The sequence below is a fragment of the Pristiophorus japonicus genome, chromosome 5, assembly GCF_044704955.1.
Source record: "Pristiophorus japonicus isolate sPriJap1 chromosome 5, sPriJap1.hap1, whole genome shotgun sequence".
Classification (NCBI taxonomy): Eukaryota; Metazoa; Chordata; class Chondrichthyes; family Pristiophoridae; genus Pristiophorus; species Pristiophorus japonicus.
The window spans coordinates 256,490,336-256,634,514 of NC_091981.1; the positions used below are offsets into that span (position 1 = coordinate 256,490,336).

Below are 144,179 nucleotides of genomic sequence, written 5' to 3' on the forward strand. Positions count from 1 at the left end.
CTATCTCTGCCTTAAATATATATATTCAAAGACCCAGCCTCAACAGCTCTCTGGGGCAGAGAATTCCATAGATTTACAATGCTCTGAGAGAAGAAATTCCTCCTCATCTCAGTTTTAAATGGGCGGCCCCCTATTCTGAGACTATGTCCCCTAGTTTTAGTTTCCCCTATGGTTGGAAATATCCTCTCTGCATCCACCTTGTCGAGCCTCCTCATTATCTTATATGTCGATAAGATCACCTCTCATTCTTCTGAACTCCAATGTGTATAGGCCCAACCTACTCAACCTATCCTCATAAGTCAAGCCCCTCATCTCCGGAATCAACCTAGTGAACCTTCTCTGAACTGCCTCCAATGCAAGTATATCCTTCCTTAAATACGGAGACAAAACTGTATGCAGTACTCTAGGTGTGACCTTACCAATTTAATTACCAATGCTTTTATACTCTATCCCCCCTGCAATAATTCCATTTGCCTTCCTGATTACTTGCGGTACCTGCATACTAAATTTTTGTGTTTCACACACAAGGACCCCTAGGTCCCTCTGTACTGCAGCACTTTGCAATTTTTCTCCACTTAAATTATAATTTGTTTTTCTATTTTTTCTGCCAAAGTGGATAACCTCACATTTTCCCACATTACACTCTATCTGTCATATTTTTGCCCACTCACTTTGATATGTATTTAACCCTTGGCAACCTGTATCACACCACCACCAGAGGGCCTACCTTTTGGAGTCCCAAAGAATCCCAGAATCCCTTGGGAGCACTGTATATAAGCAGGCCACCCACGAGGTACCTGCACTCTGGAGTCTTATTAAAGGAGCTAAGGTCACACTTACTCATTGTTCACAGTACTCAGTTTCATCCTTTATTATGAGCGTATCACACTTACTGCATCTTTAAAAAAAGGGACAAGTCCGACTACGGCAACTACAGAGGAATCTTCCTGCTACAAGTCACTGGGAAAATCGTTGCTAGAGACCTCCTCAACTGTCTTCTTCCCATGGCCGAGGAGCTCCCCCCGGAGTCACAGTGCGGATTTCGTCCCCTACGGGGCAAACAGACATGATTTTTGCAGCGCGACAGCGACAGGAAAAATGCAGGGAACAGCACCAGCCCTTATACTTGGCCTTCTTCGACCTTATAAAGGCCTATGACACTGTCAACCATGAGGGTCTATGGAGCGTCCTCATCCGTTTCGGATGCCCCCAAAGGTTCGTCACCATACTCCACCTGCTCCACAATGACATGCAGGCCATGATCCTTACCAACGGATCCCCCACAGACCCAATCCACATCCGGACCAGGATCAACAGGGCTGCGTCATCGCCCCAACCCTCTTCTCAATCTTTCTTACCACCATGCTCCACCTCACAGTCAACATGCTCTCCGCTGGAGTGGAACTAAACTACAGAACCAGTGGGAACCTGTTCAACCTGCGCCGTCTCCAGGCCAGATCAAAGACCACCCCAACCTCTGTCGTCGAGCTCCAATACGTGGACGATACCTGCGTCTGCGCACATACAGAGGCTGAACTCCAGGACATAGTCGGCATATTTACTGAGGCGTACGAAAGCATGGGCCTTACGCTAAACATCCGCAAGACAAATGTCCTCCACCAGCCTGTCCTCACCACACAGCACTTCCCCCCAGTCATCAAGATCCAGAGCACGGCCCTGGACACCACGGACCACTTCCCATATCTCGGGAGCCTCCTATCAAAAAGAGCAGGCATCAACGACGAGATCCAACACCATCTCGGCCGCCTGAAGAAAAGAGTGTTTGACGACCAGGCCCTCAAAACTGCTACCAAGCTCATGGTCTACAGGGCTGTAGTAATATCTGCCCTCCTTTATGGCTCAGAGACATGGACCATGTACAGTAGACACCTTAAGTTGCTGGAGAAATATCATCAACGATGTCTCCGCAAGATCCTACAAATCCCCTGGGAGGACAGGCGCACCAACATCAGCGTCCTCATTCAGGCTAACATCCCCAGCATTGAAGCACTGACCACACTCGATCAGCTCTACTGGGCAGACCACGTAGTTTGCATACCAGACACGAGACTTCCAAAGCAAGTGCTCTACTCGGAGCTCCTTCACGGCAAACGAGACAAAGGTGGGCAGCGGAAACGCTACAAGGACACCCTCAAAACCTCCCTGATAAAGTGTGACATCCCCACTGACACCTGGGAGTCCCTGGCCCAAGACCGCCCTAAGTGGAGGAAGTGCATCCGAGAGGGCGCTAAGCACCTCGAGTCCCAACGCCGAGTGCCTGCAGAAATCAAGCGCAGACAGCGGAAAGAGTGTGCGGCAAACCAGTCCCACCCACCCCTCCCCTCAACGACTATCTGTCCCACTTGTGACAGAGTCTGTGGCTCTCGTATTGGATTGTTCAGCCACCAAGGAACTCACTTCAGGAGTGGAAGCAAGTCTTCCTCGATTCTGAGGGGCTGCTTATGATGATGATGGTGATCACACTTAGCCTATCTATAGCCCTCTGCAGATTTTTTGTGTCCTCCTCAGAGTTTGGTTTCCCACCCATCTTCGTATTATCAGCATTTTTTACCTGATGTTGCAGATTTTACTGGCTGTTCATGGGATTCCCGGGCTTGCTGAACCTCGCCAGTGAAGGTAAGGCGAGAGCACAGTGGCAAATGTGGTAGCTGAACAAATGACATTTAAAAAAAATGACATAAGTACTCACTCTTCACTCCTGCTTCCTTACCTAAGGGAAAGGCTCTTGCTGACAGCACTTATTCTGAGAGTTTACTTTCAGGAGTTTGTGAGGGATTCCTACAAATTTGGAAGTCGCTCTCACTACATTGGAGGATTGCGCCTCTGATCTTCACGTTACTTCTGTCATACATCTGATCACCCTGCTGTTCCACCTTCAACCTCAGACCCCAAGATGAGCATTGGCAGCAACGTCACCAGCAGGAGCAGCAGCAATACCAGAAGCAGTCTTCTCCTGTCCGACCTGCCGCTCCACAGGAGAGGGAATGAGCACAGGGGTGCACCTCGCAGGAGGCGATACACCCAACACAGGGTATAGAAACATAGAAACATAGAAAATAGGTGCTGAAGTAGGCCATTCGGCCCTTCGAGCCTGCGCCACTATTCAATATGATCATGGCTGATCATGCATTTCAGTACCCTATTCCTGCTTTCGCTACATACCCCTTGATCCTTTTAGCTGTGAGGGCCACATCTAACTCCCTTTTGAATATATCTAACGAACTGGCCCCAACAACTTTCTGTGGTAGAGAATTCCACATGCCCACAACTCCCTGAGTGAAGAGGTTTCTCCTCATCTCGGTCCTAAATGGCATTCCGCTTATCCTTAGACTGTGACCCCTGGTTCTGGACTCCCCCAATATCAGGAACATTCTTCCTGCATCTAACCTGTCCAATCCCGTCAGAATTTTATATGTTTCTATGAGATCCCCTCTCATTCTTCTAAATTCCATTGAATAAAATTCTAGTCGATCCAATCTTTCTTCATATGTCAGTCCTGTCATCCTGGGAATCAGTCTGGTGAACCTTCGCTGCACACCCTCAATAGCAAGAATGTCCTTCCTCAGATTAGGAGACCAAAACTGTACACAATATTCAAGGTGTGGCCTTACCAACTGTAGTAAGACCTCCCTGCTCCTATACTCGAATTCTCTCGCTATGAAGGCCAACATGCCATTTGCTTTCTTTATTGTCTGCTGCACCTGTATGCCAACCTTCAATGACTGATGTACCATGACACCCAGGTCTCGTTGCACCTCACCATTCAGATAATAGTCTGCCCTCCCGTTTTTACCACCAATGTGGATAACCTCACATTTATCCACATTATACTGCATCTGCTATGTATTTGCCCACTCACTTAATCTGTCCAAATCACACTGCAGTCTCTTAGCATCCTCCTCACAGCTCACACTGCCACTCAGCTTAGTGTCATCTGCAAACTTGGAGATATTACTTTCAATTCTTTCGTCTAAATCATTAATGTATATTGTAAATAGCTGGGGTCCCAGCACTGAACCTTGCGGTGCCACACTAGTCACTGTCTAGCGTTCTGAAAAGGACTCGTTTATCCCGACTCTCTGCTTCCTGTCTGCCAACCAGTTCTCTATGATGTCAGTACATTACCTCCAATACCATGTGCTTTAATTTTGCACACTAATCTCTTGTGTGGGAACTTGTCAAAAGCCTTTTGAAAGTCTAAATACACCACATCCACTGGCTCCCCCTTGTCCACTCTACTGGTTACATCCTCAAAAAATTCTAGAAGATTTGCCAAGCATGATTTCCCTTTCATGAATCCATGCTGACTTGGTCCTGTCACTGCTTTCCAAATGCGCTGCTGTTATATCCTTAATAATTGATTCCAACATTTTCCCACCACCGATGTCAGGCTAACCAGTCTATAATTCCCTGTTTACTCTCTCCCTCCTTTCTTAAAAAGTGGGGTTACATTAGCTACCCTCCAGTCCATAGGAATTGATCCAGAGTCTATAGACTGTTGGAAAATGACCATCAATGTATCCACTATTTCTAGGGCCACTTCCTTAAGTACGCTGGGATGCAAACTATCAGACCCTGGGGAATTATTGGCCTTCAATCCCATCAATTTTCCAAACACAATTTCCCGACTAATAAGGGTTTCCTTTAGTTCCTCCTTCTCGCGAGACCCTCTTTCCCCTAGTATTTCCGGAAGATTATTTGTGTCTTCCTTAGTGAAGACAGAACCAAAGTATTAGTTCAATTGGTCTGTCATTTCCTTGTTCCCCATTATCAATTCTCCTGATTCTGAATGTCAGGGACATTTGTCTTCACTAATCTTTTTCTCTTCACATATCCGTAGAAGCTTTTGCAGTCAGCTTTTATGTTCCCTGCAAGCTTACTCTCATATTCTATTTTCCCCCTCCTAATTAAACCCTTTGTCCTCTTCTGCTGAATTCTATATTTCTCCCAATCTTCAGATTTGCTGCATTTTTGGCCAATTTATATGCCTTTTCCTTGGATTTAACACTATCCCTAATTTCCCTTGTAAGCCACAGTTGAGCCACCCTCCCCGTTTTATTTTTACGCCAGACAGGGATGTACAATTGTTGAAGTTCATCCATGTGATCGTTAAATGTCTGCCTTTGCCTATCCACCGTCAACCCTTTAAGCATCATTCGCCAGTCTATCCTAGCCAATTCACGTCTCATACCATCGAAGTTACCTTTCTTTAAGTTCAGGACTCTGGTTCCTGAATTAACTGTGTCACTTTCCATCTTAATGAAGAATTCTACCATATTATGGTCACTCTTCCCCAAGGGGCCTCGCACAACAAGATTGCTAATTAATCCTCTCTCATTACACAAGACGCAGTCTAGGATGGCCAGCTCTCTAGTTGGTTCCGCGACATATTGATCTAGAAAACCATCCCTTATACACTCCAGGAAATCCTCCTCCAACGTATTGCTACCAGTTTGGTTAGCCCAATCAATATGTAGATTAAAGTCACCCATGATAACTGCTGTACTTTTATTGCACGCATCCCTAATTTCCTGTTTGATGCCATCCCCAACCCCACTATGACTGTTTGGTGGTCTGTACACAACTCCCACTCGCGTTTTCTGCCCTTTGGTGTTCCGCAGCTCTACCCATATAGATTCCACCTCATCCACGCTAATGCCCTTCCTTAATATTGCATTAATCTTCTCTTTAACCAACAATGCTACCTCTCCTCCTTTTCCTTTCCGTCTATCTTTCCTGAATATTGAATACCCTTGCATGTTGAGTTCCCAGCCTTGATCACCCTGGAGCCATGTCTCCATAATCCCAATTACATCATATCCATTTACCACTATCTGCGCAGTTAATTCATCCATCTTATTACAAGTGCTCCTCGCATTGAGACACAGAGCCTTCAGACTTGTTTTTGAACACTCTTTGTCCTTTTAGAATTATGCTGTAATGTGGCCCTTTTTGATCTTTCTCTTTTATTATCCTGCTGTCCATTTTTACTTTTCTCCTTTCTACCTTTTGCTTCTGACCTTATTTTACTTCCCACTGTATCCCTGCATAGGTTCCCATCCCCCTGTCCTATTAGTTTAAATCCTCCCCAACAGCAGTAGCAAACACTCCCGCTAGAACTTCGGTTCCAGTCGTGCCCAGGAGCAGACCATACGATTTGTACTGGTCCCACCTCCCCCAGAACCAATTCAAATGTCCCAGGAATTTGAATCAGAGGATCAGCTTCCTGGACATGGCTGAACACCAGTGCCTCAGGAGGCTCAGGGTGTCAAGTCAAGTTGTGGCAGAAATGTGTGACTCGCTGGAAGAAGAGCGGCTGCCCAGAGGACCTGGTGGACACTCCTTACCAGTGGCTGTCAAAGTCACCACTGTCCTCAACTTCATAGCCTCAGGCTTTTTCTGGGGATCTGTAGGAGACATTTTCAGGATCTCGCAGTCGGCCACCCACAAATGCATCACCCAGGTGACTGATTCCATGTTTGCCAAGGCAGGCACTTATGTAAACTTTGCCACCGAACGAGCCAGTTAGACTGAGTAGGCACACGGCTTTGCGGCTCTGGCTGGCTTCCCACGGGTGCAGGGCGCCATTGACTGCACACATGTGGCCATCACGGCACCCCATCGTCACCCATGAGTGTTCTTGAACCGTAAGGGCTTCCGCTCCATCAATGCGAAGCTCGTCTGCAACCACAAAAAGATCATCATGCACGTGCGTGCCACATTCCCAGGGAACTGTCCTGATTTATTCCTCCTGTGCCAATCCACCCTCCCTCAGCTCCTCACACCTCTGACAAGACTTCCCGGCTGGCTGCTTGGAGGCAAGGGAGATCCACTGAAGATGGAGCTGATGACCCTCTTATGGAGGCCAAGCAATGAGGTTGAAGAGTGCTGCAATCAAAACCAAATGACAATCATGTTTGGATTGAAGAAATATCACACAAATCTATTCATTCGAGGAATATTTGGTTTAGCTTTGATGAGAATTCAAAGATAGGCTATAATTAATTATCAGGATTTCAGTATGACATCAAGTTTAAACCATCAAAATCGCATACAATGCAGCTTGTTTTGTTCTGCCTGCTATAATCGGGCTCACGTGTACTTCGAGATGACTATTTTCACCTTGTCATTCTGACGGGGGGAAAGTGATAGGATTGGGACTTGCATATTATAAACTGGACACTAGATGGCCCCCTAATGGGAGTTAGTGCGTTGTAGCAATTACAGTCCAAGTTCTCTTGTATTGCTTTTGTTATTGTTTGACGAGAGTATTCTGGAGGAGCTGGAATTTAAAGTTCGTAGTTAGTTATTACCACAACAGTGTGAGTGTTCTTTCGGATATAACACTTTGTTCTCTCTTTACAGCCATATCCTGTGGTACCATGCCCAAAAGTGACACAATCCTCAAGGAAGGGCTGGAGCACACTGTGTGCAGACTAATTACTACTTCCTATTACTTATACCCTGTCCCTTGAGCCAAACATCCGAAAATCACATTTGCCCTTTTCACCACCACTGTGCTTATTGTTGATGGTTGAAGGGTATTTCCCACTAAAACCCCTAATCCTTCCACCCCATAGTGTTTCCTATAAACTGTTCCTATTTACTTTGGCCCATCTAATCTGTATCAGTAGTTTTTCTCCACATGAGCCATCTAGTGTAATCCCACTCTCCTGCTTGCTCCCCATCACTTTTAATATCCCTCTTTGCCAAACAGCCATTTAAGGCTGTTGTAAATATTTAATGAACTCTGTTTCAACCGCAGTTTGTGGTAGAAACTCTACCCACCTTACGGATAAGAATTTCTTTTCCATCTTCCATTTTTAATTCTGTGCGGAATTATTTTAATTATCTGGCTGTTTATACCCATCTAGTTATACATCCCATGGAAACAATGTATTACTATTTACTTTAGCACAACTCTTCATATTCTTGAATACCCCTTAAACTTCTCACTTCTATTGAAAAAGCCCCAACTTCTCAAGCCTCTCTCGATAACTGTAACCCCTCACCTCTGGTCACATTCCAGCGAATCTACCCTGTAGCTTTTTCATTGTCTTTTTATCCTGGGGTGAACAAAACCACACATCATTCTCTAACCATAGCCTAACTAAGGTCTTGCACAAGTTCAACATTTCCTCATGGTTTTTATGTTCAATGTCTCTCGATACGAAGCCAAGGCTTCCATTCAGCTTTTCTGTGGCCTTATCTGCTTGTGGTGCCACCCTTTAATGGCCTGTTTATCTACACACCAAGGTCCTGCTGCTTCTCCAGTCCATGTAAAATCTTACCATTTAAGGTGTATTTCCTTTGCCTGTTCTTAGTTTGTACATGTATTATTTCACAGATTCTGTTTATGAGCAAGCATTGTTTGAGCTGCACGTACACTAAACACAATTCAAGTATCAACATGTATTATAAAAACAAATGACCTCATGATTGACAAACAGGCAGAAAACAACAAAAAAAAGAAACCATTAAATTAAGTATGTATCTTGTTTCCACGGCAACAGTTCCGGACTGAAATGGATAGCATAAGCTGAACATGAAAGGGCAGAGGAAAAACATAATGGAAAATATCACTAATTTCCTTTGGTGAACTTGTGTGATTCAGAACCACCTTAATTGCTAGTTCAATACAAACACCAGCGTAAAATCATAAATGCACAGTTAGCTGAGCACTTCCTTTGTAAGAATGCGGAATGTGATTGGCTGCCTCTTTGCAGATTTGTTATGAATTGAGTTGTTTTGAACGGAGTAATTTTATTTGGATAGATTCCAACTCGCAGTATAAACAATGCCAGGGTCCCATCAGGTCAATATATCAAACAAAATGACCTGCTATTAAATTTCCATCCTTACATGCAGTGTGCAGTGAACAAATTCTCCGGTAAGCACAGCGCAGAGCTCATTATAGTTAACCATTTACTAGCAACGAATACGAAGTGGTCACTTACTCTACCGACACAATTATATCTGCAAATAGTAAGTGGGCCTCTTTATTGGAAAACAACTGCTTCTTTGCTATGCAACCAAGACTATTGTACATTCCTGAGTCAATATTTATTGCATAGTGGAATGTGTTGCAAGAGTGCTGCCTAACAGACGTGGGACACAATCTCTGGAATTAACCTACAGGGAATGAGCTCTTCACGGTTTATCGGCTCTGATCATCTTCGCAGTATAAACAGAAAGGGCTGGCTTAACCATACATGGAGACGTTGATCTCTGAGTGGTTGGAATGTCACATTACTGGTGAATAGTTTGCCAGCGAGCTTGTTTTGTATAAGCTCCATTGTAACAGCCTCGCTTCGGGTCAGTATTTCATAGACCATGTCATTGAATGATGATGTCACTCTGCATTGTATAGTGATCCTTTTGTGCTTGGGGAATTCAGAAGCTTTGACTAGATACCAGATTTGCGCAATGGACTTTAACCATCTGTATTCAAGAGAATGTGAAATAAAATGCCGAGCAAGTATAAATTTATGACCTTCTGTTCGTGTGGCCAAACAGAGGTTATTTATTTGTTGAATGCAATGAATTGAAGGCTTCTGAATACTCTTACCAGATTCACAATATACAATGCCACCACGCAATCCTTGTCCCAGACTAACTCAACATCCGAGACTAACCACAGGATTTTTACTTCAGGAAGTGGGCCTGCTGTCCTAATTCCATTCACTCTGCTATTAAAAATGCCCTGCTTTACAGTTCAAGGTGGAAGCAAGCAAACATGGCCATCACAATGCTTAGCAGCTAAAATCCTGTTGCTTAAGGAGCTGGAGGAATCTCTGTACTAGGATTGGCAACTCCTGGAGGTTTGATCATTTGACATCTGATCACGTGACATCCTCAAATATTATTACATTTACCTTCCAATTGGCAACTCCTGGAGGTTTGATCATTTGACATCTGATCACGTGACATCCTCAAATATTATTGCATTTACCTTCCAGCGTGAACCACTTTCCAGAACATGGGAACCTCCCATCATTGAGGGCAGATTTCGATGACAAAATCCAACGCTGCCTTCAGTGTGCCAGTACAGCCTTCTGTTGCCTGAGGAAATGAATGTTTGAAGACCAAGATCTCAAACCCGGCACCAAGCTCATGGTCTTCAGAGCAGCAGTGGTACCCGCCCTCATATATGCTTCAGAGACATGGAATATGTACAGCAGACACCTCAAAGCTTTGGAGAAATACCATCAACGCTGCCTCCGTAACATCCTGTGGATCTATTGGCAGGATAGACACACCAACGTCAGTGTTCTTTCTCAGGCCAACATCCCCAGCATCGAGACGTTGACCACACTCAATCAGCTCCGATATACAGGCCACATAGTTCGCATGCCTGATACAAGACTCCCAAAACAAGCAATCTAGTCCGAGCTTCGTCACAGGCAAGCGACTCCCAGGAGGGCAGAGAAAACGCTTCAAGGACGTCCTCAAAGCCTTCTTGAAAAAGTGTAACATCTTCATCGGCTCAAGGCTGCTCAAAGTGGAGGAGAAGCATTCAAGAAGGCGTCAAACACCTCAAGTCTCTTCTCTGGTAGCACGCAGAAGCCAAGTACAAACAGCAGAAGGAGTGTATGACAAATCAAGCACCCCACCCACCAGTCCCTCCAACCACCATCTGCCCCACCTGTGACAGAGACTGTAGATCCCGCATAGGAGTCATTAGTCACCTTAGAATTCATATTAGTGTGGAAACAAGTCATCCTTGACTCCAGGGGACTGCCTAGAAGAAGATCCTTGCTCGTGGTTTCTGCGAGAAGTTCCGAGAACCAGGAGACCACCCTGCGAGCAGGTAAAGAAAGGAAATCGAGGGTGGGGGATGATATGCAAGGGGGAGAAACCAGAAGTGGGAAGAACTTTTATTCCACCAACAGTAACTCACTGAAATTGCACCGATAAATAAAGTAATACTGGTAACACTCAGATTCCCCTCATAAACAACACTAATAACTCACTGATAGTCGATGTGTAACTTGGAGCAGTAGGTGTAATGCCCTGACATCCTACCTGTAAGGAGTAATAAACCTATAACCTGCTGATATTCACCCTGAAACTACAGTGTGACTCCCCCTGCACTGCACAAGGTAGGGTCAGTGAAAGCCACTTTTAACCAGTTTAATCTTTCTCCCTGTGTCCTGACAATATGTATCCCTCAATCAACATAACATTAAAAAACAGATTATCTGGTGATTATCATATTGTTGTTTGTGGCAGCTTGCTGTGCATGAATTGTCTGCCATATTTCCCTACATTACAACAGTGACAACACTCCAAAAGCACTTCATTGGCTGTAAAGCACTTTGAGACATCCGGTGGTCATGAAAGGCGCTATATAAATCCAAGTCTTTCTTTCTTTCTTTCTTTCTTTCTTTCTTTCTTTCTTTCTTTCTTTCTTTTCTTCCTTGGAATCAGGTTCCATGTGAAGGTGACAACTCGGAACTGGGAGCCTCAGTTCGAGCTGATCTGTCCTCGGCCTTCACATGTCAAAACCGATCAGCATAGGCCGACCTGACCCAAACCAAGAGATTGCACAAAGGGCAGCAGGTGCAGCGTTTGAGGCATTTCTCACCGGGTACATCGTCCTTACCTCAATGCAGCAGCAGCATTTCACAACCACTTTCTGGACACTGACTCAATACAGGGGAGTTTACATAGAATGATACGAGATAGAATTATTTGATCATTCTCCCCGCCCACCCCACCCAACTCCGGCAGTTGGTGACATCCCAGAGTGAGGGAGTGAGGGCCTTGCAACAGGAAATTTAAAGCACGAAGATCTTCTGGGCTACTACTAGCAGCAACACTCTGCAGATCCAGGCCCCATTACGGGTCACTCCAGGGCAACCCAGGAGGGTTGGCAACCCGACTCCAGGATGGAAGCCACTTACTTTTTGCCAACCTCACCACCACATCAGCGGCAACTGCCGAGCGAGTCCGCATCACCTCTATGGTTTTCTCCTCAAAGAGGGGAGGGGTTTAAAGGTGGTGATGTCCACTCCAGTGGCCTGCTCCTTGCAGGCGTTGAACGATATTTTGTCCTGCTAGAAGATAGAGTGAAGGAGGGTAAAGCCAGCATTTGAGGAAATGTGTGCCATGTGAGAGAGCTGAAGTAATAGATGTGAGGGGTATGAGGCTGCTAAAGTGTGAGGGGTATGAGGCTGCTAAAGTGTGAGGGGTATGAGGCTGCTAAAGTGTGAGGGGTATGAGGCAGCTAAAGTGTGAGGGGTATGAGGCTGCTAAAGTGTGAGGGGTATGAGGCTGCTAAAGTGTGAGGGGTATGAGGCTGCTAAAGTGTGAGGGGTATGAGGCAGCTAAAGTGTGAGGGGTATGAGGCTGCTAAAGTGTGAGGGGTATGAGGCTGCTAAAGTGTGAGGGGTATGAGGCTGCTAAAGTGTGAGGGGTATGAGGCTGCTAAAGTGTGAGGGGTATGAGGCTGCTAAAGTGTGAGGGGTATGAGGCTGCTAAAGTGTGAGGGGTATGAGGCTGCTAAAGTGTGAGGGATATGAGGCTGCTAATGTGTGAGGGGTATGAGGCTGCTAAAGTGTGAGGGGTATGAGGCTGCTAAAGTGTGAGGGGTATGAGGCTGCTAAAGTGTGAGGGATATGAGGCTGCTAAAGTGTGAGGGGTATGAGGCTGCTAAAGTGTGAGGGTATGAGGCTGCTAAAGTGTGAGGGGTATGAGGCTGCTAAAGTGGAGGAATGGGGTTTCAGAGTTGTGCAAGTAACTGCTGTGAGTCATAATGCCAGATGTCAAATGACAGCCTCCCTTCAGCAAAAAGCTTTGTAGAAATGTTACTGTAAGAGGGTGAAGAAGGGAAGCTAGATAACTACACAAGAGAGGTGACACGTTCAATGTGTTACCGTGCACCCTCTGCTGAGGATGTGAAGCTTGCATTGGCACAAGAACGATGAAGCAAAGTGGCCTTCTTTTGTGTTTAGATTTCGTGATTCCAGGGCCACCAAGGGACAGCTTGCCCCTGAGTAAATGTCCAATATAGACTGAAGCCCTTCCTAAAGCCACTGTAATACAGGTACAGCATCGAAAATCCGGAGTTCCGGAATCCGTACTGTTCCGGAATCCAGACCCGCCGCCACCCGCCCCGCTCCGCCGCTGGACTCCCCGACCTCAGACCACTGCCGACCTCTCCCCCCCCGGGCCGATCCCCCGCCTCGGGCTGCCCCACCCGACCCCCCACCCACCGCCGCTTGGCCACTCAACCTCCCCTCCCCTCCCCTCCCCTCAATTACCTTACTGGGCCCAGGCATTTCTGGACTCGGGACGCCGGAAAGACATTCCGAAGTCTGGAAATACCCGAACCTGGGTTCGGGCGTTTCCAGATTCAGGAGGTCAGAAAGACGTTCCAAAGTCTGTAAATACACAGAATCCGGAACGGTCCCGAGCCTTCCAGATTTTCGACGCTGTACCTGTACTACCTTACTGCTAGATCCTGGACCTTGCATGTGGGTAAATGTAGAGAAGATGTTCCCACACGTGGGGAAGACCAGAACTAGGGGGCATAATGTAAGATAGTACCAATAAATCCAATAATCAATACTGGAAAAACTTATTTATTCAGAGAGTGGTGGAATGGTTGAGGCAAATAGCATAGATGCATTTAAAGGGAAGCTAGATAAATACATGAGGGAGAAAGGTATACAAAGATATGCTGATAGGTCTAGATGAAGTAAGGTGGGAGGGGACTCGTGTGGAGCATGAACACCAGCATAGACCAGTTGAGCCGAATGACCTGTTTCTGTGCTGTAAAATTCTATGTGGGCTGCGAGCAGCATCCATGTTCCACTTCTAGGGACCGACATGTGACCTATAGGAGAGCAGTTTATATCAAACATTCGCTGTTGAAACATCATTTCATGAGCAGGATGTGTAAAAGCAATATAAAATTATTTAAATCTTACTTATCTCGAGCAAGATTAATTCACAAGCAGGCTACAGCAATCTCACCATCAGGCACTTGCTGTAATAAGTGGTCCTCTGGAGTGTTCAAGCATGAGCTGCAGCAAAATAAATATTTGAGTCAAATAATGATTTCAGCAAGAGGCAAGCATAAAGCTCCTAACTTATTAATGTTCAGTCGAGTCCCCTTGAACATCTAAAGAGGACTTCGCATTTACATTCATTCCCCTATTACCCAGAGTGATTTATAAACAAGGTTAGCAAAAGAAGCAATTTCTGAAATGTCTTCCTGCTAGCTCACAAAGCCAACTCCTGCTGATTTTTCCTCTCACTGAGTAATCATTTCTCAGCTATTTTAAAGTACACTATAATTAGCTGAAAATGATGCTGTGGGCCATAAGCTTCTCCGAGACTCGCCTCTGCGAAAGGATATCGTATCTGCTTCTTTGGAGTATAATTTTGCAAAATAAATTGCTCTCTTTACAGAGGAATTTCATCTTTGCACAGCTCCAATGTATGTGCATCCACGGGGACATATCTCAAAGAGAAAGAATCTCTCTCTTCTAAATCTCAATGGTCTATTGGACAAAATACAGCCCCATGTTTGATACTGAGCCAAGAGATGGCATTGAGCATAGAATTTCATAGGATATACAGCACAGAAACAGGCCATTCAGCCAAACCAGTCCATGCTGGCGTTTATGCTCCACTCACGCCTCCTCCCCTCTTTCCTCATCTAAATCTATCAGCATGATCCTCTATTCCCTTCTCCCTCATATGCTTGTCTAGCCTCCCCTTAGATGCATCTATACTATTCGCTTCAACCACGCTCTGTGGTAGCTGTTATGTATTTAACCCCTTGCAACCTGTATTACACCACCACCAGAGGGCCTACCTGTTGGAGTCCCAAATGGTCCCAGCATCCCTTGGGAGCACGGTATATAAGCAGGCCACCCACTGCACTCTGGAATCTCATTAAAGGAGCTAAGGTCATACTTGCTCATTGTACACAGTACTCAGTTTCATCCTTTATTATGAGCTTATCAATTGGCGACGAGGTAACGAACAACCATTCGAAAATGCAAAGAACAGTTGGTATCCTGGAGAAGTTCTCAGAAGGGGACGATTGGGAGGCCTTCGTGGAGAGACTCGACCAATACTTTGTGGCCAACGAGCTGGAAAGGGACAAGAACGCTGCCAAACGAAGGCCGATCCTCCTAACTGTCAGTGTGACAACAACTTATGGCCTCAAGAAGAATTTTCTAGCTCCGGCAAAACCAACAGCTAAATCCTATGAAGAATTGTGTACGCTGGTCTGGGAGCCCCTAAATCCTAAGGAAAGCGTTTTGATGGCGAGATATCGGTTCAACATGTGTCAATGGTCGGAGGGCCAGGAAGTGGCGAGCTATGTCGCCAAACTAAGGCACCTTGCAGGACATTGTGAATTTGAAGGATCCCTAAAACAAATGCTTAGAGACTTTTTTGTACTGGGCATTGGCCATAAGGCAATCCTTCGCAAACTGTTAACCATTGAAACTCCGAATCTAAGTAAAGCCATAACGATAGCCCAGGCATTTATGTCCACCAGCAACAACACCAAACAGATTTCGCAGAGCAAAAAAGTTGCGGCCAGTACCGTGAACAGTCGTTTTCAAGCAGGAATATACTTAGCAGAATGTACACACTGGTGCTGCTGCCCGACCTCAGGTGACCCAGAGACCGCCATCAATCAATAATGTGAAACAGTTAACACCGTGGTGTCACTGTGGAGGTGATCATTGGACCCATCAATGCCGCTTCAAGTACTATGCATGCAACGGTTGCAGAACCATGGGATACCTCCAGCGAATGTGTAGGCGAGCTGCAAACCCTGCAAACCACCACGTTGCAGAGGACGATCGATCCACTGTGGATCAGACTGAATCGGAGACTCGAACCGAGGAGGCAATAGTGTACGGGGTACAAACATTCACCACGAAATGTCCACCAATAATGTTGAAAGTTGAACTGAATGGAATTCCAGTATCGATGGAAGTGGACACGGTGCGAGTCAATCCATAATGAGTAAAAAAGGCCTTCGACAGGCTGTGGTGCAACAAGGCACACCGGCCCAAGCTCAGCCCCATTCACACCAAACTAAGGACTTACACCAAGGAATTAATCCCTGTAATTGGCAGTGCAGAAGTCAAAGTCTCCTATGATGGAGCAGTACATGAACTCCCACTGTGGATTGTGCCAGGGTATGGCCCCACATTGTTTGGCAGAAGCTGGCTGGGAAAAAGCCGCTGGAACTGGGATGACATCCGAGCGCTCTCGTCCGTCAACGACACCTCATGTGCCCAGCTTCTGAGCAAGTTTCCATCGTTGTTTGAGCCAGGCATTGGAAGCTTCTCAGAGGTGAAAGTGCAGATTCATTTGGTTCCTGGTACATGACCCATCCACCACAAGGCACGGGCGGTACCGTATATGATGCGTGAGAAAGTGGAAATTGAGCTGGACAGGCTGCAGCGAGAAGGCATCATCGCGCCAGTGGAATTCAACAAATGGGCCAGTTTGATTGTCCCGGTACTTAAAGAGGATGGCACAGTCAGAATTTGTGGGGACTATAAAGTAACGATTAACCGTTTTTCGCTACAGGACCACTACCCGCTACGCAAGGCAGATGACCCATTTGTGACTCTGGCTGGAGGGAAGACGTTCATCAAGCCGGATCTGACCTCGGCCTACATGACCCAGGAGCTGGAGGAGCCTTCGAAAGGCCTCACCTGCATCAACATGCACAAAGGTCTGTTCATCTATAACAGATGCCCGTTTGGGATTCAGTCGGCCGCGGCAATCTTCCAACAGAACATGGAGAGCCTGCTAAAGTCGGTTCCTCGCACTGTGGTTTTCCAGGACGACATACTGGTTACAGGTCAGGACACCATCGATCACTTGCAGAACCTGAAAGAGATTCTTAGTCGGTTGGATCGTGTGGGGCTCAGGTTGAAATGCTCGAAGTGTGTTTTCCTGGCGCAGGAGGTCGAGTTCTTGGGAAGAAGAATCGCAGCAGACGGCATCAGACCCACCGACGCCAAGACGGAGGCCATCAAGAACTCTCCGAGACTACAGAACGTGATGAAGCTGCGGTCGTTCCTGGGACTCCTTAACTATTTTGGTAATTTCCTACCTGGGTTAAGCACCCTGCTAGAACCCCTACATGCGATACTGTGCACGGGAAACGACTGGGTATGGGGGAATTCACAAGAGGCTGCCTTTACGAAAGCCAGAAATCTGTTCTGTTCTGTCTTGTATAACCCTTGTAACAGATTAATGCTGGCTTGCGATGCGTCATCATACGAGGTCGGGTGTATGTTGCAAGAGGCTAACGAATCGGGGATTTTGCAACCGGTCGCTTATGCGTCCAGGAGTTTGTCCAAGACCGAAAAGGCCGACAGCATGGTTGAAAAAGACGTTGTGGCGTGCGTTTACAGGGTAACAAAAATGCACCAGTACTTATTTGGCCTCAAGTTTGAGCTTGAAACTGACCACAAGCTGTTCATATCGCTGTTCTCTGAGAGCAAAGGAATTAACACCAATGCCTCTGCCCGCATCCAAAGATGGGTGCTCACGCTGTCGGCATACAACTATGTAATCCGCCACAGACTGGGCACAGAGAACTGTGCAGATGCTCTCAGTCGGCTGTCATTGGCCACCACTGGGATGGAAATGGCACAGCCAGTAGACTTGCTCATGGTCATGGAGGCATTTGAGAACGAGAAGTCCCCCTTCACAGCCCGCCAGATCAGGACCTGGATCAGCCAGGATCCTTTAATGTCCTTGGTAAAAAACTGTGTCCTCCATGGGAGCTGGTCCAGTGTCCCAGCGGAGATGCAGGAGACAATTAAGGCGTTCCACAGGTGCAAAAACGAAATGTCCCTGCAGGCGGACTGTCTGTTGTGGGGCAATCGCGTGGTCTTGCCCAAGAAAGGCAGAGATACGTTCATTTGTGAACTACACAGCACCCACCCAGGTATTGTAATGATGAAAGCCATAGCCAGATCGCATGTATGGTGACCCGGCATCAATTCAGATTTAGAGTCATACATACGCCAGTGCAACACTTGCTCTCAGCTGAGCAATGCACACAGAGAAGCACCTCTAAGTTTGTGGTCGTGGCCCTCCAAACCATGGTCGAGGATCCATGTGGACTATGCAGGCCCATTTCTAGGCAAAATGTTTTTGGTTGTCGTGGAAGCTTACTCAAAATGGATTGAATGTGCGATAATGTCTGTAAGCATGTCCGCGGCCACTATTGAAAGCCTACGAGCCATGTTTGCCACGCACGGCCTGCCTGATGTCCTGGTCAGTGACAATGGGCCGTGTTTCACCAGTGCTGAATTCAAGGAATTCATGACCCGCAATGGGATCAAGCACATCACATCTGCCCCATTCAAGCCCGCATCCAACGGCCAGGCAGAACGGGCAGTTCAGACTATCAAGCAATGCTTGAAACGTGTGTCGGAATGCTCCCTGCAGACCCGGCTGTCCCGAATGCTGCTCAGCTACCACACCAGACCCCACTCACTCACCGGAGATCCCCCAGCCGAGTTGCTCATGAAAAGGGCGTTCAAAACAAGGCTCTCTCTTGTCCACCCTGATCTCCATGATCACATGAAGGGCAGACGGCATCAACAAAGTGTGTACCATGACTGCGCAAATTTTTCACGCGATATTGAGATAAATGATCCTGTGTTTGTACTCATTAATTATGGACATGGTCCCAAATGGCTCGCTGGCACGGTCACAGCTAAAGAGGGGAATAGGGTGTTTCAGGTCAAACTGGCCAATGAACTAACGTACAGAAGACACTTGGACCAAATCAAATTGCGGTTCACCAACAGCTATGAACAAACCGAAGAAGACACCACCAACTTTGACCCTCCAACACACACATAACTGGCAAATGACATCACGGTTGACCACGAAGCCGAACTCTCCATCCCCAGCAGCCCGGCAAGGCCAGCTGCCCAGCAGCCCAGTGAAGAACGAACCAACTCACCCACACCCGCATTTGTACTAAGACAATCGACTAGGGAGAGAAAAGCCCCAGATCATCTCACCTTGTAAATAAGTGTACTATTGATTTCACGGGGGAGTGATGTTACGTAGTTAACCCCTTGCAATCTGTATCACACCACTACCAGAGGGCCTACCTGTTGGAGTCCCAAGGGATCCCAGCATCCCTTGGGAGCACGGTATATAAGCAGGCCACCCACGAAGTACCTGCACTCTGGAGTCTCATTAAAGGAGCTAAAGTCACACTTGCTCATTGTACACAATACTCAGTTTCATCCTTTATTATGAGCTTATCAATAGCGAGTTCCACATTCTCACCACTCTTTGCCAAAAAAAGTTTCTTCTGAATTCCCTATTGGATATCTTGGTGACTATCTTATATTGATGGCCTCTAGTTATGCTCTTCCCCACTTGTAAACAGTCTCTCTGTATCCACTCGATCAAACCTTTCATAATTTTAAAGACCTCTATTAGGTCACCCCTCAGCCTTCTTTTTTTCTAGAGAAAAGAGACCCAGTCTCTTCATCCTTTCCTGATATGTAAATCCTAGCATTTCTGGTATCATCCTTGTAAATCTTCTCTGCGTCCTCTCGAGTGCCTCTATATCCTTTTTATAATGTGGCGACCAGAACTGTACGCAGTACTTTAAGTGTGGTCTAACCAAGGTTCGATACAGGTTTAGCATAATTTCCCTACTTTTCAATTCTATCCCTCTAGAAATAAACCCTAGTGTTTGCTTTGCTTTTTTTATGACTTTGCTAACCTGTGTTGCAACTTTTAGTCATTTGTGTATTTGTACTCCATGATCCCTTTTTTCCTCTACCTCACCTGGACTCTCATCTTCCAAGTAGTAAGTGATCTCTTTATTCTTCCCACCAAAATGTAATACCTCACATTTATCTGTGTTGAACTTCCTTTGCCAATTACATGCCCATTCTACAAGTTTATTAATGTCCTCCTGTAATTTGTTGCAGTCCTCCTCAGTATTGACTATCCCCCCATTATGTGTTTAACCCTTTGTAACTTGCATTACACCTGACCACCAGAGGGCCTATCAATTGGAGTCCCAAGGGATCCCAGAATTCCTTGGGAGCACAGTATATGAACAGGCTAGCCAAGAGGTACCTGCTTTCTGGAACCTTAATAAAGGAGCTAAGATCACACTTGCTCATTACACACAGTACTCAGTCTCACCAGTTAGTATGAGTGTAACACTCCCTAATTTAGTGTCATCCGCAAATTCAGAAATTATGTTTTTAATTCTAAAGTTTAAATCGTTAATGTAAATTATGAACCACAGTGGTCCCAGCACTGATCCTTGTGGAACACCACTACCCACCTTCTGCCACTGTGAATAGCTACCTTCTACCCCTACTCTCGGCTTTCTGTCTTGAAGCCAGCTAGCTATCCATTCTGCTACTTGTCCCCTGACTCCGCATTCTCTGACCTTCTTCATCAGTCGATTATGGGCCACCATATCGAAGGCCTTTTAAAAATCTAGATGAATTATACCGACTGCATTTACATTATCTACTCTTTCTGTTAGCTCTTCAAAAAATTCAATGAGATTGGTCAAGCGAAACTTTCCCTTTCGAAATCCATGCTGACTATTCATTACAGGTAAAATGTCCAAAATCTGGAATCCTCGGTACTGAGTCCATTCCGGTTTTTGGGTTTTTCCGGATTTCAGACAAGAAAATCAATAGTCTGAAATCCAGAATCCTCGACCGATTCCGTGCCGGGTTTTGATCGGCGAGGTCCGAAATCCGGCAAAACCCAAAATCCGGCACGGCTTCGGTCGAGGATTTTGGATTTCAGACTTGATTTTCTTATCTGAAAATCGGAATCCCCAACCGAATCCGTGCCTTGCCTCAAAAATGTCCAGTTTTCAGACAACAATTTCAGATTCCGGATGACTCCATCAGCTATACGCAAAATGTCTGTTTTTTTTGGCAATTCTGGTTATCTGAGTGTTGGATTCGGGATTGATATGTCCTTACTATACGGAATAAATGCACACGAAGCCCATACTTGAGAGAAGGTCACTCTGTGACCAGTTACCTTTATTACCAAGACCTCAAGTGAAGAAGGCGGGTGGAGCTTCCCCTTTTATACCTGAAAGTCCAGGTTAGGAGTGTCTCTCACAAGTTCACCCCCTTGTGGTCAATGTTCTCAAGATGTACAACTTAGGTCAGCTTATACATGGGTTACAATGATAGTTGAATACATTACATCACCTCCCCCCCAAAGTCTTATTGGGATCACAGATTAAGTCTCTCTGGTGGTTTATGCTCCCTTGTAGAGCGTCTGAGTTGGGGCTCCGGTTGTTGGGCGCTGGCCTGAGTGTCTGCTGTTTGCGGTGCCTCAGGCCTATCCGGACTGCCCACAGTGACTGGGCTCTCCTCCACTTGGTTCTGGTGTTCGGTCACCTGTGGTAAAGTAAATTCTATGTCGTGTTCTTCCTCTGCTTCTTCTATGGGGTTGCGGAATTTCCTTTTAGTTTGATCCACGTGTTTGCGGCAGATTTGTCCATTGGTAAGTTTAACTACCAAAATCCTATTCCCCTCTTTGGCAATCACAGTGCCTGCAAGCCATTTGGGCCCTGCAGCGTAATTAAGGACAAAAACAGGGTCATTGACATCAATACATCACGCCCTCGCATTCCTGTCATGGTAGTCACATTGTGACTGACACCTGCTCTCAACAATTTCTTTCATAGTAGGTTGTATAAGGGATAACCTGGTTTTGAGCATTCTTTTCATTAGCAGCTCTGCGGGTGGAACTCCTGTGAGCGAGTGTGGTCAGGATCTATTGGCCAACAGGAGGCGTGATAAGTGGCTTTGTAGGGAACCCCCTTGTATTCTGTTTGATTATCTGCACTGCTCATTCCGCCTGGCCGTTTGAGGCCGGCTTGAACGGTGCCGTTCTGTCATGGTTGATTCCATTACCTGCCATGAAGACCTGGAATTCAGAGCTTGTGAAGCACGGGCCATTGTCGCTGACCAAGATATTCAGTCGACCATGGGCGGCGAACATTGCCCGTAGACTTTCTACCGTGGCAGAGGATGTGCTTGAATTTAAAATGGCACACTCAATCCATTTGGAGTAGGCGTCTACTACAACCAAAAACATTTTTCCCATGAAAGGAACTGTGTAATCCAAATGGATGCGTGACCATGGTTTGTCGGGCCAGGACCAGGGGCTAAGGGGGGCTTCCCTGGGTGCGTTGCCCAGCTATGCACACATGTTGCACCTGCGAACACAAAGTTCCAGGTCTGCATCTATCCCTGGCCACCAAACGTGTGACCTGGCAATAGCCTTCATCATGACAATGCCCGGGTGCTCATTGTGAAGTTCTCTGATAGACACCTCTCTGCCCATCTGGGGCATGACTACTCGGTTTCCCCACAGTAGGCAATCGGCCTGAATCGAGAGTTTATCCTTGCGCCTATGAAATGGTTTAAATTCCTCAGGGCATGCCCCATACGTGGCTGCCCAGTTCCCATTCAGGACACATTTCTTAACTAAAGACAGTAGCGGGTCTTTATTTGTCCAGACTTTAATCTGAAGGGCTGTCACAGGTGAGCCTTCGCTTTCGAAAGCTTCAACAGCCATGACCATCTCAGCATCATGCTTAGTTGCCCCCTCAGTGGTGGCTAGTGGGAGCCTGCTGAGTGCATCGGCGCAATTTGCAGTGCCCGGTCTGTGCCGAATTGTGTAGTCATAGGCGGCTAATGTAAGTGTCCACCTCTGTATGCGGGCCGATGCATTCACATTTATGGCCTTGTTGTCGGCCAAATGGGACGTTAGGGGTTTGTGATCTGTCTCCAGCTCAAATTTCCTGCCAAATAGGTACTGGTGAATTTTTTTTTACAGCATATACACATGCTATCGCTTCCTTTTCTACCATCCCGTAGCCCCTTTCTGCCTGGGACAGATTTCTGGAAGCATAAGCTACTGGCTGTAACTGACCATTGGCATTCACATGCTGCAACACACACCCGACCCCATAGGACGACGCATCGCACGTTAAAACAAGTTTCTTACACGGGTCATATAACATTAACAGTTTGTTGGATTATAACAAGTTGCATGCTCTATCAAATGCCCATTCCTAGCTGTCACCCCAGATCCAATTGCAACCTTTGCATAGGAGCACGTGTAGCGGCTCTAACAGCGTGCTCAATTTGGGAAGAAAGTTATCAAAATAGCTCAGGAGCCCCAGGAACGAATGCAGCTCTTCGTGTTATGGGGTCTGGATGCTCTCTGGATCGCTTCCATTTTGGATTCAGTGGGTCTGATCCCGTCTGCTGCTACCCTACCCCCAGGAATTCTACCTCTGGAGCTAAGAAGACGCACTTCGCCTTATTCAGTTGCAGCCCTACCCAGTCCAGTCTGCGTAGCACCTCCTCCAGATTGTGGAGGTGTTCTTCAGTATCGCGACCCGTGACGAGGATGTCGTCTTGAAAAACCATCGTCCTTGGAATCGACTTGAGGAGGCTTTCCATATTTCGCTGAAAGATCACGGCGGCCGAACGAATCCCGAACGGACATCTGTTATACTCAAACAACCCCTTGTTTGTTGTGATGGTGGTCAGCTTCTTTGACTCACTCGCCAGCTCCTGGGTCATGTAAGCTGAGGTCAGGTCCAATTTTGAAAAAAGTTTGCCACCGGATAGCGTCGCAAAGCGATCCTCCACTCTCGGTAGCGGATACTGGTCTTGGAGTGACACCCGATTGATGGTTGATGGTGGCCATTAATCGCCACATATCCTGACCGACCCATCCGCCTTGAGCACCGGCACGATCGGGCTCGCCCAGTCACTGAATTCGACTGGCGAGATGATGCCTTCCCTCAGCAGGCGGTCCAATTCGCATTCTATCTTTTCCCGCATCACGTACGGCACCGCTCTGGCCTTGTGGTGTACTGGCCTGACGTCTGGGTTTATGTGAATCACTGCCTTGGTCCCCATGAAAGTACCGATGCCGGATTGAAATAAGGAGTCAAATTTGTCCAGGACCTGTGAGCATGATACTCGCTCCACAGAAGAAATTGCATTGATATTGCCCCATTTCCAGTTCATGACAGCAAGCCAACTCCTCCCCAGTAGTGGGGGACCATCCCCCGGGACAATCCCGAGTGGCAACCTGTTCTCCGAATTTTTGTGGGTCACGACTACCGTGGCGCTGCCGAGCACCGGAATGATCTCCTTTGTATATGTCCGTAGCTGTGCGTCAATCGGCAATAATTTTAGCCTTGGACACCCACAACCTTTCGAACTGTTTGATACTCATCAGGGACTGGCTGGCCCCCGTGTCTAGCTCCATTAATACTGGGATGCCATTGAGGAGCACTTTCATCATTATCGGTGGTGTCCTGGTATATGAACTGTATATGTGCTCCACATGAACTCGCCGAACTTCAGCTTCCGGCGATTTCACCCAGTATTCATTTGGCCTCGTAGGGCTTACATCGGGCCCGTCCTCCCCGTACATCAACCTGGCTGCAGGCTTCTTGCACATACGCGCCAAGTGACCGCTGACGTTGCAGTTTCTGCAGGTATACTGCTGATACCTGCAAGCTCTGGCTGAGTGTTTGCCTCCACAGCTCCAGCATGAGCTGGAGGCCCCGTTGTTGGAAACAAAAGGTTCATTACCAGTCGATCATCTCCAACTGTATCTGTAACTGTCCTTAAGCGCACCATTAACAGGTGTTGATGGCCCCATTACTGGCCGCATTGTCCATTGCGATGGCATGAATCGCCGTTCAGTTAGCCATTGTCTCTGTTGAATTCCCACTTTGGGTTCGACTACATGCTGGGGCATGTCCGATTGCCCTTGTCTGTCTAGAGAACTGTGTGCCGCATTAACAATGTTGACTCCCTGGTCGTTTGCCGCATTTGAGCCAAGATTTCTGTCATACATCATTCTGGTCTCTTCCTCCCCTGAGATAATTGTCTGGGCTATCAGAGTCACCGCTTCCAAGGTCAAGTCTTTGATCTCAATCAGTTTCCTGAAAACCTCAGCGTGCCCAATGCCCTCAATAAAAAAGTCTCGCAGCATCTCCGCTCTGCATGTATCTGGGAACTTACATAGGCTCGCCAGTCGCCGGAGATCTGCCACGAAGTCTGGAACGCTTTGCCCTTCTCGCCGCCGGTGCATGTAAAACCGGTGTCTCGCCTTGTGCATGCTGCTCGCTGGTTTAAGGTGTTCCCCGATCAACTTACTGAGCTCTTCGAACGTCTTGTCCGCCGGCTTCTCTGGCGCTAGAAGGTCCTTCATCAGAGAGTACGTTCTGGATCCACAAACCATCAGGAGATGAGCCCTGCGTTTGTCAGCCGAATCCTGTCCCAACCATTCCTTAGTGACAAAACTTTTCTGTAGTCTCTCAATAAAGTCGTCCAAATCATCACCAACACAGTACCTCTCTTCTGTGCTGCTAGTGGCCATGCTCGCGTGGTTTAAATCCCAGTTTCTCGTCGCCAATGATATGTCCTTACTATACAGTATAAATGCACAGGAGGCTCATACTTGAGAGAAGGTCACTCTGTGACCAGTTACCTTTATTGCCAAGACCTCAAGTAATGAAGGTGGGTGGAGCTTCCCCTTTTATACATGAAAGTCCAGGTTAGGAGTGTCTCCCACAAGTTCACCCCCTTGTGGTCAATTTTCTCAAGGTGTACAACTTAGGTCAGCTTATACATGGGTTACAATGATAGTTGAATACATGACAGGGATGTTGCACCTGTATTAGATTTTTGGTTTCTCAATGTTCTTCTGTTTTCTCCTTTAGTTGGGATTCCATTATTTTTCCTACCACCAATGTTAAGCTGACTGGTCTATAATTTACTGGACATGTTCTATTCCGCTTCTTGAATATAGGTGTTACATTATCTATCTGTCTGTCCTCTGGCACTACACCTTTTTCTAACGAATTATTAAATATATATATAGTAATGCCTCTGCTATCTCTTCCCTAGATTCTTTTAAAATGCATGGATGCACCAGGGGTTTTATTCTCTTTTAGTTTGATTAGTTTATTTAATATATCCCCTCTTTTTATTTTAAATGCACTTATCTCATTACTTATCCATTCATCCAATGTCATGTCCATCTGTTCTATCTTCCTGGTAAATATTAAAGCAAAATAATTATTTTATATTTCTGCCATCTCTCTATTGTTACCTGTGGTATTATCCTATCTATTCCTTAATGGCCCTATTCCCATCCCAACCTTCCTTTTTTTATTGATGTGCCTGTAAAATATTTTACTATTTTGTTTTATGTTCCTTCATAATTTAATTTCATAGTTCCTCTTTGCCTTCCTAATGGTGTTTTGACTTCTCTCCTAATCTCTTCACATTCTCCCTTATGATGCACTCCGCTGCTGTCCATGTACTTAATGTATGCCTTTTTCCTTATCCTCAATTGTTCCCTTATGGCATTATTCATCTGTGAAGTCACATTAGTGTTTAGTTTGTTCGTTCCCTTTAGCAGAATATCATCATCATCATAGGCAGTCCCTCGAAACGAGAATGACTTGCTTCCATGCCAAAAAAGGATAAGTTCACAGGTGTCCCAATGAAGGACCTAAAATTCCAGGTCCTGAACTACATCCTGAAGGGTGCAAGATGCCTGTGTGTGGATTTTTTTATATTGTTCCTGCACTCGGTTGAACACTGTTTTAAATGTTTCCCATTGCTTTTCTACATCGGTATTTGCCAATATTGTTGCCCATTTTAGTTTCCCAAGTTCTATTCTCAGCCCCTGAAAATCAGCTTTTCTCCAATCTATTACCCTGGTTTTCGTCATACTTATGTCCTTTTCAATTATCATCTTAAAGCATTTTGTATTATGCTCACTATTGCCAAGAAGTTCCCCTACTTTTATTTCTCTTATCTAGTTATTCCCCATTACTAGATCCAATAGTGAATCCTCCGTTGTTGGGCTTTTTACACATTGGGTTATAAAGGAGTCCTGTACTCATTGTAGGAACTCCATTCCCTTATCCTCTTTACCTACTTCTTCTGACCAATTAATATTGTGGTAGTTGAAATCCCCCATGGTTATTATTCTATGTTTTTTACTCATTTCCATAATTTGTCTGCATATTTCTTCCTCTACCCCCCTTCTACTATTGGGTGGTCTATAGACTGCACCTATTAGTGTAATTGATCCTTTATTATCTTTTATCTCTATCCATATGAATTCTATTTTGTCTCACTGTTAGCTGCATCACTTTTTTCTACTGCCATTATGTTATCCCTAATAAGTACAACTAGTCCACCTCACCTTTTACCCTCTCTATTTGTTCTAAATATATTATACCCTACAATGTTTAATTCCCAGTCCTGATTTTTCTGTAGCCATGTCTCAGTAATCCCTACTATGTGTTGTTCCTCGCAATGCATCATTGCCTCCAGCTTGCCTGCTTTATTACAGATAATGTGTGCATTGCTATACAGATGGTTTAACTCATTGTTAATAGGATTTCCTCTCACTTTATGTTTAACCATCTTTTTAGAGTCCTGTCTATAACTCCATTTATTCCATTGCCATCAATGTCCTCCCTTACTTTATACTTTCCTATGCTCTTTTTTGTTGTTTTGTTTATATTTAGGCTGTTCACATTTCTTATAGGTGTTAACCCCCATTTTACAAGATTAAAGCCGTTGCCACCTCCCTATTTATCTTTTCCGCTAGGACACGGGTCCCATTCTGATTCAGGTACAGCTCCTTCCTGTCCCAGAATTGGTGCCAATGTCCCATGAAAAGGAATCCCTCTTTCCCACACCAGCCATTTAGCCAAATGTTAATTCACCTGATCTGTCTGCTTCTATGCCAATTTGCATGTGGCTTGGACAATAATTCTGTCTTTTAATTTAGAGCCTAACTCCTGATACTCTTTCAGCAGGACCTCCTCCCTATTCCTACCTATGTCATTTGTTCCAACATGGACCACTACAACTGGATTTACCCCCTCCCTTTCAAAGTTCCTTTCTATCCGCCGTGAAATATCCCTTACCCTAGCATTAGGTAGCCAACATCGGAATCCCTTTGGGATTCTCGTTCTTAGCTGTAGAGGACACTAACTTTCCCCTAATTATAGAGTCCCCTATCACTATCACATTTCTATTCTGCTCTTCTCCCCCCCCCCCCCCCCCCCCTTGGACAGCCTTCTGAGCCATGGTGCCTTAGTCTGCATTGTGGCTGTCCTCCCTGCAGTCTTTCTCCTTGTCCTCAGGTAGCAAGTACATCAGTGTCTGCCGGGCCTCCTTCTCAACCTCTCCTAAATGCCCGCTACCCAGCTCCCTAACAGTCACACCCTCACTTTCCTGAATCTGTGCTTTCCTCTGGGGTGTAACTGTATTCTGGATAAAACTTTCCAGAAGTTCCTACCCCTCCCTCATGTGTTGGAATGTCTCCAACTCACACTTCAGCTCAATGGCTCTGAGCCGGCGAGATTCAAGATGGAGACATCTCCTGCAGAGGTGTTTGCTCGGGACAGGCTCGTTGCCCACAAACTCCCATATGTTGTATTCCAGACACAGAAACCTGCTCTGCCATAACTTAGTCTAGCCTCATATTATTTAGTTAATTAAAGTATTTATTCAATGATTATTTATAGTTATATTAATTAGTTTAACCAGTTAAGCTATAAATTTAATACAGTACGTTATAGTTTTCCGGTCGTAGTTTAAACCACTGTCCTAGGTTAGAGAGAATAAAACAATGGCCCTAAAATTCTGATGTCCCGGGTCTGTAAGAAGTTCCTACGGACCCAGGAAGGCATCGGAAAAGCCGGTTTCCAGCACATAATGCGCATGCGCTGGAAACCGACATTTTCGATCTGTCAAGTTTTTGGTCTTGACAGATGGCCGCCTCTCGGAAGCAAGGACACCTGCAGGGTAAGATTTCCGATATTTACGAATATCTTGCCCATGCAAATGTCCTTTAAAATCCTGCGCCTGAAAAAGCAGGCATATAGCCTACTTTTACAGGCGCAAGTGGTTAAAAATACACATGCAAATAAAAAATAAAGTTATAAAAACACTTTTTATGTTTAAAAGCCCTCTCCACTACGGTAAGTTTATTTTAAGTGTCAATAAAAAAAATGTTTTCGAACTCGGAAAACAATTTTTTTTTGTCACAACTTTAATTTAAATGCATGTTCATTGTGTACTTTATTTTCTATTTTTTATTGGTTTTTAAGTGTTTTGGGGAGGGTTTCTCATTCATAGCAAAAGGAGTTCCGAAAGTACGGAACTCCTATTGCTATGAATAAGAAACTATACTGTACCTGATTGGCCGCTGTCATTAGAACATTACCTGCGCACGTCCCCACGTGCACGAGCTGCGCGCGCAGTCACCTCTGGGCCTCAGGCTCAGAAGTTCGGACAGTTGCAGCAGCAGCAGGTAATTGCGTATCTTTTTGCTTTTTTTTAGGTCGTTTCCCCGTGGGAAGAGGTCGAACGGAATTTCAGGGCCATTAATTCTCACCAACCAAGCATCTACCCGCTGTCCTATGACATCACTCCTTGATATTTTTTTTGCACTCTCTCTCTCTCTCCTTCACTCCTGCTCCTTTTATCCCCACCTCTCTTGCTGGCCCCCTCCCGCAATGGACTATTGCCTAATTAATATTTGTGCATATAGTTTGCCATATCATTTTGGACAAGGTGGAGGAATGCCTGCATGAAGTTAATGGAAATGACAATCCACAGAGAAGTAAAGCGGGCAGTTGATATCGGCCATTTTAAACACTCGCATAAATTCAAAATGACCCCCAAAGATTCTTCAATTGAGGTGTTACTGTCTGCAATCCAACAAACAAGGACGCAACTTTTATACCCTGAGGGAAGATGGTCCATGATCTGGCCACATGGAAAGAGGTGGCTTGGTGATGATTCTCATCTTACTCTTTTAAGGAATGGCTTCTGAAACCTGAGTTGAATTCCTCAGCCAGAGTTGCTTCTTACAGATGAAAGTGTCCGAAAACATCTGCCCCCAGCAGGGCCCGAGAAAGATCTGGCGGTAAGTCTTTGAGGCAGAGGCCTAGCATTGTGCCTCAATGGCCCCACCCCCCGCAATTCTCCTCCAGGGCATGCCTAAAAAAGGACAGCCAAACATAGAAACATAGAAACATAGAAAATAGGTGCAGGAGCAGGCCATTCAGCCCTTCTAGCCTGCACCGCCATTCAATGAGTTCATGGCTGAACATGAAACTTCAGTACCCACTTCCTGCTTTCACGCCATACCCCTTGATCCCCCGAGTAGTAAGGACTTCATCTAACTCCTTTTTGAATATATTTAGTGAATTGGCCTCAACTACTTCCTGTGGTAGAGAATTCCACAGGTTCACCACTCTCTGGGTGAAGAAGTTTCTCCTTATCTCGGTCCTAAATGGCTTACCCCTTATCCTTAGACTGTGACCCCTGGTTCTGGACTTCCCCAACATTGGGAACATTCTTCCTGCATCCAACCTGTCCAAACCCGTCAGAATTTTAAACGTTTCTATGAGGTCCCCTCTCACTCTTCTGAACTCCAGTGAATACAAGCCCAGTTGATCCAGTCTTTCTTGATAGGTCAGTCCCACCATCCCGGGAATCAGTCTGGTGAATCTTCGCTGCACTCCCTCAATAGCAAGAATGTCCTTCCTCAAGTTAGGAGACCAAAATTGTACACAATACTCCAGGTGTGGCCTCACCAAGGCCCTGTACAACTGTAGCAACACCTCCCTGCCCCTGTACTCAAATCCCCTCGCTATGAAGGCCAACATGCCATTTGCTTTCTTAACCGCCTGCTGTACCTGCATGCCAACCTTCAATGACTGATGTACCATGACACCCAGGTCTCGTTGCACCTTCCCTTTTCCTAATCTGTCACCATTCAGATAATAGTCTGTCTCTCTGTTTTTACCATCAAAGTGGATAACCTCACATTTATCCACATTATACTTCATCTGCCACGCATTTGCCCACTCACCTAACCTATCCAAGTCACTCTGTAGCCTCATAGCATCCTCCTCGCAGCTCACACTGCCACCCAACTTAGTGTCATCCGCAAATTTGGAGATACTACATTTAATCTCCTCATCTAAATCATGTAAACAGCTGGGGCCCCAGCACAGAACCCTGCGGTACCCCACTAGTCACTGCCTGCCATTCCGAAAAGTACCCATTTACTCCTACTCTTTGCTTCCTGTCTGACAACCAGTTCTCAATCCACGTCAGTACACTACCCCCAATCCCATGTGCTTTAACTTTGCACATTAATCTCCTGTGTGGGACCTTGTCGAAAGCCTTCTGAAAGTCCAAATATACCACATCAACTGGTACTCCTTTGTCCACTTTATTGGAAACATCCTCAAAAAATTCCAGAAGATTTGTCAAGCATGATCTCCCTTTCACAAATCCATGCTGACTTGGACCTATCATGTCACCATTTTCCAAATGCGCTGCTATGACATCCTTAATAATTGATTCCATCATTTTACCCACTACTGAGGTCAGGCTGACCGGTCTATAATTCCCTGCTTTCACTCTCCCTCCTTTTTTAAAAAGTGGGGTTACATTGGCTACCCTCCACTCGATAGGAACTGATCCAGAGTCAATGGAATGTTGGAAAATGACTGTCAATGCATCCGCTATTTCCAAGGCCACCTCCTTAAGTACAGAGGAAAACCAACCCAGTGTCCCACACCTTCAAGAATTATCTCAGCTCTGCATCAATGTTATTTATCTCAGACTTTCCACATTAAGAATTGCATGGTTTTGAGCATGACTTGGGGATTGAAGGACATGAGTACAAACTTAACAAGCGTGAAGTGAGAAAAGATATTGGTAAACTATTATCTCCCCATAAAGCAGTAGATATGTCGAATGAGCTTGTACCGAAAACACCTCCACTCAGATAATAGGGGAGAAACTCAATTGAGTTTCACCCATTTTTTGGGCACTAAATTAGCATTCCACATACCAATTCCACAATGGGACTTTGCAGACCGGAAGTGCACATGGAATGCGGTTTAGCCATTTTAGTTAAGGTGCTCCTTAGGTGTCCCTGGAGTCTGCCTGAAATGAAAGCTGGGCTCATTAAAATATGTAAATAGGGGTCCAGTGCTTGAATTAGGACCCCTTTGGCAAATTATTATTTGGGAGTGTTTAATTTGGTCATTCCTATACTCGCCAAGAAAACCAATATGGGAACACTCCGAAATGAGGCTGAAGCCCAGGCATTTAAAGGGATCTTTACCTCCATTAAGGTAAGTCACTGAATAGATGTTTTTTGCTAATTTATTGCCCCAGTTATTGGCTGTTTAGAAAGTCTTTAATACCATTGGTAACTGTTGGTGAGCTAGCTTTTGGCTGAAGCTGTATTCTGTCACTTCACTGGCTGCAGGACCACTGGGAAAGATGGGAACGTTGCTGGGATCACCATTGAGGCAGTCACACTAAGGGTGAATAGCAGCAGCAAGCATGCAGCACGTTCCTGCTGAGAGTCAAAGAAGTGGGCAATAGAGGCAAAGGAGGCCTTACAGGAGGAGGTGAGTGTCTTGCTACATGATCTATTACCTCCAGATAGGGTCTATCCAGTGCTGACAGCAGTAATATATTTTTTTTCATAAAATCATAGAATAGTTCAGCACAGAAGGAGGCCATCTTGCTGTCCGGAGGAGGCTGGAGTCCCCAATGGAGTGCTCTCTATGTGGGAGTCCTTCCTTTATTTATTGGGGATTTAGCCTGGGGGGTGTTGCATGGAGCAGTCCCATGCAATCGGTTTTTAAGTCGGTTCACAGATTCCCAGACCGCCTGTAATTTCTGCGCTCTAGCGGAGTCCATATGTAGAGATGTGAGGTTGCAGCCCCTCTTCCATTATTTGAAGGGGCTGCTCCTCAAATTCTGGTTGCACTTCAGTCCCACACTCCTGATCTTTGGGCACCCTGTGCAGAGAGGAGCAGGCAGATCTGAAGGCCTCCTCGTAGGACTGCTCCTGGGCACAGCCAAGGTGGCCATCAACCGGTAAAGGCAGCGGGCGGTCGAGGGGGTCGTTCAGCCTGACTGCCTGCCTCTCTTCAGTGGATACATTCGAGCCAGTGTTTCCCTGGAAATGGAGCACACGGTGTCCATCAGTACGCTCGCGACCTTCCGCAAGAGGTGGGCACCAGAGGGACTGGAATGCATCATCACCACCAGCAACCAAATTTTAATTTGATTTTAAATGTCCAAAGTTTAATTTGTTTATTTTTCAGGGGCACTTGAATTAATATTCAACCAAAAAATAGTTGTAGAGCTGTTGTGTTGGGAGTGGTTTATCCACTCGTGATGTTCACAAGACTTAATAAAACCCCAGCCAGTTGGGTTCAGGGGATCCACGATGATGCATATGGTTGTGAACGTGGTGGATGAACTGGTAATGTGTAGTGTGATTGTTAAACCTTTGCTAACAAACTAATTAGTTCTTAATAGCAATGTATAGCTATGAATTCGTAAGCAAAGAACCCATGAAGCAAATACATTACAATAGGCATGCATGAACTCCCAAATTTAGAAGCAGCCAACATGTGCTTGACAAACCTTATAGAGTTCTTCAGGAAGGTGATAAATATAGTGAATGGGACAAATACAGTGGATATGGCGTACATGGTCTTCCACAAAGCTATTGATAAGGTACTTCATAGGAAACTATTGGATATGGGGTATGGAATAAGAGGAAAGTTAGCTAATTATAGAAAAAACTGGTTAGAAGGGCAGAAATAGAGTAGGAAGTAATGGCAGTTTCTTAAAATAGTTGGAAGTGGGTAGTCCCACAGGGTTCTGATCTGGGACTGCTTCTATTCACTATAAGAACTTAAGAACATAAGAAATAGGAACAGTAGTAGGCCATACGGCCTCTCGAGCCTGCTCCGTCATTCAATAAGAATATGACTGATCTGATCATGGACTCAGGTCCACTTCCCTGCCCGCTCCCCATAATCCCTTATCCCCTTATCGTTTAAGAAACTGTCTATTTATGTCTTAAATTTATTCACTGTCCCAGCTTCCACAGCTCTCTGAGGCAGCGAATTTTACATATCCACAACCCTTTGCAGCGAAGGTTCACCAGACTGATTCCAGGGATGGCTGGGCTGTCATATGAGGAGAGACTGGATCAACTGGGCCTTTATTCACTGGAGTTTAGAAGGATGAGAGGGGATCTCATAGAAACATATAAGATTCTGACGGGACTGGACAAGTTAGATGCGGGAAGAATGTTCCCGATGTTGGGCAAGTCCAGAACCAGAGGACATAGTCTTAGGATAAGGGGTAGGCCATTTAGGACTGAGATGAGGAGAAACTTCTTCACTCAGAGAGTTGTTAACTAATGGAATTCCCTACCGCAAAGACGTGTTGATGCCAGTTCGTTGGATATATTCAAGAGGGAGTTAGATATGGCTCTTACGGTTAAGGGGATCAAGGGGTATGGAGAGAAGGCGGGAAAGGGGTACTGAAGGAATGATCAGCTATGATCTTATTCGGCTTGAAGGGCCGAATGGCCTACTACTGCACCTATTTTCCATGTTTCTATGTTTCTAAAAGAAATTTCTCCTCATCTTAGTTTTAAATGGGTGGTCCCTTATTCTAAGATTATGCCCTCTAGTTCTAGTCTCCCCCATCAATGGACACATCCTCTCTGCATCCACCTTGTCAAGCCCCCTCATAAGCTTATACGTTTCGATAAGATCACATCTCATTCTTCTAAATTCCAATGAGTAGAGGCCCAACCTACTCAACCTTTCCTCATGTCAACCCCCTCATCTCCAGAATCAACCTAGTGAACCTTCTCTGAACTGCCTCCAAACCAACTATATCCTTTCGTAAATATGGAAACCAAAACTGCACGCAATATTCCAGGTGTAGCCTCACCAATACTCTGTATAGTTGCAGCAAGACTTCCCTGCTTTTATACTCCATCCCCTTTGCAATAAAAGCCAAGATTCCATTAGCCTTCCTGATCACTTGCTGTACTGAATACTATCCTTTTGTGTTTCATGCACAAGTAGCCCCAGGTCCCGCTGTACTGCAGCACTTTGCAATCTTTCTCCATTTAAATAATAACTTGCTCTTTGATTTTTTCTGCCGAAGTGTATGACCACACACTTTCCAACATTATACTCCATCTGCCACATTTTTGCCCACTCACTTAGCCTGTCTATGACCTTTTGCAGATCTTTTGTGTCCTCCTCACACATTGCTTTTCCTCCTATCTTTGTATCATCAGCAAATTTGGCTAGTTACACTCAGTCCCTTCTTCCAAGTCGTTAATATAGATTGTAAATAGTTGGGGTCCCAGCACTGATCCCTGCAGCACCGCATTAGTTACTGGATGCCAACCAGAGAATGAACCATTTATACTGACTCTCTGTTTTCTGTTAGTTAGCCAATCCTCTATCCATGCTAATATATTACCTCCAACCCCGTGAACTTTTATCTTGTGCAGTAACCTTTTATGTGGCACCTTGTCAAATGCCTTCTGGAAGTCCAAATGCACCACATCCACTGGTTCCCCTTTATCCACCCTGTTCGTTGCATCCTCAAAGAATTCCAACTATGCACATTAATGATTTGGATATAGTGCTAGAAGGAGTGGTATCCAAAGTTGCTGATAGTACTAATATAGGAGACATAGTAATTAATTCTGAGGACCAAAAGAGGCTTCAAGGGGATAGTGATAAGATTTTGATTGATATTGATTGATAAGGATGAGCCGTCTTTCAGATGAGACAGTAAGCAGAAGCCCCGTCTGCTCTCTCAGGTGGATGTAAAAGATCCCATGGCACTATTTTGAAGAAGAGCGGGAGAGTTATCCCCGGTGTCCCAGCCAATATTTATCCCTCAATCAACATCATTAAAACAGATTATCTGGTCATTATCACACTGCTGTTTGTGGGAGCTTGCTGTGCACAAATTGGCTGCTGTATTTCCTACATTATAACAGTGACTACCCTTCAAAAAGTACTTCATTGGCTGTACAACACTTTGGGACATCCTGATGTCACGAAAGACTCTATACAAATGTAAGTCTTTCTTTCTTAAGATATTGAATTCTGCTAATACTAGTGATTGAAGCATGGACTATGCCAAATTGAAGAATAGCTTAGATCGGTGGTTAAAGGAAAGAAAATTAAAGAGATATGGAAACAGAGCAGGCACATGGCATTAGGACTACAACAACAATCACAACTTGTATTTATATAGCGTGTAATCAGACAAAAATTGACACCGAGCCAAAGAAGGAGATATTAGGACAGATGACTAAAAGGCTGGTCAAAGAGGTAAGCTTTAAGGAGTGCCTTAATAGAGAAGATAGAGGCGGTGTGGGTTAGAAAGAGAATTCCAAAGCTTGGGGCCTAGACGGCTGAAGGCACGGCTGCCAATGGTGGGGCAAAGGAAATAGGGAATGCACATAAGGCCAGAGTTGGATGGACGTAGAGATTTGGACGGTTGTAGGGCTGGAGGAGATTACTGAGACAGGGAGGGGTGAGGCCATAGAGGAATTTGAACATGAGGATGAAAATTTTAAATTGGAGGCGCTGGAGGACTGGAAGCCAATGTAGGTCAGAGTGTACAGGGGTGATGGGCGAATGGGACTTGGTGCGAGTTAGGATACTACTGATGATGTGGAGAATAAACAGCAACATGAATGCTCTCTGGCTGGCCTCCCATCTTCCTCCTTCCATAAGCTTGAGCTCTTCCAAAACTCTGCTGCTCGTATCCTATCTCACACCAAGTCCCGTATACCCATCACTCCTGTGCTCACTGACCTACATTGGGTCAATTTTAAAATTCCCTTCCTTGATTCCTAATCCCTCCATGGCCTCACCTCTCCCTATCTCTGTCATCTCCTCCAGCCCTACAGGGCTTCGATATCTCTGCGCTTCTCCAATTCTAGTCTCTTGCGCATCCCTTCTTTTAATTCAGCATTGACGACCGTGCTTTCTGCAGCCGAGACCCTAAACTCTGGAATTCTCTCCCTAAATCTCTCCACCTCGCTACCTCTGTCTCCTCCTTTAAGAAGCTCCTTAAAACCTACACCTTTGACCAAGCTTTTGTCTGTCCTAGTATCTCCTTATGTGGCTAGCTGCCATATTGTGTTCGATAACGCTCCTGTGAAGTACTTTGGAATGTTATGCTACGTTAAAGAGTTTTGGAAGAGCTCAAGCTTATGGAAGGAGGAAGATGGGAGGCCAGCCAAAGAGCATCTATGTTGCTGTTTATTTTTCTCCACATCATCAGTAATATCCTTACTCGCACCAAGTCCCATTCGCCCATCACCCCTGTACACTCTGACCTACATTGGCTTCCGGTCCTCCAGCACCTCAAATTAAAAATTTTCAACCTCATGTTCAAATTCCTCTATGGCCTCGCCCCTCCCTGTCTCAGTAACCTCCTCCAGCCCTACAACTGTCCAAAGCTCTATGTCCATTCAACTCTGGCCTCATGTGCATTCCCTACTTCCTTTGCCCCACCATTGGCAGCCGTGCCTTCAGCCGTCTAGGCCCCAAGCTTTGGAATTCTCTTTCAAACTCTATATAAATGTAAGTTGCTGTTGGTTGGGTCAAAGAGCCTATTTCTGTGTTGTAAGCTTTATATAACGTTAGGAGTTCCTACCTTTGGCTCTGGCACTTTACTCAGACAATCAGGAACTCCCAGAATCGGTGGGGATTGTGCCTTTTTCTGTGGGCTCCGCGAGACTCTTGTTGCCAATTTTGATGCAAATAGCTTACTTCACTCAGAAGATTAATAATGATGACATTTTTGACTTGAATGGTCTTGTAAAACTGCAACAGGCTAGTCCATGTTCCAATACATTTATCATTGCAAATTTTAATTGACAAAATGTGTACACAAATTGGTTGCAATTCTCCTCTTCAGGACAGAGTTCCACCAGCCCCTCTAAATCTGCCTCAAATTCCGACCCATTTCTGTTGGTCAAGGATCATGTCCAATGCATGGTAGGCTCAGAACAGCAGCGTCCCGAAAATGGCAGGAGCTGCAGCCTTGTAGGCCTCAGCAGAGTTCAAGGCTTACACAGATGAATTATTTGGAGCCAGTCTGGAGTGAGAGGAGGATGCCACAAAGCCCTCTACCTCCATGGAGGGAGCTTTGCGCCATTACAACTGCTTCCCAGGGCCTAGAGCCACTTAGCTCAGGAACCAGCAGTAACAGGACAGGCCAGAGGGAGATCCACTGTGATCTTCTCCCTTCCCATTGCTATTTGCATCCGCTTGGCTCTGTCCCTCTTGCTCTCTCTCTCTCTCTTCCTCCCTCAATAAACCAAGAAACAGGATTGAACTGAACCACCCTACATCAACTCCTCTTTTTCACAATAAAATGATGACTCCAAGCTATGTATGTAAATCACCAGCGCACTTGTGCACTAATAGCTCCCTTGCAGATGGGGGCCACACTCTGGTTAAAGTCGTCTTGGTTAACCCTTGCCATTAGACCAAGACCTAGTCTGTCAAGTCCGTGTGGTGGCTGGTGTGCAACGGCCACCACACGTTAAAAAAATTCACGCACAGGCATCTTGCACCCCCTTAATTGGAGTTCAGGACTGGAACATCGGGTCCTTCATTGAAACATCTGTGAACTCTTGTGGAAGCAAGTCATCCTCGTTCGAGGGACCGCCTATGATGATGAAACATTGAAACACCTGTGAACTCATCCCTTTTTGGTAAGGAAGCAGATCATCGTCAATACGAGGAATTGTCTAAGAAGGAGAAGGAGTACACGAAAAGCATTCAAAGCGATCGGAACAAGTTCAGTAGAAGGGCTGACAAATGGCAGATGGATTTTGTAAATAATTTAACAATTCCGATTGGAAAATAAAACAATAAGATATCGATACAAAATGAATGCACGTTTATTAACAAAAATTAAAAAGAAAAGGGATTTGAGTGTGGGACTTGTAAGAACACTGGGATTTATTCCCTGACAAGAATATTCATGAAGGGCACCAGACAAATGCTCAGCCATTCACCTTAACGTCTTGTCAAGGAACCATCTGGGGTTTATTGCCTGCTTTATGCCTCAGGATTAGTGATGCCTAAATGTATCTTGGATCAACTAGTTTGGACTCATTTAACATTTACACTGCTAACCTCCCATCATATCCCCATAAGTTACTGAGTGAATGAATGAACCCTTTCTTATCACAGAAGAAGGCAGACAACAAACACACAAACCAACAATTGTTTATTATCCTTGAATTTTCCAGAACTTAAAACTTAAACATTGACTATGCAAGTAATTAATCGATGGGGTAATTGATGAAATAATTAACAGAGCGTATAAAGGCAATTAAGTAATCTCATCATAATTCAACCTTAAGTGCTTGCTAATTATACATTTACAGTCAAAACCTGTGTCTGAAATTGATATAAATTGCTGAGATTAAACTTCTTAGATAGCTGACATGTTAATAGCATTGGATGGAGCTACTAATTGACACGCTATGTGTCCCCATAAAGGCACATCTCCGGTGAACGTTGGAATGATGCACAAGATACCAATGGCAAAGGATCAAACAGACATTTTACTGCAACAAATTAACTCGAACTCCCCCCACCAAATAGACAACGTTAAGTTGCAGGGCAGTAAACAGCAATGAAGTGCATTAAATCAAATAAACTATTTACAAGCATATTCAACAAAAATCAGGGCATCTGCACAACCTTGTCCTGCACATTATTCTGACTTATTTAACGCCGCGATTTTCAGCTGGGGCACAAAAAACTTCCTTGTGCAACGCCTGATTTTGCGCCCCCAATCATGGAACCTCATTTTTTGACAAAATTTGCAGACGAGGGCGCATACATTTTCTAGACGGTATCAGGACTGCCCCGCCACCATTACCATCCCGAATCACAAAAGCCGAAAATCTAACCCTTTGGGCTTGTAGTTAGCAATGTTTCCAGAATTTATATGATCTCATCTTTGCAAGCTGGCTGTATGAACTGGCTGCCTTGCCTTCCTCTGAGAGGATGGTGTTAGTCTTCTGGGATATCAAAGTGATGCCTGGTTGCTGTATCTGGACGATGACTTAACTCTCACCTCCCTTGATCTCAGGTAGACTTGTACATATAAGTGACACACTTATATCTATTTGCATCTGGCTGGCATAGCCGTACAATATTAGTTTCTGTAATTTTTCTCTCGAATTGGAGATACACTTTCTGAATTTAGAGACACCTTTTATATATACTAGATTAAGTACTTCTATGGCTTTCTACTACAAACACTACCACTAGAACTAAATTAAGAGTTAAAACTTAAGACTGCAGACAGAACTTTAGTGTCAAAAACATTAACTTGTATAATCTTAATTTTCCAAATAAATCTCCTCAATTCTATTGACCAATCTGAGCGATAATTATGTTAGAAGAGTACAGCCTTTCCGATGTCAATCAACTCACACAGCCTTTGATAACCTCCAAATTAAGGAAGCACCAGCAGCAAGACATGCCAAGTCATTTGTTTATGCCCTAGCTTCTCAGGTCTTCGCTGACAAAGGGGTCGCATGCAGGTGGGACACTTTTCTGTCCCCGTAATGACCCATCTCTGGGCCTATGGTCTTGATAGCCTACTTTCTATCTTTGGTGAGTAACATTTTGTTTGTATAAGCCTTCATGGTATAATTATTATTAGCCCTTTACTTTCCGAGCATTAATTCTGACTCCTGATTCCATTTTGAGGACATGTTTCAAGCAATTCTTATGGCATTTCTTCCACCCTGTCTTATCAACAGGATTAATCAAGTACTGAGAACCCTACCTCTGTAATCTCCTCCAGCCCCACACCTCCCAAGATGTCTGGGCTCCTCTAATTCTGCCCTCTTGAGCATCCCTGATTATAATCGCTCAACCATTGGTGGCCGTGCCTTCTGTTGCCTAGGCCCCAAGCTCTGGAACTCCCTGCCTAAACCTCTCCGTCTCTCTACCTCTCTTTCCTCCTTCAAGACGCTCTTTAAAACTTACCTCTTTGACCAAGAATTTGGTCATTTGCACTAATTTCTACTTATGCGCCTCAGTGTCAATTTTTTAAATCTCATAATACTCCTGTGAAGTGCCTTGGGACGTTTCACGATGTTAAAGGCGCTATATGTTATGTCTTCAGATGCTCTGATAATGACTCCACAAGACAATGTGTTGTACTTGAACTGTAGTGACCTTAGTCCATTTAATGTAACTCCAGAGTGAGGATCACACATGGTGGCCTGCCTTTTATACTGGGCCTGGTGCACCTGTACAGGTAACCTACAAGTTTCCCATTGCAGTGCCCTCTGGTGGCACACCTTGTAATAGTACAAGCAGTAACCACGTAGGATACATGACATCACTCTCCCCCAAGTCCTTAGTGCAAATTTCCTTTGCATTGACTGTGCTCTGGGCTTAGCTCTATCTGGTTGACCCTTGGAGGGTGGTTTCCATCTTGGGTGAGTAGATGGTGTTTCGTTGGCAGTAGAGACGCTGGTGATTTCTGTTTGTCTGTCCATGACCACTCCATTCTCTGCCCTCACCCCCATCCATGTACAGATTGTGCCATTGGCTCGTTACATTCATATACATTCAAGTCCAAAAAAATTTTGCATTTACAGTATTACATTTGTGGTACCATAGAGAGGCAAGTACATTTGAATGGTGAGGTACATACTTGGAATATACTTGGAATCAGTGCTGGGGTCAGCACCAGTGCTTGAGGACAAACTAGTGCCAGAACTGCTGGATGCTGTCCAGGTAGTCTGGTGGCAGTGCCCAGTGCTGGCAGTGGGAACCCGGTTGGCTCAAGTTGCCTGCTCGCGGGGCTTTTGACATTGCTTCTAGCGTCGGGCAGGTTCACAGATGCCTGTGACCTCCCTGTCCTCTCCTTGAGCCCCGGGTTGCTGCTGCTCCCTGAGGAGCAGTTGTCTAGCAGTGCCCAGGGAACTGCTGACTCGCTTGCCTGGGCATTATTTGGTTTGGAATCCTGGCTGGTCCCAGTCCCATTTGGGAGAACTGTTGCGGGTGACCCTTCATTCCTGGGTGTGACCTTGGTGGCGATAGGGTCTGGGGTCTGTGCCTTAGCGTGGTTTGCTCTTTCAGGCTCGTGGTGGTTAGTGCCATTGGGTGCCTGAGAGGTGGAGCCGATTGGGGACAGGGTATTGATACCAGTGCCATTGCCCTCCTGAGATCGCTTGCTCTGCAGCTTGTATTTAACAGCTGCTTGTGGCCACACTCTGTGGTGCATCACTCTGGTCCCAGGGACGCAAGCTACAGCATTGGGTAGCTCGCTGGACCTGTGTGCTCCCGATGGGTGCTTTTCCGCTGTATTGACTGTATGCAGTTGAAATCCTACATCGCACAACGTTTCATTACTCATTGTAAATAACCTGTAGCTCCAATCTCAATCGCGCGACTTTTCTTTGCTTAGTGCATGTACACAACTCTAATCATCAATTACACATTTTACATCTAATTCACAGTTGCTATTACATTGATTAAGAGTGTGGAACTGTCCCTTTAAGTGTGGTGAGTTGCAGGCCTCCTTTAAGAGAGCATTGCTATCTTTACCCCAATCCGCTTCTTCGCTTGGTGCCACATGTTGCTCCATCAGCGCTGCACTTCGTGGTCTGGCCGCCGCCATCTTTTTCTTCAGCGCCTCACCTCGTGGTTTGGGCACCATCTTTCTTCCATCCATGATGTCGACTGCTGTGATCCTCTTCTCCCCGGGTTCTGCCACCGAGGCTGGGAAGTCGTATCTGAATCCGATTTTCTTCTTCCGGAGTCCTGCCACTGGAGCCCGGAAGGTGCGTTCGGGTCAGCTCAGCTGGATCATCTCCGCGCAGTCGTGTTGAGTGATCTGTGCCTCGGGTGCTGTGCTGGCCTGCTCTCTGGTGCCAGATTCAACCTCAGGTCAGAGCTTGTTTTGCCTCTGAGGGTGGAGGACATCGATAGCTGGAGGGATGAAATCTATCCTGCTCCAATGGATCGTCTCCATCCATCTTCTTCCAAGTAGTGTTGGTCCATCACCTGCAACAATCCACAGGGGTAACTTGTGCACCATGCCATCATGGAGTACCGTTACATCCGCACTTCCAACCGTAGTGTATGGAGAAAGTGTCAGACTGAACACTGTGAGCTCAAAGTAAAGTGTGACCTTAGTCTTTTATTGCCGGTCTCCAGAGTGCCTCTCGAACCAGTGAAGCACTCTTAAATATCTGTGCTCCCAAGGGATTATGAGATCCCTTGGGACACTGGCGAATGAGCCCTCTGGTGGCTGTACAGAGTATATACAAGTCCAGATACATAACAACATTCCCCCCTAAAGTCAATAGTGCAACTATTTACAATGTGAGTCGATCTGGGGCCCTTCTTGCCCTGGTTGATCGTCTCGGTGTGAAGGCTGGTGTTGTTGAGTCATTTGTTGGGCCCTCGCTGGGCTGCTGTGCAGCTGGCCTTGCTGGGTTGCCTGGTGTTTTGAGCACTGTAGGGCTGCTGTGGATGATGGGTTCTGCTTCGTGATCAACCGTGGTGTCAGTTGCCACTGGTGTGTGTGTTGGGGGATCAAAAAAGGTAGGGTCCAAGGTGGGTTGCTCAGGGTAGTCTGTGAATCTGAGTTTGGTTTGGTCCAAGTGTTTCCAGTGAATGAGTCCATTTGAAAGTTTGATCTGAAACACACTGCTCCCCTCTTTGGCCACGACAGTGCCGGGAAGCCACTTGGGACCTTGCCCATAATTTAATACAAATACAGGATTATTGACTTCAATCTCGCATGACACATTTGCGCTATCATGGTATGCACATTGTTGAAGCCGCCTGCTCTCTACCTGTTCATGTAGATCAGGGTGAACTAACGAGAGCCTTGTTTTAAGTGCTCTTTTAATGAGCAGTTCAGCAGGTGGGATCCCAGTGAGTGAGTGGGGTCTCGTGCGGTAGCTAAGCAGGACTCAGGATAGGCGAGTCTGCAGTGAGCCTTCAGTTACCCTCTTCAAGCCTTGCTTGATGGTTTGCACTGCTCTCTCTGCCTGACCATTGGACGCTGGTTTAAATGGGGCAGATGTGACATGTTTGATCCCATTACGGGTCATAAATTCTTTGAACTCAGCACTGGTAAAACATGGCCCATTGTCGCTCACCAGGACATCGGGTAAGCCGTGTGTGGCAAACATGGCCCGCAGGCTTTCAGTAGTGGCAGCGGACATGCTAGCCGACATTATCTCACATTCAATCCACTGGGAGTATGCGTCTACAACCACAATGAACACTTTACCCAAGAATGGGCCTGCATAGTCGATGTGTACCCTAGATCACGGTTTGGAGGGCCAAGACCATAAACTTAACAGCGCCTCCCTGGGTACATTGCTTAACTGCGAGCATGTATTACATCTGTGAATGCAGGACTCTAATTCCGCATCGATGCCGGGCCACTACACATGGGATCTGGCTATCGCTTTCATCATTACGATGCCTGGGTGGGTACTGTGGAGGCCATTGATGAAGGTGTCTCTGCCCTTCTTGGGGACCACTACTCGATTGCCCCACAGAAGGCAGTCTGCCTGTAGAGACATTTCATCTTTGCGCCGCTGGAATGGCTTTATCTCTTCCTGCATTTCCACTGGGACACTGGACCAGCTCCCATGAAGCACACAGCTTTTGACTAGAGATAATAAGGGATCCTGGCTTGTCCAGGTTTTGATCTGCCGGGCAGTGACGGGTGATCGCTCACTCTCAAATGCTTCCATAACCATGGCTAGATCTGCGGGTTGTGCCATTTCCACCCCTGTGGAGGGCAATGGCAGCCTACTGAGAGCACCGGTACAGTTTTCTATGCCTGGCCTGTGGCGGATGGCGTAGTTGTATGCGGACAACGTGAGTGCCCATCTCTGGATGCGGATCGATGCGTTGGTATTTATCCCTTTGCTCTCAGAAAACAGGGATATAAGTGGCTTATGATCAGTTTCCAATTCGAATTTTAGCCCAAACAGGTATTGATGCATTTTCTTTTCCCCATAGACACACGCTAACGCTTCTTTTTCAATCATGCTGTAGGCTCTCTCGGCCTTAGACAGACTCCTGGATGCATAAGCAACCGGTTGCAGTTTCCCAAAATCATTAGCTTGTTGCAATACACACCCTACGCCATATGACGACGCATCACATGCTAGTACCAAATGCTTACATGGATCATACAACACAAGGAATTTATTTGAGCATAACAATTTTCTCGCTTTTACAAAGGTATTTTCTTGGCTTTTACCCCAAACCCATTTGCCGCCTTTTCGTAGTAAGACATGTAGTGGTTCTAGCAGGGTGCTGAGACCTGGTAAGAAGTTACCAAAGTAGTTCAAGAGTCCCAGGAACGACCGCAGCTCCGTCACGTTCTGTGGCCTCGGTGCGTTGTCGATTGCCTCCATCATCACGTTGGTGGATCTGATGCCGTCCGCCACAATCCTCCTTCCCAAGAACTCCACTTCAGGTGCCAGGAAAAGGCACTTTGAGCGTTTTAACCTAAGCCCCACGCGGTTGAGCTGACTAAGAACTTCCTCTCGGTTCTGCAGGTGCTCGACTGTGTTCCGACCTGTGACCAAGATGTCATCCTGGAAGACCACGGTGTGCGGGACCAACTTCAGTAAACTTTCCATGTTTCTCTGGAATATCGCCGCCGCTGATCGGATTCCAAACTTACACAAAAGAACTGATTCCTGTAATCGGCAGTGCTACCGTAAAGGTCTCCTACGATGGAGTGGTGCACAAGCTAACACTCTGGGAGGTACCGAGCGATGGTCTGTTATAAACAAAAAGACCTTTGTGTGTGTTGATGCAGGTGAGGGCCTTCGATGATTCCTCCAGTTCCTGCGTCATGTAGGCTGAGGTCAGATCCAGCTTCGTGAACGTCTTTCCTCCTGCCAGCGTTGCAAAGAGGTCGTCAGCTTTTGGAAGTGAGTATTGGTCCTGCAGGGAGAAACGATTGATAGTTATTTTGTAATCATCACAGATTCTGACGGTGCCTTCTCCCTTGAGGACTGGGACAATAGGACTGGCCCACTCGCTGAACTCGATCGGTGAGATGGTGCCCTCTCTTTGTAGCTGGTTGAGCTCAATTTCTACCCTTTCTCTCATCATGTACGGTATTGCTCTCGCCTTGTGATGGATGGGTCGTGCCCCCGGAATTAGGTGGATCTGCACTTTTGCTCCTTGGAATTTCCTGATGCCTGGTTCAAACAGCAAAGGAAATTTGTTTAAGACCTGTGCACACGAAGTGCTGTCAGTGGGCGATAGCGCTCAGATGTCATCCCAGTTCCAGCGTATCTTTCCCAGCCAGCTTCTACTGAGCAGCATGGGACCATCGCTCGGTACCTCCCAGAGTGTTAGCTTGAGCACCACTCCATCGTAGGAAACCTTTACGGTAGCACTGCCGATTACAGGAATCAGTTCTTTTGTGTAAGTTCTTAGTTTCGTGCGAACTGAAGCCTTGAGGCCTTATTGCACCACAACCTTTCGAAAGTCTTTTTGCTCATGATGGACAGGCTTGCATCCGTGTCCAGCTCCATTGACACCAGGAGTCCATTTAGTTCAACATTCAGCATTATCAGGGGAAAATTTGTGGTAAATGTGTGCACTCCATGTACCTCTGCTCCTCTATCAGAGGTTCTGTTTCATCGTGATCCACCGTGGGTCTGTCCTCCACTGCAACGTGGTGGTTTGCAGGTTTAGCAGGCCCAGCAGCTCGCCTGCACACTTGTTGAAGGTGTCCCATTGTTCCACAGCCCTTGCAAATGTATCCTTTGAATCAGCATGAATGGAAATGATGATCACCCCTGGAGCGCGCACAAGGTGTTAATGGCCTTGCATTCAGCACCCTTGATGGTGGACTCTGAGACATCTGCGGACGTGTAGCTGCAGGTATGTGTGACCTGCCCTGTCTGTTACAATTCGAAAACCTCATCACTTTTGTCATGTATGCAACCTCAATGTAACACCACTGCAATACTGTATATACTTAAGCAATGCACATCTTGACCACAGGGGGTGAACTTGTGGGAGACACTCCTGACCTGGTCATCCAGATATATAAAGGGAGGTCCCATGCAGGGTCATCACTTCTTGGTCCTGTGAATAAAGGTTCAGGTCATAGAGTGACTTTGTCCATAGAATGTGCCTCGTGTGGGTTTTGTGCCATTGAGTAAGGGCATTACATTGGCAACAAGAAACGGGAATCAACGACCCACGAGAATGGCCATCAGTAGCACAGAGGAATGGTACCGTGTTGGTGAGGACCAGGACGATTTCATTGAGAGGCTCCAGCAAAGTTTTATCATGAAAGAATGGCTGGGAGATGCAGCGGCCGAAAAGCGAAGGGCCCATCTGCTGACCAGCTGCAGACCTAAGACTTATGCGCTCATGAAGGACCTACTAGCACCCGAAAAGCCAGCGGACATAACCTTTGAAGAGCTCAGCAAACTAATCGGTGAGCACCTCAAACCGGCGAGCAGCATACACATGGCCCGGCACAGATTCTATACCCACCGACGTCATGAAGGACAGAGCATACCGGACTTCGTTGCGGACCTCCGGCGTTTGGCCAACCACTGTATATTCACAGACGCCTGCAGGGGGGAGATGTTAAGGGACTTCTTCATTGAGGGCATCGGTCATGCGGGGATTTTCCGAAAGTTAATTGAGACCAAGGACTTGACTTTGGAAGCGGCAGTGTTGATGGCTCAGACTTTCATGGCGGGAGAGGAGGAAACCAAAATAATATACGCGGGTAATTCTGCCTGCAACGCGGCAGGGGATCAGGGAGTCAATATCATAAACGCGACTCAGAGCCCTGCAGGCAGGCAAGGGCAGTTCGACACACCCCAGGCAGCAATAGATCTTAGAGTATGTTTTCAACAGAGACAATGGCAGGCTGAACGGTCATTTACACCATCACAGTGGATAATGCGGTCTGGGATGAGGCCATTGACACCCACTAACAGGGTACTCAAGAGCAGTCAAAGGGACAATCAGCGAGGAATGCCGGGTCATAGCTCCTTTATTCACAACAATGGGAATCTCAGCTCATGCTGGAGGTGTGGGGGCAAACACTCTGCCAGGACTTGCAGGTTTCAACAATTTGTCTGCAGAAATTGCAGCCTCAGTGGCCATTTAGCTCGAATGTGCAGGAAGCCTGTAACCAGGCTAATTTATGAGGCGGATGGACCAGAAGAGGGGTCTGTGAGGCAGGATGACTCTTGGGGCAAATCAATGGATGCTCAAGTTCAGCAGTTTCATGTGGCAAACATTCACAGCTCATATACCAAAATGCCACCAATGATGATGAAGGTTTTATTAAATGGCATCCCTGTGCGCATGGAGCTGGACACGGGGGCCAGCCAGTCACTCATGAGCGTTCAACAATTTGAAAAGCTATGGCCACTCAAAGCCAGTAGACCCAAACTAGAACGCATTGAGACACAACTACGGACATATCCCAAAGAAATCATTTCAGTACTAGGCAGTGCAATGTTGGCAGTCACACACAATGGATCAGTGAACCGGCTGCCGCTCTGGATTGTCCCGGGCAATGGTCCCGCACTGCTGGTTAGCTGAGATGAACTGGAAATGGGTGGATGTGCACACAATGTCATCTGTGGAGCGAAGTTCATGCTCCTACAACAATTTGAGTCACTATTCCAACCTGGCGTCGGGACGTTCAAAGGTACCAAAGTAGTGATACGCATCACACCGGATGCCAGACCAGTGCATCACAAAGCCAGAGCAGTGCCGTATGTGATGCGGAGAAAATTGAGAGTGAATTGGACCGTTTGCTGAGAGAGGGCATCATCTCGCCCGTTGAATTCAGCGACTGGGCGAGCCCCATCGTTCCCGTCCTAAAAGCGGATGGCTCGGTCAGGATCTGTGGCGACTACAAGGCCACTATCAATCGGGTATCCCTACAAGGCCAATACCCGCTCCCGAGAGCGGAGGATCTGTTCGCCACGCTGGTAGGCGGCAAGCTGTTTACCAAGTTGGATCTCACTTCAGCCTACATGACCCAAGAACTGTCCGACGACTCTAAACTACTGACCACCATCACCACGCACAAGGGACTGTTCATTTACAACAGGTGTCCGTTTGGCATTCGATCAGCGGCCGCGTTTTTTCAAAGAAACATGGAAAGCCTGCTTAAATCCATTCCTGGAACGATCGTATTCCAAGACGACATCCTCATCACGGGCCGAGACACCGAGGAACACCTCCACAACCTTGAAGAGGTGCTACGCCGACTGGACCAGGTAGGCCTGCGACTCAAGAAGTCTAAATGTATGTTTTTGGCTCCCGAGATTGAGTTCCTGGGCAGGAGGGTTGCTGCAGATGGGATTCGGCCCACCGAATCCAAAACAGAGATGATTCGATGAGCGCCCAGGCCCGGCAACACATCAGAGTTGCATTAATTTCTGGGACTCTTGAACTATTTTGGGAACTTTCTGCTGACTTTAAGCACGTTGTTGGAGCCGCTTCACATGCTCCTGCATTGGTTTGTGATTGGTTTTGGGGGAACTGTCAAGAACGGGATTTCAATCGGGCGCGGTACCTACTTTGTTCAAATAAGTTGCTGACCCTGTACGACCCCCGTAAGAAATTGGTTCTGACATGTGATGCATCGTCCTATGGGGTTGGGTGCGTATTACAGCAGAGTAACGCTGAGGGCCAACAACAACCTGTAGCTTATGCTTCCAGGTCGCTCGCTCAAGCAGAACGGGGATATGGGATGGTTGAGAAGGAGGCGCTCGCATGTATCGATGGTGTAAAAAAAATGCATCAGTACCTTTTTGGCAGGAGGTTCGAATTAGAAACGGATTACAAGCCGTTAACATCCCTGTTGTCAGACAGCAAGGCTGTCAATGCCAACGCATCAGCTCGCATACAGCGATGGGCTCTCACGCTGGCTGCTTATGACTACTCCATCCGGCACCGGCCTGGCACCGAAAATTGCGCTGACGCGCTCAGCAGGCTTCCACCGGCCACCAACGAGGGGGCAGCGGAACAAAGCGCTGAGATAGTCATGGCCGTTGATGCCTTTGACAACACAGGCTCCCCCATCACCACCCACTAGATCAAAATCTGGACAAACAGAGATCCTCTCCTATCTCTGATTAAGAAATGTGTCCTGACTGGGGATTGGGCGCCCGCACACGGAGCATGCCCTGAGGAGGTCAGACCGTTTCACAGACGGATGGATGAGCTCTCCATTGAAGCTGACTGCCTACTATGGGGCAGCCGGGTAGCCATGCCCCAGAGGGGCAGGAAGGCATTCATCAGGGAACTCCACAGCGAGCACCCAGGCATCATGCTGATGATGGCCATTGCCCGGTCACATGTTTGGTGTCCGGGAATTGATTCAGACCTGGAACACTGTGTTCGCAGGTGCACGACGTGTGCCCAGCTAGGTAATGCCCCCAGGGAAGCCCCGCTCAGCCCGTGGCCCTGGTCCACCAGGCCATGGTCACGTATTTATGTAGACCACATGGGCCCGTTCATGGGAAAAATGTTTCTCGTTGTGGTAGATGCGTACTCAAAATGGATCAAGTGAATCATTTTGAATTTGTGCACGACATCCACCACTGTGGACAGTCTACGTGCGGTCCTTGCAACCCATGGTTTGCCGGACATCCTTGTTAGCGATAATGGCCCATGTTTCACGAGCTACAAATTCTGGGAGTTCATGTCGGGCAATGAAATCAACCATGTCAGGACAGCACCGTTCAAGCCGGCCTCCAATGGCCAGACGGAATGTGCGGTCTAAATCATTAGATAAGGCATGCTCAGGATTCAAGGATCCTCACTTCAATGCCGCCTATCGCGCCTCCTGCTGGCCTATACGTCCCGACCGCACTCGCTCACGGGGGTGCCGCCCGCTGAGCTACTTATGAAACGAACACTCAAAACTCAGTTGTCCCTCATTCACCCAGTCCGGCCGACATAGTTGAGGGCAAGCGCCAGTCCCAAAACGAGTACCATGACCGAAATTCAAGGGGGAGATGTATAGAAATAAATGACCCCGTATTTGTCCTCAATCATGGCGTGGGGCCCAAATGGCTTGAGGGTACTGTAATAGACAAAGAGGGGAACAGGGTCATCGTGGTTAAACTTAACAATGGACAGATATGCCGTAAGCATCTGGACCAAGTAAAAAAAAGGTTCAGCATGAACACTGAAGAACCCGAGGAAGACCATGAGATGGTGTTCACACCACCGCCAGTGAACGAGCAACAAGAACATTCAGCAGCATGCACAGTCCCTGCGGTCAGCCCGGACAGGCCAGAATCACGACAGGTGACAGACACTCACGCCAAGGCTCAACAACCAGAGCCTCAACTGCGGTGCTGCACGAGGCAGCGTAGAACACCTGAAAGACTTAACCTGTGATCCCAATAAGACTTTGGGGGGGGAGGTGATGTCATGTATGTAACCTCTATGTAACACCAGTGCAATACTGTATATACTTAAGCAATGCACACCTTGACCACAGCGAATGAACTTGTGGGAGACCCTCCTGACCTGGTCATCCAGGTATATAAAGGGAGGTCATAAGAACATAAGAACATAAGAATTAGGAACAGGAGTAGGCCATCTAGCCCCTCGAGCCTGCTCCGCCATTCAATAAGATCATGGCTGATCTGGCCGTGGACTCAGCTCCACTTACTCGCCCTCTCCCCGTAACCCTTAATTCCCTTATTGGTTAAAAATCTATCTATTTGTGACTTGAATACATTCAATGAACTAGCCTCAACTGCTTCCTTGGGCAGAAAATTCCACAGATTCACAACCCTCTGGGAGAAAAAATTCCTTCTCAACTCAGTTTTAAATTGGCTCCCCCGTATTTTGAGGCTGTGCTCCCTAGTTCTAGCCTCCCCTACCAGTGGAAACAATCTCTCTGCCTCTATCTTGTCTATCCCTTTCATTATTTTAAATGTTTCTGTAAGATCACCCCTCATCCTTCTGAACTCCAACGAGTAAAGACCCAGTCTACTCAATCTATCATCATAAGGTAACCCCCTCATCTCCGGAATCAGCCTCGTGAATCGTCTCTGTACCCCCTCCAAAGCCAGTATATCCTTCCTTAAGTAAGGTGACCAAAACTGCACGCAGTACTCCAGGTGCGGCCTCACCAATACCCTATACAGTTGCAGCAGGACCTCACTGCTTTTGTACTCCATCCCTCTCGCAATGAAGGCCAACATTCCATTTGCCTTCCTGATTACCTGCTGCACCTGCAAACTAACTTTTTGGGATTCATGCACAAGGACCCCAAGATCCCTCTGTACCGCAGCATGTTGTAATTTCTCCCCATTAAAATAATATTCTCTTTTACTGTTTTTTTTCCCAAGGTGGATGACCTCACACTTTCTGACATTGTATTCCATCTGCCAAACCTTCGCCCATTCGCTTAACCTATCTAAATCTCTTTGCAGCCTCACTGTGTCCTCTACACAACCCGCTTTCCCACTAATCATTGTGTCATCTGCAAATTTTGTTACACTACACGCTGTCCCCTCTTCCAGGTCATCTATGTATATTGTAAACAGTTGTGGTCCCAGCACCGATCCCTGTGGCACACCACTAACCACTGATTTCCAACCCAAAAAGGACCCATTTATCCCAACTCTCTGCTTTCTGTTAGCCAGCCAATTCTCGATCCATGCTAATACATTTCCTCTGACTCCGCGTACCTCTATCTTCTGCAGTAACCTTTTGTGTGGCACCTTATCGAATGCCTTTTGGAAATCTAAATACACCACATCCATCGGTACACCTCTATCCACCATGCTCGTTATATCCTCAAAGAATTCCAGTAAATTAGTTAAACATGATTTCCCCTTCATGAATCCATGCTGCGTCTGCTTGATTGCACTATTCCTATCTAGATGTCCCGCTATTTCTTCCTTAATGATAGTTTCAAGCATTTTCCCCACTACAGATGTTAAACTAACCGGCCTATAGTAACCTGCCTTTTGTCTGCCCCCTTTTTTAAACAGAGGCGTTACATTAGCTGCTTTCCAATCCGCTGGTACCTCCCCAGAGTCCAGAGAATTTTGGTAGATTATAACTAATACATCTGCTATAACCTCCGCCATCTCTTTTAATACCGTGGGATGCATTTCATCAGGACCAGGGGACTTGTCTACCTTGAGTCACATTAGCCTGTCCAGCACTAACCCCCTAGTGATAGTGATTGTCTCAAGGTCCTCCCTTCCCACATTCCCGTGACCAGCAATTTTTGGCATGGTTTTTGTGTCTTCCACTGTGAAGACTGAAGCAAAATAATTGTTTAAGGTCTCAGCCATTTCCACATTTCCCATTATTAAATCACCCTTCTCATCTTCTAAGGGACCAACATTTACTTTAGTCACTCTTTTCCGTTTTCTATATCTGTAAAAGCTTTTACTATCTGTTTTTATGTTTTGCGCAAGTTTATCTTCGAAATCTATCTTTTCTTTCTTTATTGCTTTTTTAGTCATTCTTTGCTGTTGTTTAAAATTTTCCCAATCCTCTAGTTTCCCACTAACCTTGGCCACCTTATACGCATTGGTCTTTGATTTGATACTCTCCTTTATTTCCTTGGTTATCCACGGCTGGTTATCCCTTCTCTTATCGCCCTTCTTTTTCACTGGAATATATTTTTGTTGAGCACCATGAAAGAGCTCCTCAAAAGTCCTCCACTGTTCCTCAATTGTGCCACCGTTTAGTCTGTGTTTCCAGTCTACTTTAGCCAACTCTGCCCTCATCCCACTGTCGTCCCCTTTGTTTAAGCATAGTACGCTCGTTTCTGACACAACTTCCTCACCCTCAATCTGTATTACAAATTCAACCATACTGTGATCACTCATTCCGAGAGGATCTTTTACTAGGAGATCGTTTATTTTTCCTGTCTCATTAAACAGGATCAGATCTAAGATAGCTTGCACCCTTGTAGATTCTGTTACATACTGTTCGAAGAAACAATCCCGTATGCATTCTATGAATTCCTCCTCCAGGCTACCCCGTGCGATTTGAGTTGACCAATCGATATGTAAGTTAAAATCCCCCATGACTACTGCCGTTCCTTTTTCACATGCCTCCATTATTCCCTTGATTATTGCCCACCCCACCGTCAAGTTATTATTTGGGGGCCTATAAACTACGTCCGCCAGTGACCCACGCAGTGTCATCACTTCTGGGTCCTGTGAATAAAGGTTCAGGTCATAGAGTGCCCTTGTCCATAGAATGTGCATCATGTGGGTTTTGTGCCATTGAGTAAGGACATTACAACTTTGTTCACAGTACTTGTAGCAGCACTTGTGTGCTGAGAGATTTGCTTCGTATTGTCACTGGTGGCAATGAACGCCTGGGCTATTGCTATGGCCTTATTCAAGGTTGGGATCTCTACAGTCAAATGTTTGCGAAATATGGTTTCATGGCCAATGCCAAGTAAAAAAGTTTCTGAGCATGTGCTCCAAATGTCCTTCAAATTCGCAATGTCCTGCAAGGTGTCTTAGCTCGGTGACATAACTCACCACTTCCTGGCTTTCAGACCTTTTGGAGGTGTAGAACTGGTACCTCGCCATCAGAACACTTTCCTTCGGGTTCAAATGCTCTCGGACCAGTGTGCACAAATTGTCGTACGATTTCTCCGTGGGTTTCGCTGGAGTGAGCAGATTTTTCATGATGCCATACGTTGGTCCCCCACAGACGGTGAGGAGGATCGCTCTACGTTTGGCAGCGCTCTCTTCCCCATCTAGCTTATTGACCACGAAGTATTGGTCGCGTCACTCCACGAAAGATTCCCAATCATCTCCCTCCACGAATTTCTCCAGAATGCCCACTGTTCTCTGCATCTTTGGGTTCGCTATCTATATCTCATCGCCAGTTGTGGTGTATGGAGAAAGTGTCAGACTGAACACAGTGAGCTTAAAGTAAAGTGTGACCTTAGTCTTTTATTACAGGTCTCCAGAGTGCCTCTCCAATCTGTGAAGCACTCTTAAATATCTGTGCTCCCAAGGAATTATGAGATCACTTGGGACTCCGGGGATTGAGCCCTCTGATGCCTGTACAGAGTATATACAAGTCCAGATACATAACACCAATGACTGGGATAAGTTCATTGGTGTAGGTGCACAGCTTTGCCTGAACCAGGACCAACTTGAGTTGTTCAGCCTGATTATCCCATAGCCTCTCAAAGGCTTCTTGATTCATTACTGACTGGCTCGTCTCCGTGTCTACTTCCATGAAGACTGGAACGCTATTTATCTCGACTTGGGGTGCAGGTAAACATGCCATATACCTCATCGTGGGGCTGAGTTGTCTCTCTGGCTATCGTTTCATAATCCGCGCTGGATTCATGGCCATCTGCAGACTCTTCATCAACACAGTGAGTCATATTTCTTTTGCATATTCGCTGAAGGTGGCCCTTTACGCACATAGTCTTTAATACGGCACTGGTGAGCCCTGTGATTCCCTCCACAACGCATGGTGCTACTCGATTAACCCCCCTCGGCAGACTCTGAGTTAAGGGACTCGGGGGCTTGTTCTCTCTCCCCTGAGCCTCTAAAAGGCGCCATTCTGTACACAGTACTTGCCGGGTTTAAGTCCTGAGGATGAGTCATCCGCCTAGAGCCGCAGATTGAGGTCATGAATGCTTGGCTCACGGAGATGACCTTCTGTAGTGTGACTGTGATATCCGCAGATAGTAGCTTATGAAGAAGGCCCTCGTGGCCGATTCCGATGACAAAGATATCCCGCAGCGCTTCGATGAGGTGGTTGCCGAAATCACATGGTGCCGCCAGCTTCCTGAGGCCTGCAGCATATTTCGCGATTTTCTGGCCTTCGGACCATTGGTGGGTATAAAACTGGTGTCTGGCTGTGAGGATGCTCTCTTTGGGCTTGAGTTGTTCTTGGATCAGCGTTACAAGCTCCTCGTACGTCTTGGTCGTTGTCTTCGCTGGTGCCAGCAAGCCCCTGATGAGGCCATAGACGGTGGGCCCACAACTGGTTAGCAAGATAGCTCTGCACTTATTAGCCAGTGTGGCCGGATTGTCACCTGCCAGGTCATTTGCTGTGAAGAAATGGTCGAACCTCTCCACAAAGGCGTCCCAATCATCACCATCAGCGAATTGTTGCAACGTAATGTGATTGGGATTACGGAGACGTGGCTCCAGGATGATCAGGGCTGGGAACTCAACATTCAGGGGTATTCAACATTCAGGAAGGATAGAATAAAAGGAAAAGGAGGTGGGGTAGCATTGCTGGTTAAAGAGGAGATTAATGCAATAGTTAGGAAAGACATTAGCTTGGATGATGTGGAATCTATATGGGTAGAGCTGCAGAACACCAAAGGGCAAAAAACGTTAGTAGGAGTTGTGTACAGACCTCCAAACAGTAATAGGGATGTTGGGGAGGGCATCAAACAGGAAATTAGGGGTGCATGCAATAAAGGTGTAGCAGTTATAATGGGTGACTTTAATATGCACATAGATTGGGCTAGCCAAACTGGAAGCAATACGGTGGAGGAGGATTTCCTGGAGTGCATAAGGGATGGTTTTCCAGACCAATATGTTGAGGAACCAACTAGGGGGGAGGCCATCTTAGACTGGGTGTTGTGTAATGAGAGAGGATTAATTAGCAATCTCATTGTGCGAGGCCCCTTGGGGAAGAGTGACCATAATATGGTGGAATTCTGCATTAGGATGGAGAATGAAACAGTAATTTCAGAGACCATGGTCCAGAACTTAAAGAAGGGTAACTTTGAAGGTATGAGGCGTGAATTGGCTAGGATAGATTGGTGAATGATACTTAGGGGGTTGACTGTGGATGGGCAATGGCAGACATTTAGAGACCGCATGGATGAATTACAACAATTGTACATTCCTGTCTGGCGTAAAAATAAAAAAGGGAAGGTGGCTCAACCGTGGCTATCTAGGGAAATCAGGGATAGTATTAAAGCCAAGGAAGTGGCATACAAATTGGCCAGAAATAGCAGCGAACCTGGGGACTGGGAGAAATTTAGAACTCAGCAGAGGAGGACAAAGGGTTTGATTAGGGCAGGGAAAATGGAGTACGAGAAGAAGCTTGCAGGGAACATTAAGGCGGATTGCAAAAGTTTCTATAGATATGTAAAGAGAAAAAGGTTGGTGAAGACAAACGTAGGTCCCCTGCAGTCAGAATCAGGGGAAGTCATAACGGGGAACAAAGAAATGGCAGACCAATTGAACAAGTACTTTGGTTTGGTATTCACTAAGGAGGATACAAACAACCTTCCGGATATAAAAGGGGTCAGAGGGTCTAGTAAGGAGGGGGAACTGAGGGAAATCTTTATTAGTCGGGAAATTGTGTTGGGGAAATTGATGGGATTGAAGGCCGATAAATCCCCAGGGCCTGATGGACTGCATCCTAGAGTACTTAAGGAGGTGGCCTTGGAAATAGCGGATGCATTGACAGTCATTTTCCAACATTCCATTGACTCTGGATCAGTTCCTATGGAGTGGAGGGTAGCCAATGTAACCCCACTTTTTAAAAAAGGAGGGAGAGAGAAAACAGGGAATTATAGACCGGTCAGCCTGACCTCAGTAGTGGGTAAAATGATGGATCTGGAAAATGGTGACATGATAGGTCCAAGTCAGCATGGATTTGTGAAAGGGAAATCATGCTTGACAAATCTTCCGGAATTTTTTGAGGATGTTTCCAGTAAAGTGGACAAAGGAGAACCAGTTGATGTGGTATATTTGGACTTTCAGAAGGCTTTCGACAAGGTCCCACACAAGAGATTAATGTGCAAAGTTAAAGCACATGGGATTGGGGGTAGTGTGCTGACGTGGATTGAGAACTGGTTGTCAGACAGGAAGCAAAGAGTAGGAGTAAACGGGTACTTTTCAGAATGGCAGGCAGTGACTAGTGGAGTGCCGCAAGGTTCTGTGCTGGGGCCCCAGCTGTTTACATTGTACATTAATGATTTAGACGAGGGGATTAAATGCAGTATCTCCAAATTTGCGGATGATACTAAGTTGGGTGGCAGTGTGAGCTGCGAGGAGGATGCTATTAGGCTGCAGAGTGACTTGGATAGGTTAGGTGAGTGGGCAAATGCATGGCAGATGAAGTATAATGTGGATAAATGTGAGGTTATCCACTTTGGTGGTAAAAACAGAGAGACAGACTATTATCTGAATGGTGACAGATTAGGAAAAGGGAAGGTGCAACAAAACCTGGGTGTCATGGTACATCAGTCATTGAAGGTTAGCATGCAGGTACAGCAGGCGGTTAAGAAAGCAAATGGCATGTTGGCCTTCATAGCGAGGGGATTTGAATACAGGGGCAGGGAGGTGTTGCTACAGTTGTACAGGGCCTTGGTGAGGCCACACCTGGAGTATTGTGTACAGTTTTGGTCTCCTAACTTGAGGAAGGACATTCTTGCTATTGAGGGAGTGCAGCGAAGGTTCACCAGACTGATTCCCGGGATGGCGGGACTGACCTATCAAGAAAGATTGGATCAACTGGGCTTGTATTCACTGGAGTTCAGAAGAATGAGAGGGGACCTCATAGAAACGTTTAAAATTCTGACGGGTTTAGACAGGTTAGATGCAGAAAGAATGTTCCCAATGTTGGGGAAGTCCAGAACCAGGGGTCACAGTCTGAGGATAAGGGGTAAGCCATTTAGGACCGAGATGAGGAGAAACTTCTTCACCCAGAGAGTGGTGAACCTGTGGAATTCTCTACCACAGAAAGTAGTTGAGGCCAATTCACTAAATATATTCAAAAGGGAGTTAGATGAAGTCCTTACTACTCGGGGGATCAAGGGTTATGGCGAGAAAGCAGGAAGGGGGTACTGAAGTTTCATGTTCAGCCATGAACTCATTGAATGGCGTTGCAGGCTAGAAGGGCTGAATGGCCTGCTCCTGCACCTATTTTCTATGTTTTCTATGTTTCTATGTACCAAAGTTAGCCATTTTCCCTTGAAGGTCTGTAATCTCGTCGCCAATTGTTATGTCTTTAGATGCTCTGATAATGACTCCACGAGACAATGTGTTGTACTTGAACTGTAGTGACCTTAGTCCATTTAATGTAATTCCAGATTGAGGATCACACATGGTGGCCTGCCTTTTATACTGGGCCTGGTACACCTGTACAGGTAACCTACAAATCTCCCACTGCCGTGCCCTCTGGTAGCACACCTTGTAATAGTACATGCAGTAACCATGTAGGATACATGACAATATAAATCAAAGTTGTTGTTGTTGAGATGCATCTCAAGGCTAATTGATTACACATCTCATTTTTAAAATAAAACGCTCAAATAGTAAGACCACATTTAGAATGCTATATGCAATTTTAAGCACCATCGCTTCTAAAGAACACCGACAAGTTGAACAGTATTCTGAAGCGTAACACCGGTATTTCTGCAGTTTAAGGAACTAAATTATGATGAGAGGCTGAAAGGAGAAAAGAAGATTGAGAGGCGATGTGACCCATTTCTCGTTCGATGTTGAATGGTAAGAATAGATTAGGTAAAGCAAAAATATAACTTCAAATTAAGTTAGAAAAGTGGAACCAGGGGACATACATTTAAATTAGATTAATAAGAAGTCAATTCAAAACCGATATTAGAAGTTATTTATTCAAGGAGTGGTAAATGTTTGGAACAATATTTTAGATGGGGTAGTAAGGGTAACATGTTCCAGATAATAACATGAATTGAATGGTATAGAGCGCCAATGGTAGATTTTCCAAGTATCATCATCATAGGCAGTCCCTCATAACCGAGGAAGACTTGCTTCCACTCTAAAGGTGAGTCCTTAGACTGAACAGTCACCTAAGGACTATAAAAAGGCCTAGAGAGGCGTCGGGAGTTCGTTGGTGAGGCGAGAGTCCGGGGTCGGAGGCCTATAAAAAGGCCGCGAGAGGCGTCGGGAGTTCGTTGGTGAGGCGAGAGTCCGGGGTCGGAGGTCTATAAAAAGGCCGCGAGAGGCGTTGGGAGTTCGTTGGTGAGGTGTGCTTGTGCAGCTACAGGGAGAAGGCAAAAAAGAAGTAGAAAGAAAGAGAAAGGTGACGTCACAGCCAAGGGGGTAAGTGATTGGCTGGTGATTGGTGAGTAGTTTTTCTTTTTTCTCTTCCATAACAGTGAGTAAACTTTAGCATTGTTGTTGCCAATTTAAGTGTATCTGAGGGTTAAGTCATGGCAGGAGAGCTCGGTCGCATGATATGCTCCTCCTGTACCATGTGGGAACTCAGGGACACTTCCGGTGTCCCTGACGACTACGTGTGCGGGAAGTGTATCCGCCTCCAGCTCCTGACGGTCCGCGTTGCGGAATTGGAGCTGAGGGTGGATTCACTCTGGAGCATCCACGATGCTGAGAATGACGTGAGTAGCACGTGTAGCGAGTTGGTCCTACCGCAGGAGAAGGGTCCACAGCCAGCTAGGGAATGGAAGACCAGCAGGAAGAGCAGTGCAAGGAAGGTAGTGCAGGGGTCCCCTGCGGTCATCCCCCTGCAAAACAGATACACGTTTTGAGTACTGTTGAGGGGGATGACTCATCAAGGGAGGGCAGCAGCAGCCAAGTTCATGGCACCGTGGTTGACTCTGCTGCACAGGAGGGCAGGAAAAAGAGTGGGAGAGCGATAGTGATAGGGGATTCGATTTTAAGGGGAATAGATAGGCGTTTCTGCGGCCGCAACCGAGACTCCAGGATGGTATGTTGCCTCCCTGGTGGAAGCGTCAAGGATGTCTCGGAGCGGGTGCAGGACATTCTGAAAAGGGAGGGTGAACAGCCAGTTGTTGTGGTGCACATTGGTACCAATGATATAGGTAAAAAAAGGGATGAGGTCCTACGAGACGATTTTAAGGAGCTAGGAGCTAAATTAAAACATAGGACCTCAAAAGTAATAATCTTGGGATTGTTACCAGTGCCACGTGCTAGTCAGAGTAGGAATCGCAGGATAGCTCAGATGAATACGTGGCTTGAGCAGTGGTGCAGTAGGGAGGGATTCAAATTCCTGAGGCATTGGAACCGGTTCTGGGGGAGGTGGGACCAGTACAAACCGGACGGTCTGCACCTAGGCAGGACCGGAACTAATGTCCTAGGGGGAGTGTTTGCTAGCGCTGTTGGGGAGGAGTTAAACTAATATGGCAGGGGGATGGGAACCAATGCAGGGAGACAGAGGGAAACAAAAAGGAGACAAAAGCAAAGGACAGAAAGGAGATGAGTAAAAGTGGAGGGCAGAGAAACCCAAGGCAAAAAACAAAAAGGGCCACTGAATATAAAGGGGCTGCAGGAGGGGTCAATACCAAAAATCATGGTTTAAAAACTAGGATTAAAACACTCTACCTAAACGCGCGCAGCATTCGAAATAAAGTAAATGAGTTGACGGCACAAATTATTACAAATGGATATGATTTGGTGGCCATTACAGAAACGTGGTTGCAGGGTGGTCAAGACTGGGAATTAAACATACAGGCATATCTGACGATTCGGAAAGATAGACAAGAAGGGAAAGGAGGTGGGGTAGCTCTGTTAATAAAGGATGATATCAGGGCAGTTGTGAGAGATGATATAGGCTCTAATGAACAAAATGTTGAATCATTGTGGGTGGAGATTAGAGATAGTAAGGGGAACAAGTCACTGGTGGGCGTAGTTTATAGGCCCCCAAATAATAACTTCACGGTGGGCCGGGCAACAATCAAGGGAATAATGGAGGCATGTGAAAAAGGAACGGCAGTAGTCATGGGGGATTTTAACCTACATATCGATTGGTCAAATCAAATCGCACGGGGTAGCCTTGAGGAGGAATTCATAGAATGCATACAGGATTGTTTCTTAGAACAGTATGTTACAGAACCTACAAGAGAGCAAGCTATCTTAGATCTGATCCTGTTTAATGAGACAGGAAAAATAAACGATCTCCTAGTAAAAGATCCTCTCGGAATGAGTGCTCACAATATGGTTGAATTTGTAATACAGGTTGAGGGTGAGGAAGTTGTGTCTCAAACGAGCGTACTATGCTTAAACAAAGGGGACTACAGTGGGATGAGGGCAGAGTTGGCTAAAGTGGACTGGAAACACAGACTAAACGGTGGCACAATTGAGGAACAGTGGAGGACTTTTGAGGAGCTCTTTCATAGTGCGCAACAAAAATATATTCCAGTGAAAAAGAAGGGCGGTAAGAGAAGGGATAACCAGCCGTGGATAACCAAGGAAATAAAGGAGAGTATCAAATTAAAGACCAATGCGTATAAGGTGGCGAAGGTTAGTGAGAAAATAGAAGATTGGGAACATTTTAAACAACAGCAAAGAATGACTAAGAAAGAAATAAAGAAAGGCAAGATGGATTACGAAGGTAAACTTGCACAAAACATAAAAACAGATAGTAAAAGCTTTTACAGATATATAAAATGGAAAAGAGTGGCTAAAGTAAATGTTAGTCCCTTAGAAGATGAGAAGGGGGATTTAATAATGGGAAATGTGGAAATGGCTAAGACCTTAAAACTTATTTTGCTTCAGTCTTCACAGTGGAAGTCACAAAAACCATGCCAAAAATTCCTGGTCACAGGAATGTGGGAAGGGAGGACGTTGAGACAATCACTATCACTAGGGGGGTAGTGCTGGACAGGCTAATGGGCTTCAAGGTAGACAAGTCCCCTGGACCTGATGAAATGCATCCCAGGGTATTAAAAGAGATGGCGGAAGTTATAGCAGATGCATTAGTTATAATCTACCAAAATTCTCTGGACTCTGGGGAGGTACCAGCGGATTGGAAAGCAGCTAATGTAACGCTTCTGTTTAAAAAAGGGGGCAGACAAAAGGCAGGTTACTATAGGCCGGTTAGTTTAACATCTGTAGTGGGGAAAATGCTTGAAACTATCATTAAGGAAGAAATAGCGGGACATCTGGATAGGAATAGTGCAATCAAGCAGACGCAGCATGGATTCATGAAGGGGAAATCATGTTTAACTAATTTACTGGAATTCTTTGAGGATATAACGAGCATGGTGGATAGAGGTGTACCGATGGATGTGGTGTATTTAGATTTCCAAAAGGCATTCGATAAGGTGCCACACAAAAGGTTACTGCAGAAGATAGAGGTACGCGGAGTCAGAGGAAATGTATTAGCATGGATCGAGAATTGGCTGGCGAACAGAAAGCAGAGAGTCGGAATAAATGGGTCCTTTTCGGGTTGGAAATCGGTGGTTAGTGGTGTGCAACAGGGATCGGTGCTGGGATCACAACTGTTTACAATATACATAGATGACCTGGAAGAGGGGACAGAGTGTAGTTTAACAAAATTTGCAGATGACACAAAGATGAGTGGGAAAGCAGGTTGTGTAGAGGACACAGAGAGGCTGCAAAGAGATTTGGATAGGTTAAGCGAATGGGCGAAGGTTTGGCAGATGGAATACAATGTCAGAAAGTGTGAGGTCATCCACCTTGGGAAAAAAAACAGTAAAAGGGAATATTATTTGAATGGGGAGAAATTACAACATGCTGCGGTGCAGAGGGACCTGGGGGTCCTTGTGCATGAAACTCTTTTTGGAGTTTACCTGTAAAACAAAAACATTAATCGGTGCCACCCGCCCTGGATGACACACCAGACATTTACAAGGCCCTCTTTTTTGTTTCCTTTTTTTGGGTTTTTTTTTGGGCACTAAAATCAAATTTTCCTTTTTCCAGTGCCCACTATAAAAGGGGAGGGGGACACTAAAAGCACCGGCAATTAAAACAAATTAAACTTTAAAACGTAAAATCAAATTAAAATTTGGTTGCCGGGCGTGATGATGCACTCCAGTCCCTCCGGTGCCCACCTCTCGCGGAAGGCCGCGAGCGTACCGGTGGACACCGCGTGCTCCATCTCCAAGGACACCCTGGACCGGATGTAAGAGCGGAAGAGAGGCAGGCAGTCAGGTTGAACGACCCCCTCGACCGCCCGCTGCCTGGACCGGCTGATGGCACCCTTGGCCGTGCCCAGGAGCAGTCCTACGAGGAGGCCTTCGGACCTACCCGCTCCCCTCCGCACAGGGTGCCCAAAGATCAGGAGAGTGGGACTGAAGTGCAGCCAGAATTTCAGGAGCAGCCCCTTCAAATAATGGAACAGGGGCTGCAACCTCGTGCATTCAATAAAAATATGGAACACGGACTCCTCCAGACCGCAGAAATTGCAGGCGGCTTGGGAGTCCGTGAACCGGCTTAAAAATTTATTGCACGGCACTGCTCCGTGCACCACCCTCCAGGCCAAGTCCCCGACAAATAGTGGGAGGACCCCTGCGTAGAGTGCCCTCCATCGGGGACCCCCGCCTCCTCCGGACGGCAGGATGGTACGCCATGGCGTGTCCGGACGGCAGGCGAGGATGGCAAAGTTGAGAGTGTGCAGGAGCAGCCTGTACAGGAAACCCCTCCGCGCGGAACTGAAGGGCACGGAGGGGATTTCCCCGAGGCGGCTCAAGTTGTGAGGTTCTTGTGCATGAAACTCTTTTTGGAGTTTATCTGCAAAAACAAAAAACATTAAACCGTGCCACCCTACCTGGGTGACACACCAGACATTTACAAGGCCCTTTTTTTTCCTTCTTTTGTTTTTTTTTGTGTTTTTCTTTTTTTGGGGTTTTTTTTTTGGGGCACTAAAATCACAATTTTTCCCCAGTGCCCCCTATAAAAGGGAAGGGGGACACTAAAAGCACCGGCAAATAAAACAAATAAAACTTTAAAACGTAAAATCAAATTAAAATTTGGTTGCCGGGCGTGATGATGCAATCCAGTCTCTCCGGTGCCCACCTCTTCCTTGTGCATGAAACTCTTTTGAGTTTACCTGAAAATAAACATAAACATTAAAACCATGCCACCCGCCTGGGTGACACAGCAGACATTTTCAAGGCCCCTTTTTTTTTCTTTTTTTTTTGGTTGTTTTTGGGGCGCTAAAATCAAATTTTTCCAGTGCCCCCTTTTAAAGGGGAGGGGGACACTAAAAGCACCGGCAATGAAAACAAATTAAACTTTAAAACGTAAAATCAAATTAAAATTTGGTTGCCGGGTGTGATGATGCACTCCAGTCCTTCCGGTGCCCACCTCTTCCTTGTGCATGAATCCCAAAAAGTTAGTTTGCAGGTGCAACAGGTAATCAGGAAGGCAAATGGAATGTTGGCTTTCATTGCGAGAGGGATGGAGTACAAAAGCCGGGAGGTCCTTCTGCAACTGTATAGGGTATTGGTGAGGCCGCACCTGGAGTACTGCGTGCAGTTTTGGTCACCTTACTTAAGGAAGGATATACTGGCTTTGGAGGGGGTACAGAGATGATTCACGAGGCTGATTCCGGAGATGAGGGGGTTACCTTATGATGATAGATTGAGTAGACTGGGTCTTTACTCGTTGGAGTTCAGAAGGATGAGGTGTGATCTTATAGAAACATTTAAAATAATGAAAGGGATCGACAAGATAGAGGCAGAGAGGTTGTTTCCACTGGTAGGGGAGACTAGAACTAGGGGGCACAGCCTCAAAATACAGGGGAGCTAATTTAAAACCGAGTTGAGAAGGAATTTCTTCTCCCAGAGGGTTGTAAATCTGTGGAATTCTCTGCCCAAGGAAGCAGTTGAGGCTAGCTCATTGAATGTATTCAAATCACAGATCAATAGATTTTTAACCAATAAGGGAATTAAGGGTTACGGGGAGCGGGCGGGTAAGTGGAGCTGAGTCCACGGCCAGATCAGCCATGATCTTGTTGAATGGCAGAGCAGGCTCGAGGGGCGACATGGCCCACTCCTGTTCCTAATTCTTATGTTCTTATGTCCTTATAACACAGGAATTACATTCTCTGTCACAGATGGGACAGACAGTCGTTGAAGGAAAGGGTAGGTGGGGAGTCTGGTTTGCCGCACGCTCCTTCCTCTGTCTGTGCTTGCTTTCTGCATGCTCTCGGCGACGAGACTCGAGGTGCTCAGCGCGCTCCCGGAATGCACTTCCTCCACTTAGGGCGGTCTTTGGCCAGGGACTCCCAGGTATAGGTGGCGATGTTGTATTTTATCAAGGAGGCTTTTATGCACTTCAGGTGGGAAGTTTCAACCGCCAGACCAACATATCGGTGACGTTTTGGGCACACAGCTCATAATTTTCTGTCCATCGATTTGTGTCCACTGATTGGCCCTCACATCACCAGACCAATGATCTCTTGTCTCTGAGTTTTTCTTACAATTTCTATACTTCAAACAATAATGAGATGCATAGATCATTTGGACATGAGCAGATTGCTTAATTTTTGATTGCAGAACTAAAGGACAAGTATCGAAATGATCAAATTATAAATGAGACTAGACTGTGACATTTTCCCCACAATGTAAATAGATGAAACAGACTCACAGCAAGAGAAGTTCATGCTCTTGATTAACTCCTTTTAAAAATTGCTGAATAAGTACGTTTAAGAACAAGGTTATAAGGATAAGATAAACATTGAAGGACATGCTCCTTGTGTTATTTGGGCCTATGGATATCTCATCTGTGGAATGAAACTGGTGAATAGCATAGGGGTAAGGTGAGTTTCACTGCAACTTTGCTTGAACGTCTTTAGGAATTGAAGAGAAACTTCAAACAGTTATATTTTCTTGGAAATTCTCTTTTGCTTATTGCCTCCCATAGGACATTTAGGGGCTGTGATAAGTCAAATTAAACGTGGCCTGATGTTTTAGAAACATAGAAACATAGAAACATAGAAAATAGGTGCAGGAGTAGGCCATTCGGCCCTTCTAGCCTACACTGCCATTCAATGAGTTCATGGCTGAACATGCAACTTCAGTACCCCATTCCTGCTTTCTCACCATACGCCTTGATCCCCTTAGTAGTAAGGACTACATCTAACTCCTTTTTGAATATATTTAGTGAATTGGCCTCAACAACTTTCTGTGGTAGAGAATTCCACAGGTTCACCACTCTCTGGGTGAAGACGTTCCTCCTCATCTCGGTCCTAAATGGTCTACCCCTTATCCTTATACTGTGACCCCTGGTTCTGGACTTCCCCAACATTGGGAACATTCTTCCTGCATCTAACCTGTCTAAACCCATCAGAATTTTAAACGTTTCTATGAGGTCCCCTCTCATTCTTCTGAACTCCAGTGAATACAAGCCCTGTTGATCCAGTCTTTCTTGATAGGTCAGTCCCGCCATCCCGGGAATCAGTCTGGTGAACCTTCGCTGCACTCCCTCAATAGCAAGAATGTCCTTCCTCAGGTTAGGAGACCAAAACTGTACACATTACTCCAGGTGTGGCCTCACCAATGCCCTGTACAACTGTAGCAACACCTCCCTGCCCCTGTACTCAAATCCCCTCGCTATGAAGGCCAACATGCCATTTGCTTTCTTAACCGCCTGCTGTACCTGCATGCCAACCTTCAATGACTGATGTACCATGACACCCAGGTCTCGTTCCCCTTTTCTTAATCTGTCACCATTCAGATAATAGTCTGTCTCTCTGTTTTTACCACCAAAGTGGATAACCTCACATTTATCCACATTATACTTCATCTGCCATGCATTTGCCCACTCACCTAACCTATCCAAGTCGCTCTGCAGCCTCATAGCATCCTCCTCGCAGCTCACACTGCCACCCAACTTAGTGTCATCTGCAAATTTGGAGATACTACATTTAATCCCCTCGTCTAAATCATTAATGTACAGTGTAAACAGCTGGGGCCCCAGCACAGAACCTTGCGGTACCCCACTAGTCACCGCCTGCCATTCTGAAAAGTACCCATTTACTCCTACTCTTTGCTTCCTGTCTGACAACCAGTTCTCAATCCATGTCAGCACACTACCCCCAATCCCATGTGCTTTAACTTTGCACATTAATCTTTTGTGTGGGACCTTGTCGAAAGCCTTCTGAAAGTCCAAATATACCACATCAACTGGTTCTCCCTTGTCCACTCGACTGGAAACATCCTCAAAAAATTCCAGAAGATTTGTCAAGCATGATTTCCCTTTCACAAATACATGTTGACTTGGACCTATCATGTCACCTCTTTCCAAATGCGCTGCTATGACATCCTTAATAATTGATTCCATCATCTTACCCACTACCGATGTCAGGCTTACCGGTCTATAATTCCCTGTTTTCTCTCTCCCTCCTTTTTTAAAAAGTGAGGTTACATTGGCTACCCTCCACTCGATAGGAACTGATCCAGAGTGAATGGAATGTTGGAAAATGACTGTCAATGCATCCGCTATTTCCAAGGCCACCTCCTTAAGTACTCTGGGATGCAGTCCATCAGGCCCTGGGGATTTATCGGCCTTCAATCCCATTAATTTCCCCAACACAATTTCCCGACTAATAAGGATTTCCCTCAGTTCCTCCTCCTTACTAGACCCTCTGACCCCTCTTATATCCGGAAGGTTGTTTGTGTCCTCCTTAGTGAATACCGAACCAAAGTATTTGTTCAATTGGTCTGCCATTTCTTTGTTCCCCGTTATGACTTCCCCTGATTCTGACTGCAGGGGACCTACGTTTGTCTTTACTAACCTTTTTCTCTTTACATATCTATAGAAACTTTTGCAATCCGTCTTAATGTTCCCTGCAAGCTTCTTCTCGTACTCCATTTTCCCTGCCCTAATCAAACCCTTTGTCCTCCTCTGCTGAGTTCTAAATTTCTCCCAGTCCCCGGGTTCGCTGCTATTTCTGGCCAATTTGTATGCCACTTCCTTTGCTTTAATACTATCCCTGATTTCCCTTGATAGCCACGATTGATCCACCTTCTCTTTTTTATTTTTACGACAGACAGGAATGTACAATTGTTTTAGTTCATCCATGCGGTCTCTAAATGTCTGCCATTGCCCATCCACAGTCAACCCCTTAAGTATCATTCGCCAATCTATCCTAGCCAATTCATGCCTCATCCCTTAAAAGTTAGCCTTCTTTAAGTTCTGGACTATGGTCTCTGAATTAACTGTTTCATTCTCCATCCTAATGCAGAATTCCACCATATTATGGTCACTCTTCCCCAAGGGGCCTCGCACAACGGTATTGCTAATTAATCCTCTCTCATTACACAACACCCAGTCTAAGATGGCCTCCCCTCTAGTTGGTTCCTCGACATATTGGTCTAGAAAACCATCCCTTATGCATTCCAGGAAATCCTCCTCCACCGTATTGCTTCCAGTTTGGTTAGCCCAATCTATATGCATATTAAAGTCACCCATTATAACTGCTGCACCCTTATTGCATGCACCCCTAATTTCCTGTTTGATGCCCTCCCCAACATTACTACTACTGTTTGGAGGTCTGTACACAACTGCCACTAACGTTTTTTTCCCTTTGGTGTTCTGCAGTTCTACCCCTATAGATTCCACATCATCCAAGCTAATGTCCATTCTAACTATTGCATTAATCTCTTCTTTAACCAGCATATGTGTGTTCAGCGAATGACGGGTGAGGGGAAAACATGACGTTATAACACCCAGCACATAAGCATAAGAAAGAATTAGATAAGAGAGATTACATTGGTTTTGGGTGGGGTGGGGTGTGTATATATTGGGGGGAAAATTGTGGTCAGAGGCTTCCGACAGATGAACGCCTCTGACCCGAAATTTTTTTTAACGAAAATACTTAGTGGTCCCGGAGGAAAGTAGGATTGCGGTCGGAGGCCTCTATTTGCTGTGCAGCATATTGGAACATGTCTTCCAGATGCAAATGCGTATCCTGGAATCACGGGGGCCTGGACCACAAATCACTATGTAGTATTCTCATTGATAATGATGACATACGAACAATGATGGACAGGCAAAGACCCGCTGGTTCACCAAACCGTCCCAAACAACTGCGATGCCTTGCGCAACACAATGGGTCAAAAATTGTGGCCTCGCTGGGCGTGTATGATGTGCGCACGCACCCAAAGAGTCCTCGTAAATGCCTGTTCTCGGGGCGTGATGCGCATGTGCCGAGCACTGGCTTTTGCGATCTGTCAGACAGATCCAATGCATCCCGCGATGCAGAGATTGGGATATTTGCCCAACTCTTGCCCAAATAACATCCTTCAAACTCTTACATCTGGTAAAAGCAGGTGTGTAGCTTACCTTTACCAAAGTAAGTTTTAAAATATAGAAAAATTCAATTTAATCACTCATTTTTGTATTAAAAACCCTGTACATTAAGGTAAGGTTATTTTTAACCCTATTAAAAAGCACACATTAAAAAAAAATTCCGAAAAATATTTGTTTTTCTAAAACATTTAATTACATTCAATTTCAATTGATTTTAAATATGTAAAGTGGTTTTTTATTTATTGTGTTGTGTTTCTTGTTTTTGGGGGGTATTCTCAATGATAGTAATGGAAGCTCATATAAACAGAGTTCCCATCATTATCAATGAGAATACTACATAGTGATTTGTGGTCCAGGCCCCCGTGATTCCAGGATACGCATTTGCATCTGGAAGACATGTTCCAATATGCTGCACAACAAATGGAGGCCTCCGACCGCAATCCTACTTTCCTCCGGGACCACTAAGTATTTTCGTTAAAAAAAATTTCGGGTCGGAGGCGTTCATCTGTCGGAAGCCTCTGACCACAATTTTCCCCCCAATATATACACACCCCACCCCACCCAAAACCAATGTAATCTCTCTTATCTAATTCTTTCTTATGCTTATGTGCTGGGTGTTATAACGTCATGTTTTCCCCTCACCCGTCATTCGCTGAACACACAAATGCGATAAAGCAAGCGTTTGCACTATGGCCAAATGTAATGGCATTCCACTTGAGGTGACAGTTCCAATTCTGATCATAACATGTTGGGCAGCTCCACCCATGGAGTTAATCAGTGGCCTGATTGAGAATTGAAATGCATACTGATTGGTATGGTTGCCAGATGTGTCAACTGCTTTTGGGCATGGAACTCACTGCCTCAGCAGTAAGATGTCCAAGTGTCTGAACTGTTGCATCCCAGAACCAAAACAAGCCACAGGATTCCTTACATTACGCACCAGACGGCGGTTTACTAAAATGGAGTCGGCCGTCACTTCTGGGCACGCAGGTTTTATTTTTAATGTTACATTAACAATGTGTGTTGAACCCAATATCACCTTCAGAAACTTGGGTCAGCTGCAGGGATTTTAATGACCGTAGAATATACCATCTGGTGTGCAGGCCTTCACGTGCAAAGTAGCCATTTCAAAGGCAAACAGTGAGAAAGGGCTGCATTTTAACATTAAAGTGTGAGTGAGCTTGGGAGCAGGTGAGTAGTTAAAAGTGCTGAAATTGACAGCTCGTCGGGAAGCCGGCTTCAACTTGTTGGTTTCCGCCTTTACAACAACAACGTATATTTAGATAGCGCCTTTAACGTAGTGAAATGTCCAAAGGCGCTTCACAGGAGTATTATGAGATTAAAAATTTGACACTGAGCCGCCTAAGTAGAAATTAGCGCAGAGGTATGTTTTAAGGAGTGTCTTGAAGGAGGAAAGAGAGGTGGAGAGGTTTAGGGAGGGAGTGCCAGAGCTTGGGGCCTAGGTAACAGAAGGCACAGCCAAATCGAGCATGTTAGGCAGCGAGCGCACCACCCCTCGGGAGAGGTGGGTTACCTATTTAAACCAATTAAGAACTAGTAAAGAGGCTATTAACAGCCTTTTTTACCTTTGGTTGGAGCTTTTATTGGGTGTCCACGGGATTCCCAGGCTTACTGAACCTCGCCAGTGAAAGCAAGGCGAGAGCACAGTGGCAATTGACGGGGCTGAACAAACAACATTTAACAATCCCATGAATACTCTGACCTCACACCTGCTTCCTTGCATAAGGAAAAGCATTTTGCTGACATCACTTGTGCTGAGAGTTTGCTTTCAGGAGTTTGCAGGTGTGTTCTACAACCTCGGAGGTCACTCTCACTACATTGGAGGATTGTGTGTCTGATCTCCACTTTACATTCATCATATGTCAGATCACCATGGGTGCCGTTTATGCTGTATCCACCAGATGAGGACCAAGATGTGCACCAGCAGCAACTGTCTCCTCACCAACCTGCCGCTTCACAGGATGAGCACAGGGGTGCATTTCACAGGAGGCGATCCCCCAACACAGGGTATACAGGCAGAGAATCAGCTTCCTGCAGAAATTTGTCACCTGCTGGAAGAAGACCTGCTGCCTAGAGGATCTGGTGGACACGCCTTATCAGTGGCTGTCAAAGTCAGCACCACCCTCAACTTCTTCGCCTGAGGTTCCTGCCAGGGATTTGCAGGAGATATTTTCAGGGTTTCGCAGTCATCTGCCCACCCAGGTGACTGATGCCATGTTTACCAAGGCAGGCACTTATGTAAACTTTGCCACCGATGAAGCCAGTCATCATGAGCAGATGCTCGACTTTGTGGCTCTGGCTGGCTTCCCACTGGTGCAGGGCATCATCGACTGCACACATGTGGCCATCAAGGCATCCCCAGCTCACCCAGGAGTGTTTGCGAACAGTAAGAGCTTCCGCTCCCTCAATGTGCAGCTTGTCTGCAATCACAGAAAGATCATCGTGCATGTGTGTGCCAGATTCCCAGGGAGCTGTCATGATTTATTCATCCTGCACCAAACCACCCTCACTCAGCTCTACACATCTCCGACCAGACTTACCGGCTGGCTGCTTGAAGACAAGGGGTATCCGCTGAAGATGGAGTTAATGACTCCCTTCAGGAGGCAAAGCAATGAGGCCGAAGAGCGCTACAATCAAAGCCAAGTGACACTCGGAATGCTGATGATGCGCTTCAGATGCCTGGACAGATCTGGAGGGGCCCTTCCACACGCAAAAGGGTCTTCAGAATGATCGTGGTGTGCTGAGCTCTGCATAACATAGCACAGCAGCGAGGATTGGAGTTGCAGGAGGAGCAATGCTCAGAGCGCACAGCCTCTTCGGAGGAGGAGGAGGAGGAATAACCCGATTTGGACATAGAAACATAGAAATTAGGTGCAGGAGCTGGCCATTCGGCCTTTTGAGCCTGCACTGCCATTCAATAAGATCATGGCTGATCATTCAACCTCAGTACCCCTTTCCTGCTTTCTCTCCATACTCCTTGATCCCTTTGGCCATAAGGGCCATATCTAACTCCCTTTTGAATATATCTAACGAACTGGCCTCGACAACTTTCTGCGGTAGAGAAGTCCACAGGTTAACCAACCTCTGAGTGAAGAAGTTTCTCCTCATCTCAGTACTAAATGGCTTACCCCTTATTCTTAGACTGTGACCCCTGGTTCTGGAACTCCCCAGCAATGGGAACATTCTTCCTGCCTCTAACCTGTACAATCCTGTCAGAATTTTATATGCTTCTATGAGATCCCCTCTCATTCTTCTAAACTCCAGTGGCTACAAGCCCAGTTGATCCGGTCTCTCCTCATATGTCAGTCCTGCCATCCTGGGAATCAGTCTGGTGAACCTTTGCTACACTCCCTCAATATCAAGAACGTCCTTCCTCAGATTAGGGAACCAAAACTGAACACAATATTGCAGGTGTGGCCTCACCAAGGCTCTGTACAACTGCAGTAAGACCTCCCTGTTCCTATACTCAAATCCTCTAGCTATAAAGGCCAACATGCCATTTGCCTTCTTCACTGCCTGCTGTACCTGCATGCCAAACTTCAATGACTGATGTACCATGATACCCAGGTCTCATTGCACCTCCACTTTTCCTAATCTGTCACCATTTAGATAATATTCTGTCTTCCTGTTATTGCCACCAAAGTGGATAACCTCACATTTATCCACATTATACTGCATCTGCCATGCATTTGCCCACTCACCTAACCTGTCCAAGTCACCCTGCAGTCTCTGAGCATCCTACTCACAGCTCACACTGCCACCCAGCTTAGTGTCATCTGCAAACTTGGAGATATTACATTTAATTCCTTCATCTAAATCATTGATGTCTATGGTAAAGAGCTGGGGTCCCAGCACTGAACCCTGCGGCACCCCACTGGTCACTGCCTGCCATTCTGAAAAGGACCCGTTTATTCCAACTCTGTGCTTCCTGTCTGTCAACCAGTTCTCTATCCACGTCAATACATTACCCCCAATACCATGTGCTTTAATTTTGCACACTAATCTCTTGTGTGGGACCTTGTCAAAAGCCTTTTGAAAGTCCAAATACACCACATCCACTGGTTCTCCCTTATCCATTCTATTAGTTACATCCTGAAAAAATTCCAGAAGATTTGTCAAGCGTGATTTCCCTTTCATAAATCCATGCTGACTTGGACCGATCCTGTCACTGCTTTCCAAATGCGCTGCTATTTCATCTTTAATGATTGATTCCAACATTTTCCCCAACACCGATGTCAGGCTAACTGGTCTATAATTACCCGTTTTATCTCTCACTTAAAAAGTGCTGTTACATTAGCTACCCTCCAGTCCATAGGAACTGATCCAGAGTTGATTGAATGTTGGAAAATGATGACCAATGCATCGACTATTTCTAGGGCCACTTCCTTAAGTACTCTGGGATGCAGCCTATCAGGCCCTGGAGATTTATCGGCCTTCAATCCCATCAATTTCCTTAACACAATTTCCTGACTAATAAGGATATCCTTCAGTTCCTCCTTTTCACTACACCCTCAAACCTTTAGTATTTCTAGAAGGTTATTTGTGTCTTCCTTAGTGAAGACAGAACCAAAGTATTTGTTCAATTGATCTGCCATTTCTTTGTTCCCCATTATAAATTCACCTGATTCTGTCTGCAAAGGACCTATGTTGGTCTTCACTAATCTTTTTCTCTTCACATATCTATAGAAGATTTTGCAGTCAGTTTTTATGTTCCCTGCAAGTTTCTTCTCATACTTTATTTTCCCCCTCCTAAGTAGACCCTTTGTCCTCCTCTGCTGAATTTTAAATTTCTCCCAGTCCTCAGGTTTGCTGCTTTTTCTGGCCAATTTATATGCCTCTTCCTTGGATTTAACACTGTCCGTAATTTCCCTTGTTAGCCATGGTTGAGCTACCTTCCCCTTTTTATTTTTAAACCAGACATGGATGTATAATTGTTGAAGTTCATCCATGTAATCTATAAATGTCTGCCGTTGCCTATCCACTGTTAACCCTTTAAGTATCATTTGCCAGTCTATTCTAGCCAATTCACGTCTCATATCATTGAAGTTACCTTTCCTTATGTTCAGGATCCTAGTCTCTGAATTAACACTGTCAATCTCCATCATAATAAAGAATTCTATCATATTATGGTCACTCTTCCCCAGGGGGCTTCACACAACAAGATTGCAAATTAGTCCTCTCTCATTACACAACACACAGTTCTCTAGTTGGTTCCTCGACATATTGGTCCAGAAAGCCATCTCTAATACACTCCAGGAAATCCTCCTCCACCGTATTGCTACCAACTTGGTTAACCCAATCTATATATAGATTAAAGTCGCTCATGATAACTGCTGCACCTTTATTGCACGCATCCCTAATTTCTTGTTTGATGCCATCTCCAACCTCACAACTACTGTTTGGTGGTCTGTACACAACTCCCACTAGCGTTTTCTGCCCTTTGATATTCCGCAGCTCTACCCATACAGATTCCACATCATCCAAGCTAATGTCCTTCCTTACTATTGCTTTAATTTCCTCTTTAACGAGCAACAATACCCCACTTCCTTTTCCTTTCTGTCTATCCTTCCTGAATGTTGAATATCCCTGGATATTGATTTCCCAGCCTTGGTCACCCTGGAGCCTTGTCTCCGTAATCCCAATTATATCATAATCGTTAATAGCTACCTGCACAGTTAATTCATCCACCTTATTACGAATACTCATCGCATTGAGGCACAGAGCCTTCAGCTTGTTTTTTTAACACTCTTTGTCCCTTTACAATTTTGCTGTAATGTGGCCCTTTTTGATTACTGCCTTGTGTTTCTCTGCCCTCCACTTTTACTATTCTCCTTTCTATCTTTTGCTTCTGCCCCATTTTATTTCCCTCTGTCTCCCTGCATAGGTTCCCATCCCCCTGCCATATTAGTTTAACCCATCCCCAACAGCGCTAGCAAACACTCCCCCTAGGATTTTGGTTCCGGTCCTGCCCAGGTGCAGACTGTCTGGTTTGTACTGGTCCCACCTCTCCCAGAACCGGTTCCAAAGTCCCAGGAATTTGAATCCCTCTCTCTTGCACCACTCCTCAAGCCACGTATTCATCTTAGCTATCTTGCTATTTCTACTCTGACTAGCACGTGGAACTGGTAGCAATCCTGAAATTACTACCTTTGAGGCCCTACTTTTTAATTTAACTCAGAGCTCCCTAAATTCAGCTTGTAGGACCTCATCCCACTTTTTACCTATATCATTGGTACCAATATGCACCACGACAACTTGCTGTTCACTCTCCTCCTCCAGAATGCCCTGCAGCTGCTCCGAGACATCCTTGACCCTTGCAGCAGGGAGACAACATACCATCCTGGAGTCTCGATTGCGACCACAGAAACGTCTATCTGTCTCCCTTACAATAGAATCCCCTATCGCTATAGCTCTTCCACTCTTTTTCCTGACCTCCAGTGCAGCAGAGCCACCCACGGTGCCATGAACTTGGCTGCTGCTGCCTTCCCCTGGTGAGCCATCTCCCCCAACAATATCCAAAGTGGTATATCTGTTTTGGATGGAGATGACTGCAGGGGACTCCTGCACTACCTTTCTACTCCTGCTCTGCCTGATGGTCACCCATCCCCTATCTGCCTTTGTAACCTTTACCTGCGTGTGACCAACTCACTGAACGTGCTATCCATGACATCCTCAGCATCGCACATGCTCCAGAGTGAATCCATCTGCAGCTCCAGTGCCGTCATGCAGTCTAACAGGAGCTGCAGCTGGATACATCTCCTGCACACATAGTCCTCAGGGACACTGGAAGCGTCCCTGATTTCCCACATGGCACAGGAGGAGCATGAAATGGATCTGGGCTCTCCTGCCATGACTTAACCCTTAAAATAACCTAATGTGGCAACAATGCCAAAGGTTTCTGACTGACAAGATAAGGAAAAAAGAAAAACTACTCACCAATCAACCAGCCAATCACTTACCCTCTTGGCTGTGACGTCATACTTCATTTTCTTTTCCTCCCAGATCAGGGAGCAAAAGATGGCCCCACCAGTGGCGTACATTGCTGCCCGGGATGGTCTCATTCTGGCATGATTTAATTAGGTTGCACCAATGCACCATATGGCACCCAGATTCATTCCATTTGCCAGGTAGCAGGAAAAATGGGCAAGACAGGAAAGAGGTACAAAGAAATAATTTTATGTGTGTTCAAATAATGTAAATTTAACAGTGCATCTAGAATTCTTTCAGCTTCCTCCTCCTACAACTTCTATGTCATGCAACCCCTGTGGCTTCAGCAGAGGTAGAGGCAAGGCTGCTCACTTCCCTGTGCTGACCGATGAGATGCTTTTGGCCAAAGTCCTCTAGGTTTTGAAGCCTGTGGCGGCCCTGCCAAAGACTGTGTCTCCTGCACCTGCGCAGAGGCAGACTCGGCCATCGGGACACAAGGCAGTTTGTGGGATTTTGGCTGAGAGCGGGGGGGCGGTTACAGGAGTGGGGGGTGGGGGGAAACGAGGGAGAAGTGGGAGCGTTTGAGCAGAGTCCCTACTTCCATGTCCCCTTCCACCATTATCCCGCTCATGGGCCACCCACATTTCCCTGCTAGCAAGTAGCTCGAGAGCACTTTGCTGCATGTCAGTGGAGTGATGAACAGCCAAGTCTAGGTTTCTATCCATCCTAATTAAAGTAGCTTTGACAGTGTGCAAGCTGTTGGTCAGAGTAAGCATGCACACGTTTCAATGACACGTTTGATGCTCCATCCAGGCAGCCACCTTTTTCATGGACAAACACATCATAGCTGTGGCCGCGACACCGTGCCAGTCATGCTCGAGATGAACACCTCCATTCTCCCTGCAAGCGAGCACATCGCGGATGAAAATCCTGCCAGAGCCTCCCGTATTTTCCGTTGCTCCACCCGAATCATCTGCTTTGTCGAGGGCAGCCGAGGTTCAGCATCTCCGCCCAGCTGAGCAGAGCTTGGGACATCCTGCGTCCTCCAACGAGGACTCTCCACTGCTGTCCCTATCTGCACCATGTGCTCCTGTGCACATGTGGTCTGTGAGACGCCAGATGGCAACATCACTTTCTGACTCAGTGGTTCCACTGACGTGTGTGTATCTGCGTTGGTTGGTGCTTGCTGTGCATGGGTCCTGTGACCGTGCACCCTCATGACAGTGTGGGATTTTTTCCATAGGGGTTTCAGATAAGAACATTGAGACACAGGCACAGATTTGATTTTTCCAATACAATGGATTTTATTTTTCCAATACAATGGACTTTATTAAAAGTATCAAAAGATTAAGGAGCCGAAATTGCCCCTTTCTATAAGAGCCATGACTGCCTCAAAGAGGCGGCCACAGGTTGGTAAGGACTCACCGCCTAGTCGGCGGGGAGTCGCCTACAATTCATAAATTGCCCGCCATGATTTTGCCTGCGGGGATGGTCACCGCACGGTCCATATAATTGCCCCGTCCGCTGACGGCGACCCCCTTTCCACCCCACGCAGGAAATTGCCCCGCGGAAATTGCCTTTGCGGGAGCAGATCGGCTGCCGGTCGGTGACACTGACAGCTTACCCGGCGGGAAGCTGTGCGTGCCAGGGCGGCACGTCCACCCTTAAAGGGGAGGGTGCTCTTCCGCGGCCGCCATTTTATTTTAATTGTCGGCCGACTCCGAGGTCAGCCCTACAATGGTGGCCGTGGGTTCGGCCGGGCCGCCAACAGGCAGCCCGGCAACCCCTCTTGGGTGCCAGGCTGCTGGCCCGGCCAACACCCTCCCTGGTGGCCCAGTAGACTTAACTTAAATAAATGCAGAGTTCGTAGCGCCCTCCCCTTTAACTGAAGGGGAGGGACGTTGTGACGCCTCAGCGTGACGCGGCACGTCCACGATCGACGACTGACCCGACACATCAGGCACTTTCGCTCCGCAGCTGCCCGGAACACCGCACCGACACCAAAAAAAAATAAAGACCTCAATATCACTCTAATCTCCGCCCCATGGGTTGGGGCGGAGAATAAAATAACAAAATCAGTACGTGCGTCCCGTTTGATGCGGGGGGCAATTTCGGCCCCTATGTTCCCTAGTTCAACACTACTGAGTACATGTTTAAAAGTATCAAAAAGATTTCAGATTTCCTAGCTTAGAGATTTAAAATTCCTTCCCCGCACTCATTACATGTCGGATTTAACTGGTATACATACAGTTAAAATCCCTTCCTCACAATAAGTATGAGCCAGATTCAGCTGGTATACATACAGTTAAAACCCCTTCCTCACAATAAGTATGCGGCGAGTTAGCTGGTATATATATAGTCCATCTCGCGTGATCCAATTTGAGTTGGTGTAGGTTCTGAGCGTCGATTTGCCGGGTCAAAACACCTCCCTTGGTTCATTCTTAAGACTCATGTGTTAGCAGTTCTTTGTTCTGTTCATATACACTGCATAGCATGGTTCTTCCTCATGATAGCCTGGTGTCCTGTTTCTGTTTGGCCAGCTGATTGGCCAATTCTGATGTCATAGGCATGCAGTTTGCCTGACCAGATATTATTAAAGTTTTTGCACTCATCACCAAGGTTTTCTGCACCCGTTTGAAACAATCTTCTCTGCACATCTCCCTGGTGTTTGCATATCACTTTATTCCCCCCTGGCCCCCTCTTTTGCTCAGCAGTCTCGAGCACAAGCCTTCAATGGTGTCAACCAGTGGCTCATTTGGTAGCACTCTCGCACCTGAGTCAAAGGTTGTGGGTTCAAATCCTACTCCAGAGATTTGAGCACAAAAATCTAGGCTGGCACTCCAGTGCAGTGCTGAGGTGGCATCTTTCGGGTGAGATGTTACAGCGAGGCCCCATCTGCTCTCTCAGGTGGATGTAAATGATCCCAAGGCACTATTTCGAAGAAGAGCAGAGAAGTTATCGCCGGTGTCCTGGTTATATTTATTCCTCAATCAACATAACAAAAAAACAGATTATCTGGTCATTAACACATTGCTGTTTGTGGGAGCTTGCTGTGCACCAATTGGCTGATGTGTTTCCTACATTAAAACAGTGACTACACTTCAAAAAAAACTTCATTGGCTGTAAAGCGCTTCAGGACATCTTGTGGTCATGAAAGGTGCTATATTAATGCAAGTCTTTTTTTTTCAGAATCCGCAACCTCCTCTGAGGTATCTTCTTCCTCCTCTGGCTAGACTGTCTGGGGGACACTTGATGGGAATGTGGGAGAGTAAAGGCATAAATTAAAACTGTTATGATAAGATTGTTCCAAGTGATCATTATGCACATGATCATATTTCACTGGCTGCTGACATCAAGTCAACATGAGTGACTGTTGTACGCCATGTGACTGTATGATATTTAATTCTGTCACCAGGTAGCTGGGAGCACCGCCCTCTCCATCTTCAACCGCCAGCGGCTCCACAACTCCGCTGATCTCCAGCGTCTCCTCCTCGGCCGCAATAAGCGGTGCCACGACTGGAGGGCCAACTCCGGTTCTCTGCCTCTCCCCGGTGCTCAGTGCTCTCTTCTCCTGCAAGGAGGAAAACAAGAGACCTTTGAGTGAGAGTCATTGAATGCGTAGAAGTGATGGATGGGCAACATCTGTAGAGAGTGACTATGAGGGAGAGGTGTGACACTGTATTAAGATGAGGGTGAGTGTCAGTGGTGGATGCTCAACAGTGAATGTGAGTAAGTACATAGACAGAATGGGATGGGTGCACCTGCAAACTAGGTTGATGTGAGGAGTGATGTGTAGGAGTAGGCTTGGGAAGGTAGAGTGAGGGAGTTGGGGTGGCACGCGCATATCAGGATGTAGTTGAATGTGGCATTGTTTCTCACCTTTCCTGACATCATGAGGTCATTAAAGTGCTTTCTGTACTGGATCCATGACCTGGCCACCACACGCCTGCTTACTGCTGCTGAGCTCTCCAGCTTTGCCTTCTTGGTCCTGGCAGCTGGCCTCTTCCACTCGCCAGCAGGGAATAGGACCTCTCTGCGGGCCCTGAATCCTTGGAGAAGGAGTTCCAGGCAGGCATCACTGATTCTCGGGGCAGCATTTTGGTGAAGAGCTTGCACTTTTTATTATCCAGCAATAAAAATTGATTTACCAACAAGCGATTCACTCAATCCACTCTCTTCCTCAACCATCTCTCTTGCACCTCCACCAACCTTCAACAGCCATCTGAGGTTTGCTCCCTTAAATACCTGAGCTCAGTAGGCAAGTGTGAGATCCTCCACTTTGGACCAAAAATGGATAGATCAGGGTATTTTCTCAATGGTGAAATACTGGAAACTGTGGAGGTCCAAAGAGACTTAGGGATCCATATATATAGATCATTAAAATGTCATGGTCAGGTACAGATAATAATCAAAAAGGCTAAAGGCTTCATATCTAGAGAACTAGAATACAGGGGGGTAGAAGTTATGCTACAGCTGAACAAAGCGTTGGTTAGACCACACCTCGAGAACGATGTTCAATTCTGAACCTCACACCTGAGGAAGGATATATTGACCTTGGAGGGAATACAATGTAGATTTACTAAAATGATACCTGGACTCCAAGGGTCAAATTACGAGACAAGGTTACACAAACTAAGGTTGTATTCCCTGAAATTTAGAAGATTAACGGGTGATTTGATCAAAGTTTTCAAGATATTAATGGGAATATAGGATAGATAGAAAGAAACTATTTTCACGGTTGGGGAGTGTAGGACTAGGGGACATGGACTAAAGATTAGAGCCAGGCCTTTCAGGATTAAAGCTATTAACAATACACATTAATGATTTAGAAGAAGGAATTGAGTGTAATATCTCCAAGTTTGCAGATGACACAAAGCTGGGTGTGAGCTGTGAGGAGGACGCTAAGAGGTTGCAAGGTGACTTGGACAGGTTAGGTGAGTGGGCAAACGTATGGCAGATGCAGTATAATGTGGATAAATGTGAGGTTATCCACTTTGGTGGCAAAAATACGAAGACAGAATATTATCTGAATGGCGGCAGATTAAGAAAAGGGGAGATGCAACGAGACCTGGTTGTCAAGGTACATCAGTCATTGAAAGTTGGCATGCAGGTACAGCAGGTGGTGAAGAAGGCAAATTGTATGTTGGCCTTCATAGCTAGGGGATTTGAGTATAGGAGCAGGGAGGTCTTACTGCAGGGCTTTGGTGAGGCCTCACCTAGAATATTGTGTTCAGTTTTGGTCTCCTAATCTGAGGAAGGACATTCTTGCTATTGAGGGAGTGCAGCAAAGGTTCACCAGACTGATTCTCGGGATGGCAGGACTGACATATGAGGAGAGACTGGATCGACTGGGCCTGTATACATTGGAGTTTAGAAGGATGAGAGGGGATCTCATAGAAACATATAAAATTCTGATGGGACTGGACAGGTTAGATGCAGGAAGAATGTTCCTGATGTTGGGGAAGTCCAGAACCAGGGGTTACAGTCTAAGGATAAGGGGTAAGCCACTTAGGACTGAGATGAGGATAAACTTCTTCACTCAGAGAGTTGTTAACCTGTGGAATTCCCTGCCGCAGAGAGTTATTGATGCCAGTTCATTGGATGTATTCAAGAGAGAATTAGATATGGCCCTTACGGCTAAAGGGATCAAGGGGGATGGAGAGAAAGCAGTAAAGGGATACTGAGGGAATGATCAGCCATGATCTTATTGAATGGTGGTGCAGGCTCGAAGGGCCGAATGACCTACTCCTGCACCTATTTTCTCTGTTTCTATGTTTCTAGAAAACAATTCTACAGGCTAAGAGTGCTAGAAGTTTGGAATTCTCTTCCGCAAATGACAGTTGATGCTAGGTCAATTGTTAATTTTAAATCTGAGATTGATAGATTTTTGTTAACCAACAGTATTAAAGAATATTGGGCAAGGGCAGGTATATGGAGTTATGTCACAGCTCAGCCATGATCTCATTGAATGGTGGAACTGGCTCGAGGGGCTAAATGGCCGACTCCTGTTTCTAAGTTCCTAAGTCCATTACCCCCATTTCCATAAAATTACTATGTTGCAATACATTTGCTTTCAACTAGTCTATTATCCATTTTCCTTTGTTTTAACAACCAATTCTTTGAATAGTTCAATCTGATGTGACAGAGAATGGTTTCATTGGTTTTAAGTGACCAAGCCTGTGGAATTTGCTCACTATTTTTGAAAGCAGTAGACAATCTAGTTGCTAAGATTTGTTGAGAAATAGTGGATGAGAAATTTGTGCCCTTAGCATCACTCCTTAGCACCGTTAGTGCTAGTCAGGAGCAGCAGCGGGAGCGGGCGGATCTGTGAGGGAAACGGTGGCAGTGGGGTCAAAAGTAAGAGAGAAGTAAAAAGGAATCGAAGTGTGATGTCACAGCCAAGAGGGTAAGTGATTGGTTGGTTGATTGGTGAGTGGTTTTCTTTTTCTTTATCTTTTATCTTTTTCTTAGCAGTAAGAAACCTTGTCATTCTTGCCAAATTAAGTAATTTAAGGGTTAAATCATGGCAGGAGAGCCCAGATCTGTTTCATGCTCCTCCTGTGCTATGTGGGAAATCAGGGACGCTTCCAGTGTCCCTGACTACTATGTGTGCAGGAAGTGTATCCAGCTGCAGCTCCTGACAGACCACATTGCGGCACTGGAGCTGCGCATGGATTCACTCTGGACCATCTGCAATGCTGAGGATGTCATGAATAGCATGTTTAGTGAGTTGGTCATACCGCAGATAAAGGGTACACAGGCAGATAGGGAATGGGTGACCATCAGGAAGAGCGGTGGAAGGAAGCTAGTGCAGGGGTCCCCTGTGGTCATCTCCCTCCAAAACAGATATAACACCTTGGGTACTGCTGGGGGAGATGGCCCATCGGGGGAAGGCAGCAGCAGCCAAGTTCATGGCACCATGGGTGGCTCTGTTGCGCAGGAGGGTAGGAAAAAGAGTGGGAGAGCTATAGTGGTAGGGGATTCTATTTTAAAGGGAATAGATAGGCGTTTCTGTGGCTGAAAATATGACTCCAGGATGGTATGTTGCCTCCCTGGTGCAAGGGTCAAGGATGTCTCGGAGCGGCTGCAGGGCATTCTGGAGGGGGAGGGTGTACAGCCAGTTGTCGTGGTGCATATAGGTACCAAAGATATAGGTAAAAAGTGGGATGAGGTCCTACAAGTTGAATTTAGGGAGCTAGGAGTTAAATCAAAAAGTAGGACCTCAAAGGTAGTAATCTCAGGAGTGCTACCAGTGCCACATGCTAGGCAGAGCAGAAATAGCAGGATAGTTAAGATGAAGGCTTGAGGAATGGTGCAACATTGGAACCGGTTCTGGGGGAGGTGGGACCAGTACAAAACGGACGGTTTGCACCTGGGCAGGGCCGGAACCGAAGTCCTGGGGAAGTGTTTGCTAGTGCTGTTGGGGAGGACTTAAACTAATAGGGCAGGGGGATGGGAACCAATGCAGGGAGACAGAGGAAAGTAAAATGGGGTCAGAAGCAAAAGGTATAAAGGAGAAAAGTAGAAGCGGAGGGCAGAAAAATCAAAGGCAAAAATCAAAAAGGGCCGCATTACAACATAATTCTAAAAGGACAAAGAGTGTTAGAAAAACAAGCCCAAAGGCTCTCTGTCTCAATGCGAGAAGCATTCATAATAAGGTGGATGAATTAACTGCGCAGATAGTAGTTAGCGGATATGACGTAATTGGGATTACGGAGACATGGCTCCAGGGTGACCAATGCTGGGAACTCAACATCCAAGGGTATTCAATATTCAGGAAAGGTAGACTGAAAGGAAAAGGAGTTGGGGTAGTGTTGCTGGTTAAAGAGGAGATTAACACAATAGTAAGGAAGGACATGAGCGTGGATGATGTGGAATCTGTATGGGAAGAGCTGCGGAACACCAACGGGCAGAAAACACTAGTGAGAGCTGTGTGCAGACCAGCAAACAGTGGTAGTGAGGTTGGGGATGGCATCAAACAGGCGTGCAATAAGGGTACAGCAGTTATCATGGATGACTTTAATCTACATATAGATTGGGCAAAACAAACTGGTAGCAATACAGTGGAGGAGGATTTCCTGGAGTGTATAAGGGATGGTTTTCTCGACCAATATGTTGAGGAACCAACTAGAGAGCTGGCCATCCGAGACTGGGTGTTGTGTAATGAGAGAGGATTAATTAGCAATCTTGTTGTACAAGGCCCCTTGGGGAAGAGTGACCATAATATGGTAGAATTCTTCATTAAGATGGAGAGTGACATGGTTAATTCAGAGCCTAGAGTCCTGAACATAAAGAAAGGTAACTTCGACGGTATGTGAATTGGCTAGTGTAAAATATGTGGACTTGTGTTTACTCTGTACAGCCACCAGAGGGCTCATCCCCTGGAGTCCCAAGGGATCCCATAATCCCTTGGGAGCACAGGTATTTAAGAAGGCTTCACAGGATGGAGAGGCACTTTGGAGACCTGCAATAAAAGACTGAGGTCACACTTCACTTGGAGCTCACAATGTGCAGTCTGCCACTTTCTCCATACAAAACAACTGGTGACAAGATACAGATAGCGAACCCAAAGATGCAGAGAATAGTTGCCATCCTGGAGAAATTTTCGGAGGGCGATGATTGGGAAACTTTTGTGGAACGACTCGACCAATACTTTGTGGCCAACAAGCTAGATGGGGAAGAGAGCGCTGCCAAATAAAGGGCGATCCTCCTCACCATCTGTGGGGCACCAATGTATGGCCTCATGAAGAATCTGCTCACTCCAGTGAAATCCACAGAGAAATCGTTCGACAATTTATGCACACTGGTCCGAGAGCATTTGAATCCGAAGGTAAGCATTCTGATGGCGAGGTACCGGTTCTACACCTACAAAAGGTCTAAAGGCCAGGAAGTGGCAAGTTATGTCGCCGAGCTAAGACGCCTTTCAGGACATTGCGAATTTGAAGGACATTTAGAGCACATGCTCAGAGACCTTTTCGTACTTGGCATTGGCCACGAAACCATACTTCGCAAACTTTTGACTGTAGAGACCCCAACCTTGAGTAAGGCCATAGCGATAGCCCAGGCGTTCATTGCCACCAGTGACAATATGAAGCAAATTTCTCAGCACACACAAGTGCTGCTACAAGTACTGTGAACAAAGTGATGTTGTTTTCGAATCGTAACGTAGAGGGCAGGCCACACATACCTGCAGCTGCACGTCCGCCGATGACTCAGAGTCCACCATCAAGGGTAATGAATGCAAGGCAATTAACAACTTGATGGCACTGCGGGGGTGATCATCATTTCCATTCATGCCGATTCAAAGAGTACGTTTGCAAGGGCTGTGGAACAATGGGACACCTCCAACGAGTGTGCAGGCGAGCTGCTAAGACTGTTAAACCTGCAAACCATCATGTTGCAAAGGAGGACAGATCCATGGAGGATCATAATGAACCAGAGCCTCAAAGACAGGAGGCAGAGGTACATTGGGTGCACATATTCACCATAAATTGTCCCCCAATAATGCTGAATGTTGAACTAAATGGACTCCCGGTGTCAATGCAGCTGGACATGGGCACGAGCCAGTCCATCATGGGCAAAAAGACTTTCGACAGGTTCAGGTGCAACAAAGCCTCAAGGCCAGTCTTAACTCCAGTTCGCATAAAACTAAGAATTACATGAAAGAACTGATTCCTGTAATCGGCAGTGCTACCGTAAAGGTCTCCTACGATAGAGCGGTGCACAAGCTACCACTCTGGGTAGTACCGGGCGATGGTCCCTCACTGCTCGGCAGGAGCTGGTTGGAAAAGATACGCTAAAAAACTGGGACGACGTCCGAGCGCTATCGCCCGCTGACGACACTTTGTTTGTCCAGGTCTAAAACAAATTTCCTTCGCTGTTCGAACCAGGCATCAGAAAATTCCAAGGAGCAAAAGTGCAGATCCACCTAATTCCGCGAGTGTGACCCATCCATCACAAGACGAGAGCAGTATCATGCATGATGAGAGAAAGGGTAGAGATTGAGCTAGGCCGGCTGCAACAAGAGGGCATCATTTCACCGAGCGAGTTCAGCAACTGGGCCAGTCCTATTGTCCCAATCCTCAAGGGAGACAGCACCATCAGAATATGTGGCGATTACAAAGTAACTATCAATCGTTTCTCCCTGCAGGGCCAATACCCACTACCAAAGTCCGACGACCTCTTTACAACGCTGGCGGGAAGAAAGACGTTCACAAAGCTGGATCTGACTTCAGCCTACAAGAAGCAGGAACTGGAGGAATCATCGAAGGCCCTCACCTGCACCAACACTCACAGGGGTATTTTTGTTTATAACAGATACCCGTTGGAATCCGATCTGCGGAGGTGAAATTCCAGAGAAACATGGAAAGTTTACTGAAGTCGGTCCCGCACACCGTGGCCTTCCATGACGACATCTTGGTCACAGATCGGAACACAATCGAGTACCTGCAGAACCTGAAAGATGTTCTTAGTCGACTCAACCGCGTGGGGCTCAGGTTAAAACGCTTGAAATGCGTTTTCCTGGCACCTGAAGTGGAGTTCTTGGAAAGGAGGATTGCAGCGGACGGCATTAGGCCCACCAACGCGAAGACGAAAACAATCGAGAATGCACCGAGGCCACAGAACGTGACGGAGCTGCGGTCATTTCTGGGACACTTGAACTGCTTTGGTAACTTCTTACCAGGTCTTATTACACTGCTAGAACCATTACATGTCTTACTATGAAAAGGGGGCGAATGAGTTTGGGGCAAAAGCCAAGAAAATACCTTTGTAAAAGTAAGAAAATTGTTATGCTCAAACAAATTGCTTGTGTTGTATGATCCATGTAAGCATTTGGTATTAGCATGTGATCCATCATCATATGGCGTCGGGTGTGTATTGCAACAAGCTAATGATTTCACAAAACTGCAACCGGTTGCTTATGCATCCAAGAGTCTGTCCAAGGCTGAGAGAGACTCCAGCATATTTGAAAAAGAAGTGTTAGCGTGTGTCTATGGGGTAAAGAAAATGCATCAATATCTGTTTGGGCTAAAATTCGAATTGGAAACTGACCATAAGCCACTTATATCCCTGTTTTCCAGGAGTAAAGGCATTAATACCAACACATCGGCCCGCATTCAGAGATGGGCACTCACGTTGTCTGCATACAACTACGCCATCCACCACAGGCCAGGCACAGAAAACTGTGCCGATGCTCTCAGTAGGTTGCCATTGTCCACCACGGGGGGTGGAAATGGCGCAGCCCGCAGATCATGGTTATGGAAGCATTTGAGAGTGAGCAATCACCCGTCACTACCCGGCAGATCAAAACCTGAACAAGCCAAGACCTCTTATTATCTCTATTCAAAAGCTGTGTGCTTCATGGGAGCTGGTCCAGTGTCCCAGTGGAAATGCAGGAAGAGATAAAGCCGTTCCAGTGGCGCAAAGATGAAGGGCCCAAGTTTCCACACGATACAAAACGGGCGCCCCTCCGAGCTGGGTGCCCGTTTTTCGCGCCTAAAACGGCGCCGGAAAAAAAACTCGCGATTCTGGAGAGCCCTGCAGCTCCTTGTCTGCCTGGCGCGGCGCCCGGGGGGCGGAGCCTACACTCACGCCGATTTTGTAAGTGGGAGGGGGCGGGTACTATTTAAATTAGGTTTTTTCCTGCCGGCAACCCTGCGCGTGCGCGTTGGAGCGTTCGCGCACGCGCAGTGTGAAGGAAACATTGGCACTCGGCCATTTTTGTAGTTCTTTGTAGCTGTTTAATTTTTGAACATTTTTTAATAAAAGCACATTGCCATCAGCACATCAGCACTGAGGCTTCCTTCAGCCTTCTCACTGTCTCCTTCCCGCCCGCCGTCTGGAACGGCTTCCTCCCCCCACCCCCCCCACCCCCGCTGCGTTCGGTCGATCGGGCCCGCACTCCCTCCCTCCCGCCGTCGGGAACGTCTTCCTCCCCCCCGCCGCTGCGGTCGGGCCCGCCCACCGTCGGGAACATCTTCCTCCCCCCCCCCGCTGCGTTCGGGCGGTCGGTCGGTCGGTCGGTCGGTCCCGTTCTCCCTCCCTCCCGCCCGCTCGCCATCGGGAACGAACGAACGAACTTGTGAGGCTGGCTGAAGCACTTTCACACAGGTAGGAAGATGGTTTATTTAATCTTTTCTTTGCTTATAAATGTTTATTCAGGTTGGATTTATTTGTATAATATTTGTAGAAGTATAAATAAGGATTTATTGTAGAATTTAATGACTTCCCCCCCCTCCCCCCCCCCCCCCCACCTCGTTCTGGACGCCTAATTTGTAACCTGTGCCTGATTTTTTTAATGTGTAGAACAGGTTTTTTTCAGTTTTACAAAAATCTTCACATGCTCCATTCTAAGTTAGTTTGGAGTACGTTTTCACTGTGGAAACTTTGAAATCAGGCGTCAGTGGCCGGACACGCCCCCTTTTGAAGAAAAAATTCTGTTCCAAAGTAGAACTGTTCTACCTGACTAGAACTGCAGAAAGAAAAATGTGGAGAATTGCGATTTCTAAGACAGTCCGTTCTCCACCAGTTGCTCCTAAAAATCAGGTGCAAATCATGTGGAAACTTGGGCCCGAAATGTCTATGCAGGCAGACTGTAGTGGTCCCCAAGAAGGGCAGAGACACTTTCATCAATGACCTCCACAGTACCCACCCAGGCATCGTAATGATGAAAGCGATAGCCAGATCCCACGTGTGGTGGACCGATATCGATGCTGACTTAGAGTCATGCGTTCACAGATGTAATACATGCTTGCAGTTCAGCAATGTACCCAGGGAGGCGCCACTAAGTTTATGGTCTTGGCCCTCCAAACCGTGGTCTAGGGTTCACGTCGACTATCCAAGGAAGAGGCATACAAATTAGCCAGAAAAAGTAGCAAGCCGGAGGACTTGGAGAAATTTACAATACAGTAGAAGAGGACAAAGGGTTGAATTAAGAGGGAGAAAATAGAGTACAAGAGGAAGCTTGTTGGAAACATAAAAAATGACTGCAAAAGCTTCTATAGATATGTGAAGAGAAAACATAGAAACATAGAAACATAGAAAATAGGTGCAGGAGTAGGCCATTCAGCCCTTTGACTCTGCACCGCCATTCAATAAGATCATGGCTGATCATTCCCTCAGTACCCCTTTTCTGCTTTCTCTCCATACCCCTTGATCCCCTTAGCCATAAGGATCATATCTAACTCCCTCTTGACTATATCCAATCAACTGGCAGCAACAACTCTCTGCGGCAGGGAATTCCACAGGTTAACAACTCTCTGAGTGAAGAAGTTTCTCCTCATCTCAGTCCAAAATGGCCTACCCCGTATCCTAAGACTATGTCCCCTGGTTCTGGACTTCCCCAACATCGAGAACATTCTTCCCACATCTAACCTGTCCAGTTCCATCAGAATCTTATACGTTTCTATGAGATCCCCTTTCATCCTTCTAAACTCCAGTGAATAAAGGGCCAGTTGATCCAGTCTTTCCTCATATGACAGTCCAGCCATCCCTGGAATCAGTTTGGTGAACCTTCGCTGCACTCCCTCAATAGCAAGAACGTCCTTCCTCAGATTAGGAGACCAAAACTGAACACAATATTCCAGGTGAGGCCTCAATAAGCCCCTGTACAACTGCAGTAAGACCTCCTTGCTCTTATACTCAAATCCTCTAGCTATGAATGCCAACATACCATTTGCCTTCTTCACCGCCTGGTGTATCTGCATGTCCACTTTCAGTGACTAATGAACCATGACACCAAGGTCTCATTGCACCTCCCCTTTTCCTAATCTGCCGCCATCCAGATAATATTCTGCCTTTGTGTTTTTGCCCCCAAAATGAATAACCTCACATTTATCCACATTATACTGCATCTGCCATGCATTTGCCCACTCACCTAACCTGTCCAAGTCACCCTGCAGCCTCTAAGCATCCTCCTCACAGCTCACACCGCCACCCAGTTTAGTGTCATCTGCAAACTTGGAGATATTACACTCAATTCCTTCATCTAAATCGTTAATGTATATTATAAAGAGCTGGGGTCCCAGCACTGAGCCCTGCGGCACTTCACTAGTCACTGCCTGCCATTCTGAAAAGGACCCATTTATCCCGACTCTCTGCTTCCTGTCTGCCAACCAGTTCTCTATCCATGTCAGTACATTACCCCTAATACCATGCGTTTTGATTTTGCATGCCAATCTCTTGATTGGTGAAGACAAACGTAGGTCCTTTGCAGTCGGATTCGGGTGAATTTGTAATGGGGAATAAAGAATTGGCAGACCAATTGAACAAGTACGTTGGTTCTGTCTTCACAAAGGAAGACACAAATAACCTTCCGGATGTACTAGAGGTCCGAAGGTCTAGTGAGAATGAGGAACTGAAGGATATCCTTACTAGACGGGAAATTGTGTTAGGGAAATTGACGGGATTGAAGGCCGAGAAATCCACAGGGCCTGACAGTCTACATCCCAGAGCACTTCAGGAAGTGGCCCGAGAAATAGTGGGTGCATTGATGATAATTTTCCAACTGTCTATCGATTCTGGATCAGTTCCTATGGACTGGAGGGTTGCTAATGTAACACCACTTTTTAAAAAAGGAGGGAGAGAGAAATCAGATAATTATAGACCAGTTAGCCTGACATCAGTAGTGGGGAAAATGTTGGAATAAATCATTAAGGATGAAATAGCAGCACATTTGGAAAGCAGTATCAGGATTGGTCCAAGTCAGCATGGATTTATGAAGGGGAAATCATGCTTGACAAATCTTCTGGAATCTTTTGAGGATGTAACTAGTAGAGTGGACAGGGCAGAACCTGTGGATGTGGTGTATTTGGACTTTCAAAAGGCTTTTGACAAGGTCGCACACAAGGGATTGGTGTGCAAAATCAAAGCACATGGTATTGGGGGTAATGTACTGATGTGGATAGAGAACTGGTTGGCAGACAGAAAGCAGAGAGTCGGGATTAACGGGTCCTTTTCAGAATGGCAGGCAGTGACTAGTGGAGTGCCGCAGGGCTCAGTGCTGGGATCCCAGCTCTTTACAATATATAGTAATGATTTTGATTATGGAATTGAGTGTAATATCTCCAAGTTTGCAGATGGCACTAAACTGGGTGGCAGTGTGAGCTGTGAGGAGGATGCTAAGAGGCTGCAGGATGACTTGGACAGGTTAGGCAAGTGGGCAAATATATGGCAGATGCAGTATAATGTGGATAAATGTGAGGTCATCCACTTTGGGGGCAAAAACACGAAGGCAGAATATTATCTGAATGGCGGCTGATTAGGAAAAGGGGAGGTGCAGCGAGACCTGGGTGTCATGGTTCATCAGTGATTGAAGGTTGACATGCAGGTACAGCAGGTGGTGAAGAAGGCAAATGGTATGTTGGCCTTCATAACAAGGGGATTTGAGTATAGGAGCAGGGAAGTCTTACTGCAGTTGTATAGGACCTTGGTGAGGCCCCACCTGGAATATTGTGTTCTGTTTTGGTCTCCTAACCTGAGGAAGGATGTTCTTGCTATTGAGGGACTGCAGCGAAGGTTCACCAGATTGATTCCCGGGATGGCAGGACTGACATATGAGGATAGACTGGATCGACTGGGCCTGTATTCGCTGGAGTTTAGAAGGATGAGAGGGGATCTCATAGAAACATATAAAATTCTGACGGGACTGGACAGGTTAGATGCAGGAAGAATGTTCCCGATGTTGGGGAAGTCCAGAACCAGGGGAGACAGTCTAAGGATAAGGGATAAGCCATTTAGGACTTTGATGAGGAGGAACTTCTTCACTCAGAGAGTTGTTAACCTGTGGAATTCCCTACCGCAGAGAATTGTTGATGCCAGTTCATTGGATATATTCAAGAGGGAGTTAGATATGGCCCTTATGGTTAAGGGGATCAAGGGGTATGGAGAGAAAGCAGGAACGGGGTACTGAAGGAATGATCAGCCATGATCTTATTGAATGGTGGTGCAAGCTCGAAGGGCCGGATGGCCTACTCCTGCACCTATTTTCTATGTTTCTATGTCTTGGTTTCTATGCAGTCCCATTCTTGGTAAAATATTCCTTGTGGTTGTAGACGCGTACTCCAAGTGGATTGAATGTGAGATAATGTCGGCTAGCACGTTCGCTGCCACTACTGAAAGCCTGCGGGCCAAGTTTGCTACACACGGCTTACCCAATGTCCTGGTGAGCGACAACGGCCGATGTTTTACCAGTGCTAAGTTCAAAGAATTCATGACCCGTAACAGGATCAAGCATGTCACATCTGTCCCGTTTAAACCAGCGTCCAATGGTCAGGCAGAGAGAGGAATGCAAACCATCAAAAAAGGCTTGAAAAGGGTAACTGAAGGCTCACTGCAGACTCGTCTATTCCGAGTCCTGCTTAGCTACCTCAAGAGACCCCACTCATTCACTGGGATCCCACCTGCTGAACTGCTCATGAAAAGAGCAGTTAAGACAAGGCTTTCGTTAGTTCACCGTGATCTACATGAACAGGTAGAGAGCAGGTGGCTTCAACAAAGTGCATACCATGATAGCGCAAATGTGTCACGCGAGATTGAAATCCATGATCCTGTATTTGTTTTAGATTATGGACAAGGTCCCGAGTGGCTTCCCGTTGTGGCCAAAGAGGGAAGCAGGGTGATAAGGGTCAAACTTTCAAATGGACTAATTCACCGGAAACATTTGGACAAAATCAAACTCTGATTCATGGACTATCCTGAGCAACCCACCTTGAACCTTACCTTTTTTGGTCCCCCAACATACACACCAGTGGCAACCAGCACCACGGTTGACCATGAAGCAGAACCCATCATCCACAGCAGCTCTGCAGGGCCCAACACACCAGGCAGCCCAGCAAGGCCAGCTGCACAGCAGCCCAGCAAGGGCCCAACAAATGATTCAACAACACCAGCTTTCATACCGAGATGATCAACCAGGGCAAGAAGGGCCCCAGATCGACTCACACTGTAAATAGTTACACTATTGACTTTGGGGGGAGAGCGTTGTTATATATGTGGACTTGTATTTACTCTGTACAACCACCAGAGGGTTCATCCCCTGGAATCTCAAGGGATCCCATAATCCCTTGGGAGCACAGGTATTTAAGAAGGCTTCACAGGTTGGAGAGGCACTCTGGAGACTTGCAATAAAAGTCTGAGGTCACACTTTACTTTGAGCTCACAGTTTTCAATCGGACTTTTTCTCCATACACAACAGCTAGGATAGACTGGTGAATTATACTTAAAAGGTTGACGGTGGATAGGCAATAACAGACATTTGAAGATCACATGGATGAACTTGAACAATTGTACATCCCTGCCTGGCGTAAAAATAAAATGGGGTAGGTGGCTCAACCGTAGCTTACAAGGGAATTTAGGGATAGTGATAAATCCAAGGAAGAGGCATATAAATTAGCCAAAAAAAGAGGCAAACCTGAGGATTGGGAGTAATTTAGAAATCAGCAGAGGAGGACAGCGGGTTTAATTAGGAGGGGGGAAATAGAATATGAGAGTAAGCTTGCAGGGAACATAAAAACTGACTGCAAAAGCTTCTACAGATATGTGAAGAGAAAAAGATTAGTGAAGACAAATGTGGGTCCCTTACAGTCAGAATCAGGTGAATTTATAATGGGGAACAAAGAAATGGCAGACCAATTGAACAAATACTTTGGTTCTGTCTTCACTAAGGAAGTCACAAATAACCTTCCGGAAATATTAGGGGACCAAGGATCTAACGAGAAGGAGGAACTAAAGGAAATTCTTATTAGTCAGCAAATTGTGTTAGGAAAGTCTGATAGTCTACATCCCAGAGTACTTAAGGAAGTGGCCCTAGAAATAGTGGATGCAGTCGTGGTTATTTCCCAACATTCTATTGACTCTGCATCAGTTCCTATGGATTGGAGGGTAGCTAATGTAACACCACTTTTTAAAAAAGGAGGGAGAGAGAAAACAGGGAAATATAGACCGGTCAGCCTGACATCGGTGGTGGGGAAAATGTTGGAATCAATTATTAAAGATGTAATAGCAGCGCATTTGGAAAGCAGTGACAGGATCGGTCTAAGTCAGCATGGATTTATGAAAGGGAAATCATGCTTGACAAATCTTCTAGTTACATCCTCAAAAAATTCTCGAAGAGTGGACAAGGGGGAGCCAGTGGATGTGGTGTATTTAGAATTTCAAAAGTCTTTTGACAAGGTCCCACACAAGACATCAGTGTGCAAAATTAAAGCACATGGTATTGGGGGTAATGTGCTGACGTGGATAGAGAACTGGTTGGCAGACAGGAAGCAAAGAGCAAGAATAAACGGGTCCTTTTCAGAATGGCTAGTGGGGTATGGCAAGGTTCAGTGCTGGGACCCCAGCTATTTACAATATGCATTAATGATTTAGATGAAGGAATTGAATGTAATATCTCCAAGTTTGCAGATGACACTAAGCTGGTTGGCAGTGTGAGCTGTGAGGAGGATACTAAGAGGCTGCAGGGTGACTTGGACAGGTTAGGTGAGTGGGCAAATACATGGCAGATGTGATATAATGTAAATAAATGTGAGGTTATCCACTTTGGTGGTAAAAACAGGAAGACAGATTATTATCTGAATGGTGACAATTAGTAAAAGGGGAGCTGCAACGAGATCGGGTGCCATGGTACATCAGTCATTGAAAGTTGGCATACAGGTACAGCAGGCGGTGAAGAAGGCAAATGGCATGTTGGCCTTCATAGCTAGAGGATTTGAGGATAGGAGCAGGGAGATCTTACTGCAGTTGTACAGGGCCTTGGTGAGGTCACACCTTTATCATTATGTACAGTTTTGGTCTCCTAATCTGAGGAAGGACATTCTTGCTGTTGAGCGAGTGCAGCAAAGGTTCACCAGGCTGATTCCCGGGATGATAGGACTGACTTATGAAGAAAGGCTGGATCGACTGGGCTTATATTCAATGGAATTTAGAAGAATGTGAGGTGTTCTCATAGAAACATATAAAATTATGATGGGACTGAACAGATTAGATGCAGGAAGAATGTTCCCGATTTTGGGGATGTCCAAAACTAGGGGTCACAGTCCAAGGATAAGGGGTAAGCCATTTAGGACCGAGATGAGGAGAAACTTCTTCACTCAGAGAGTTGTGAGCATGTGGCATTCTCTACCACAGAAATTTGTTGAGGCCAATTTGTTAGATATATTCAAAAGGGAGTTAGATGTGGCCCTTATGGCTAAAGGGATCAAGGGGTATGGAGAGAAAGCAGGAATGAGGTACTGAAGTGCATGATCAGCTATGATCATATTGAATGGTGGTGCAGGCTCAAAGGGCCGAATGGCCTACTTCTGCACCTATTTTCTATGTTTGTATGTTTCTATTAAGTGGTGCTAAAATGGCGGACGTCACTCTTTTGCCAGTTGCTGGCAGCTCCCATTGTGGCCGTCGTTTTGGTCCCTACCTTTGCCCTGCTGGAAACTGGCAGTGCCACCCCAAACAAAATGGCGGCGTTGTGACGTAACTTGGAGTGCAACGCCAACTTTACGTCAGAAGCGCGAACTTCGACCCTATTGCTGAATTTATCACTGGGTCCTAAGCATGCCAAGTTAATCTGGCGTGCAAGCAGGCTGACAGTGGCGTTGTCTGCACCTCTTAAATGGACACACACATCATTCAGGTAAGTTTGGATTTAAGGTTTTGGACTGGATTTTTTTGTTTTATTGAAGTGGTGCCTTGCTGCAATAGATGTGAAAAGTTTTTTTTAAGTGTGTAGGGAGTGCTGTTGGATGTTTGCAAGGGGTTGGATGGTAAATGGAGGCCTTTGAGAAGGCAGAACATGCTGAAAATACTCAGCAGGTCATGCAACATCCATGGAGAGAAAGACAGAGTTAATGTCTCAGGTCGAGATGCTGCCTGACCAACTGAATATTTCCAGCATTTTATGCTGTCATTTCACATCTACAGCATCCGGTTGCAGAGGGAAGAGGAAGGCACAGAGAGGATGCAGAAGAGGAGGAAGCTACAGAGGAGGATGAAGAAGAAGAGGAACCAGAAGACGAGGAATCAGATGAAAGGATTTATTTCAGACAGCCCCTTTGTGGCCAGGATGTCTGGGATGGAATGATTCACCTGTGGTCCCAGTGACCACAACCCCAATTCCCCTTTCCACATTTGTCCCACACCTTAGCTTCCCTCTGTTACTGACCATCACAGTGTCCTCTTGGCCATGATGCTGAAATAAAAGCCACCACAAAGCCAACTTTCCAATCCACCCATACACGTCTATCCATCCAATGTGACATCAAGAAATCAACTCAAAACCTTTATGCATTCACTTAATGACTATCTTGTGTGTGTCTTTGCCTATCCTACTGACGTCACGCAGTGCTAACCCAATAGTTGTAGCGTGGTTGGTGAAAGGCTGATGTCTTTCAGTGAGGGGCACTGCAAATGGCCTTACTGGTCGATCTTGTGGAGCTGGTGATTGGGAGTGTCAATCAATCTTCTTCTTCTTGCTCTTTTTCACTCTCCTCTCCCTCATCACGGTCACCCACTGGTCCACTGAGGAAAGCACAAAGGTGGAGTTGTAGTGATGGGAAGGCGGAAAAGCACAAGGTGCATGCCAGAAGGAGGTTAATGTATGAGGATACCAGCATATGTATGCTTTCAGCCCCACTTCTGGCTAAGGGCTCAACCATGCCGCAGCCAAGAATGGCCTGCACCATCTCCTTCAAAGAGGTAAGGTGAGGCTATGAATGGGAGATGTGCCTCATGATTAATGCAGGTTGTTGGTAGATGAGCGATTGGGGGTGTGGAGTCATGCATTGAGCAGTGTGTAAGACTAGTGGTGCATTTGGTAGCAGAGAGCTTTTGAAGATGCATTCACTAACCTTGACCAGTGGTCAGGTCATGAAGCATCTTTGGGCACTGGAGCCAGGTGGTGGGAGCAACACTGGTGGCAGTGACAGCCTTGGTGATGTGCTCCCACATCGTTCTTTCTGGAGGGCGACCTGGTCCCTGTGGATAGAGGGCCAGTTTTGCAGTGTTGACCCCCTGCACAAATGCTGCGTGCGAGACCCTGGATGCCCCTTCCCTGGCTTGTTGAGGCATTTTTCCGATTTTTGAAGGTTAGGAAGATTATCCAGCTTTAAGTACTGAATATTCAAATTTGAGACTTCTTTTTAATGTTAAATATATTTTTTAAAGACAGAAAGGGCTGAAAATGTTATTGCTGTACTTCATTTTAATTTGTATGGCTTCAGTGTTTAATTCTCAGGTTTCTTTATTGCCCACAATTCCTTGTGGGTTTCACTGCTTCACGTCCAAAGGCTGTGTGGCTCTCGAGCGGCGCACCTGCACAGGAACATCGGGTCTGATGCCACAAGCAATGCCTCCAGGATGGCGTTGCATGGCAGGTAAGCGCTGTGCCAACAATCTCCACCCACCCAGATGAATTTTGCTCCATTAACCCTGCAGCCATTTTCAGCGGCCGCCAACTCCAGTTGCCAGTGAGACTGTCAACTTTACTGGCTAACGCAAATTTCTCCCCCAGAGCTTCTTGCATTTCAATGGTACTAATAAATCATAGAGACCAGGGTGAAATTCCCACTGTTATAGATTTATTGAAAAAGTTGCCAAGCATATAAAGCAGGAATCCACATTTTGTACTAATATGTCACATTTTTGGTAGCATTACCAACAAGAAAAACAACTGACCTAGATTGACTCCAAATCCAGCACACCTCGATTTGAAAATCCTCATCTTCGTTTTCAAATCCCTCCATGATCTTGTCCCTTCCTATTTCTGTGATCTCATCCAGCCCTACAATGCTTCGAGATCTCTGCGCTCCTCCAATTCTGTCCTCTTGCACATCCTCGAATTTCAACACCCCTTCTTTGGCGGCCGTGCCTTTAGCAGTTCAGGTGCTAAGCTCTGGAATTACCTCCTTAAACCTTTCCAACTCTCTGCTCTTTCTCCTCAATTATGATGCTCCTCAAAACCTACCTTTTTGACCAAGCTTTTGTTCATGTGTCCTAATATCTCCTTATGTGGCTCAGTGTCAAATTTTGTTTGATAACGCCCCTGTGAAGCGTCTTGGGATGTTTTACTACATTAAAGCCGCTATATAAATGCAAGTTGCTGTTCTTGTATTCTGGTGGACATCACGGCTTACTGTGCATGGAAATGGTTCCTGTCAAGTAAATTCTGCCAATACTCCCTGGTTGTGATGTGACTAATTAAACCCGTCACTGTAAGATAGGCCTAAAATAGATAGCCTCCGTCAAAAATAACAGAAATTCCTGAAATTTTTCGGAGGCCAAGCATTACTGAAGAGATATTTAGCATTGTTTGTATGTGCATTACATTAAGCCTAGCGTGTAAACCAACAAGATAACTAAAGCTAAATTATGGAAAAGACTGAGGCCGGGCAATTCCACTTCTGCACTTGCCAGCCTGCAATTTTCTGCCCATTAAACTGAACGGGTAGAAATCTCACATTGACGATTGTAGAATGCAAAAAATCCCAGCCATGCACATTAAGGAGACATATTTTCTAATTACAGGGTATTATTTTCCAATCCTCCAACCCCAACAAAAAAGCATCTACAAATATTGTGTTGATCATTACTTTACATTTCTGAAAATGGGCTTTTATAGAACAAATTTGAAAAATGAAACACTTGCCTCAGATTAACCAGGTGAATAATAGGCACGTGAATAACTTTAAAATAGTTAGCTGTTCCATCAAAAGAAAGACTTTATATCCCATCGGAGTGGAAGATGCCTGTGCGTGAGTTCTTTTAACGTGGGGTGGCCGTTGCACACCGGCTACAACATGGGCTTAGCTGAGCAAGATCTTGGTCCAGTGGCAAGGGGGTCCAAGACGACTGGAGACCAGGTACTGCTGTATGAACCTAGTTGCCTACGGCGAGATGTTGGCTGCAAGCTCAGCGCTGGGTAGCGCCCTTGATGGTAGGTGGTCCGAGGCTTGGTTGGGGGCAGACATTGGGAGGGTCAGTGGCCAACTGGAGTTCCAAATGGAAGGTCATAGCCATGATGCTCACCAGTCAGAAGAGGCCAGGTCATCAGTGGGGAAGTCAAGGCCCGGTCGTCTCTGAAGGAGGGGGAAAGGCCAGCCACCATCATAGTGGTCCTCCTCCATGACGGCGGCTGGCCTTTCCCCATTTATATAGTACCTTTCACGACCACCGGACATCTCAAAGCACTTTACAGCCAATGAGTTACTTTTCCAGTGTAGTCACTGTTTTGTAATATGGGAAACGCAGTAGCCAATTTGCACACAGCAAGCTCCCACAAACAGCAATGTGATAATGACCAGATAATTTGGTTTTGTTATGTTGATTGAGGGATAAATATTGGTCAGAACACCAGGGATAACTTCCCTGCTCTTCTTCGAAATGGTGCCATGGGATCTTTTACATCACCTGAGAGAGCAAATGGGGCCTCGGTTTAAGGTCTTATCCGAAAGACGGCACCTCCGACAGTGCAGAGTGGGACTTGAACCCACAACCTTCTGACTTAGAAGCGAGTGTGCTATCCACTGAGCCATCAGGGCCAGGTTGCAGTGGGGCCTAAGTCACTCTGGAAAAAGAACGATCATACATTGTTAAAGGGCGATGCCATTTCAAAATTCAGTATTTGGGTTGGCTCTATTTGCAAAGGCTTGTTTTGAAAGCTGTGTTAAAACAGACCATGTTGGCCTCGAGGGAATGTTCAATCAGACAGTGGCGGAACAGCAGAGGACCAGTCACCTCAGGGCAACTCTTGCATACCTCCCAGTGGCCTGCGAGAGAGCAGCATTGGCAGGCGATTGGGAGCAGGTGCCCAGTTCATCCTTTTGGCTGCAGCTATCTGCACAATACAGAGAGTTTAAGGAGCGAAGAAGAGGAAACAATAGAAATAAGTGATAAAATGACAACACAAAAGAGGCACAAACATCTTGGAAATAAGGCTGTGGTCTCTTTAAAGACAGTGAACTCTGGGATTTAATTTCCTCTGGATGTAAACAGATTCATGTAAAATTCCTGTGTGGACTTTCGTGATGCACTTGTTAGTCTGTTTAATAGGTTAAAACAGCACTCAAAAAATTGTGATGTAAATGCACTTGCCATCACGAGCAGAGGAAAACAAACCTCTCGGTGTGCTAAAGAAGGGGTTCGACACTACGGTTACAATTATTTTACTTTCTTTATTGAAAGCCGAGTATGGCTTTACAATGAATTTCTCTAAAATTGCTAATACGCAGTATTAGAAATGTAATGGTTATCATTTCTGCAGACAAAGAACAGTAAAGGTGACAGCTTTGAAAAGGATGTTGACAGGGTTAAGTGATAAATGGAGCAGTCCATGGCATGGGCGACAGAAAGGATGCCAATTGCTCCTTTGTGCTTACTATGATGAAAAACATGCTAAGTTGTTTGAACAAAAAGTGTTTTGTCGCAGCTTTTAAACATGCATGAATAAGCTTTTTGTGACCATCTTCTTTTGTTATTCACTGATATTGTTCAACCCAGTGTTGCAGTCAAAAAAGTTGCGATCTTTAATCTTCCATTGGTTTTGATATATTTTTCTTAACTGAATTTGGAGATATTCCATATGACCAGTTGCTTGCAATAGTTAGCTGAGTGGGGTCAAGTCAAATTTGAATGGTCCTCCATTCATCGATGACAATATTTTGACTCTTTTATTCATTTCAGATATAATATGGGGAATTTAGCTGAGAATGATTCCGCAGTACCTGTATTGGAAGTTCTTCTGAGAAACTGGAAGCATTACAGGTTTTTGCAGGGAGTAAGTTGACATCATTTGGACAGAATTTCCATAACATTTTTCTGGATCTCTCATCCTAACGTTTACTTGTACTTCTTTCAATTCAGTATACTGTATTCGTTGCTCATGATGTGGTCTCCTCTACAGTGGGGGCGACCAAACGTAGATTGGGTGACCCCTTTGCAGAACACCTTCGTTTGGTCCATAAGCATGACCCTGAGCTTCGGGTCACCTGTCACCTTAATTCGCTGCTCCACTCCCACTCTGACCTCTCCATCGTCGGCCTCCTATACTGTTCCAATGAAGCTCAACCCAAGCTCGAGGAACAGCACCTCATTTTTTCGGCACTTTATAGCCTTGTGGACTCAACATTGAGTTCAACAATTTTAGACATATCCTCTGCCCGTATATTTTTTTCCCTTTCCTCCCTTCTATTTTTTTAAACTCCCGCCTTTTTTTTCCTCTCTCCCATGGCAGCTGGTGATTATTCCACCAATCACACCCCACCTAGACTCATCTTTTGTTTCCTAACTTGTGCCAATACCATCTAATTTTTGCTCATCATCACATTTGTCTCTTAAATCAATCCTGCTTTCACCCTATCACAGTCCTTCCCTTTTGTTCTTTCCTTCCCTCCTTTCACTTCCTTAAGAATCTGTTACATCTTGAACTTTTCCAGTTCTGACGAAGGGTCACAGACCTGAAACGTTAACTCTATTTCTCTCCACAGATACTGCCTGACCTGCTGAGATTTCCAGCATTTTCTGTTTTTATTTCAAAAATACTTAATTGGCTGTGAAGCACGTTGGATTATCCTTCAGTTGTGAACGCCACTTATATAAATGCAAGTTCTTTCCTTCTCACTTTAGAATCATCGGGCCTAAAATTTCACATATTATTTTAAGTGGGGGACAAATGGCCAATGAAGTACTTTTTGAAGTATTGCCACATTTATAATGTAAGGAAACACGGCAGCTAATTTGTACACAGGGTCCCACAAACCAGATAATGACCACATAGTCTGTTTTAGTGCTGTTGGTTTGAGGGATAAATATTAGCCGAGACAATTCTTCAAAATAGTGCTAAGGGATCACCTGAGAAGGCAGATGGGTCCTCGGTATAACGCCTCATCCGAAAGATTTCAAAAAGTACTTCAATGGCCATAAGCATTTTGGAATGTCCTGAGGTCATGAAAGACGTTATATAAGAGCAAGTCTTTCTATGAACTAGCAAATACTTCGCAGGGATGTAAGGGGATGTGATTTAATCTCGGTGGTTTCTGATGCTCATATAAACTGTCTGAGCACAGGTCTTATTTCTCTATCAGTAATATAATCTTGAGCTCTGTCCCATTTTCGAGTTTACTGTCCAAGCACTTAAGAGCAGAGGAGAACCACTCTGCAGTATTGGCACATTAGTAATACACTTTGCCACTGTGTCTTTTTTCATTCATTGGAAGCAGGTGTCACTGACAAAGCCATCATTTATTGGCCCTCGCTAATTGCCCTTGAGAAGGTGGTGATGAGCCCCCTTCTTGACAACTGAGTGGCTTGCTAAGCCATTTGAGAGACAACCACATTGCTGTGGGTCTGGAGTCAAAAGAAGGCCAGAACAGGAGGTCTCTTTCCCTAAAGGACATTAGTGAACCAGATGGATTTTAACAACAATCAAGTAGTTTCATGGTCACCATTACTGACACTCACTTTTTATTCCAGATTTATTTATTCACCCACTACTGTGGTGGGATTTGAACTTGTATCTCCAGGCCTCTGGATTACTAGTCCAGTAACATAGCCACTATGCCACCATTCCTGTATGTGCCATCGTCATAGGCAGTCCCTCGAACTGAGGATGACTTGCTTACACATCAAAAAGTTCACATATGTTTCAATGATTGACCTAAAATTCCAGGTCCGAACTAAATCTTGAAGGGTGGAAGATGCCTGTGCTTGGATTTTTTAACGTGTGGTGACCATTACACACCAGCCACCACAGGAGCATGACAGAGCTAGGTCTTGATCCAGTAGCAAGGATTGACCAAGACGACTGGAGACCTGCTCTGTTGCACGGACCTAGTGCACACACGTATCGCAGTGTGGGCTGGCCCGTGCTGCCACTGGGCCCTCGCCTCTTCTGGGCCCTGAACTCGCACCTCTCCTGGGCCCCGATTACATCCCTCTACACTCTCTAGCCGGTCCTTCTCCCAACCTCGCCGCTCCTGATGTACCTGCCCATGCTCCAATCACCGATCTGGACCTTGGCGAAGTCCCTTTTCACTGCCGTTGCTCTCCTGCTCCAGCACGTGCTGCTCCCTGGAGTGGTATGCTGTCACACTGCTCCTTCTGCTCCCCGGCCTGTTCCGATGGTGCTCGCAGGCCGGAGGCCATACAGACTGCTGGGCCAGGCCGCCACAGTGCTCCTTCCGCTACCCGGCCTGCTCCACAGGTTGGCAGCATGTGCAATGCTGCCAACACTCGCAATTCAATTTTATGTACCATGACTTGTAAGGTATTTTCGATGTTCCTGTAGGAAATATAAATTTAGCTATTACAGGTTTATGGTCTTGCCTGAAAATTCTCAGGTGTAGAAATACCAGTCACTCCCACGAGCAATCTACATTTATGGCTGCGCCCTTCTCAATAACTAACTATACAACAATCCTCCCTTATGATACTCACTAGATATTCATGCCCAGTTATGAGCCACATGTGTCTTCCAATCTTATTGATAGACCAAGAAAACATTTGGTAAGAAAAAGCCAGGCATGAATCATTAAGCTGCTTTCATTCACAGCAAGTGAACGGACAAAGCAACGGTTAAGATCTTCATTCAATCACTTACAACTGCATTTACATAATAATACAAAATAGTCAATGGTTATAGAGATATTTAACAACTGCTATTATTTTTTCAGGGCAATTTGGAAGGAAAGAAGTGTCCCTTAAAGTAGAGACCAACAAGATGGAGAGGCATAACAGGATAATTATGCATGGACTCTGATGGGCCGGACAGCCTTTTGTCACTGGTTCTTATTGTGCTTATTTTCACATTCTAGACCAGTAACAGTATAATAAATTGACTTTGGAAAAACCCTCATCTTCATTCCTTTCTTTCTCTCCAATTTTCTCCCCTCTGTTACTGAGGAGTTGAGTCCCTTGCCAGGGTTTGGTCCCACAAGGAGTGTTAGGGAAACAGCTTTGTTTAGGTTTGAATAAACTTCAGTCCAGATGGTACTTCACTGAGTTTCTGGGTTAAACAATGCACCACCTCTGTGACATCCTGAAAGAAAACAGATTGAATGCATTTGAATTCCACCACCCACACCCCACACCGTGATGAGCATTTGAAGATAATTCTGAGAAAACAAGCAAAATTGGGAGATAACACACCATCCAGATGTTGCCGCCATTCTGAGAGTATCTACATTGTCACAATGGTCTGGTGATAGGCTTAAAATGTAAGAGCAAATTCACTGGTGCTGCAGTAAGAGAGCACAGATTAGAGTTAGGGCTACGATACCGTAACACTGTTTCTTTTTGTCTCACCCTCCATTCATACAAGGATCCTGATCCAGAGCTTGGCATTGGTAAATGTTCCCTGTAACATGATGATATTCGGGCATGAAGTTTAGGTGTGTTGAATGAAGAATCAAATGCAATTTTATGATATTTTCTATCCAGTGTATGATGAAATCTGATGAGATAATCCCACTCCTGAGGTAAGTCTGGTTTAAACTAGTGCCAATTTCAAACCCATAATTCATAAGTACATTAGGAACAGGAGTAGGCCATTTAGCCTCTCGAGGCTGCTCCGTCATTTAATTAGATCATGGAGCACAGCTCTGTTCGGCAGGCCACAAAGTTCGCATGCCAGACACGAGACTCCCAAAGCAAGCGCGCTGCTCGGAACTCCTACACGGCAAGCGAGCCCCAGATGGGCAGAGGAAACATTTCAAGGACACCCTCAAAGCATCCTTGATAAAGTGCAACATCCCCATCAACACCTGGGAATCCCTGGCCAAAGACCACCCTAAGTGGAGGAAGAGCATCCAGGAGGGCGCTGAGCATCTCGAGTCTCGCTGCCGAAAGCATGCAGAAATTAATCGCAGGCAGTGAAAGGAGCGTGCGGCAAACCAGACTCCCCACCCATCCTTTTCTCCAACAACTGTCTGTCCCACCTGTGACAGGGACTGTAATTCCTGGATTGGACTGTACAGTCACCTGAGAACTCACTTTTAGAGTGGAAGCAAATCTTCCTCGATTTCGAGGGACTATCTATGATGATGATGGCTGGTCCTAAAGTGACAGATGTAGCATTGATTGCTGAGTAAACTTTGCTCTCCTAATCCTACATGTCACTTCACCCCTTGTATCCTCACTGTGTTGAAATCAAGACTGATCAGGTAATCTCCTTGGAGCTCACTCTTTCTCAGGATCTCAACGCTAGAATTCCTTACAGCTATCATTCCTCCTATAATCTTCTGGACTGTGAAAGCCAAAGCTACTTCCTGATTAATCCTGTCTTCACTCCTGCTCTTTTCAGCTTTGGTGGTGTCTTTCACACGAGCCTTAGCTCTTCACCCAGTGTTCTCAATAAAAAACAATCTAGGTTCCCCAAGTGAATTTTCAAGAGCTGATTGGAGCTGCCTGTTCTATTCACAACAAGTTCCATAGTACATGCCAGGCACAGCGGGGTCAATGTTTGTCCCTGTTTATGGGTAGAAATAGAGTGACAGTGCATAGGGATTGGAGCATAGAACTTACCACACTCTGAGCTTTTGCCGCCTTGGTGGGCTCCGTCAAATGGGCAGTTGAGATGCTCGCCAAAAACAGCCAGGCACTTCATTACCTCGTGCAAATTCAGGTTGTATGGCGTCAATAGAAGCCTGACACCATTTTCAGATACCAATGGGTGGTGCATGGGCTGCGCATGTTTCGCCCATTGGTATTTGAGCGACCAAACCAATGCCTTAAAGGGACCTCTAGTGGCCACTCAAAAGTAGATAAATTAAACTTTTAAAATCATTTTTGTGGGGTCTAATGTCCCCCGCCCTCACCCGCCCAACCCCATAAAATTCACCCTCCCTCCCAACTCACCACAGCCCACCCCTGACATCGCCTCCCCTCCCCCTTTAACTGTACTAGCTAAGCTCCACACTAAACGTTCTGCCCTCTCAAATCAGCAGCAGCTTGGAGTGCACGAGCAGTTTGGTGCCGGTGTGGAAATGTGGCCTGTCCATGAGGCTTGTCCGTGTTGCGCTGCCCGTCACCCGCCCGATGGGATCAGCCCCCTGAAAATTGACTCCAGTGTGCGTAGTGAATGGGTGCCTGCATCCATCCATGTTCATTTTTTATTTTACTGCTGACAAGCCGACATGATGCAGCAGGATGAGTGGGGAAGGTGGCGGAAATGAAGTAGTCACATAGGAACGGCAATGATTCACTGTGATGGGGAGCTTTGTTTGGATTTGTGTTGTGAGTCTGCTGCCAGTTTACAATGATACTCATCTACACATATCCAAAATGTACTGGCCTGCCCTCAGATAACACAAATACCACTCAGATAAGTCTGGCTTATATCGGTGCTGATTCAGCTTTTGCTAATTCATACCATTTAAAATGACAGACGCAGGGTGGACTTTAGGACAAGTTTAATCTCCGGCTGCCACTCTGTACTGGAATTATTTTGCCCTTTTCAAATAGTAAAGGGGAAGGTCAGTATGAGACCGATAATGATCTTTGCCGATCTGACACATTGAGTGAAAGCTGAAGTGGTACGAAAATAATTATTTTGCTTAAAGACTAAGATGTGAGCAAGCCTAAACCACATATGGTCAAAGATGTCCTGCACACTTACAGAGATGACTCAACCAGCATTTCCTCACGATGTGTTCTGCAGCATTAGAAGGAAGTTCTGGAACCCTCCAGAAAATTTTAGATTTATAATAGAGATGCTGGCCTTTTGGTATGAACAATCTGATATAATTATCTTTAGTGACATGTATGAAATCAATTCAGGCAGTCTCATTATCCCCCATCATCCTCCCTGTTGTCTATGTCCTCTTTCAACCCCCCTCTCTCTCTCGCCCTCACACACATACCACCCCTGATAATCTAGCTCTAGTCAGTATATTTTTATTGTTAGAATGTATTTATGTCTGTTTTCATCTCCTTTTTTGGCCTTTCCACCAGTAATGTTATCCTTCTATGTGCAAATGTGTGGTAGAATTTAAAGCATGGACTTCACTTGTAGCATTGAAAATTATAGAACAAAAAAGTAATGTTTGCTTTTATATAGCACCTTACCATGTCAAAACTCTTGAAGTGGAAGGGCATTTGTTATGCAGGCAATGCAGCAGCTATTCTTGACATCAACATCCCTCAAATATCAGTGAGATGAATGACCAGCTAATCTGTCTTTGGTGGTACTAAATAAGAGAGGTATGTTTACCAGTGCACTGCGAGAAATGCCTACTGTTCAAATATTGCCATGGGATCAGTAACATTCAGCTGAATGGCGAGGGTAGGCAGACTGGGCAATGGTTTATCGTCTCAGCTGAAGGATGGCACCTCCGGTAATGCAGCATTCCTTCAAAGCAGCTTGTGTTTATATAGCGGGGGAGCAGAAGGGGACACATTTCCATGAGGGGTTCTCCCAATCACGGGATTTCCACAGCTCTTCCCCCAAGGTTACGGTGCAAGAGTTGGAGAAACCTTGTGGAAATTAACCTCCAGCATCTTTAACTTAAAAGCATCCCAAGATGCTTCACAATGGAAGTAGACAAGAAAATGGATGCCAAGCCATGTAAGGATAGATTAGGAAGAGCGATCCGTAGCTTCGTCAAAAGTAGGGTGTTTCAGGAGGATTTGAAAGGTGGAGAGATGTGGAAAAAGTACAGGGAAGGAGTTCCAAGGTAAGCCAATTAGGACTGAGATGAGGAAAAACTTCTTCACTCAGAGAATTGTGAACCTGTGGAATTCTCTACCACAGAAAGTTGTTGAGGCCAGTTCATTAGATATATTCAAAAGGGAATTAGATGTGGCCCTTACGGCTAAAGGGATCAAGGGGTATGGAGAGAAAGCAGGAATGGGGTACTGAAGTTGCATAATCAGCCATGATCATATTGAACGGTGGTGCAGGCTCGAAGAGCCGACTGGCCTATTCCTGTACCTATTTTTATGTTTCTATGTTTCTATGTTATATTCTGCCAGCTGTGGTTCTCTCTCCATCCAGAGATGAAATGCACTGCTACTAAAGAGACAATGAATCTAATATTTTGGTCAGAACCAGCAGCTGGATTTGAATATCCATTGAGGCTGGAATTCTAACATAAGAACATAAGTGTCATGTATCCAGACATGTTTACTGCTTGTACTATTACATATGATGTGCCATCCACCAGAGGGCACTACGATGGGAAACTTGTACACCAGCTGTATGGTCACTAAGCTGTGCCATCAGAGGGCACTGCAGTGGGAGACTTGTAGGTTACCTGTACAGGTGTGCCAGGCCTAGTATAAAAGGCAGGCCACCATGTGTGATCATCACTCTGGAGTTATATTAAATGGACTAAGGTCACTGCAGTTCAAGTGCAATACATGGCCTCGTGGAGTCATTATCAGAGTATCTAAAGACATAACAATAAGAACATAAGAACATAAGAAATAGGTGCAGGAGTAGGCCATATGGCCCCTCGAGCCTGCTTCGCCATTTAATACGATCATGGCTGATCCAATCATGGACTCAGGTCCACTTCCCTGCCCACTCTCCATAACCCCCTATTCCTTTATCGTTTAAGAAATTGTCTATTTCTGTCTGAATGGGGCCTTCTGAATGGGGGGTGAGTGCTTGACCTGCAAAAGCAGCTTAGTCACTTCAAATTGCAGCACATTTATATTTTGAAACAGTTCAGGGCTGGATTTTCCCTCACACCTGCTGGAAATGCAGGACTCCTGCCTGCCCAATGAGGACCCAATACATGTTCCTGGGGCGGCCCATAATCCATCTCCATTGGAAGTGATAGATAGTGATACCTCTGGTGTTAGGGGTTATAATTAAATGAAGCACAATAAATAAAGCAATTTATTTTAGGCTCAGATATTGCTTAGAAAACACAGGGGCCCTGAAACTCTGCAGGGATTCTGTCTGTCACCCATTGTACCTCCTGCAGGAGATCGCCCAGGAAAGCAGGGGAGATCAAAGGTCCCCGCCATAAACTCTGTTCCCTGACCACTGACTCCATCCCTCTCCCTGACAACTGTCTGAGGCTGAACCAGACAATTCACAACCTTGGTGTCATATTTGACGCTGTGATGAGTTTCCGACCACATATCTGCTTCATCACCAAGACCGCCTGCTTCCAGCTCCGTAACATCGCCCGACTCTGCCCCTGCCTCAGCTGAAAACCTTATCCATGCCTTTGTTACCTTTAGTCTTGACAATGATACAGGCCAACCTCTCATCTTCCACCCTACATAAACGAAGTCATCCAAAACTCTGCTGCCCATATCCTAACTCACACCAAGTCTCGCTGACCTACATTGGCTCCCGTTGTGGCAATGCCTCGATTTTAAAATTCTCATCCTTGTTTTCAAATCCCTCCATGGCCTCGCCCCTCTCTATCTCCATGCCCTCCCCCAGCCCTACAAACATCTGAGAACTCTGTGCTCTTCCAATTCTAGCCTCTTGTGTAATCCCGATTTTAATCACTCCACCATTGGCAGCCGTGCCTTCAACTGCCTGAGCCCAAAGCTTTGGAAATCCTTCCTCTCTACTCTCCTCCTTTAAGATGCTCCTTAAAACGTGTTCTCCATGCTGGCTTTCTTTTCACTTCCTACTACAACTGCCTATAACCTGTCCTGCATTAAGCACTGCTTGCCTGTCACTTCCGTCTTAATTGACCTACACTGACTCCTTATCACCCAATGCGTTACATTTAAAATCTCCAACCTTATCATAATCCCCCTATGGCATCACGCCACATTTCCTCTGCAGCCTCCTGCCAGGTTTACTTTACTGCCCACATTCTTCAATGTTCTAACTCTTGCTTTCTCGGCATTTCCCCTTCCTCTGCTCCATGATCAGTGGCAAGACTTTCAGCTGTCATGGTCTTTCACTCTGGAACATACCGCTGCTGTCCATTTCTTTCACCTCCTTTAATACGCTACTCACAGCCTATTTCTTTACGCAAACTTTCCCTCCCTGACTCTCCATTTCTATTCCTCTTATTATTAATCTGTAAGGTACCGTGGAATGGTTTGCATGTTAAAGGCCCTGTGCAAATATAAGTTGCTGTTATTATTCACAATGGAATAACTGGTGTACTTAAATTATTTTAAGCATTTGTAGCTTCTCTGTTGCCAATCTTTTCTCCTCCCATCATCTCCTGAAGACACTGACTCCTTGCTGAAGTGCAATTCTGTGGGTGCCAATCAGCCATTATTCATATGCATGCTGAAACGCTGAGCAGGTTGTTTCACCATGGGGAGCATCACAACTGAACTTCCAGTGTGTTCCACAGGTAGCAATCACAAATGCAAACCCTGAGTAATTTTCTGCTCCATTAACGATGGCACCGAGGCCCCTGACTCAGATCGGCTTATGCAACTTGGAACAGGAATCAAACCTGGAACCTTCCCGGTCTGTATGGCTCAGTTGTCCTCTGTCTAACCACTGTATTGGTTAGCTTTTATACTTAGTGCCAATTAATTAATAAGCCAGTATTAATAATGAAAGAACCTTTATTAAAAGAAAGAAAAGCTTGCATTTATATAGCCCCTTTCACGACTTCAGGATGTCTCAAAGCACTTTACAACCAATGAAGTACTTGTGAAGTGCAGTCATTGTTGTAAAATAGGGAAACATGGAAGTCAATTTGCACACAGCAAGGTCCCACAAACAACAATAAATTAAATGCCCTGATAATCTGTTTTTAGTGATGTAGTTTGAGGGATAAATATTGACTAAAAATAATTATTGAGACCTCCCTGGTGTCCTGGCCAATATAATGAATGGTCTCTGGGTTTTTTGAACCCCCGCCCCCCCCCCCCCAATAGTTATCATTACTCATGTTTGGGAAGGACATTGCCTGTGGTCATATAGTCTAATGGATCAGGAAAGCATTGATTGGTCTGATGATATTTTTTCCTCACACTTTTTTTGGCATGTTTGTAAATAATTGGACGCCACTGGTGGAAAAATCTACTTTCTCATTATCTCAGTCAGGCAGCTGTGGTGACGTCATAGCCCCGATGGTGATGGTGGGACACTTTAAGAACATCAGCGGAACCCTGAGATGGAATCCCACATTACCACAGTGACTACACTTCAAAAGTACTTCATTGGCTGTAAAGCTCTTTGAGACGTCCGGTTGTCGTGAAAGTGAAAGGCGCTATATAAATCCAAATCTTTCTTTCTCAATGAAACCTATTGTCATTACTTTTTAAAATCTATATTATTATTATTGAATTCAAGGGAAACAAATTAATATTCTGGATAAAATAGAGGAAAGTTGATATTAAATACTTTGAGCTTCGCTGTAACAGAGTATTAATTGCACGTAATTTTATTAAGTGGAACGATGATGGATATCTTTCAAGACAAAAATACCAGTTCTGCTCCAAGCCTGTTTCCTGCTGTTCCAAGTTAATTAGTGTCTTTGTGTAGTCATACTATTCAATTAAAGTGGTGCATAGTTTTAAGTGAATGTTGTGAAGTGATGGTAATAACTGGAAGTGATACATTAGCGCAAGCAGTAACATGGAGCAATCACCGGTCAGTGAGCAGCAACAACCACCAGATAAAGGACAATCCTAACTAGGAGTTCAAAGCAGTAATCATCAACATCATAGGCAGCCCCTCGAAATTGAGGAAGACTTGCTTCTACTCTAAAAGTGAGTTCTCAGGTGACTGAACAGTCCAATACGGGAATTACAGTCTCTGTCACAACTGGGGCAGACAGTGGTTGAAGGAAAGGGTGGGTGGGGAGTCTGGTTTGCCGCACGCTCCTTCCACTGCCTGCGCTTGTTTTCTGCATGCTCTCGGCGACGAGACTCGAGGTGCTCAGCGCCCTCCCAAATGCTCTTCCCCCACTTAGGACGGTCTTTGGCCAGGGACTCTCAGGGGATGTTGCACTTTAGGGTGTCCTTGAAACGTTTCCTCTGCCCACCTGGGGCTCGCTTGCCATGTAGGAGCAGTAATACAATCTCAGGATTCCACTGATGTTCTTAAAGTGTCCGACCATCACCATCGCAGGCTATGATGTCACCAGTGCTGCCTGACTGAAATAATTCGCTGTAACTTACTGCTCCAGCCAGCTATGATCCTCCATGCATGGACAGATCAATTTTCTGTACAGAAAATGCTATTCCAAATGAGGAAAGAAAACACTACACACAAAATGAGGTTTTCAGCGGTTAGCAGCCTTTCATTAAGTAAAGGTCAATGGCTTTATGGACAGACTTGAAGCATCGTTAGGCAGCCAATCTGTTTGATAATGCATTGGCTTGAATCTCTAAAACTCACTTCTTTGCATGAATGTCGCAGACGAAGAAAAAGAGATGCTGCTTCAAAATCTTTTTCTGATTCTCCCTGTTTTTCCTATCCTCACCTCCTGAAGGTATTGGAGTTTTTCCTAAATTAAGAAAACATAGTGCAAGCATCCACAAGGTTAAGAGAGGATGAGGTAAATCTGGAAGCACAGAGAACGGGTTTAGAAAGTCTGAAGCTTTAGGAGGACGGATAGACAGAAAGAGGAAACGTGCCCTGTAATTTTGAGATTACGAGAAAGAACTAGTCGGGATGGGAGACATTCTGGTGGGTCCTGATTTCAACACGGTAGATGTGTAGGGAACAGGAAGAACATGTAGGATGGTGACGATTTGCGGTGTAGCAGGAAGAAGAGAGTTCACAGTAAATAAAATAGTATCAATAAAATAAAAATAAGAGAAGTTGCAATGGAAAGGGAGGTTGGAGACGAGAATCAAGAAAGGTTTGCCTATTAAATAGCAAGCATATTCTTGGATCCTGTCCATAACAGTGAGAGAGGCAGTAGAAGAACATCTCCAAACATGGGAATAGTATTCACGTCCTAGATGGTCTTGAGCTTTACAGAAAATTAAGGAGTTGTTGAGGAAAAAAAGTGATGATTGGCACCAAAGTGGAAGCCAAGTTCCTTGGAGGCAGATGTAACAGTGGTGGTGATGTGAGTGTTCTATTTTAGATCATAGCCGATAGTGAACGAGTAATGGATAAAAAAGGTGCAGCCATCAAAGGTAAGAGGTGGTAGCTGTCAGTTAGACTTGAGAGAGACATGAATAAATTGTTTTATTGAAAGATTAAAAGAAACAATATTTTCACTGGTTCATTGAAGGACATGGAAATGATCAAGATGTAGTGATTCAGCCATCGCAGTGCACGAGGACTATTCTTGTTCAAGCACCTATGTTCGCCAAAGGGTTAAAGCCAATTTTCCGCATTCCTAGAGCTTATATCATCTTTTCGATGTCCATATTTCTTGAGATTATCCTGCATGATTGATTTTCATAGTCTGCAATTTATCTTCACACTAAATCTCCATTATGGTTGTTGCATTAATCTGTGAGTTGATGTTTGTTAAAACAGCTTCATTCCATTAAATTTTACAGATTCAAAACACTTGAGTTCATTATATGGCCAGAAATATTCAATAATTTGAACAATGCAGATGGCAATAAGAGACATCCAAATGATAAATACCTCAATCAACCGCATGCACGTGCGGTGTGTAGCTACTTAATTTATTGGGTATTAATCTAATACTTTTATTATTTCTGTCAAAAGTCATAGACAAATGAGCCTTTAACCGTGCCGTGACAATAAGATTGTCTTTACCTAACTGTGCACATTCTGCTCTCCTATTTGAATTAGTGTCAGCCAACAAGCAAAAAAATGAGCCTAATCTAACCTTATCTTTCACTGTGGCAACTGCTCCTTCCAACAGCTGTGTTATACTATTGTGAGAAAGAAAGCAAAGTGTGAAAAGGTAATCACAATCCTGGGCTCCATCTCAGATGTTGCGGTCTAATTTAAGATATAGAAGCCTCATTATTATTAGGCTGTGCAGAATTTTTTTTTTAATTAGCGGAAATGTAAAAATTATATTTGAGCCCATGACCTTTCCCAAACAATTTGTGGGGTTTATTAGAGTGAAGGTCGACCATGCTCTGTATAGTCAGTGGTTTTGTCCTCCATACAGCAAAGGTTGACAATATTTATCCATTGTTAAAGCACAAAGGAGTCAGAAGAGTTTCAGAATCTATTCAGCAAATTCAATATCTCATGAATTCCCCTATCACCAGCTTCCCCGCCCACCCTCCCCCCACCACCCCACTCCCGGATGAAATTATTTCACTGCTTCTCCGGTGCATACATGAAGCATGAGGTAATTGTTTACACCATCAGCCAGGACTGACTAGGTTAAATGTTGTGCTGTAATGTCTGGCCAGTTCTCAGTCCAACAGTGCAGTTTTTTGAACAGGACTGCCTCTCTAATGTGCTCCAGCACAGACATCGAGAACAACGACCTTCCCCACTGGCAATGCTGTGAGGTTAAAGGTCATCAATGACTTTAAGCAGAAAATCAATTTAAAAAAAAAATCTGTGGCTACATTCTGCACTGATAAGAGATCGCCACCAGTGAATAATAGCGACGTTAGCAACCGAGGGCACAGGTAAATTGTTTTTTTTTTCATTCGTTAAATCTACCACCGATGATAGTCTTCCCTTTTCATACAAGGGAGAATAAAGGAAAACTGCCAGAGGTAAGACGAGAGCAGGAACATCCAGCCCAGCAGCTAAGTGCAGACTGAAAATAACAAATATAAATATTTAATTTAAACTCTCCCATCCGTAAACACTGTAAAAGTGAGAGTCCTGGCCTTCTGAGAACAGGGCTGATTGCATGCAATTTTTAAAAGTGCCTTTTAGAAAAAAGCGAAGAACAGTCATACTGGGCTTCTCTTGGCCTTTACACTGATATGTAGGAAATTAGTTGTGCTTCAGTCATTCTGTCGCCCTTGCCCCAATTATCATATTCAGAACCATTGGCCTCCCCTTGTCTATGAACTTGTGAGGTTAAACTCATTACCACCAGTGTGGATGCCAGCAGCAAAATAGTTGTCTGGGCCTAACATTAGTAAAACTAGATAAAAACCAGCTTTAAAGGGATTCAGGAGTTGGGAAATGGGATTAGAGTAGGTTAGTGCAGAGCAAGCACCAACATGTGTATGATTTTATGCAAACTATTGCCAATGTAAATATAGAGGCTTACTGTAAATTGCACCACATAATTATGTTGTACTAAGTGGGAAAGTTGAAGCTTCAACATATTGCAGAGTAAGTATCCTTTCTTGATACTTGCTGCAGCTTTTTAAACTCCTATTTTGAACATTATTACTTTCCTCTTTTAGGATTTCATCATTCCATAAACCATTTCCCAAGAGACAGGCAGGCAGGTCGCTCTCAAGTCTGCTAATGGTACACTAATCGATACAGATAAAGGCCATTTGGCCATTATAATTCAGGCTCTTAGTGAAAGCAGCATCACTTCAAACCTTAACTATTTTATGCTCAACTTGCTTTGGCTGCATTTTCATCTTTTGGGGCTCTCGCCTCTTATTCGGCTGCCTCTTAATGTTAGATGCTGATTTTCTTCTTGCTGTTGTATTTTACATCCAGAGCTATGCTTATTTTCAGATTCCTCTTTGCCTCTCCCCGCCACGCCCAACCTCCCTCCCCCCCACTCCGCCCCCCCCACACACACACACACAAACACACAACCTTTTAATGTGCTTCTGTATGCCTCACAGGCAACACAGTACGTGGTACCTCACCGCTGCTCCCCCTTCAGGATCTGTAGGGTTTGCTTTGCTTCCTGAATTCGCTTCTGACTATTTTGCAGATCCATTTAGGATCAACAATAACAACAACTTGCATTTATATAGCATTTGTAATGTAGTAAAACAACCCAAGGCGCTTCACAGGAGTGCAAGCAGACCAAACTGGCAACGAGCCAAAAAAGGATACATGTTATTCTTGGCCGTATATTTATTTTACACAGAGTGTATTATGCCTTTAAAGATATTCCATTTATCTGCTAATCGCAAATCATGTTTAACTTGATCATTCCGTGCTCGTTATCAGCACAGGATTTGCCTGCTTCCATTCCTTGTTCATTATTTGGGTCACTTGCTGTAACAAGTTAAGCTGTGCACTGCTTCCTGTGGCTTCCTTGACTCACTGGGCATACGTTATATTTTCTAACTCAGATTCTGAACCACTTGGGTATTCCCAAATTGTATTCAGTTGGCTGAAGACGTCCATCAAAATAACCCTCCTGTTTCCACAAACCTTTCTTATCTCTCCATAGGGTAAACTTTCTTATTCTAACCTGCCGTATTTTATCTTTCGCCCTTTTCACACGAAAAATGTCCAGCCAGAGAAGCTGCTCATGTAGCCTTTCATATCCGTTGGGATCAAATCCTTTACAGTTTCCCTGTCATGTAGGCACACCTTACCTTCTTTCTCATCGACCTTATATTTCTTAAACACTTACTAACCATGTATTTTATGCTCATTATCATCCTCTGGGATTAGCCATATTTTTGATATTCCTACTACACTGTAGTCTTGCACTGTGCTGCTTCAACAGCTTCCAGTTCAGGATTATTCCTCTTGCTTTTAATATTCATGTATATACACGCTAGTATAGATTGCCTTCTCTTTTAGCATTCAGTGTCTGCATTCTCCTGATAGCAGGTTCTAGTATATTTATTTAGCTGACTGTCTGTTGGCTAATATCCACCCTTTGACTCACCTTAATGTTTCTTCAGTCCTCCCCACCCAAGGAGCAACATGTTACCTTCCCATGAATGCACCAACAAGATTTGGATTCAAACGGCACCTTGCCAAGAAAACGCATTTCCAAATTTAATAGCAGTGAAAAATAATTCATATAAAGCTGCGGTGGCCACTGGACAAAGGCCCACTGGGCAAGCACATCAGTACACTCCAGCACCCCTACCACTCCTCAGGATCAAACTCCACAGTTATCTACAAGCCAAGCAGCTTTGCCAGGCTCACTCATTGTTATGCCGCACCAGCTACACTGCACAATGTACTGTAACTAAAAGGACAATACAAATAGCAAGAAATTAAAACCAACGATTGTAGGATAGCCACCTCTTGATCATTTTATGCTCCTTTACTTTGGAAGAGTGAGAAATAGGGTTACCCGCCTTACTGCTGCTCTCCGCCCCACATTCACTCAACAAAAAAAGACTTGACCCTAAAAAAGAGAAATCGTAATTACTCAATGACAGCACCAGATGCTTTATCGGCTGAAAATACTTTCAGGGGATACTATGAAAATGCAGAGTTTGAAGCACAATTAAAATCCTACACTACAGATTCAAATGCATATCCCATACCAATTCAGCATTGCACGATGAAATCTAAACATTTTTAATGGCCTAATCTGTTAAACGGTATCTCTGATTGCAGGCACTGGGTAGCACTGCAATTTCTCGTACACTGTCTGGCTACAACAGTTTTCTTTTTATTGAGAGCATAAATAAAAAACGCACATTAACACATTCAAGCCTTTATGCTGGAGCCACGGTGTAAGAAATAAACCAGCACTGTCATATTGCAGCTGGTTACCCACTTCTCACCTATCTGCGGGTCTAATGCAAACTAATAAAAATGGAATCAATGCAGCGTCCGCCATCTGTGATAACTTAATTGATCTCAGCTGGGCTGGCAGCTGGGTCCGGGAAATTCACCTCATTGCCCCTGGGCCAGGGAGGTGAGAGGTATCAGCTGGCAGTCCCATTTTCAGTTTCTGTCCTTTTGACTCCTGTTGAACAGTAGGCAAGTGTGCACATCAGGTGAGGGCAGAGCAAGGCTGGCTGTGATGACGCCATGGATGAATATTCATTGTCTAGGCTCAAAGATGAAAAATGACATAAGAACATAAGAATTCAGAACTTAGAAGAATGAGAGGGGATCTCATAGAAACATATAAAATTCTGACGAGATTGGACAAATTAGATGCAGGAAGAATGTTCCCGATGTTAGGAAAGTCCAGAACCAGGGGTCACAGTCTAAGAATAAGAGTTAAGCCATTTAGGACCGAGATGAGGAGAAACTTCTTCACTCAAAGAATTGTGAACCTGTGGAATTCTCTAGCACAGAAAGTTGTTGAGGTCAGTTCGTTAGATATATTCAAAAGGGAGTTAGATGTGGACCTTACGGCTAAGGGGATCAAGGGGTATGGAGAGAAAGCAGGATGGGGTACTGAAGTTGAATGATCAGCCATGATCATATTGAACGGTGGTGCAGGCTCAAAGGGCCGAATAGCCTACTCCAGCATCTACTTTCTAAGTATCTATGTAAATAGGAGCAGGAGTAGGCCATTTGGTCCCTCGAGCCTGCTCCAACATTCAATAAGATCATGGCTGATCTGATCTTGGCCTCAACTCCACTTTCCTGCCCTCTCCTCATAACCCTTCACTCCCTTATCATTCAGAAATCTGTCTATCTCCACCCTCTGAGAGAAGAAGTTCTTCCTCATTTCCGTTTTAAATGGGCAACCTCTTATTCTGTAATTACGCCCCCTAGTTCTCGATTCCCCCATGAGGGGAAACATCCTCTCTGCATCCACCCTCTCAAGTACCCTCAGAATCTTACATGTTTCAATAAAATCACCTCTCAGTCTTTTAAACTCCAATGAGTATAGGCCCAACCTGCTCAACCTTTCTTCATAAGACAACCCCTTCATCTCAGGAATCAACCGAGTGAACCTTCTCTCTACTGCCTCCAATGCAAGTATATCCTTTAAATAAGGAGACCAAAATTGTATGCAGTACTCCAGGTGTGGTCTCACTAATGCCCTGTACAGTTGTAGTAGGACTTCTCTATTTCATCCCCTTGCAATAAAGGCCAACATTCCATTTGCCTTCCTAATTACTTGCTGTGCCTGCATCCTAACTTTTTGTGTTTCATGTACCACAGCATCTCCCCATTTAAATAAAAATTTGCTTTTCTATTTTCCTACCAAAGTGGATAACCTCACATTTTCCCACATTATATTCTATCTGCCAAATTTTTACCCACCCACATAACCCCTTTGCAGGTTCTTTGCGTCCTCCGCACAACTTGCTTTCCCATCTATCTTTGTATCATTAGCAAATTTGGCTACATTACACTTGATCCCTTCATCCAAGTCATGACCACCTGAGTCAGCCACTGGAGAGCTGCAGTTTTTTTATTTGTTCATGGGATGTGGGTGTCACTGGTATGGCCAGCATGTATTGCCCAGCCTGAATTGCCCTTGAGAAGGTGGTGAGGCTTGCTAGCCCATTTCAGTTTCAACAACTTTCCTGTGGTTATGGAGTTACATATAAGCCAGATCATGTGAGGATGACAGATTTCCTGAACCATTAGTGAGCCAGATGTACTTCTATGACTGGTAGTTTTATGTTATTTCCAGATTGATTGAATTAACTGAATTTAAATTCCACATGGTGGGATTTGAACTCATATCTCTGGACAACTAGCCCAGTAACATGACCACTATGCTAGCGTGCCGCTGCTGGAACAAAGAGACCTGGGGATATAAGACCATAAACTTTGAAGGTGGCAGGCCAAGTTGAGAAGGCTGTTAAAAAAAAAGCATACGGGATCTTTGGCTTTAGAAAATAGAGGCATAGAGTGCAAAAGCAAGCATGTTGTGCAATGATTAGGCCCAGCTGGAGTATTGTGTGCAATTCTAGTTACCACCTTTCAGGAAGGATGTCAAGACCTTAGAGAGGTTGCAGAGGAGATTTACTAGAATGGTAGCAGGATGCAAGACTTCAGTTACATGGAGCGACTAGAGAAATTGGGGTTGTTCTCTTTAGAATAGAGAGGGTAAAGGGGAGATTTAATGGAGGTGTTCAAAATTATGAAGGGTTTTGACAGAATAAATAAGGAGAAACTTATAAGTCGATAGAGAGTAAGATAAAGCGTATGCCAGATGTCAGATTGAGAATACAAGTGAGAACCAGGCTGAATATAGAAAGTTCAGAGGGGAAGTAGAAAAGGAAATAAGAGAGGCAAAGAGAGAGTAGGAGAATAGATTGGCAGCTAACATAAAAGGGAATACAAAAGTCTTCTTTAGGCAGATAAAAAAAAAGAAAGACTTGCATTTATAGCGTGTATTTCACGACCACCAGATGTCTCAAAGCGCTTCACAGCCAATGAAGTACTTTTGGAATGTAGTCACTGTTGTAATGTTAGAAACATGGCAGCCAATTTGCACACAGAAAGCTCCCACAAACAGCAATGTCATAATGACCAGATAATCTGTTTTTGTTATGTTGATTGAGGGATGAATATTGGCCAGGACTCCGGGGATAACTCCCCTGCTCTTCTTCGAAATAGTGCCATGGGATCTTTTACATCCACCTGAGAGAGCAGACGGGCCCTCTGTTTAATGGACTATGTACAGTAGGCACCTCAAAACACTGGAGAAGTACCACCAGTGCTGCCTCTGCAAAATCCTGCAAATCCATTGGCAGGATAAGTGTTCCAAGTGTTCTTTCTCAGGCCAACATCTCCAGCATTGAGGCATTGATTACGCTCAATCATTGGTCCGATGGGCGGGCCACATTGTCCGCATACCTCATACAAGAAACCCAAAACAAGCGCTCTACTCGGAGCTCTGACACGGCAAGCGATTTCCAGGAGCACAGAGAAAATGCTTCAAGGAAGTCTTCAAAGCCTTCTTGAAAAATTTAACATCTTCATCGACTCTTGGGAATCCCTGGACCAAGGCTGCTCAAATTGGAGGAGAAGCATGCAAGAAGCTGCCTAACACTTTGAGTTTCTTTGTCGGGAGCATGTGGAAGCCAAGTACAAATAACGGAAGGAGCATATAACAAACCAAGCACCCCACCCATCCACCCCTTCAACCACCACCTGCCCCACCTGTGGCAGAGTCTGTAGATCCTGCATAGGACTCATTAGTCACCTTAGAATTCATAATATTGATGTGGAAAAAAGTTGTCCTCTACTCTGGGGGACTGCCTATGGAGAAGAAGGATAGCGATAGTGAGGACATAGACAGGCTGTTGGAATGGGCAGACACCTGGCAGATGAAATTTAATGTAGAAAAGTGCGAAGTGATTAATTTTGGTAGGAAGAATGAGGAGAGGCAATATAAACTAAAGGATAATATTCTAAAACAGGTGCATGAACAGAGAGACCTGGGGCAATATGTGCACAACTCATTGAAGGTGGCAAGGCAGGTTGAAAAAGCAGTTAAAAAAAAGCATAGAGGATCCTGGGCTTCATACATAGAGGCATAGAGTACAAAAGCAAGGAAGTTATGATGAGCCTTTATAAAACACTGATTCGGCCTCAACTGGAGTAGTGTGTCTAATTCTTGGCACCACGCTTTAGGAAGGATGTGAAGGCATTAGAGAGAGTGCAGAAAAGATTTACAAGAATGGTTTCAGGATTGAAGGACGTCAGTTACATGGATAGACTGGAGTAGCTGGGATGACTCCAGGAAGAGGCATATACATTGGCCAGAAAAAGCAGCAAACCTGAGGACTGGGAGAAATTTAGAATTCAGTAGAGGAGGACAAAGGGTATAATTAGGAGGGGGGAATAGAGTATGAGAGGAAGCTTGCCGGGAACCTAAAAACTGATTGCAAAAGCTTCTATAGATATGTGAAGAGAAAAAGTTTAGTGAAGACAAACATAGATCCCTTGCAGTGAGATTCAGGTGAATTTATAATGGGGAACAAAGAAATGGCAGATCAGTTGAACAAATACTTTGGTTCTGTCTTCACGAAGGAAGACACAAATAACCTTCCAGAAGTACTAGGGGACCAAGGGTGTAGTGAGAAGGAGGAACTGAAGGATATCCTTATTAGGTGGGAAATTGTGTTAGGGAAATTGATGGGATTGAAGGCCGATAAATCCCTGGGGCCTAATAATCTGCATCCCAGAGTACTTAGGGAAGTGGCCATAGAAATAGTGGATGCATTGGTGATCATTTTCCAACAGTCTATTGACTCTGGATCAATTCCTATGGACTGAAAGGTAGCTAATGTAACACCACTTTTTAAGAAAGGAGGGAGAGAGAAAACGGGGAATTATAAGCCTGACATCAGTAGTGGGGTAAATGTTGGAATCAATTATTAAAGATGAAATAATAGCACATTTGGAAAGCAGTGACAGGATCGGTCCAAGTCAGCATGGATTTATGAAAGGGAAATCATACTTGACAAATCTTCTTTTTTGAGGATGTAACTAGTAGCATGGACAAAGGAGAACCAGTGGATGTGGTGTATTTGGACTTTCAAAAGGCTTTTGACAAGGTTCCACACAAGAGATTGGTGTGCAAAATTAAAGCACATGATATTCTGGGTAATGTACTGACGTGGATAGAGAATTGGTTGGCAGACAGGAAGCAGAGAGTCGGGATAAACAGGTCCTTTTCAGAATGGTAGGCAGTGACTAGTGAGGTGCGTAGGGCTCAGTGCTGGGACACCAGCAATTTACAATATACATCAATGATTTGGATGAAGGAATTGATTGTAATATCTCCAAGTTTACAGATGACACTAAACTGGGTGGCGGTGTGAGCTGTGAGGAGGAAGCTAAGAGGTTACAGAGTGACTTAGACAGGTTAGGTGAATGGGCAAATGCATGGCAGATGCAGTATATGTGGATAAATGTGAGGTTATCCACTTTGGGGGCAAAAACACGAAGGCAGAATATTATCTGAATGGCGGTAGATTAGGAAAAGAGGAGGTGCAGCGACACCTAATTGTCAAGATACATCAGTCATTGAAAGTTGGCATGTAGGTACAGCAGGTGGTGAAGAAGGCAAATGGTATGTTGGCCTTCATAGCTAGGGGATTTGAGTATAGGAGCAGGGAGGTTTTACTGCAGTTGTACAGGGCCTTGGTGAGGCCTCACCTGGAATATTGTGTTCACTTTTGGTCTCCTAATCTGAGGAAGGATGTTCTTGCTATTGAGTGAGTGCAGCAAAGGTTCACCAGACTGATTCCAGGGATGGCTGGGCTATCATATGAGGAGAGACTGGATCGACTGGGCCTTTATTCATTGGAGTTTAGAAGGATGAGAGGGGATCTTATAGAAACATATAAAATTCTGACGGGACTGGACAGGTTAGATGCAGGAAGAATGTTCCCAGAGTTGAGGAAGTCCAGAACCAGGGGACACAGTCTAAGGATAAGGGGTAAGCCATTTAGGACTGAGATGAGGAGAAACTGCTTCACTCAGAGAGTTGTTAACCTGTGGAATTCTCTACCGCAGAGAGTTGTTGATGCCAGTTCATTGGATATATTCAAGAGGGAGTTAGATATGGCCCTTATGGCTAAAGGGATCAAGGAGTATGGAGAGAAAGCAGGAAAGGGGTACTGAGGTGAATGATCAGCCATGATCTTATTGAATGGTGGTGCAGGCTCGAAGGGATTAATGGTCTACTCCTGCACCTATTTTCTATGTTTCTATGTTTGTTCTCCTTAGAGCAGAGAAGGTTGAGAGGAGATTTGATAGTGGTGTCCAAAATCATGAGGGGTCTGGACAGAGTAGATAGAGAGAAACGATTCCCATTGGCGGAAGGATCGAGAACCAGAGGACACAGATTTAAGGTGATTGACAGAAGAACCAAAGGCAACATGAGGAAAACATTTTTACACAGCAAGTGGTTAGGATCTGGAATTCACTGCCCGAAAGGGTGATGGAGGCAGATTCAATCACGACTTTCAAAAGGGAATTGGATAAGTACCTGAAGGATAACATTTGCAGGGCTACGGAAAAAGTGCGGGGGAGTAGGACTAGCTATAGTGCTCTCGCAGAGAGCCAACATGGTCTCGACGGACCGAATGGCCTCCCTCTCTACTGTAACCATTCTATGAAACTGTTTCTGGTGTCAGAAGGGTCAGAGAGGAACAGAGTAAAGGTAATTGACAAAAGAACCAGAGGCAAGATGAGAAGAATTTTTTTTATGCAGCTCATTGTTATGATCTGAAATGTACTGCCAGAAAGGGAGGTGGAAACAGTTTCAATAATAACTTTCAAAAGGGAATGGGATAAGTACCTGAAGGGGGGAAATTTGCAAGGCAATGGGGAAAGAGCAGGGAAGTGGGATTAATTGAGTAGCTCTTTCAAAGAGCCAGCACAGGCACAATGGGTCGAATGGCCTCCTTCCGTGCTGCATCAATTCTATGATCTATGATTCTATGATTGACCAGGATGCATTCTCTGCCATAGCTTACAAACAATCAGCTTTGAATCAGGTTTCTGTAAGTATTGGGCAAATAACAAGGAGATTTTCAGACATCGTGGAGCTGAGCTGAATCATATAGGGAAGGCTGCAGCAAATGTAACCTCTAGGTGGCACTGTAACTTTGAGGCCTCACTCGGTTATAAATCAGTGTTTATGTGAAAAATATTCACCGGCTCATCAATTCAGCAACAGCATCGTCATGGAATAAAAAAGTATTTCCATAATTAACCTAATTGTAGATACCTCCTGGACCTAGAAACCACCAGACACTACATAACTATGTTTGTTAATTACAAGCACACAGTTGGACATAATGAGCTGGATTTGTCACCAGTGGAAAGAACAAAGGCAGTTACAGAATACTATGTGATCGTATTTAACGGATCCACAAATAGCTATAAAACTGATTGTCAAAAGTTGTTTCATTTTATATATAATAGATAATAATTACATTGATATATCGTTAATATCTATGACTGACGGTCTGCTGAAGTTGGTAAAAGGCATATTTGAATAGATGCCAGGTCATGTTACAGTGTGAGAGGGAGGGGGATTGAGATCGGTTTAAGAATAAATTCAAGGGTGCAGTTAAAAACAGATCAACTGATCAAAAGCAAGATACTACAGATGCTGGAATCTGAAATGAAGCCAGTTCTGACAATGGGTCATCGACCTGAAACGTTAATTCTATTTCTCTCTCCACAGATGTTGCCTGACCTGCTGAGTATTTCCAGATCAACTGATCATTCAACTACTTGGGAGACCATACAGTGTGCAAATTGGCTGCCGGGTTTCCCTAAGTAACAACAATGACTGCACTTCAAAAGTAATTTGTATGAAGAGCTGTGAAATGTTTCTCAGACACATGATAAATTCAAGTCTATTTCATTCTCATACTTTCATGTCGATTAGCCTAGATTTAGATCTGCACCAGCATGAAAGTACAAGTGCAGATCTAGGCAAGTCCTAATCTGACTTCAGAACAGAATATGCCAAGGTCCAACTCTCAACCCCTTCCAGCGTAGACACAATGTGGAATGTAGCTACAGCGTGGTATGAAGCTGGGTTTAAAACGTGCTCTTTACATAGAATTACATTACAACAGTGGCGACACTCCAAAAGAACTTCATTGGCTGTAAAGTGCTTTGAAACATTCAGTGGTCATGAAAGACGCTATATAAATCTAAGTCTGCCTCTCTTATTTCTTTACATAGTATTTATAGCACAGAAACAGGCCATTCAGCCCAACAGGTCCATGCTGGTGTTTCATCATTATCATAGGCAGTCCCTCGAAATCAGGTGACTGTACAGTCCAATACGGGAATTACAGTCTCTGTCACATGTGGGACAGATAGTCACTGAAGGAAAGGGTGGGTGGGGAGTCTGGTTTGCTGCACACTCCTTCCATTGCCTGCCGGTGTTTATGCTCCACAAGAGCCTTCTCCCACCTTACTTCATCTAACCCGATCAACATATCCTTCTATTGCTTTCTCCCTCATGTTTTTATCCAGCTTCCCCTTAAATGCATCTCTGCTTGTCACCTCAACTACTCCCTGTGGTAGCGAGTTCCACATTCTAACCACTCCCTGGGTAAAGAAGTTTCTCCTGACTTGCCTATTGAATTTATCAGTGACTATCTAAAGACTTTGTGAACTCGCTGCAGAGTCTTGCTAATGTTATGGGAAAGTGGAGAGACTCCAGCCCGTACATGCAAAGCTGTACTGCCTGGGGAGCACATGAGTCAGAGCCTGCAGTATAACTTAGGTGTTGCTGACTGCTCCACACATTCTGCTGCTGCCGTCCAACATGGCCACAACCAAAAATCTGGGCTTCGTTTTTTTTTTCAGTATGGATTTTGGAAAGTGCAGATATGTCTGGAAATAATCGTGCAACCATAATATAACAATGATTGCAATGGGGCCAAATTGTAGGAAGATTTATCAAGTTAAAAAGGACCAAATTATCAGCTGGCTTCTCTGGTAAATGGTCAAATTGGAACAGGATATCCTGACATCCTGCGATTGCTTTACCCCAGCATGTTGGTCAATTAAATGAATAGGGATTAAGGACATCCTGAGCATCCAGTGTAACATTAGTGGTGCTGTGCGAACCAGACATGTTTTATTAAAGACGCTTCCTGTATCCACTGAGAATACACACAACAATTAAATAAATAATGCATGATATCCATTCACTCGATGTTGGACCCAAACAGAAAAGTTTACCAAGAATAATACTGAATTGTGTTTACACCTGCACCCCGACTCCCACAAATTAAGGAGTCTTCTTCCCCACACAGTGTTAGGGGGTTGGGAAGAGGGCTGTGGCGAAGGGATTTTCATCTGCATAATACCCCATTCACATTGAAATATGGGCCAGTGGGCAGACAATATTTTTTTGTTAAACCCTACCACCCACAGCCCACCTGTAGCCTGTCTGACTCAATTTTTGAACAGGCTTTGAAATGGGCAGCCAGCACTCCTGCCCGAAACAGGCGAGGGCCTTACTTTAAATATTTAAAGTGTAGTGTAACAAAATTTGAAGATGACACAAAGATTAGTGGGAAAGCGAGTTGTGTAGAGGACACAGAGAGGCTGCAAAGAGATTTAGATAGGTTAAGCGAATGGGCTAAGGTTTGGAAGATGGAATACAATGTCGGAAAATGTGAGGTCATCCACCTTGGAAAAAAAAACAGTAAAAGGGAATATTATTTGAATGGGAAGAAATTACAACATGCTGCGGTGCAGAGGGACCTGGGGGTCCTTGTGGATGAATCCCAAAAAGTTAGTTTGCAGGTGCAGCAGGTAATCAGGAAGGCGAATGGAATGTTGGCCTTCATTGCGAGAGGGATGGAGTACAAAAGCAGGGAGGTCCTGCTGCAACTTTATAAGGTATTGATGAGGCCGCACCTGGAGTACTGCGTGCGGTTTTGGTCACCTTTCTTAAGGAAGGATATACTGGCTTTGGAGGGGGTACAGAGACAATTCACTTGGCTGATTCCAGAGATGAGGGGGTTACCTTATGATGATAGATTGAGTAGACTGGGTCTTTACTCATTGGAGTTCAGAAGGATGAGGGGTGATCTTATAGAAACATTTAAAATAATGAAAGGGATAGACAAGATAGAGGCAGAGAGGTTGTTTCCACTGGTCGGGGAGACTAGAACTAGGGGGCACAGCCTCAAAATACGGGAGAGCCAGTTTAAAACCGAGTTGAGAAGGAATTTCTTCTCCCAGAGGGTTGTGAATCTGTGGAATTCTCTGTTCAAGGAAGCAGTTGAGGCTAGCTCATTGAATGTATTCAAATCACAGGTAGATAGATTTTTAACCAATAAGGGAATTAAGGGTTACGGGGAGCGGGCGGGTAAGTGGAGCTGAGTCCACGGCCAGATCAGCCATGATCTTGTTGAATGGCGGAGCAGGCTCGAGGGGCTAGATGGCCTACTCCTGTTCCTAATTCTTATGTTCTAAATCGGGGTCCTACGCCATTTGTAGGATCCCTGGTGCAATTTTGGTGTGAGGATTGTGCGGCCGAGCCCATGATCCTTAGAGGGACCATACTGGCAGCACCAGAACACCACAAAAAAAAACATGTGGGGCTCACAGAACTTCCCACCTGCTGCCAGTCGCTCAGACCCTCCCCGTCCCTCTACGGAGTTGCCTCCCCCTCTTTAGAAGCTTACTTCTGCCTCAGCTCATTGAGCGATGGCAGCCCTCCAATTCATTTTAATTAAATCCCAACCAGGAAAGTGGTACAGATCTCCCATTGGTAGTTCTGGGCAGCTGTAGAGCTGACAGGGGGCGGCCAGAAACAGATAGAATTGTGATTGTGTTATCACACATGCTTTGTTTGGTCTCATTCGATCTACTTGCTGCTAAGTACAGTAATTCTGTTCTCAACTTTTTCACAACATGGGCGGTAATCTATGGAAGCGAGTTACCTGCCTGTCAGAACCCGTCTGATTTTTATTCCGCTGACTTCAATGGACTATAATTCTGATGGGATTTATAATGGGCGGACAATTTGATCCACCAGGTTATTGTCTATGAGTTGACTGTGAAAACTTATCGCGAGCAAATAGGCGTCGTCACCTCAAACAGGATGCTTAGTCAAAATATTATGACAGATTTTCTGACTGCATTTAAAAAGGGTACTTCTGACATCCTGAAGTTTACGACCAGTTGAGTATTCAATGAACCAGTTGCTATGGGCTCATTTTAATTAACTTCAGTAGTAATAGTCTTATTTAGAAGAGTGATTTTATTAAAGATTCATAATTCCATTTCACGAGCTAACATTGCCAATTATAAAGAAAATTAGGAAAATAAAAGCCCATCTATGTTTTACCTCTATTTTTTAGGTAGATAAGGATGCTTTAAAGCAGCCATAATATATTCAAAGCCATGTACCTAGCTTGTAATTCATACTTGGCATACTTACTTCCTGATTCACAGTTTTGTCATGGTTGAGTGTCATGTCTTCTTCATCATTTGGTAACACCTAGAAATGATTTTAAACTGCCAATTGCTTTGCGTACTGATCAATAGTTACCTTGCAGCCTCCAACCATAAAGTGGCGCTACTGTACCACCAAACTCCATTACCCAGCTCTCTCTGAGTCGAACTTGTCATTGCTATTTTTCCCCTCTTTATCTTTCTTCTTTAGGAGTTCTGATTCATTTTATTAATTAATTCTTAGTTCTCCCACTCGCATTCCACCAACCTTGTCACTGGTCATTCCTCTGCTGTCAGCGTCAGCTGTAGCTCAGTGGGTAGTGCTCTCACCTCTGAGTCAGAAGGTTGTGGGTTCAAGACCAGCTCCAGAAACTTAAACACAACAACCCAGGCTAACACTCCAGTGTAGTACTGAAGTTGCTGTCACTTTGAATGAGATGTTAAACCTGCTCTCTCAGTTGGATGTAGAAAATCCTATTGCACTATTTCAAAGGGGAGTTATTATCCCCGGTGCCAACATTTCTTCCTCAATCAACATAACAAAAACAGATCATCTGGTCATTATCATGTTGCTGTTTGTGGGAGTTTGCAGTGCGCAAATTGGCTGCTGGGTTTCCCACATTAAAACAGTGACTACACTCCAAAAAGTACTTCTTTGGCTGTAAAGCACTTTGAGACCTCTGGTGGTTCTGAAAGGCGCTACATAAATGCAAGTCTTTCTTTCTTTCAATAGAGGGGTTAAGTCATATGGAAGTCAACAGCAGAGCGAATGATACAAATGTTCACTGCATGTTTGAAAAGGGTACAGGAAACAATGGCAGCAATGAGCTGGTAGGAAGGGTTGTGTGAAGCCAAAAGCTTGGCGATACAATAGGAGAAAGGAACATTGTGCAAGTAGTCAAGACAGGAAAAGGGGATGGGAAGCAGGCTATTGAGAACTGTAGGCTGTAATTTCCTCATAGCTGCTACCAGAAATTATAGACTTTTATATCTCCCACACCACCTCATACCTAAAAGGAAAGAAGAATAAAAAGTGAAAATCAACACTTATGACTGAGAACCAGAAGGCAAGAGTAAGAGACGAAACAGAACATCAACAGGAAGGTGGCAGACAGGTTGGACATATATCATATTCTCCAATTTTTCATGTATAACTTCATCGGAGATCCACTGGTGTTTCTCCAATAAGTTTCCCTTAAAGAAATTTGTGTCGAGGAATTACTGTTGCCACTTATTGCATTTGTATGGCATTCCTTGGTTCACTATTTTAACGCAGGCATAATGCCTTTATTCTAAAATAGCGAAGAAAGGAATGTCATATTTGTCCATCTCAATGCTCTGGTTCCTGAATGTGGCACTCCCAGCGGTAGAATTATTAACGCTGGGCAAGACTACGTCTGTGCGCTACATGGAGCCAAATTGTTAACTGTTTTTTATAAAAATGGTTTACTATTTCGCTTTGCAGAGAAAGTCATCTCCCATTGTCATGCCACATGCTTGACAAAAATACCATTATTTTAAAAAATAGTCCTAATTATTCCGGCTTCCCAGATGACGAATGCTCTGATCAGATTGACGAATCAACATCCTATCCACCTGCAGGCTGGCCCCATTGTCCAAGCAACAAAGTTTATAAGATCACCATTGAACCTGTCATTGTATGGGGAAGAGGGAGCTGGCAGTGACTGTGTGGATGTGGACATGGGGAGGGTGCATTGCTGGTAATTCCCTCATGCTGCAATCACTCGTTATTTTGCCGGGAAATGGGTAAACTTGTTGAGAAGAAATCATGCAGTTGTTTTGGAGAATTTCATCCACCTGTGTGCTATTTTTAGTGGAGTGGTTAACTCAGTTGCGCATAATTTAGTCCAGCTGCTAACTCTTTTTACAATAAATGGATTAACGAGTGCCTCAGTAGCGTGGCCAGGAAGTTAACATGAACTCACTAAAAATAATGCCCAGATGTGTTCTCTATTCTGAAAAGAGAAATGAGTTGAACTTTACGAGAAGATTTTTAAGCTTAGATTTTCTGATCTGTATTATAGTAATGCTGGTGAAAACCAATGGGTTACAGCTGGTGTTGAAATAATGCTGTTCAGAAAATCTCAACTTTAGTTCCTAAGAAATCAATTTTTCAGTGTACAAATACAAAAAATAATAAAAATAACTGTAAACATGCAGACTTGTGATTCCCTAACAAGGTTTGTGTAAATTATGTTTCTATCTTCATCTCATAGGCAGTCCCTCGAAACGAAGATGACTCCTTCCACGCCAAAAAAGGATGAGTTCACAGGTGTTTCAATGAAGGACCTAATATTCCAGGTCTTGAACTACATCCTGAAGTGTGGAAGATGCCTGTGCGTGGATTTTTTTAATGTGTGGTGGCTGTTGCACACCAGCCACTATGCGGGCTTGACAGAGCTAGGTCTTGGTCCAGTGGCAAGGGTTATCCAAGACAACTGGAGACCAGCTCTGTTGCACGGACCTAGTGCGCACACATATCGCAGTGTGAATAGGCTTTATATAAGAACATAGCAATTTTAAGGTCCATTTGGCTGTTCCATCGTGGTCCACCTAACCCGTCCATTGTGTTCCACCTAGATGGCTCATTGTGGTGGGTGGTCCAACTGGCCTATCCACTGTGGACAATCAGGAGGGTTCATTGTGGTCCATCTGACCAATCCGTTATTGTCTATCTGGCCAGTCCATTATTTTGCATCTGGCCAGTCCACATTGGTCCATTGTGGTTCACTTGGCCAGTCAATTGTGGTGGGATATTTCCAAATGTGAAATCTGCAGAACTATAGCGAACCAGTATGTACTGAGGGTGTGTTGCACTGTCAGAGGTACCGTTCTATGGATGAGCCCCTAAACCGAAGCCCCATGTACCCTCTCAGGTGGATATAAAAGATGCCATTACACCATTTGAAGAAGAGCAGGCCGGTGCCCTGGCCAATATTTATCACTCAACCAGTATCACTAAAAACAGATTATCTGGTCATTGTCTCATTCCTGTTTATGAGATCTGCACAAACTGGCTGTTGAGTTTCCTACATTACTCCAATTCTGGCCTCTTGAGTATCCATGATTTTAATTGCTCCACCATTGGTGACCAGCTGCGAAGACCCTAAGCTCTGGAAATCCCTCCCAAAACCTCTCCGCCTCTTTAACTCTCTTTTCTCCTTTAAGATGCTTCTTAAAACCTATCTCTGTGACCAAGCTCCTGCCGCAATATCTCCTTGTGTGGCTCGGTGTAAAGTTTTGTTTGATAACACTTCTACGAAGCGCCTTGGAACTATGTTTTACTTTGTTAAAGGCGCTATATAAATACAAGTTGTTGTTGTGGCAAATTTAAAAATTAACTTAATTGGTTGTAAAGTGCTTTGGGATGTTCCTGAGGTTGTGACACTATATAAATTCAAGTTCTTCTTCTTTACCTGTTTTTATCAAGCAATGTGAATTGATTTCAAATTCTTTACATTGGAGTTTCTCAGGCATGCGTGAGACCCACGCATTGGGAACCAACGGCACAAACACCCCTCTGAGGCCAATGTAAAAACAGCTTATAGAAGGCACTTGAGAGTTGGGGCATTTCAAGCAAAAAACTCATGGCTCTCATATGAATGGCCTGCTCCGCTTCAGAAATATAAATATGTCCAGTTAAATGAGTTCCTCTGCGCAGTCTGCGAAAATGGAAATCGTTAGTTATTTCTGGATATGGTGCTGAGCTGCTACTGAGTCATTCTGCGGTGATGCCCCACCCAAAGTGGTATCCACGTTACATCCACAACATATTAACAAAGCTCTGAAAGTATGCAGTCGGACAGCTAGAACTGTGTGTCATGAAATGCAATTTTTAACACAGAGTAGCATTTATTCCAATGGGACCTGTACAAAAGAAGACTGTTCATTTTCATTCTTAAAGACAACCGAGGCATAATTGAATCATTTAAACACTATTCAAAGACAAATCCTTTCCTTGCGCCGCAAGAAAACTTAATTAAATTTTAATAAATATGAGCGGGCAATTTGTTTCACTCTCAGGTTCTGTGTAATGAAGATCTGAAATACATGTGTTCAGAGTAGTTGGCTGCTTAAGAGATGATCTGAGCATTTTTGCCACCTTGATGCAAGGCAGAAATGCCACGGCAGTTGAAGATTCATCCTCTATGAGCACCCTGCTGGGTGAAATGCTTCAAATGTCATTGCAGGGGCCTGCAACAACGTGGAAATTACAGCTCCTGACTACTCTGTTAAAAAGCCGCAGTACACGGCACGCGTCGAGGTGCACTTAGCAAGAGCTGTTTTGCTTCCGACTGGCTAAAGAGCTGGGTTTCAGCCGCAGATTATTCTGAATTCCTTCAGAAACACAACTCTAGTGGAATACTTAAGTGTTTCAAATCGGCAGTGCTTCCTCCCACAGCACTACCCTCCTTTAATTTGATCATTTAAATGTTTAAAGCAATTCCCTGCGCACTCGAGCCGCAGTCGGCTTTAAAGTGAGGTTTGCAAATGGAGTCATTGCAGGTGGGTCTTGGACTTGGCCCCTTAGCCTGTGCAGTTACCGTATCTAGGCCAGCATGGCGGTGGGGTGCTCTAGTTGGTCTCAGGTTTGGGAACATGCGAACATACGAACAATAAAGGACATGAAAAGACCCTCTGGTTCATCCAGCCTATCCGACAAAATTGCGATGCCTTGTATATCACAATAGACGCCACACCCCGCCGGAAACAATGTGATCACCTGGAAGAGGCGAAAAGTCAGATTAAAAACTTCGGCCCATTTACAGAATATAAATCAGGGGGATTTCTCTCCGAACCCCTTAGGCGAAGGAGAATATTATCCAGAGTCTCCGCCTGTGTTTACTATCCAAGCGACCAGTGTTGTTAGCATGAGCGGACACAATGTGAGGGTAGGATCGTAGGATCATAGAAGCATAGGCATAGACATGTCAGCTGTCATGCATCCCCCTACCCAATGGGAAGATGGCCGACAGGCATTCACTTCCTAGGGGCACATATGAAGTTTGACCATCTGAGTGAGCTACTGGAGGACACCCAGAGAACCATATACGGTGTGGTGTATCGAGACACAGTAAACACACATAACTGCACAACATGGCTACCAGGTAGAACTGTGCAGAACACATGGTTTTATTGTTATTCCATCAGTACTTCACTAGGTGGCTCTGCAACCCACGACATGGCACAAGAAAGGAGGGGAGTAAAAGGGAAGCAAAAGTGGAGCTTGCCTGAGATAGGGCATTACTCCCATTGGCTCATCAAACTGGTACAAGTCCAGTCTCCAGGAGATCATTTGAACTGAGTTTCTCTCAGGATCAATAGCCAGTCTTTTGTCTTTCTACAAACAGAAAATTAATTGAATAAAGCTTATTTAGTTTGTATTGTCCATGTGTCCCGATCAAGACAAAACATAAGAGGAGTGAATTTCCCTTGGGACTCCTCCCACTCCACCACTGTGAGGCATGAAGCTGGTTTCTGCCAAACTTCCACTTGGTACAGGTTACGATACGGGCGGCAGAGTTTTGGATGAGATCGAGTTTACAGAGGGTGGAAGGCCAGTCAGAAGAGCATTGGAATAGTCGAGTGTGGGTGTAACAAAGGCATGGATGAGAGTTTCGGCAGCAGATGAGCTGAGGCCGAAAATTTGAGAGGCAAGGCAGCTTTGTTGTGTGTCCTTTCAGCCCCACTGTGTGAAGCTATTGTAAGCTGCCGATGGCAAAGGCATGAAACTGAGACTCGGGGAGCAGAATGTATCCCTCTCTGGATACCTGTAATTCAGGAGGTGAGAGTGGCAGATGGTGATTTGACTATAGGTTGCCTCTGACCCTATGCAGAAACATTTAGCCTCTGCTTACAGATCCCCTGTAATGACATGGCCAAAACGGTGAAATAATTTTGAAAGAACATGCATGAAGTTACCACTTCACATGACTGTTTTGGAACATCCACTCTTCTATTTGACCTCTTTTTCTGTGTTTCCTGGTCTTTTTAAATGTTTTCCCTTCACTTTCTCTCTCTAGCTCTCTCTCTGAATCGATGGGCTCAATTTTCCCCAGTGATTTGCGCCGTTTTTTTGGAGCAGGCCGCTTTTTTCGGCCTAAGTTAAAGAAACAGTTTCCCCAATCAATTTGCACCAGCATAACAATTTTTTTTAGGTACCTTTTTTTTCAGCCAAAGAGGGTGTAACCAGCCACCTACGCCAATTCTGGCCATTTAGGCAAGTTTGGTCAGCTGAGAGTTACTCCAGTTCAGCTTAGGCCGGCGTATGTGGCCTCTGCAGAAAAACCTTCCGGAGAGTTAAAGAAATCGGTGCAGGTAAGCAAATCCGCGCAGATAAGTGCAGCAGATGCCCGGACAGCAACTGCAGGAAAGGTAAGAGAGAGGAAGAGAGAGAGGTGGGGGGTGGGGCAGGGTGTGGGGGGGGGGGGGTGGGGGAGAGAGTGGGTGGGGGGGGAAGCCTTTTGGGTATAGTTAGGTGCAGGGACCGGGAGGGAGGAGGCCATTCGGCCTGGGATAGGGGCAGGGGAGCATACCGAGAGGCCATTCGGCCAGGGCTAGGAGAGGGGGACTTGGGGCCAGGGTTGGGTGGAGGAGCGGACCGGCAAGCCCTTTGGCCAGGGTCAGGGGTGGGGGACCGAGACCAGCAAGGGACTCGGGGCAGGCTAGGTAAGCAGACCTGTGGCCAGGGCTAGGGGCAGGAAGTGGGACCAGCTTCAATAATTGGAGTTAGGTTGCTGTAATATATTTTAATGTGTTTTTAAGTTGCTGCAATATATTTTTAATGTGTTTTTAAGTTGATGCAATGTGTTTTAATGTGTTGGGAGCTAGCTGTATGTTTCACTTTGCAGTCTCAGCTCGCATTGTGTCCCTGGTTACCGTGGCAACCCGATCTTTTTTGGTGCAGATCAAGGCTCCACCCCCAAAACTAAAGGCCACATCAAAATGAAGAAATCCAACTTAGAACCTTTTTTTTTGGAATAATTGAGCCCCAAAAAATCGGACGTAACTCTGTATGCCAAATAAAAGGCTTTGGGGAGAATTGAGCCCTATATTCTGTCCAGTGGAGTTGAGGTAGAAGGTCAGCCATGATCTTATTGAATGATGGAACAGGTGCGAGAGGCCGAATGGCCTACTCCTGCTCCTACTTCTTATGTTCTTATTTTGTCTAGCTGATTCTCTTCTCTCTTTGAGTCTCCCACTTGGACTCAGTGAGTCTGCTTTATCTCCATTTTTTTCTTTTTCACATTGTCTCCTGTGTGTTTTTCTCCTCTGCTTTCTTTCTGAATCTTTGTCTCTCTCATCATCATAGGCAGTCTCTCGAAATTGAGGAAGACTTGCTTCCACTCTAAAAGTGAGTTCTCAGGTGACTGTACAGTCCAATATGGGAATTACAGTCTCTCGCAGATGGGAAAGACAGTCGTTGGAGGGACGGGTGGGTGGGGAGTCTGATTTGCCGCACGCTCATTCTGCTGCCTGCTTTTTTTTCTGCGTGCTCTTGGCGATGAGACTCGAGGTGTTCAGCGCCCTCCTGGATGCTCTTCCTCCACTTAGGGCTTTGAGGGTGTCCTTGAAACGTTTCCTCTGCCCACCTGGAGCTCGCTTGCCGTGTAGGAGTTCCGAGTAGAGCACCTGCTTTGGGAGTTTTGCGTCAGACATGCGAACAATGTGGCCCACCCAATGGAGCGGGCCACATTCTCTCTCTGAGGCCACATTCACTCTCTGTTCATTCTCTCTGCTGTTTTCTTATCTCTCACAATCTCTCAGTATTCTTTCGCTTTTGCTTCGCCGTTTTATTTTACTATCTCTTGAGTTTTTTGACCCATTGTTTCTCCATGTTTCCATTTCTCTCTCCTTGTTACCTCGAGACTTGACTACCCCAACGCACTCTTGGCTGGCCTCCCACATTCTACCCTACATAAACTAGAGATGAGCCAAAACTCGGCAGCCCATGTCCCAACTCGCACCAAGTCCCGCTCACCCATCACCCCCTGTGCTAGCTGACCTACATTGGCTCCCGGGTTAAGCAACGCCTTCGATTTCAAAATTCTCATCCTTATTTTCAAATCCCTCCATGGCCTTGCCCCTCCCTAGCTCTGTAATCTCCTCCAGCTCACAGCCCCCGCAAGGTGCGGCTTGGTGTCAAATTTTTTATCTCCTGTGAAGCGCATTTGGAACATTTCACTACATTAAAGATGCTATTTAAATACATGCTATTGATGTCCTGCGGTGCAAATTCTTACGGATACCATAGGTTCAGCAGTGATATATGGCAGAAGACTGTTCCAGGAAGAATCACTTTGAGATAATCTTAGACTCTGCTCTTAGAATAACTGCAACAGCAATTTTCCCTCAAAATAAAGAATCTGCATTTTCATAATACTAAAATTTCAAAAAAGCACTGAAAAATGTTGAATAATTTGCCATTGTCAGAATAAACTTGCGTTCTCAGTTACTGTTGATGGTGTGTGTGTGTATGGGGGAGGGGGAGAGGGTGCGGGCGGGGGGGGGGGGGGGAAATTTAAGCTGTGTTGGCGCCAGCAACCTCAGGAGGTAACTCTATATATTTCCAGTTGTCTCAGTGATGATTAAAATGAAAAGCCATTTGTGAAGGAATACACGGGGCTGTTGATCAGCAAATCCCTCGGACAACTACTGTCGCTGAGAGAAGCGGAATCGCATAAAATAAAAGATGCACGTCAATAAAAGATTGGAGCATTTTGAAGAAAGAACAAGTTGAATGAATCTTTTCTCCCTTCCCCTTCCCTCCCAAATTTCTTCACAACATTGCTGAACAAGAATGGTCAATGCAACATTTAGGTTCATCCTAGGCTGTTTCTCCTGGCTGGAGTGTCCAGAACTAGGAGCCACAGACTCAGGATAAGGGGTAGGTCATTTAAGATGGAGATGAGGAGGAAATTCTTCACTCAGAGGGTTGTGAATCTTTGGAATTCTCTGCCCCAGAGGGCTGTGGATGCTGAGTCTCTGAATATATTCAAGGCTGAGATAGATATATTTTTGGAGTCCAGGGGAATCATGGGATATAGGGATAGTTCAGGAAAGTAGAGTTGAGGTCGAAGATCAGCCATGATCTTATTGAATGACGGAGCAGGCTTGAGGGGCCGTATGGCCTGCTCCTGCTCTTATTTCTTATGTTCTTATGTTCTTAAATCTAGATAGGTCAGAGTAGGGATTACGGAGGGGTTGGGTTCTGATGTTTGCTTTGTAGATGATCAGAATTCATAGAATACTTTATTTAGGAATACCTTATATTAGGTGTCAGCTGTGGCTCAGTGGTAACACTTTTGCTTCTGAGTCAGAAGGTTGTGGGTTCAAGTTCCACTCCAGAGACTTGAGTACGAAATCCAGGCTGACACTGTTGCAGGTGTCAACGTTTGGAGGAGATGTTAAACTGAGGCCCCATCTGCCCTCTCGGATGGGCGTAAAAGATTCCGTGGCACTATTTCAAAGAAGAACAGGGGAGTTCTGCTTGGTGTCCTAGCCAATATTTATCCCTCAATCAACATCGATAAAACACATTATCTAGTTGTGGGAGCTTGCTGCGTGAAAATTGGCTGCCACGTTTCCTACCTTATAACAGTGACTGCATGTCAAAAGTATTTACTTGGCTTTGGGATGTCCTGTGGTTGTCAAAAGCGTTATATAATTGCAAGTCTTTCCTTGCCTTTGTTACTTCAAAGCTAAGGGAAAAGATTCTGTGTGACCTCCACAATCTGTACTGGTGCCGTGATATTGCTTTGACACTTCTCAAGCAATAGGCTGCAATAAAGTGTTAATCTCAGAAATTCCTGGACGTACCATTCAACCATCCAGTCCAAAAAAAAAGAGAAGCTGGACGTAAACTCTGTACTGCATCTCAGTAATCCAGAAGTCAAAAGGTCACGTCATTCAAATTTCTGCCAGCGCCACACTTTGGCATTGCAGTGAAAAATGCAGCCTAGCAATTTTAGCTGCACTCCAGCACAAAATGGTAAATACTTCACTGTCTCTGCACCAGTACGGACCGTGGAGGTTAAAACAGGAGCTTGTGCCTTGACCTTGAATCTGGGCAAGGCTGGAGTTGGAAGAACGTTCAGATCCGACTGCATCGGGTTTTCCCGTAACTAATACACTTTTCTTTGTATTCTGTTGACCTGCTGCTGTGATTAATATTCCATTATTGATACGTTTTCGTCGAAATGACGGGGTGCATGCCAAGAAGGTAAATTAGTAACTTTGAGAACTTTCCCGGCAAATTAGATCATTACTGTGCGGAAGATAGAACTGCTGATTTTATTTTGATGCGAAAATTGGTTATATATTACAGAACTTTCAGCGTTGATTCAAAAACTGACAACGTGATTAACTGCCAGAGTGAACGATGGTGTTGCATTACTGTGCATTCGAGTTAACAGATTTTGAATATAGAGCAGGTGCATGACAAATGGAATAATTTACTGTAACAGAATTTTGTTGCAATGTGGCTGGCAGGAAATGGTTCAAAGGTATTTTATAGGCTATAGAACTAGTACTGGGATTGCAAGTGTAATTTAAAAAAAACATGATTTAGCTCCAGGTACCACGAACACGCAGGCACATATTTTCTTATGTTCAATAAAAACAAGAGGAATGCCTGTTTTTCAAATAAATTCACAAACCTACTAACGCAATCTCAGCAATGCACAGTTCAGAGAGGTGTAATTCCTGAGGATACTGGGACAAGAAAACCCTATGCCCAGTCAATTGTGAGGCACCTGTAATGATCATCCTTTGACATGACTCAAACAGCTAATGAGCTACTCGAAAGGCATAGAAAAGTTTGACTGTTCGCTCAGCCAGCCAACAGAGGATAGCATATTTTACAGTCCTGGGCCTGGAAGTGATGCTCAGTGCTTCAAAGGAGGCAATTAGCATGACAGGAAGTCAACAATAGGGCCAAGGCACTGTCGAAGCAATGGAAACAGACATCAGCATTCAACCCAGTCGGCAATTCATGTCTAATGGAGACCAAGCTCTGCAGCTAATCTTGTTCTCTTCTCTAACCCTACAATGGCATCGATGCATTTAAGGGGAAGCTTGATTCGTACATGCGGGAGAAAGGATATATTGATTGGATGAGATAAAGGAAGGTGGGAGGAGGCTCGTGTGGAGCATAAACACCGGCATGGACCTGTTGGGCCGTATGGGCTGTTTCTGTGCTGTAATATTCTATGTAATGGTAACATGTATGGAACATCTGAAAACAACAAACTGTTGCTTCATTGAGCTTGTCCCGTACAGTCACGGCGTATCCAAGCATCATGATTGCCAATAACTTCCCACACACCAACAGCCATGTCATCTTCTGCGAGAGGCAAAAAAGGAAATTTCAGGGGAAAATAACCTGGGAAATTCATCTCTAATGCCCAAAGATGATCAAAACATGTTCAGAAGACCACAGTGACCATAAGACACATTGCACAATACCTCATCTACCTTTGGTATGCTGTGATATCAGCCATAGTGAGGATTTCATCCAGCAAAAAGAAACCGCCCCAAGACATCTAACCTGGTTCTATGCCACGTCATTTATATGCATGTTCCCTGGATCTCCCTAATCTATCTAATTCTAATGGTCTATTCACGTTTACACAGTCTAGTCCCTTCATTATTTTAGAGACTTCAATTAGATCGTCCCGAAGTCTACGCCTTTCGAGGGTGAGAAAGCCCCAGCTCTTTAAGCCGACTGTGGTAGGTTAAGGCCTTTTAAGTGAGGTATTCTTTTCGTGGCCCTCTTCTGAACCTTTTTCATGGCCTCTCGATCAACCACCATGTGAGGGGAATGAAACTAGACACTTCTTTTGAAGAAAATAGAAAATGATATTAATGCTTCCTTAGAAATCTTGTCCAGTCAGCAATAGGAATCCACAGACTTCTGATACCAGTAGAAAGCTTTGAAAGTGGTTTGATCAGTACAGGAAGGCCAGGCGATGGCCTGTGCAATACTGCAAACAAACATTAAAAAACATTTGTTGCTGCTGATCAAACAAGATTAAAGTGGATTTTCTGCTGTTGTCTCATTCAAAATGGCACTGTAACCTTGCACTTTCAACAACAGGGTAACTTATTTGCTAGCTGCTACACTATGTCAGCAATGCACATCACATTATTTGGTGGCACCGTTAAGAGGGTAAAATTCTGTTTGCTACGTTTTCCTTTCCTAGTTTACTCTCTTTTTCTCCATTCATCTCCTGAGGCTCCTTACTCTTACAACAGCGCTGGCAGACCTCCAGTACTTCACCCAAGTGACCATCCTTCATGTGTGAGCCCACATAATGAGTACGGGAACCACCGTAACTAAGACCAATTCTATCCTGACACAAACAGCAGGAGCGGCTGGATAACAACCAGCATAACAGTGTACTTTATAACACCCATGTGGACGAGGGAACGGTGAAGTTAAAACATACATCACCTCCAAAAGTCACCTCAAACCTATCAACACTTTTGTACATAGTCTTGCATCTCATGTGGAGTATCCTCTGTTAATAATAATTGTGAATACTGAGTCATTAGAACTACTTCTCACACAAAGGACTAAGGATTACAGGCATTCTTCGGAATGTGGATTTGGATTCAATGAAATTTCCATGGTTGGAATCAAAACTCTGGAAGAAATTAAGTTAATAATATTGGCTGTAGATCAGTGAAGAGAACACTCCGAGATTTCAAGACAAACAGATGCCTTGGATAGTTAGGATCGGAAACCAGAATGAAAGGAAGGCCTCAGACCTATCTGCTCAATCAACAGGAAATTAGAGACGGCTCCTTCCACAGACTCTTGCCATCAAACATCAGTTGCATTTATTACACCCAGCACAAATAAAAAACGATCTTTATCAGCTATTGAAATCACAAGTCAAAAATAGGGATGTGAAAATATTCTTTTATATTAACATTGGCTCTTCATATTACTGCCAGTGTGGTATTGCATGCAAACTGACACATAATAGAACAGTAAGAATCAGTCTAATATAATTGCATAGTAAAATACAGCGTAATGTGGTGGTATAAGATACAGTCTGATGTAGTTGTATAGTTAGGTACAGTGCAGTGGTACAGTAAGATATAGTTTGCTCCTCAAAATGCAGTTGTTTTTTCACAAAAAATAAAATGTGCATTATCCAATAATTGAAAGTAAGCAACTTTAAGAAGAAACTGTTTCCAGTGGCAGAAAGGTCAGTAACCAAAGGGCACAGATTTAAGGTCATTGGCAAAAGAACCAGAGGCAATATGAGGAAAAAAAATTACACAGGGAATTATTATGATCTGGAATGCACTGCCGAAAAGGGTATTGGAAGCAGATTCAATAACAACTGTCAAGAGGGAATTGGATAAATACAGTTGATGTCTTTTACTGTGGTGAACCTAGTATTTACCCATTATATATAGTGACTTGGGAAGAATGAAGCCAGGAAATAATAAGAACATAAGAACATAAGAAATAGGAGCAGGAGTAGGCCATACGGCCCCTCAAGCCTGCTCTGCCATTCAATACGATTATGGCCGATCTGATCATGGACTCAGCTCCACTACCCCGCCCATTCCCCATAACCCCTTATTTCTTTATCGGTTAAGAAACTGTCTATCTCTGTCTTAAATTTATTCAATGACCCAGTTTTCACAGCTCTCTGAGGCAGCGAATTCCACAGATTTACAACCTTCTGAGAGAAGAAATTCCTCCTCATCTCTGTTTTAAATGGGCAGCCCCTTATTCTAAGATCATGCCCTCTAGTTCAAGTCTCCCCCATCAGTGGAAACATCCTCTCTGCATCCACCTTGTCAAGCCCCCTCATAACCTTATACGTTTCAATAAGATCACCTCTCATTCTTCTGAATTCCAATGAGTAGAGGCCCAACCTACTCAACCTTTCCTCATAAGTCAACCCCCTCATCCCCAGAATCAACCGAGTGAACTTTCTCTGAACTGCCTCCAAAGCAAGTATATCCCTTCTTAAATATGGAAACCAAAACTGTACGCAGTATTCTAGGTGTGGTCTCACCAATACCCTGTATAGCTGTAGCAAGACTTCCCTGCTTTTATACTTCATCCCCTTTGCAATAAAGGCCATAATACATCATGGTCAAAAATCCTTAATTTTTGTCACAATTTACCATCAAGCACTCTCAGATCAGGTATAAGATGGGTCATATGCAATTCACTCTCCTTGGCATTGATTTTCAAGTGACTCTATTTATTGGGCAGATGGTGGACGGACTGAGGCCACTGCCTGAACAATGACTGTAGCCCCGAATCGTTTTTGTGGTTCAGGCCTCATTTGAATGACATCAGCCTCGACCATTAACAGGCAGCTTACCGATCAGTGGTGGTGATGGTGCAGGGGGAGGGTGAGGGGGGATTGCGGGGGCAGGAAATCAGGTGGTTCCTCTGCAGAGACTGACATTAAAGAGGAGGGCAAGATGGTAGTGGTGTGGGGATGGGGGGGGGGGTGTGGGGGCAGGGGGGGGGTGGCAGATCACACAAGGTCTGGCAATGGGCAGGAGGATTTTTGGGGTGCCAGGTGGCACATTCATACACTTGCTGGCTACACAAATATTATTCCAAAGAACTTACTGTGGC

The 144,179-nt window shown here is 45.2% G+C and overlaps 1 long non-coding RNA gene across 1 annotated transcript; it reads left to right on the top strand.

Moving 5' to 3' along the window:
- The first annotated feature begins 29,341 nt into the window (after window positions 1–29,341).
- On the top strand, window positions 29,342–104,827 carry LOC139264679 (uncharacterized). The gene is made up of 3 exons (XR_011593397.1): window positions 29,342–29,427; window positions 32,413–32,557; window positions 104,652–104,827. It is a non-coding gene; the product is annotated as an uncharacterized lncRNA (long non-coding RNA).
- The last annotated feature ends 39,352 nt before the right edge of the window (window positions 104,828–144,179 follow it).